Source organism: Mustelus asterias, chromosome 8, assembly GCF_964213995.1.
Source record: "Mustelus asterias chromosome 8, sMusAst1.hap1.1, whole genome shotgun sequence".
Lineage (NCBI taxonomy): Eukaryota > Metazoa > Chordata > Chondrichthyes > Carcharhiniformes > Triakidae > Mustelus > Mustelus asterias.
In genome coordinates this window covers 124,107,961-124,252,139 of record NC_135808.1, presented here as the reverse complement: position 1 = coordinate 124,252,139, position 144,179 = coordinate 124,107,961, and the positions used below count along the sequence as shown (strand labels likewise).

The following is a 144,179-nucleotide window of genomic DNA, read 5'->3' as shown; positions in this document are numbered from 1 at the left end:
ACAGTGCGTCCTGTAGGTATTGCACACTGATGTACGTTTTTTTTTTCATTCATTCAATGGATATGGACATCGCCGGCTGGCCAGCATTTATTGCCCATCCCTAGTTACCCTTCAACCAAGTGGTTTGCTAGGCCATTTCAGAGGGCAGTTGAGAATCAACCCACATTGCTGTGGCTCTGAAGTTGCATGTTGGCCAGACCAAGTAAAGATGGTAGATTTCCTTCCCTAAAGGACATTAGTGAACCAGATGGGTTTTCCTGACAATTAACAATGGTTTCATGATCATCAGTAGATTCTTAATTCCAGATATTTTTTATTGAATTCAAATTCCACCATCCGCCGTGGTGGGATTTGAACCCAAAACCCCAGAACATTAGCTGAGTTTCTGGGCTTTCGATCACATCCGATCTGCCCGCAGCTCGATCTGGTCCGACCGGCCCGCGCCTTAGCTAAGATAAAAGCAAAAGACTGCGGATGCTGGAATCTGAAACAAAAACAGAAAATGCTGGAAAATCTCAGTAGGTCTGACAGCATCTGTGGAGAGAGAATAGACTCAACGTTTCAAGTCTAAATGACCCTTTGTCAGAGCTCAATCCTTCAACAGCTCTGACAAAACGTTAGCTCTATTCTCTCCTCCCAGATGCTGTCAGTCCTGCTGAGATTTTCCAGCATTTTCTGTGTTTGATTCTGGATTACTAGTCTAGCGATAACACCACCAGGCTATTGCCTCCCCCACTCTAACCAATGCATCTTGAACAAGCAGACCAGATCCGAATGAGGATCTATTGATGTCAGGTTTATTTTTTAATTTAATTTTACCCAGAGCATTCCCTGTCGAGCTCTGGGCCAGTTCTGTCAAGAGATATTTTGTAGCTGTTTTCTGCACTTTATCACTGATGCTGCCTTTCCCTTCAGCTCTGAAAGAAGCGCACATTGCCTTTTGTAATCAGAATTTTTTGTTAAATACTTCAATAAGCTGGATTTAACAGGCCTCGAATAGCAAGCCTGTGAAGCATTCTGTTTGAATCTTTCTTAAGACAAATAGCCGGAAATCTACCACCTTGCCCGCCACGGAATCAGCGCGGGTGAGGGTCGGACAGCGGAAATCTCCAGTGACCTCGGGCAGGGATTTCCGGTCTCGCCTGAGCGAAGCCGTAAAATTCCGCCCAAAATGTATTCTGAACAGTTCAACCAAAGAACATTGGAGCTGATTGTGAGTGAGATATTTGAAGAGAATCATTCCGTGATAGGCTAACTGTGTTTGTATGACACATGTATGTGTGACATACATGGGCCAATTTGTCTCTTCCGTGGGTTCCCGAAATTATATTGCCATTTGATCAAATGCGTCAAAACCACCGCTTTAGTGACTGAGGGAGAATTCATTCCTTCCGTATATCTCACAATAAGTTGGCAATATCGCACTAATAAACTGGGTTTCTTTTAAAGGGCTTATCAGTGACTGGAGTGAGGCAGACTGAGAGTCCCCGGAGGACAGATTGTCACTCTGTTTGGCCTCAGTGAGTTAGCTGGGGCCCTCCCATCCAATTTCCGCGGGTTTAAACATTTACACAGCTAAACTGCTTTGCACTGACGCTCTGCCTGTCCTGTAGACGCACCCAAAGAAGGATGCTTGCAAGTCACAGAGGGCTGGTTCAGCATTCCGAGTGGAAATGTTGACACCGGATCAACGCAGGCTCTCTGAATCATTCCTGCAATCTGAATCGGATTTAATACTAATCCAACTGCAGGAGGGCCTCCTTGTGTTCAAAATATTATTATCACTCACTAATGCACTTGCTCATTACAGCAAACAAAACAGTAATTACGTTGTGGCTTCTTGTATCATTAATAAAAGGCTAGGAGGGTTTGTGTACTTTTTTTTCCTGTCTGAAAGACCCAAATTATCCTCAAATAAGGAAAACCCCTATTATTGTGATCCTAAGTCGTTATTTTCTTCATTCGACATCTGTTTGCGTGATATCTGAGTGTCCAGTACTGATTTTAGAACAAGATTGCCTTTTTATTTTTTTAAATGTCGATTTTTATCACATTGTACCTATTAATATATTGTATTTTATTGACATAACGTTACGGCAAGGCTGAGTGAGCCAACTGTGAAATTTTGTACTCATAAATTATATTTCAAATAGAAATATCATACATGATTATGTTTCAAGCACAGCACTAAGAGTTGTTTGAATGGACTCCCTCCGTATCTACCCATGTATTCCAAACAGTATTTATCCCATGTATGAAGGATGTGTTTTCTTATTTAATGCAGTTTTTTAAAGGCCTTTTCAGACAGCCATTTCTCACTTAGAAACATTGTGAAGTGTTCAGCTATGGTTAAAAAAAGCAAATGAACCTCATGCAAGAGTCTGCCAAAAACATGTGCTATTTCCGTAAGAGAATTCTGCGCCATCTATCTTCCTTCTGGGTTTTGACAAACGAACCATCAAGTCATTGCAGGATTGGAGTCACAAAAATTACCTGCTGAAAGAAGCACAATAATGTTCCCTGAATTACAATACATCGGAAGTAACTTGCTAATGACACAAATGACTGTTTTAAAAACATGTTACAGGTGGCTTGTCCAATACAACTAGTTGTACAGAGTTTGTTCAATGATAAACTGTGCACACAAGTCTTTTAATTGTGTTGGTGCTTGTTCTTCAAAGGAACATGTGCAGAATTTGGAATGCGACAGGACACCTAATGTGATGCACTGCACAAAGTGTTGTGAATCTTGACTTATGTAATGCTGCAAAAAGTCTTTATCAGACAAGCCAAGTCAATCTGTTCCTTCTGGTAGTTACTTCACTGGGAGTCTAATTTGTCAAAAGAAAAATGTTTCTTTACATGAAAATAAAAGAAAATAAATCCAGTGGCAAAACGACTACAATTTGTTGAAATATTGCTGCCTGCTTCTTTATGGCTTTATCATTTAGGCTTGTAGTGTTCAGCCGGTGGCACAGTGGTTAGCACTGCTGCCTCCCAGTGCCAGGGACCCGGGTTCGATTCCAGCCTTGGGTGACTTTCTGTGTGGAGTTTTCACATTCTCGCCATGTCTGCGTGGGTTTCCCCTGAGTGCTCCGGTTTCCTCTCACACTCCAAAGATGTGCAGGTTAGGTGCATTGGCCGTGCTAAATTGCCCCTTAGTGTTCCAAAATGTGTAGGTTAGATGGATTGGGCCATAGGATAGGGTGAGGTGATGGGCCTGGGTAAGATACTGTCAGAGAGTCGATGCAGACTTGATGGGCTGAATGGCCTCCTTATGCACTGTAGGGATTCTAAGAGAATGAATAACAGATCACAGAATATCGCAGCGCCACCAGGTCATATTTTCTGCTTCATGGGGGCTAAGTGCATCGTACTGAGGTCCAATTTCCTTCAACATTAATTAACGAGGACAATATACCAAAAAGATACATTCAGGTCATTGATGTTCAACGGCTTAATAATAAATGGCACTGTGGGCGGCACGGTGGCACAGTGGTTAACACTGCTGCCTCATAGCCCCAGGGACCTGTGTTCGATTCCCGGCTTGGGTCACTGTCTGTGCGGAGTCTGCACGTTCTCCCCGTGTCTGCGTGGGTTTCCTCCGGGTGCTCCGGTTTCCTCCCACAGTCCGAAAGACGTGCTGGTTCGGTGCATTGGCCATGCTAAATTCTCCCTCAGTGTACCCGAACAGGCGCTGGAGTGTGGCGACCAGGGGATTTTCACAGTAACTTCATTGCAGTGTTAATGTAAGCCGACTTGTAACACTAATAAATAAACTTTTAAAAATCTTAATAAAGAAACATGCACAGCGAAATTATTTTACACAAATCTTTGTATTAAACTTGCAGGCAAATTGAGTATTGGCTGGGTTTGGTCTGAAATATGCACAGGATCTGAGTCACATGTCATATAATGTCTGTGCCAACTCTTTGAAAGAATTACCCACTTAGTTCCATTCCACCTTTCCTTGTAACAGTTCAATCATTAGTTTTCAAATATTTATTCACTTCCCTTCTAGACTATTATGATTCTGCTTCCAGCCTAGCTTCTGGTAGAGCATTCCATGTTCTCCTTCTCTGAGTACATTTGGTAAAGGCTATTGATTTTTAAAAATTTACTTTGTTCTATTCCGTCCTTTAGGCTGCAAATAGGGAGGAGCAATGGTCATTGCATTTACCCCATGAATGGTTTTGAAAAAGCTAGCAATGAAACGTACCTTAAGACTGTCAAAAATGGAGGTTCACAGCCATTGCGAACTTAATCGCTAAGATAAAAGCAAATTACTGCGGGTGCTGGAATCTGAAACAAAACCAGAACTGCTGGAAAATCTCAGCAGGTCAGACAGCATCTGTGGAGAGTGAATGGAGCCAACGTTTTGAGTCTGGATGACCCTCCGTCAGAGCCTTAATCATATCCACCAGAAACAACCCCTGGCGTACTGGGTATCAGAGCGAGTTTCGTTTGGAGGTGACATTATTGGGTAACAAAGAAATAAAACAAAGAAACAAAGAACAATACAGCACAGGAACAGGCCCTTCGGCCCACTAAGCCTGCGCTGATTCACGGGTTCTATCCCTCTGTTCGCTTCCTGTTCATGTGTCTTATCAAGATACACCTTGAATGTTGCTAACATGCCTGCTTCCACCACCTCCTCTGGCAGTGCGTTCCAGGCACCCTCTACCCTCTGTGTGAAAAACTTCCCCCTCGCATCTCCCTTAAACTTTCCCCCTCTCACCTTAAACCTGTGCCCCCTTGTAATTGACACTTCCACCCAGGGAAAAAGCCTCTGACTATCCACCCTATCTATCTATGCCTCTCATAATTTTGTAGACCTCTATCAGGTCGCCTCTCAGCCTTCCTCTTTCCACTGAAAACAACCCGTGTTTATCCAACATCTCCTCATATCTAAAACCCTCCAGACCAGGCAACATCCTGGTGAACCTTCTTTGCACCCTCTTCAAAGCATTCACATCCTTCTGGTAGTGTGGCAACCAGAACTGCACGCAATACTCCAAATGCGGCCCAACTAAAGTTTTATGCAACTGTAAGGTGACTTGCCAACTTTTATGCTTGCTGCCCCAGCAATGAAGGCAAGCATGCTGTATGCCTTCTTAAGCACCTCATCCACCTGTGTTGCCACTTCCAGGAATCCTTGGACCTGTATGCTCAGATCCCTCTGTACGTCAATGCTCCTAAGGGTTCTGTCATTTACTGTATCATTCGTATTGTAAAAGTTAACTGAGTTATTGTAGGTTAGATGCTGCCTTGCACCCAGCCATAAACAGTGTAAACTCCTTGCATTCCACAAGCTATATACAGGGACTGGGCTACACTCGTGTGAAGCTCATTGTCATGGCCCAGTGGTTGTCTCCATTTATTACTGTAAAAGTAACAAAACCACAATGTCTTAGTAGCAATGTCCTTTGTCCAACCATCTTCAGCTGCTTCATCAGTGACCTTTCCTCTATCATATGGCCAGTCGTGGGGATGTTCGCTGATGATTGCACAATGTGCAACACCACTCGCGACTCCCCAGATAATCAAACTGTCCGTGCCCACATACAGTTAGATTGGAGAACATTCAGGCTTGGGTTGATAAGAGGCAAGTAACCTTTATGCCAAACAAGTGCTGGAAAATGACCATCTCCATCGAGAGAAAATCTACCCATCTCTCCTCCACATTCAACAGCAATGCTATCGCTGAAATCCGCACCACCAACATCCTGGGGAGGAATGGTTGACCAGAAGCTGAAGCCTACTCTCAGGACCTCTTCTCATAACAACTGCTCTTTTCAGAGCAACCTTTGTAGCTCCCCACAAACCAGCCCCCCCAACCTCCCCCCTGCGCACCCCACCCCCACCCCCCCACCACCCCACTCACCACCACCACCACCTCACTCAACACCCTCCCCCGGAGGTTCACAGGTAAGGTTCGCATGGCAATTGACAAGAAGTGTAAACTTCTCATTATCCTACACTGGGGATTGTCTGAAAATACGATTTAAATCACAAACTGTGGATGGTTCTAATCTCATTACACCAATTGTTACCTGGGAAATAATAGAAGAATTGAAACCAGTTCAAGCCAACTTCTAGGTAACGACTGCACAGACCCACACCGACCCCCTCATAGATTTCCCACCACGGGACCCGTCCCACCCCACATCTAAGGGGACTGCCCAACCTCATGGGACTCTTCTCTCCCCCCCCCCCCCCCCCTCCTCCGCCCTCAACAAGGCCTGACTGCACCCCACCCCCCTCATCTCTGGAACAGACTCCTGACCCTCACCCTGACCATCCTCGGCCAGGCCTCACTCTCACCATTGCCCCCTCCCCAGCCCAAATAGGTCCAACTCCTAGCTCACACTGCCATCCCAAACCCCAGGGGCAAACACCTGACTCTCACCCCTACTCCATCCTTGGCCTGACTGGCAACTCCAACCCCCAAACCCCCGACCAAAGCCAGACCTGACGCCACCCCAAGGCTGACCTGACCACCCCACTCCCACCAAGGCCCGACCCAAATCGGCCATCCCCCACCCAACAAGGCCTGACTCAACCATCCATTCTCCCCCACCCCACTCCTTTTAAATCCTACCCACTTACTTTACACAATTACCTTCTCCCTGGTTTGCTAAAGGCTTTCAAATCTGGCTGGACCTTTAAACTTCCCTGCTTTATGGCAGTTAGTGCCATAAAATAGAGGTGTGACCTCCTTCCCTGCAATGCAGAAGGACGCGACTGAGGGCTTCAGGAGCCCCAAGGCTCAGCTCCTGACTCTCACACCAACTCCACCCCAGGGCTGACTCCCAACTCTAACCTCCAAACCCTCATTAAGGGTAAGAACCTGGCCTGAGTCGGAAAGTCAGACAAGACAGGATCAAAAAAATTTAAATATAAGAAAGAGGGAGTGAAGTGGCAAGCCAACGCTGATGACCACTCCATGAAAGTTCAGGCCCAATATTGTCTTACTCAGTGGACATATATTGTTAGATGTCCAACTTGTATTCAGTTTCTCTTTGCTTTCCTCTCAAACACTTTGAACGTTCATTCTTTTTAAAATTCTTTCATGTGATATGGGGTGTCACTGGCAAGGTCAGCATTTGTTTCCCAACCCTTTAATTGCCCTGAAACTGAGTGGCTTGCTTGGCCATTTCAGAGGACAGTTAAGAGTCAACCACATTGCTGTGGATCTGGAGTCAGATGTAGACCAGACCAGGTAAGGACAGCAGATTTCCTTCTCTAAAGGATATTAATGATCCAGATGGATTTTCAACACAATCAGTCTCCATTACTGAGATTATATTATAGAAATATTAAAGCTGCAGATCCAAACCATTAATTGCAAATACATTTGCAGAATATTCTGCAGTAACATACATAGAGACTAGAAACAGGAATAGGCCATTCGGCCCTTAAAGCCTGCTCTGCTATTCAGTATGATCATCGCTGATCGTCAAATTCAATATCCTGATTCCCCCCCCCCCGCTTCCCCCCATATCCTTTGATCCCTTTAGCTCCAAGAGCTATATCTAATTTCTTCTTGAAATCAGACAATGTTTCTGTGGTAGTGAATTCCACAAATTCACCACTCTCTGGGTGAAGAAATTTCTCCTCACCTCAGTTCTAAACGGTTTACCTCTTATCCTCAAACTATGACCCCTAGTCAAGGTAGTCAAGAAGGCATACGGCATGTTTGCCTTCGTCGGCTGGGGCATTGAGCTAAAAAATTGGCAAGTCATGTTGCAGTTTTATAGAACCGTAGTTAGACTGCACTTGGACTCTCGTGTTCAATTCTGGTCACCACATGACCAGAAGGATGTGGAGGCTTTGGAGAGGGTACGGAAAAGATTTATCAGGATGTTGCCTGGTATGGAGGGCATTAGCTATGAGGAGACGTTGGAGAATCTTGGTTTGTTCTCACTGTAACGACAGAGGTTGAAGGGCAATCTGATAGAAGTCTCCAAGAATATGAAGGGCATGGACAGAGTGGATAGTCAAAAGATCTTTCCTAGGGTGGAAGAGGCAATTACTCGGGAGCATAGGTTTAAGGTTCGAGGGGCAAGGTTTAAAGGAGATGTACTAGGCAAGTTTTTTACACAGAGGGTGGTGGGTGCCTGGAACTCGCTGCCGGGGGAGGTAGTAGAAGCAGATACGATAGTGACTTTTAAGGGGCATCTTGAAAATACATGAATAGGATGGGAATGGAGGGATACGGTCCCTGGAAGGGCAGGGGGTTTTAGTTCAGTCAGGCAGCATGGTCGGTGCAGGCTTGGAGGGCTGAAGGGCCTGTTCCTGTGCTGTAATTTTCTTTGTTCTTTGTTCTGGACTCCCCCACCATCTGGCACATTTTTTCTGAATCTACCCTATCTAATCCTGTTAGAATTTTATAAGTTTCTATGAGATCCCCTCTCACTCTTCTAAACTCCAGTGAATATAATCCTAACCGACTTAGTCTCTCCTCATATCACAGACGTGCCATCCCAGGAATCAGCCTGGTAAACCTTCGCTGTACTCCCTCTATAGCAAAGACATCCTTTCTCAGATAAGATCTCCAAAACTGAACACAATATTCCAGCTGTGGCTTTGCCAACCACCCAATACAATTGTAGCAAAAAATCCCTATTCCTGCACTCAAGTTCTCTCACTATGAAGGCCAAAGTACCATTTGCCTCCGATACTGCATGCTGTACCTATGCGCTTACCTTCAGCAATTGATACACCAAGGTCTCGCTGAGTATCCACCTCTCTCAATTTACACCCATTCAAATAATAATGCACCTTCTTATGTTTGCTTCCAAAGTGGATAACCTCACATTTATCCACATTATACTGCACCTGCCATGCAGATGCCCACACTCTCAGCCTGTCCAAATCACACTGAAGCATCTCTGCATCCTCCTCACAGCTCACCCTCCCACCCAACTTTGTATCATCTGCAAATTTGGAGATAATACATTCAGTTTCCTCTTCCTAATCATGAATATATATAATGTGAACAGTTGTGGTCCTAGCACAGATCCCTGCGGAACCACACCAATCAATGACTGTCAATTGGAAAAAGACTTATTAATGAAAAGACTATAACACTACATTCTGCACCCTCTCCTTCCCTTCTCTATGTACGGTATACTTTGTCTGTGTAATGCACAAGAAGCAATGCTTTTCACTGTATACTAATACATGTGACAATAATAAATTAAATCAAATATTAATGCCAAATCTGTGCTGCCTATCTACTATCCAGCTATTTGTATGTTTATTGGAAGCTGCTCCTAGCTTTTATTATGTTTGGAGATTTTCAAACCAGCAAGGCAACGTTTACTGCCAATATCTAGTTGCTCTGCTTACATTCAAAATCCACCACACTGGTGGGGTCAAAGACACTTGTAGGCCTGAGCAGGTAATGACAGTGGTTCCTCCTCCAAATAATGAGTTCACCAGATATTTTGAACAACAATCTGAATGCTTGTGTGATCAATTTTGCCCCGAAATAATCAAATTTCAGAGAATCATAGAATCCTTACTGTGAAGAAGGAGGCCATTCGGCTCACTGAGTCTGTACCGACCACAATCCCACCCTGGCCCTATTCCCATAACCCCACATATTTACCCCGCTAATCCGTATGCATCCCAGGGCACTAAGTGGCAATTTAGCATGGCCAATGCGCCTATTGTAATTAATTTTATCACTTGCCCTGTCGTGGGGTTTGAACTCAAATCTCTGGGTAGCTAGACCAGGTTAGTCCCTCGCACTCAGGTACTGGGTCCATTTTTATTTGGAGGGGAGGTTCATGTCGGAAAGCCTGAACTCAGGGCAAAGACTTGGACCAGAAGCGCGGTACTTCCCTGGATAATTGTCCAGGAGATGTTTAATACCTGGTCTAACAGTTGTGTAGTGCCAAAAGCGACATCTCCACTAACACCCTAAACTCTACCCCCTCCTGACCCAACCCGCCTACCCCCTGAGCTGACCCAACTATCCCCAACCACCCGACTACACGTGCCCCGACTCAACCCAGCTATCCCTGACCCACAGCCCCAGCCACCCGCTCGCCCACTCATTCATTCAAAGACTTAAATGGACATATTGCCAGTAATGAATAAAGTTTGGGATGTTTAGTTCTTTGATCACAGACTTTCTAGTCTCCTTGCCTCCACCATGATTTAATCTCTCCCCAAGTTGTGTCGAACATCAGGAATGGTTTTCGTTTCCTAGTCCAGAGATCACTACCTCTATTTTCTCTCTTTTCTTTCTTCCCAAATTAATCAATTCTTTTTGCCTGCTTCTGTTCTGGACTCTTTTCCCTAAGATTCATAGAATCATAGAATCCCTACAGTGCAGAAGGAGGCCATTCGACCCATCGAGTCTGCACGACTTGCTGACAGAGGATTCCAACCAGGCCCTTTCCGGTAACCCCACGTATTTACCCTTCTAATCCCCCTAACCTACATATCTTGAGACACTAAGGGGCAATTCAGATCACCAACAATCTGTCCTGCTCCCTCCACACCGACACTATAGTTAAGAAAGCCCACCAACGCCTCTACTTTCTCAGAAAGCTAAGGAAATTCGGCATGTTCACTACAACTTTCACCAATTTTTACAGATGCAGCATAAAAAGCATCCTTTCCAGATGTATCACAACTTGGTATGGCTCCTGCTCTGACAAAAACGACAAGAAACTACAAAGGGTCTTGAGACATAGATAGGATGCAAAGCTGGGCTGAAAAATGGCAAATGGAGTTTAACCCTGATAAATGTGAGGTGATTCATTTTGGTAGGACTAATTTAAATGTGGATTACAGGGTCAAAGGTAGGGTTCTGAAGACTGTGGAGGAACAGAGAGATCTTGGGGTCCATATCCACAGATCTCTAAAGGTTGCCACTCAAGTGGATAGAGCTGTGAAGAAGGCCTATAGTGTGTTAGCTTTTATTAACAGGGGGTTGGAGTTTAAGAGCTGTGGGGTTATGCTGCAACTGTACAGGACCTTGGTGAGACCACATTTGGAATATTGTGTGCAGTTCTGCTCACCTCACTATAAGAAGGATGTGGAAGCGCTGGAAAGAGTGCAGAGGAGATTTACCAAGATGCTGCCTGGTTTGGAGGGTAGGTCTTATGAGGAAAGGTTGAGGAAGCTAGGAATGTTCTCTCTGGAGCGGAGCAGGCTGAGGGGAGACTTAATAGAGGTTTATAAAATGATGAAGGGGATAGATAGAGTGAACGTTCAAAGACTATTTCCTCGGGTGGATGGAGCTATTACAAGGGGGCATAACTATAGGGTTTGTGGTGGGAGATATAGGAAGGATATCAGAGGTAGGTTCTTTACGCAGAGAGTGGTTGGGGTGTGGAATGGACTGCCTGCAGTGATAGTGGAGTCAGACACTTTAGGAACATTTAAGTGGTTATTGGATAGGCACATGGAGCACACCAGGATGATAGGGAGTGGGATAGCTTGATCTTGGTTTCAGATAAAGCTCGGCACAACATCGTGGGCCGAAGGGCCTGTACTGTGCTGTACTGTTCTATGTTCTATGTTCTATGAATGTAGCCCAATCCATCACGCAAACCAGTCTCCCATCCATTGGCTCCATCTACACTTCCTCCTGCCTCGGCAAAGCAGTCAGTATAATCAAGGACCATGCGCACCCCGGACATTCTCTCTTCCACCTTCTTCTTTCTTTCTCTTCACCCTATCTGTAACTGCAACACTATATTCTACACTTTATCCTTTCCTTCTCCCCATGTATTTTATGAATAGTATGTTTTGTCTGTATAGTGCACAAGAAACAATACTTTTCACTGAATCGCAACATATGTGACAATAACAAATCAAATCAAAAAATCTGCACATCTTTAGACTGCGAGAGGAAACCGGAGCACCCAGAGGAAACCCACACAGACACGGGGAGAATGTGCAGACTATACACAGACAGTGATCCAAGCTGGGAATTGAACCCGGGTCCCTGGCGCTGTGAGGCAGCAGTGCTAACCACTGTGCCACCGTGCCGCCCTACAGCTAAGGCTACATGTCTGAAATATACAACTTTATTGACGGCAAAGTGCTTTGGAATGTCCTGAGGTCATAAATGCCAGCTTTCTATCGTTGGCAAGTCTTTGCTTTCATCCTGGCTTCTCTATAGCCAGTTTGATTCAGGGGGCAGCAACCTCGGCTCTGGGTCGAGGATGGGGGTGAGGGTTGGGGAGGGGGAAATGTGCGGAATTCAGCTGGGTAGCACTGTTTGAAGACCAAACTGAGTTTTTGAAAGCAAGCTGAATGCCCATGCAGCATCCTCTGAGGATATGGTGCAGGCCAGAAGTCTTGTCCATAGGGTGCCAGATAACACTGGGTGGAATTTTTCCATTATTGACTCTAAGATAGTGGCAGGCAGGAAAGTTGGCAGGATTCCCACTGGGCGACGGGGTGGGTGAACACATGCGATCTTCCACTTTTCAGCTGATTAATTGTGCATTTGTACCGTTACCTCATGGGATCGAAGGTCCTGGTGCCATATTGAAATGACATTGACTTAATTCAGTCCAGGAGATCCACATTGCTCCTTCAGAGTCCTTGCAGCCGATATTCATACTGGAGAAAGATGTGTGCAACCCGATCCTGCAACAATTAAGGGCGTCTCCAGCATTGCCTTTCGCTCCTCCCTAGATTATAACACCACCAGCAATAGATCCATGCTCAGGCCAATGCTTGCCATTACATGGTCCATGTTCACTAGCCTCTTTTCCATGTAGAAAACTTGCTGCCTCTTGTTGCTAATGGCCTTGCTCCTCATGGTCCTGTGCCGACTTGCGATGGGCCCTCTTTCTCCTCATCTATGACTATGAAGTCATAGAGTCGTACAGTGTAAAAAAGGCCCTTTGGCCCATTGATGAGCGTCATTACAAAGGCAGAGTTGGCTGTAGTCTGCATCAGCAAGGTTTCAGTGGACATGTGAACAAATTGAAGTGATCCATTCAGTGAATATGCCCTTTAGAGGTTTCCATCCATCTCAAAGTCAACAGGCCAGTGTTAAGCCCTTCCCCAGGCCTCTGTCTAGACATGGCATCACTACCCTTTCTGATAAAGGACATCCTGGAAGATCAGAGATGGGTACTTTTCCTGGTCATACATCAATGCGCATAGAGACATTGCTCTTTGACCAGGTGATGAGGGCCATGTGCAAGAAGCCTCACGCAGACACTATTCTGATAGTCTCCACCACAGGGAGACCATTGCCTTTGCAGCATAGACAGACTAACTACATAATCCCTTGCCAGCCAGCACCATACACCCAGGAGGATGGAGGTTTGGAGTCACGGGTTGGCTGCGCTCCACCAGCCATGCCCTTTGGAGGCATTAACTGGCCTACCTCTCTCCCTCCCTCCCTCCCTTCACCCGACTGCAGTTGATGGAAAATTGTACAGAATCAATGGCAGCTCCCACACCCTGCAGGGATCGCAGTGTTATGAGGCAGGAACAAATCTCTTGCAATGTGTGCTTAACTATAGAGAGGAGAACACATGTGAGAATCTTTGATATCGAGGTGCCTCTATATTAATAAGATGGCCTTTCAGGTGGCCACTCGTGCTGGTTTTGACCTCCACCCACTCGGAAGGACCCTCCTCCCACCTTGAGGGATTTCACTTACTGACTGTGATGAAGGAAGATAGTGTGCATCACCTTTCAAACTCATCCTGCCACCTTCTACCTTTCCTCTGTCACCCACCAAGTTCCCTCATTACCATAGGCCCTCAAACCCCGTACTCCCCTCATTGACCTCTCCTCAGGGCTCGTCAGCCTGACTCTGGCAAGACAAATCCCCCGGCCTCTCCTTACCTCTCATTCCAGTTCCCGCCCCTTGGGGTCAGAGGCTGGATACAGTCTCAGCAGTGACCAGCGTTCCCGGGTGAACAGTCCAGTGTATGATCGGGATACTACATCGTCCGCTATGTTGTGGATTGGATGCAAGGTTATATCAAGATCTCCTATGCTGGTTCAGGTGGAGGTTATTTATCTGAAGTCAGATATGTTGGGGAAATGAAATGGTGTCATGTACCCCAGTACAATCAAAACCATTAAAAAATCCAATCATCGCCACTGTTTTATGGGATCTTGACGTGGACAAAATAACTGCTGGGATTTTCCTTCTTCACAACAGGGATATTATTTAAATCTCTGAGAGATATTGTATACATTTCAAAATTCTCATCCTTGTCTTTAATGCTAATATAATGGGGCGGCACAGTACTACAGTGTTTAGCACTGCTGCCTCACAGTGCCAGGGACCCGGGTTCGATTCCCGGCTAGGGTCACTGTCTGTGTGGAGTTTGCACATTCTCCCCGTGTCTGCATGGGTTTCCTCCGGGTGCTCCGGTTTCCTCCCAAAGTCCAAAGATGTGCGGGCTAGGAGGATTGGCCATGCTAAATTGCCCCTTAGTGTCAGGAGCTCTAGCTAGGGTAAATGCATGGGGTTGTGGGGATAGAGCCTGGGTGGGATTGTGGTTGGTGCAGACTCGATGAGCTGAATGGCTTCCTTCTCACTGTAGGATTTTATGATCTATGATTAACTTTTTCCATGGCCTCATCCCTCCCAATCTTTGTTATCTCCTCCAGCCCTGAAAACTTTTGAGGTATCTGGACATTCTTGACTTTAACCATTGGCAGCCATACCTTCAGCTGCCCTGACCCTAAGTTTTGGAACTCCCCTCCTAAGCCTCTCAGCCTCTCTACCTTTCCTCCTTTAAGATCTTCTTGACTCAGCTTTTGGTTATTTATCCTAATATCTTGGGTGTAGTTCAGTGTCAGACTTTGTTGGATAATGTTTCTGTGAAGCACCATGGGCTGGTCCACTATAAGGCATGATAATGAACACAAGTGAATGGCATCTTGTTTTTCTGCATCACTCAGCTATCTCTCCCTGTAGCAGCTGAGCCATTTCTCGTGGTCCCTTTGAGAATTTCTTTTCAAAACTCATGTTGTATCTGTCCAATTCAGATACTGCAACCAGCTTCTTAATCAAGTTTTAGCTTCTTAAAGTTTTACCCAGGTGCCTTTACTTATGAGAAGAACATTGTCTCGATTGAGAAACCACTGTGCCAGCGTGCCCTTTCAGAGGGGCGGCATGGTGGCACAGTGGTTAGCACTGCTGCCTCACGGCACCAAGGACCCAGGTTCAATTCCGGTCTCTGGTCACTGTCTGTGTGGAGTTTGCACATTCTCCACATGTCTACGTGGGTTTCCTCTGGTTTCCTCTCACAGTCCAAAGATGTGTGGATTAGGTTGATTGGCCATGCTAAATTGACTTTAGTCAATTTCACTGGGGAGTTGCCCTTTTAATATAGAAAGAATAGCATTTGGTGTCTGGCTCCTTTGAAGTACTTTGATTGACAGGGAAGGATAGGGAACGGGAAGGGAAAGAAAGGCAAACAAAGTTCCTGGTTAGTGAGTAAGTGATTCAACTTGTGGCTGTATGGCTCAGTCTGCAATCACAGCCGGAATTGAACCTGGGTCCTTGGTGCTGTGAGGCAGCAGTGCTAACCACTGTGCCACCATGCCGCCCCTCTGAAAGAGCACTTTAAAAAGGTCATTTACCATGTCATTAGCAGGGTCTGGGTGGGCTTGTGGTCAGTGCAGACTCGATGGACCAAATGCCCTCCTTCTGTACTGTAGGGATTCTATGACTTCACTGACTTTGTAATCTAACAAAGTACGGACACAGATATAATGCAACAAACTTTATTAAATATAATTAACCCGTAAATTACCCACTGTGTATACAAGAAACATGATGTGGAGATGCCGGCGTTGGACTGGGGTAAACACAGTAAGAAGTTTAACAACACCAGGTTAAAGTCCAACAGGTTTATTTGGTAGCAAAAGCCACACAAGCTTTCAGAGCCCCAAGCCGAAAGCTTGTGTGGCTTTTGCTACCAAATAAACCTGTTGGACTTTAACCTGGTGTTGTTAAACTTCTTACTGTGCATACAAGAAACACCCAGGATCCAGCTATACTACCCGTAAAGATGGCTTGGTCAGCTGTAGATTCGGTCCTTGAGTCCCTCTGGTTCCTCTTCGCAAAGGTGATTTTCACTGGCCATTTCTTCCTTGCTTGTTTCCTTCCTTTCTTCTCTGGTCTGGTCCGGTCTCAGTCGTCCCCCATCTTGAGTCTTCGTTCTCAAGGTGTCCAAAATGCCTATTTTATCTCCCTGTGGCCTCGCACTTTTTCCACCTGCCTTTGGCCTGCTGCCAATGGGATCTCAGGAGGGGAGTGGGTCTCAGCGCCCAATGGTCTAGTCTAGGACACCTGAACTCGCCCCAAGCGCCTTGGAATCTGGCCCCATCTAGGCTGCAGACAAAGGCCGGTGCATATCAAATAGGAGCGATGATCACTCGATGGGTAATCGATAGGGTGGATCCAGACATGCCCCGGCAGCCTGTCTGAGTTCTGTATATTCTAACTTTGGCTGGGTCCGATTTTTGCAGGAACTGACAGTAGTTTAATTTAGAGTGCCCAGTTCTTTCATTTCAAATGTCCAATTTTATTTTGGGCTCAGCACCACACTCTCTTGTCTTTCTGGTGATGATTGTACCTGACTGATCATCAAATGTTTAGAAATTGGTACGCCTCAAGGAGTATTTGACTCTGAATGCAATCCTCCTTTGTGGATGTAGGACTTGAAGTTTTTGTATAGTTAATTCTTGAACTCTCCAAAGGTACTTTGCACTTCTTGGCAGAGAGTAACACAGAACTTTTTCACCAAGGATTTAAAGCTATCAGTAGCACCGTTATCATCCTCTGGTCGGTGAGCAGTGCTTCCCCATTGCCTTTGGAGTTTAGCAATTGACATTTAGCACAAGGTTATTGCTCAGGACTGCTCTGAGACCGGGTGGATTTGCAGGAAAAATCTGAAATTGATGTTCGTCATGTAGAATATGCCGTCTTGTCTTAAAAGCAGCCCACTTGATTGGCACCGCATCCACAAACATCCACTCCCTCCACCACCGACACTGAGTAGCAGCAGTGTGTACCATCTACACACTGCAGCAATTCACCAAAGACCCTTAGACAGCACCTTACATCTAGAAGGACAAGGGCAGCAGATACATGGGAACACCACCACCTGCAAGTTCCCCTACAAGCCAGTCACCATCCTGACTTGGAAATATATCGCCGTTCCTTCGCAGTCGCTGGGTCAAAATCTTGGAATTCTCTCTCTAATGGCATTGTGGGTCAACCCACAGCACACGGACTGCAGCGATTCAAGAAGGCAGCTCACCACCACCTTCTCAAGGGCAACTAGAGATGGGCAATAAATGCTGACCAGCCAGCGACACCCATGTCCGACAAATGAATAACAAAAATAACATGAAATGGGACAACTGAAATGATTTCATATTAAGATTGACATCAAAATGAGCATTAGTAGGTTTTAGACTGGACAAATTAACAGCCTTAGAATAGATGAATATAGTGAGAGCTCTTTCTAGGCATGATGGGAAATTTTGCCAATATTATATAAAATGTAGGAATTTTTGCCAATACTATATGCATTGTGGGAAATTTAGCCAATACTATATGCATTGTGGGAATTTTTGCCAATACTATATGTATTGTGGGAAATTTAGCCAATACTATAGGTATGATGGGCTTGTATTTGGGAACCTAACTAACTTCAACAGTTAACGGCCTTCACAGCTTGGGTAGACAAGGTGTTAAGGAAACAGACAGGGAATCATTAGGGAGACACTAACAAACCTCCCGAGGCCAAAAGATGAGATAACAGGGAACATCTGCGAGCAGGAATTGCACCGCTTATCTAGTTTATGTGCTAAAGCAACAGCTGTGATTGCAGACTGAGCCATACAGCCACAAGTTGAATCACTTACTCACTAACCAGGAACTTTGTTTGCCTTTCTTTCCCTTCCCGTTCCCTATCCTTCCCTGTCAATCAAAGTACTTCAAAGGAGCCAGACACCAAATGCTATTCTTTCTATATTAAAAGGGCAACTCCCCAGTGAAACTCGATCCCTGATGTCCACCATCGAATCCCTACAGTGCAGGAAGAGGCCATTCAGCCCATCGAATCTGCACTGACAACAATCCCTTCAAGGCCCTAACCCTGTAACCCCACATTAGGGCGGCATGGTAGCACAGTGGTTAGCACTGCTGCTTCACAGCTCCAGGGACCTGGGTTCGATTCCCGGCTTGGGTCACTGTCTGTGTGGAGTTTGCACATTCTCTTCGTGTCTGCGTGGGTTTCCTCCAGGTGCTCCGGTTTCCTCCCACAGTCCAAAGATGTGCAGGTTAGATTGATTGGCCATGCTAAAAAATTGCCCCCTAGTGTCCTGAGATGCGTAGATTAGAGGGATTAGCGGGTAAAATATGTAGGGATATGGGCGTAGGGCCAGGGTGGGATTGTGGTCGGTGCAGACTCGGTGGGCCAAATGGCCTCTTTCTGCACTATAGGGTTTCTATGATTTCTATGATTATCTACCCTGCTTGTCCCCCAACACTAAGGAGCAATTTAGCATGGCCAATGCACCTAACCCGCACATCTTTGGACTGTGGGAGGAAACCGGAGCACCCGGAGGAAATCCACGCAGACACGGGGAGAACGTGCAAACTCCACATAGACAGTCACCCAAGGCCGGAATTGAACCCGAATCCATCAAAGCACTTCCAAGAGGTTTCGGAGCAGCTGGGGCCTATGACAGAAAGCAAGGGGATCTCCCTGGTAAAACTAACAGGTCATTTCTGAAAGAGCACTTTAAAGAGGTCATTTACCATGTCATTAGGAGCTTATGACATTAACCTGGGCCAATCCCTGCTGTGGAATGGAGTGCTGCAGTGATTTTGAATGCTTCCAGGTGTCCATGGGGCATGGATATCAAAGTGACCAGGGCACTTCAAAGATTTTAAAGGACAGAGACAATAATGGATGTCTTTAGCAGGATTGTGTCTCAAATCACCATCCTGAGAGTGAAGACCATTTTCCCCAGGACAACAAGTGCAGCCACTGGATCCCCATCCTGGGGGTGACCCCATGTGGTCAACCCCTTGCCCCCACCCTGAACCCACCCATGTCCCATGGGGGACCCGTGAGGAATCCTCCCTCTGCCACTTGGCAGTGGCAGAGGGGCACATGGGCACAGCACTCACCCCCATGACCTCCCTCATAATCAAAGGTGCCAGGTCAGGGTGCCATGGCCAGGGTGCCGGGGGAAGTGCAATGTTGGCACTGTCAAGGGGTGAGGGCTGAAGAGGGGAGCGCTGAAGGGGGAGGGCTGAGCGGGCGGGGCCTGAGGGGACCCCATATCAGAGTGTCACTCCTGTGGAGTGGGGAGTGAGGCCTCTGGCTGGGGGAGGAAGACTCTGATTGGAGAGGGGTGTTGGGTCACCCTTATGTCTTTGTGGAGTTCTTTCAGTGGTAGGAGGGAAGATGCCCATCTGGCCTGAGGGATTGGGGATGCTCCTCTTGCCAATGTGGGGGAGCGGGGGTTCACCATAACTGCTTTAAAAGACCTCTGTAAAGCCTGGCTGGCCAGTGAGTCTTGCGTAATGAATATGTTTAGATGCTGAAGGTGGGAGAATCCCACTTGACAGGAACTGCTAATGCCAATGGGTAACACTTTAATTTACCCACTGGCGTGAGCATTTAGGATGCAAGTGGGAGAATCGGGCCCACTGTCCATTTGTTTCCTCTCCTGTTTGCCTCCACTATTCTCTCTGGGAGTCTGCGCCATGCATTGCTAGTGAGATATTCCTGAAGTTAGTCCTAAATATATCTTTTACTTTAAAGTAATATTCTAAGGTTGTTTTATCTATCCCCATACCTATCATATTTACACTTACAACATCACCTCCTTCCTACACTGCAAAGCCCTTCTTTACACAATAAATTTCGTAGAATCATAGAGTCCCTACAGGGCAGAAGGTGGCCATTCGGCCCATCGAGTCTGCACCGACCACAATCCCACCCAAGCCCCATTCCCGTAACCCCACATATTTATCCTGCTAATCCCCTGACACGAGGAAAAATTTAACACGCCCAATTCACCCAGCCTGAACATCTTTTGGATTGTGGGAGGAAACCAGAGCATCCGGAGGAAACCCACGCAGACACGGGGAGAACGTGCAAACTCCGCACAGACAGTGATCCAAAGCTGGAATTGAACCCTGGTCCTTGGCACTGTGAGGCAGCAGTACTAACCACTGTGCCGCCCCAAGTTTCTCAATGTCTTCTATCTTCAGAAAGGAATTATATTACATTTCAATGACCTTCACTAGTGACTTATTTCATCATTTATTATCTCTCAGTCAAGACGTTCTGCCTGGTTTGCCCCTGTACACCTAACATGTTAATCTTTCTATCGTTTGAAGAAAGGCAGGACTGATTTCTCCTGACAAATGTTTGTTCCTCAACCAGCATCGCTAACAATTAGACATAGATCCATTATCGCAATACTGTTCATGGGATCTTGCTGTGCACAAATTGATGGCCGTGCTTCCTACCACAGCTGTGGCTTTTCAGAACTGATACACGAGGGTTCAAAGTCAAAGAACAAAGAACAAAGAACAGTACAGCACAGGAAACAGGCCCTTCGGCCCTCCAAGCCTGTGCCGCTCCTTGGTCCAACTAGACCAATCGTTTGTATCCCTCCATTCCCAGGCTGCTCATGTGACTATCCAGGTAAGTCTTAAACGATGTCAGCGTGCCTGCCTGCCTCCACCACCCTACTTGGCAGCGCATTCCAGGCCTTGGGATGGTTTACAAATTGGTCCTGTGAGATAACGTTGGTCCCGTTTAAGTCAACGCTGACACCATTCTGAACTATAACTGGCCCTTTAATGTTGTGAAAGACGCCATAGAAATGCAAGTCTTTCTTTATCCGAACAGTCCAACTCTGTTTTCTCCTTGAAGCACTGGCTGTTTGATCTAGACAGAGAATTAGGATCTCGATTGAACAGTCGCCATGAGAGATTAGCAGTCACACAACACTGCATGGGAGTATCAGCCTATTTGGTGTTGATTTGATTTGATTTATTATGGTCACATGTATTAGTATACAGTGGAAAGTATTGTTTCCTGCGCGCTAAGATGTGAGGTGGGCCTGAACTCACGACTGCCGAACTCAGAGGGGAGGACACATTGAGACTTCCGCTGTCAGCAAAGCCTTGCTGGTGCTTTCACTGCTCTGACTTGCTTCCTGAAATTAAGTTCATTCTGTTCCTACTGTTCTGACTCAGTAAGAGATTATTCCTTTTAAAACCCTATTAGTTATATACACTTGTTACTTTTCCTGCCGCCAAACTCAAAATTCCAGCCTGCACTCTGATAAGTGTTCAATTCTATTTAATTTTAGCCGCATTCAGGAAAGCAATGCAGATTTGTTCCATTTAAGTCACTGTTGTGTCAAAGGGACATGAGGGTTCAAAGTCTCAGAATGGTTTACAAATTAGCCCTGTGTGATAACTTTGGTCTCATTTAGGTCAATGTTGACACCATTCTGAACTGTATCGGATTTAATTGACCCCTGTAAACTCTTCACTAGTCTATCAAAATCATATGTATTATCCAAATGATGATTATTAGGTCTGTTGTGAACTGATTTTAAATCTTAGATTGTCACCCGGGTTTTCGAAAAGCAGAATAATTATGGACCCAAGAAACCCAGCCCTAATTAAACCTCTGACAATTGATATCATCCTCGGAACATAAGTATTTATTTCAGGAACTATCAATGGATCCAAACTCTGCCAGTTTTCGGGGTTAACTTCGTTTTTCTTTTTTACACAGTTCATCTCTCAATACCATCTCTCTTCAGAAAGGAATCAAATAATACATTCAACTTCTTTAGTGACCTGGTTAATAGCCAAGTGGCTCAACAACTACTCGGGCATCGACAGACCTGCCTCAACTGCCCTTCAACCGCCGTTCCGCATTCTTGGACTCGCGTTCAACCGCCGCTCCGCGCTTTTGGACTTGTGGAAAGTAACATTCATGCCACACGAATGCCGGGCAATGACCATCTCCAACAAGAGAGGATTAACCATTGCCCCTTTATTTTCAATGGCATTACCTCACAGCGCCAGGGACCTGGGTTTGATTCCCGGATTGGGTCATTGTCTGTACTTTAGGTGTGCAAGTCCACAAATCCTTGAAGGTGGCAACACAGGTGGAGAAGGTGGTGAAGTAGGCATATGGTATGCTTGCCTTTATAGGACGGGGTATAGAGTATAAAAGCTGGAGTCTGATGATGCAGCTGCATAGAACGCTGGTTAGGCCACATTTGGAGTACTGCGTCCAATTCTGGTCGCCGCACTACCAGAAGGACGTGGAGGCGTTAGAGAGAGTGCAGAGAAGGTTTACCAGGATGTTGCCTGGTATGGAGGGTCTTAGCTATGAGGAGAGATTGGGTAGACTGGGGTTGTTCTCCTTGGAAAGACGGAGAATGAGGGGAGATCGAATAGAGGTGTACAAGATTATGAAGGGTATAGATAGGGTGAACAGTGGGAAGCTTTTTCCCAGGTCGGAGGTGACGATCACGAGGGGTCACGGGCTCAAGGTGAGAGGGGCGAAGTATAACTCAGATATCAGAGGGACGTTTTTTACACAGAGGGTGGTGGGGGCCTGGAATGCGCTGCCAAGTAGGGTGGTGGAGGCAGGCACGCTGACATCGTTTAAGACTTACCTGGATAGTCACATGAGCAGCCTGGGAATGGAGGGATACAAACGATTGGTCTAGTTGGACCAAGGAGCGGCACAGGCTTGGAGGGCCGAAGGGCCTGTTTCCTGTGCTGTACTGTTCTTTGTTCTCTTTGTTCTTTGTACTGAGTCTGTATGTTCTCCCTGTGTCTGCCTGGGTTTCCTCCAGGTGCTCCAGTTTCCTCCCACAATCCGAAAGACGTGCTGGTTAGGTGGATTGGCCATGCTAAATTCTCCCTCAGTGCACCCGAACAGGCGCCGAATTGTGGCGACTAGAGGACTTTGAAAGTAACTTCATTGCAGTGTTAATGTAAGTCTACTTGTGGCACTTATTTATTAGTATCAACATCCTGTGGGTTACGATTGACCAGAAACTGAACTGGACCAGCCATATAAATACCATGGCCACCAGAGCAGGCCAAAGGCTAGGAACACTGTGACAAGTAACTCACCTCCTGACTCCTCCAAAACCTGTCCACCATCTACAAGGCACAAGTCAGGTGTGTAATGGAATACTCTCCACTTGCCTGGATGGGTACAGCTTCAGCAATATTCAAGAAGCTTGACACTATCCAAGGCAAAGCAGTCCACTTGATTGCTACCCTCCCCACAAACATTCAATTCCTCCACCAACGATGAACAGTAGCAGCAGTGTGTACCATCTACAAAATGCACTGCAGGAACTCACCAATGTTCCTTAGGCAGCATCTTCCAAACCCATGACCACTGCCATCTAGAAGGACAAGACCAGCAGATACCTGGGAACAACACCATCTGGAAGTTCCCCTCCAAGTCACTCACCATCTTGAGTTGGAAATAGATTGCTGTTCCTTTACTGTTGCTGGGTCAAATCCTGGAACGCCCTCCCTAACAGCACCTGTGGCTGTACCGATACCTCAGGGACTGCAGTGGTTCAAGAAGGCAGCTCACCACTGTCTTCTGAAGGGCTACTGGGAATGGGCAATAAATGCTGACCTAGCTAGTTCATTCTAAAATAAAAAATTACCGTCTCTCCTTATGTGAATAGATCTTTCTAAAAAACTCCAAGATCCTGATCCAAATTTGCATCCTTGCCAAGAATATTAATTTCTTCCTTGGGCATTCCTTTTGTGTGTGCCAAGTTTCATCGAAATCCATCCATTGTTGTGTCAGATATGTTGTTTACAAATGGACTAACAAACATGCAAAAACATTAGTTCCATAGAATCCCTACAGTACAAGAGGCCATTCGGCCCATCAAGCCAACACTGACAACAATCCCAACCAGGCCCTGTCCCCGTAACCCCACATATTCACCTCACTAATCTCCCTAACCTACACAACTTTGGACACTAAGGGGCAATTTAGGTTGGCCAATCCATCTAACCTGCACATCTTAAATTTAAGTTTATTTAAGTATATTTGTGTCCCAAGTAGGCTTACATTAACACTGCAATGAAATTATTGTGAAAATCCCCTAGTCACCACATTCTGGCGCCTGTTCGGGTACACTGAGGGAGAATTTAGCATGGCCAATGTACCTAACCAAACGTCTTTGGGACTGTGGGAGAAAATCGGAGCGCTCGGAGGAAACCCACGCAGACACGGGGAGAACAAGCAAACTCCACACAGACAGTGGCCCAAGCCGGGAACCGAACCAGGGTCCTTGGTGCTGTGAGGCAGCAGTGCTAACCACTGTGCTACCGTGCGCCCTAGTATGGAGTGTGGGAGGAAACCGGAGCACCCGGAGGAAACCCACGCAGACATGGGGAGAACATGCAAACTCCGCACAGTCACTCAAGGCTGGAATCGAACCTGGGTCCCTGGTGCTGTGAGACAGCAGTGCTACTGTTCTGCCCACCTTTGGAGGAAATGGTAATTTGAGAGAATGATGCTGCAACCCTGATCACAAATTCTCAGAAAGAGGTGAAGTCTCTTCCATCCGTCTTCTTCCTCCACGCGAAGAGTTCACAGGGAGAGGAGAGATTTATCCTCTCCTTCCTTTGCCCTCCCCTCTCCCCCACACACAGGGCCCACAGGACTTTAATGTTATTCCAAATTGGTGAATACTGGTGGGCCATATAACCTTCTCATCCACAAGTAATTTATGATCTTGAGATGGCGGTACTCTTTCCTGATTGGGGTTCAATCCTCACATCAAGATTTGGTTCTCCAGTGTATTACTGAGGGATTGCACATTGTCACATCCTTTGAGATATCAGACTGTGTCCCTATCTGCTCCATTCAACTGGATGATACTGAAGATCCCAATCCAAAGGATGGTGGTACGGTGGCACAGTAGTCAGCACTGCTGCTTCACTGTGCCAAGGACCAGGGTTCAATTCCAACCTTGGATCACTGTCTGTGTCGAGTTTGCACGTTCTCCCCGTGTCTGCGTGGGTTTCCTCTGGGTGCTCCAGTTTCCTCCCACAGTCCAAACAAAGATGTGCAGGTTAGGTGGATTGGCCATGCTAAATTGCCCCTTAATGTCAGGGGGATTATCAGGGTAAATATGTGGTGTCACGGGGATAGGGTGGGATTGATGTCAATGCAGGCTCTATGGGCCAAATGATCTCCTTCTGCATGGTATCCTGGCAAACATTATTTCAGTAATCAGTGCCATTAAAAGCAGATTAGCTGGTCATTCTTACTCACATCTAAATATAACAGCTCACTGTGTGCTAAATTGCATCGTCCTCTGTGTAAAAAGATTTCACTTCAGTTCCTTACACGGGAAGCACTTTGAGATATTTCCAAGAGACATGATGCAAGTTTTTCATAGAATTATAGAATCCCTACAGTACAGAAGGAGGCCGTTTGGCCCATCAAGTCTGCACTGACTCTTACCCAGTCCCTACCCTCATAACTCCACGTATTTACCCCACTAATCCCCCTAACCTATATATCTTGCGATACTAGGAGGGTAATTTAGCATGGCCAATCCACCTAACCTGCACATCTTTGGACCTGCACTTCTTTTTCTTTGTGTTCTCCCTGTGGCATGAATGTCGAGGGCAATAAAGACTTTCACTATCCGTGGTCATGCATTATAGGCAACAAATAGTTGCATATGGTTTTCAAAGGCTGTGTAGCAAGACCCAGCCACAGGCTACTTGCCCCTGCCCAGGCACCTACCTGATTCTGAACCCTTAACCTCCTGCACCATGAAGGAGCTGGCTGCTACATTTACGCTCTTTGAGAAAAGAAGCAGGCTGTGTTGACATTCTACTGATGTGTATTGCTGTTTACCTTTTTGATAAAGCTCCTTTTTCGCCATGCCCTTCCTTCCTTTCTGCTCTTTTTTTCAATTACTGTTCTAGCAAAAATTCCCATTGTCTTTTTAAGGGTTAATGTCAGCCCAAATTAAGCAATGGCAGAGCCCCGACTCTGAGCAAATCCCACTGGTTAATAGCTACAAAAAACAGAATGATATGTTTTGGTTCAAATGTACATCTGATAAGTTTGGCTTCACAATCTCAGATTGTTTAAGTGTCAAGGATAATTAAAAAGCCACCGATATTTTATTTTCAACAGAGGAGAGATTATTTATTTTCAACAGTGCAGAGGAGGCCCTTCAGCCCATCGAGTCTGCACCGACACATGAAAGGTCCTGACCTGCCCAGCTAATCCCACTTGCCAGCACTTAGCCCATAGCCTTGAATGTTATGTCATGCCAAGGACTCATCCAGGTACTTTTTAAAGGATGTAAGGATGTAAGGCCTTCACCACCCTGCCAGGCAGTGCATCCCAGTGCATGGGCGGCACGGTGGCACAGTGGTTAGCACTGCGGCCTTACAGCGCCAGGGTCCTGGGTTCGATTCCCAGCTTGGGTCATTGTCTGTGTTGAGTTTGCACGTTGTCTGTGTGGGTTTCCTCTGGGTGCTCCGGTTTCTTCCCACGGTCTAAAAGATGTGCTGGTTAGGTGCATTGACCTGAATAGGTGTAGGAGTGTGGCGACTAGGGGAATTTCACAGTAACTTCATTGCAATGTTAATGTAAGCCTTACTTGTGACTAATAAATAAACTTTACTTTACTTCCAGACCGTCACCACCCTCTGGGTAAAAAAGGTTTTCCTCAAATCCCCCCTAAACCTCCCACCCCTCACTTTCAACTTGTGTCCCCTCATAACTGACCCTTCAACGAAGGGGAACAGCTGCTCCCTATCCACCCTGTATGTTACCTATCAAATATATTATGGAATACCATAGAACCCCTACAGTGCAAAAAGAGGCTAACTGGTCCATCGAGTCGGCACCAACTCTCTGAAAGAACCTCCCTTCTACCCTGTCCCCATATCCCCGCACATTTACTGTGGCCAATCCACCTAACCTGCACATTTTTGGTCATTAAGGGCAATTTAGTATGGCCAATCCACTGCCTTTGTGACTGTGGGAGGAAACTGGAGGAAACCCACACAGACATGAGAAGAATGTGCAAACTCCACACGGACAGTCACCCAAGGCCAGGGTCGCATCCGGGTCCCTGGAGCTGTGAGGTAGCGGTGTTAACCAGTAATCCAATGCTGTTTCACTTTATTTACCTGTTTACCTGTGTTAGATTTAAAAGGTAATTGCATTGTAATGCTTAATCTTGTAGCATTGTCCATCCTATGCTAACCCTCAATATTTGGTTTTATTCCTTAATCACCATTATCAAACATGTTTAAACTGGTTCTAACCTGCAATATTGTCCATCTTTCTCCACTGTCAGGAGCTATTTCTTCTTCAGCTATTCATCACATCTGTAACTCTTCTCGTAAGCCCCACTTGGTGTCCACCTTCCCCTATGAAGTGCTTTGGGACATTTTGCTACGTGTAAGTTGCTGTATAACTGTTATCTTATCTACAACGGTGGCATGGTGGCACAGTGGTTAGCACTGCTGCCTCACAGCTCCAGGGACCTGGGTTCGATTTCCAGTTTGGGTCACTGTCAGTGTGGAATTTGCACGTTCTCCCCGTGTCTGCGTGGGTTTCCTCCGGGTGCTCCGGTTTCCTCCCACAGTCTAACGATGTGCCAGTTAGGTGCATTGGCCATGCTAAATTGCCGCTTAGGGTCCCGGGATGTGTAGGTTAGAGGGATTAGTGGGGTAAATATGTGGGGTTACAGAGATAAGGCCAAGGTGGGATTGTTGTCGGTGCAGACTGAATGGGCCAAATGGCCTCCTTCTGCAATGTAGGGATTCTATGATTCCATGTCCTTCGATCATTCCGATTTGAGAGATGTTGGCAAGACGGGAGACAGGAAAGCCCAACCTGCTCATTCAAGGGTTCCATTTTGAAATGAAGTCAAGAGAAAATTGATGCAATAAAGGGAATCTCCCTCTGATGGAGACTGAGATAATACTCAGTGGTATTGTACATGTGGCAGGTCACACATGCAGAAAAATAAAAATTAGCAAGGAATATATTTAAGCTTAGTTTTAATTGTCATGAACGTATTTGCTTTCTAGGTCGCCAGAACTGAGGATAATATGCCCCTTTGATTTGATTTGATTTATTATTGTCACATGTATCGGGATGCAGTGAAAAGTATTGTTTCTTGCACGCTATACAGCAATAACCTGCTCAGTGATGGTTAGTTTAGGTTTCGCCAGGATCACTCAGCTCCGGACCTCATTACAACCTTGGTTCAAACATGGACAAAAGAGCTGAATTCCAGAGGTGAGGTGTGAGTGACAGACCTTGACATCAAGGCTGCATTCGACTGAGTGTGGCATCAAGGAGCCCTAGCCAAACTGGAATCAATGGGTATCAGGGGCAAACTCTCCGCTGGTTGCAGTCATACCTGGTACACAGGAAGATGGTTGTGGTTGTGGAGGGTCAGTCATCCCAGCTTCAGGACATCTCTGCAGGAGTCCCTCGGGGAGTGTCTGAGGCCCAACAATCTTCAGCTGCTTAATCCATGACCTTCCCTCCATCATAAGGTCAGAAGTGGAGATGTTTGCCAATGATTGCACAATGTTCAGCACCATTCGCAACTCCTCAGATACTGAAGCAGTCCATGTTCAAATGCAACAAGATCTGGACAATATCCAGGCTTGGGCTGACAAGTGGCAAATAACACTCACACCACACAAATGCCAGGCAATGTCCATCACCAATAAGAGATACTCTAACCACCGACCCTTGACATTCAGTGGTGTTACCATCACTGAATCCCCCACTGTCAACATCCTTGGGGTTACCATTGACCAGAAACTCAACTGGACTCACCTCAAAAAACATAGTGGCTACAAGAGCAGGTCAGAGGCTAGGAATACTGCAGTGAGTAACTCACCTCTTGACTCTCCAAAGTCTGTCCACCATCTACAAGGCACAAGTTAGGAGTGTGATGGAATACTTCCCACTTGCTTGGAAGAGTGCAGCTCCAACAGCTTGACACCATCCAGGACAAAGCAGCCCGCTTGAGTGGCATCACATCCACAAACATCCACTCCCTCATCGTTTAATAAATCATCCCTCCCACCACCGATGCTCAGTAGCAGCAGTGTGTACTATCTATAAGATGCACTGCAGCAATTCACCAAAGATCCTTAGGCAGCACCTTCCAAACCCACAACCACTTGCATCTAGAAGGACAAAGCAGTCGATACATGGGAACACCACCATCTGCAAGTTCCCCTCCAAGCCATTCACCATCCTGACTGGGAAATATATCGCCATTCCTTCTCAGTCACTGGGTCAAAATCCTGAAATTCTCTCCCTAACGGCATTGTGGGTCAACCCACAGCATGTGGACTGCAGCGATTCAAGAAGGCAGCTCACCACCACCTTCTCAAGGGCAACTGGAATGGGCAATAAATGCTGTCCAAACAGTGACACCCATGTCCCACGAATGAATAGAAAAAAAGATACAGACAAAACATACCATTCCTAGAGTACACAGGGGAGAAGGAAAGGAAAGCTAATGAGGAGAATTTATAGGCTTGTATTCTCTTGAATATAGAAGGTTAATGGCTGATTTGTTTGAGATCTTAAGATTTTGAAAATAATTGATGGGGTAGATAGAGAATTTGTTTCTGCAGGTGGGGGAATCTGAGACAAAGAGACATGGTCATAAAATCAGGGGTAGGCCAGACAGGAAACTAGGAACCATTTGGCCACATAAAGGGTGGTAGAAGTGTGGCTCATTGGCAGGGGATTTGTCTATTCTACAATTAACTGAACAACATATCCCAAATCCATGTAATTCAGAAATACTATGTTGTGTGTTGACTTGCATTGGGTGCCCATGTAATTCCGATGTTGGTTGTATCACCTTCATTCTTAATGCCCAGTGGGTAATTCGATCAGTTTCCAGGAATAAGAAGAATTTTCAAGGCTGGGGAAACAGTTTTCAGCACTCCAAATTTAATCAAAGTAAATTCTTTACATTACATTTGGTACATGTACATGAGGAGGAAACATGCTAAGGGGAGGACGAGGCATCCACGACTGACAAGGGAAGTCAAGGACAGCATAAAAGCAAAAGAAAAAGCACACAAAGTGGCGAGGATTAGTGGGAAGCCAGAGGATTGGGAAGCCTTTAAAAGTGAGCAAAGGACAACTAAAAAAGCAATGAAGGGGGGAGAAGATGAAATATGAGTGTAAGCTAGCTAGTAATATAAAAGAAGATAGGAAGAGTTTTTTTCAATATATAAAAGGTAAGAGAGAGGCAAAAATAGCCATTGGACCACAGGAAAATGAGGCTGAAGAAGTAATAATAGGAAACAAAGCAATGGCAGAGGAACTGAATAGTTACTTTGCATCAGTCTTCACGATGGAAGACACCAGTGGGATGCCAGAGCTCCAGGAGAGTCAGGGGGCACAGGTGAGTGTAGTGGCCATCAGTAAGGAGAAGGTTCTGGGGGAACTGAAAGGTCTGAAGGTGGATAAATCACCTGGACCGGATGAACTACACCCCAGGGTTCTAAAAGAGATACCTGAGGAAATTGTGGAAGCATTGGTGGTGATCTTTCAGGAATCACTGGGCATTAAGAATGAAGGTGATACAACCAACATCGGAATTACATAGGCACCCAATGCAAGTCAACACACAACGTAGTATTTCTGAATTACATGGATTTGGAATATGTTGTTCAGTTAATTGTAGAATGGACAAATCCCCTGCCAATGAGCCACACTTCTACCACCCTTTATGTGGCCAAATGGTTCCCAATTTCCTGTCTAGCCGACCCCTGATTTTATGACCATGGACCTTTGTCTCAGATTCCCCCACCTGCAGAAACAAATTCTCTATCTACCCTATCAATTCTTTTCAAAATCTTAAGATTTCAAATAGTGGAGGCAGGGAGGGTACAGAGGACTGGAAAGTAGCTAATGTAACACCACTGTTTAAGAAGGGAGGGAGGCAGCAGATGGAAAATTATAGCCCAGTTAGCCTGACTTTGGTCATTGGCAAGATTTTAGAGTCCTTTATTAAAGATGAGATCGCCGAGTACTTGGAAGTGCATGATAAAATGGGACTGAGTCAGCACGCCTTTGTCAAGGGGAGGTCATGTCCACAAATCTGTTAGAGTTATTTGAGGAGATAACAAGGAAGTTAGATAAAGGAGAACCAGTGGATGTGATTTATTTAGATTTCCAAAAGATCTTTGACAAGGTGCCGCATAGGAGACTATTAAATAAGTTAAGTGCCATGGTGTTAAGGGTAAGATCCTGGCATGGATAGAGGATTGGCTGACTGGCAGAAGGCAGAGAGTGGGGGTAAAGGGGTCTTTTTAAGGATGGCAGCCGGTGACTAGTGGTGTGCCTCAGGGGTCAGTGCTGGGACCACAACTTTTCACAATATACATTAACGATTTGGAGGAAGAAACTAAAGGCACTGTTGCTAAGTTTGCAGATGATAGAAAGATATGTAGAGGGACAGTAGTATTGAGGAAGCAGGGGGCTGCAGAAGGACTTGGACAGGTTAGGAGAGCGGGCAAAGAAGTGGCAGATGGAATACAATGTGGAAAAGTGTGAGGTTATGCACTTTGGAAGGAGGAATGGAGGCATAGACTATTTTCTAAATGAGAAAATGCTTAGGAAATCAGAAACACAAAGGGACTTGGGAGTCATTGTTCAAGATTCTCTTAAGGTTAACGTGCAGGTTCAGTCAGCAGTTAGGAAGGCAAATGCAATGTTAGCATTCATGTTGAGAGGGCTAGAATACGAGAGCAGGGATGTACCTCTGAGGCCGTATAAGGCTCTGGTCACACCCCATCTGGAGTATTGTGAGCAGTTTTGGGCCTCATATCTAAGGAAGGATGTGCTGGCCTTGGAAAAGGTCCAGAGGAGGTTCACAAGAATGATCTCTGGAATGAAGAGCTTGTCGTATGAGAAACGGTTGAGGACTCTGGGTCTGTAGTCTTTGGAGTTTAGAAGGATGAGGGAGGGATTTTATTGAAACTTACATGATACTGCGAGGCCTGGATAGAATGGACGTGGAGAGGATGTTTCCATTAGTAGGAAAAACTAGAACCAGAGGCTGAAGGGACGATCCGTTAAAACAGAGATGAGGTATTTCTTCAGCCAGAGAGTGGTGAATCTGTGGAGCTCCTTGCCGCAGAAGGCTGTGGAGGCCAGGTCATTGAGTGTCTTTAAGACAGAGATAGATAGGTTCTTGATTAATAAGGGGATCAGGGGTTGTGGGGAAAAGGCAGGAGAATGGGGATGAGGAAAATATCAGCCATGATTGAATGGCGGAACAGACTCGATGGGCCAAGTGGCCTAATTCTGCTCCTATGTCTTATGGTCTTATGATCTATGTTTTTCTGACCTCTAAGCATAAAGTAAGGGAACAAATTGTACCCCGGATCTTCCAGTGTGTTCTGTAGTTAGTGTGTCTGTGATGATTCTGTTGACAAAGACTATAACAGAACCATATTGAATGGACCTACCTTATATTAAGCTGATCTTTCTCTACATCCTAGTATGACTGAACACTACATCCTGCACCCTCTCCTTTCCTTCTCCTCTGTGAACTCTATGAACGGTATGTTTTGTCTGTATAGCAGGCAAGAAACAATACTTTTCACTGTATCCCAATACATGTAAGAATAATGAATCAAATCAATACCAAATACTGCCCAGAAAGTCCAGGAGTTTGATTCTCTGAGTCGGATGGGCAGCAGATAGGATACTGTAAAGTTGCTTTAGAATAACAAAATGGACGTGAGGCTCAGTTATGGAGGGACTCAATAGCTTAGAGAAGATGTGTAGGGGGGTGTGGGGAACCTGGAACATAGTAACAGGAGAAGTCCATTCAGCCCCCTGAGCCAGTTCTGTTATTCATTGAGACCATAGCTGATCTATACCTGACCTCTATCCACCTGGTATGTGTCCTTTTATACCCTGCCTCGCAAAAATCCATTAATCTCAGATTTAAAATGATCAACTGAGCTAACATCCATTGCTTACAGTGGGGCCGAGTTTCACACTTCTACCACCCTTTATGTGGCCAAATGTTTCCTAGTTTCTCTTCTGGCCTACCCCTGATTTTATGCCATATCTCTTTGACTCAGATTCCCACACCTGCAGAAAAATTTTTCTATCTGCCTTATCAATTATTTTCAAGATCTTAAAATCTGAAACAAATCAGCCATTAACCTTCTATATTCGAGAGAATGCAAACCCATAAATTCTCCTCATTATCTCTTGGGACCTGATGAAATGTATCCCAGGATGTTGTGGGAGGCTAGGGAGGAAATTGCGGGTCCCCTAGCAGAGATATTTGAATCATAGATAGTCACAGGTGAGGTGCCTGAAGATTGGAGGGTGGCAAATGTTGTGCCTTTGTTTAAAAAGGGCTGCAGGGAAAAGCCTGGGAATTACAGGCCGGTGAGCCTCACATCTGTAGTGGGTAAGTTGTTAGAAGGTATTTTGAGAGGCAGGATCTACAGGCATTGAGAGAGGCAAGGACTGATCAGGGACAGTCGGCATGGCTTTGTGAGTGGAAAATCAAATCTCACAAATTTGATTGAGTTTTTTGAAGGGGTAACCAAGAAGGTGGATGAGTGCAGTTGATGTTGTCTACATGGATTTTAGCAAGGCCTTTGACAAGGTACTATATGGTAGCTTGTTGCATAAGGTTAAATCTCACGGGATCCAGTTTGAGGTAGCTAAATGGATACAAAATTGGCTTGATGACTGAAGCCAGAGGATGGTTGTACGGGGTTGTTTTTCAAACTGCAGGCCTATGACCAGCCTTAGGGATCGGTGTTAGGTCCACTGTTATTTGTCATTTCTATTAATGATTTGGATGAGAATTTTGTAGGCATGGTTAGTAAGTTTGCAGATTACACCACGATTGGTGACATAGTGGACAGTGAAGAAGATTATCTCGGATTGCAACGGGATCTTGATCAATTGGGCCAGTGGGCTGACGAATGGCACTTGGAGTTTAATTTAGATAAATGCGAGGTGATGCATTTTGGTAGGGCGGGACCTACTCAGTTAATGGTAGGGCATTGGGGAGAGTTATAGAACAAAGAGATCTAGGGGTACAGGTTCATAGCTTTTTGAAAGTGGAGTCACAGGTGGACAGAGTGGTGAAGGAGGCATTCAGCATGCTTGGTTTCATTGGTCAGAACATTGAATACAGGAGTTGGGACGTCTTGTTGAAGTTGTACAAAACATTGGTAAGGCCACACTTGGAATACTGTGTGCATTTCTGGTCACCCTATTATAGAAAGGATATTATTAAACTAGAAAGAGTGCAAAAGAGATTTACTAGGATGCTACTGGGACTTGATGGTTTGAGTTATAAGGAGAGGCTGGATAGACTGGGACTTTTTTCTCTGAAGCGTAAGAGGCTGAGGGGTGATCTTATAGAGGTCTATAAAATAATGAGGGGCATAGATCAGCTGGATACTCAATATCTTTTCCCAAAGGTAGGAGAGTCTAAAACTAGAGGGCATAGGTTTAAAGTGGGAGGGGAGAGATACAAAAAGTGTCCAGAGGGGCAATTGTTTTCACACAGAGGATGGTGAGTGTCTGGAACAAGCTGCCAGAGGTAGTAGTAGAGGCGGGTACAATTTTATCTTTTAAAAAGCGGGTAAGATGGGTATAGATATGGGCCAAACGCAGGCAATTGGGACTGGTTTAGGGGTTAAAAAAAGGGGCGGCATGGACAAGTTGGGCTGAAGGGCCTATTTCCATGCGGTAAACCTCTATGACTTTAACCCTGATAACATTCTGGTAAATTTATACTGCAAAATATATTTTCGAAGGTGCAGTGTTCAGAACTATGGACATTATTCCAGATGTGGTCTAACAAAGATTTTGAATGCTCTAATAATATTTCCTCCCCTTTATATTCCAGCCATCTCAACATAGGACAGGAGTAGGCCATTCAGCCCATCAGGCCTGCTCCACCATTTCATACGATCATGGCTGATAGGACATTTCAATGCCTTTTACCCACACTATTCCCATAACCCTTTATGTTAGTTAATCAGAAACCTCTCAATCTCTGCTTTAAACACACTCAATGACTGAGCTTCCACTGCCCTCTGGGGTAAAGAATTCCAAAGATTCACAACCCTCTGTGTAAAGACATTTTTCCTCATGTCAGTCCGAAGTGCCAACCCCCTTATTTTGAAATTGAGCCCCCTGGTTCTGGACTCCCCAACCAAGGGAAACATCTTAACCTGCATCTACCCTTGCCTATTCCTTTAAGTATTTTGTAGGTTTCAATGAGATTACCTCTCATTCTTTGAAACTCCAGAGAATACAGACTCAGTTTACCCAAGCTGTCTTCCTGAGACAGTCTCGCCATCCATGCTACGAGAGGACACAGGTTTAAGGTGCTGGGGGGTAGGTACAGAGGAGATGTCAGGGGTAAGTTTTTCACTCAGAGGGTAGTGGGTGAGTGGAATCGGCTGACGTCGGTGGTGGTGGAGGCAAACTCGTTGGGGTCTTTTAAGAGACTTCTGGATGAGTACATGGGATTTAATGGGATTGAGGGCTATAGATAGGCCTAGAGGTGGGGATGTGATCGGCGCAACTTGTGGGCCGAAGGGCCTGTTTGTGCTGTGGCTTTCTATGTTCTATGTTATCCCTGGAATAAGTATGGTGAACCTTCGTCGCACTGTCTCTATGGCATTAATATGCCTTCTGAGGTAAGGGGACCAAAACTGCACACGTTACTCCAGGTGCGATCTAACCAAGCTCCAATACAATTGAAGCAAATCATAATCATTCCATTAAGTTCTTTCTATTTTTATTTAAATGCCTTATTTCTATATTTTAGTAATTTGTGTACACGGACCCCTATTTCACTTTGAGCCACGACTATTCCTAGATTTTCACTATTTAAAGATATCCTGATCTATCCATTTTTGGTCTAATAAAGGATGACCTCATGCTTAGCTGCATCTACCACTCACTTAATCAATCAATGTCTCATTGAAATTTTATGCTCCTGTCTACTTGATCAGCAATTTTTGTGTCATTGGCAAACTTCGTCATTAGATAAAAGTTAGTCTGTAATAGACATGACAGTCACTAATAAATCCAAGAAGGCATTCAGGAGATACCATTTTTAACTCAGAGTGTAAGATGGAACATACTACCATACAGAGTTGTTGACGCAAATAACATATAAGGGCAAGTTAGATAAGCATTGGATGGAGAAAGTACTAGAAGGATGGTGATAAAGTGATTCTCATAGAATCTCTACAGTGCAGAAGGAGGCCATTCAGCACATTGTGTCTTCATCGACTCTCCAACAGAGCATCTTAGCCACGCCCGCCTACCCCCCTCCCCGTCCTATCCCAGTAACCCCACATATTTACCCTGATGATCCCTTTAACCTACACATCTTGGGACACTAAAGGACAATTTAGCATGGCCAATTCACCTAACCTGTACATCTTTTATTCCTTCATTGGATGCCTCTATGGGGTGACACGGTGGCACAGTGGTTAGCAGTGCTGCCCCACAGTTTGCGGTGTCGATGGTAGTCATGATGGTAGTCATAAGATACCGGAAGGACTACAGATCACGAACCCACTCAGCCCCACAGTGCCAGGGACCTGGGTTTGATTCTGGCCTTGGGTGACTGTCCGTGCGGAGTTCTCCCCATATCTGCGTAGGTTTCCTCCCGGTGCTCTGATTTTCTCCCATAGTCGAAAGATATGTGGGAAGGTGGATTGGCCATGGTAAATGCACAGGGTTACAGGGATAGGGTGGAATGGAGGGCCTGGGTGGGATGCTCTTTCAGAGAGTCGGTGCAGTCTCAATGCATCAAATGGCCTCTTCTGCACTGTAGGGATTCTATTGTTCTATGCATCTGGATATCACTGGCAAGGGCAGCATTGTTTGCCCATTCATAATTGTGATTCAGAATGTGGTAATGAGCTATCTACTTGAACCACAGCAGTTCACGTGGCATAGGCACATCCACACAGCTGTCTGGTGAGAGGAAGATTCCAGGGTTTTGATCCAGAGACAATGAAGGAACAGTGATATAGTGCCAAGTCACGGTGATGTGTGGCTTGGACAGGGACTTGCAAGTGGTGGCATTCTGATGTTCGTTTAGGTAGTCAAAGTTGTGGATTTGGAAAGTGTTGTAAAAGAATGCTTGTTGCTTTGCTGTAGTGGTGGAGGGACTGAATGTTTAAGGTGGTGGATTGGGTGCCAATCAAATGGGCTGCTTTGTCCTGGATGGTGTCGAGCTTCTTGAGTGTTGTTGGAGCCACATTCATTCAGGGAAGTGCAGTGTATACCATCACACTCCTGACTTGTGTCTTGTAGATGGTGGACAGACTTTGGGGGTCAGGAGGTGAGTTACATATTGCAACATTCCCAGCTTCTGACCTGCTAGTGTAGCCACAGTATTTATATGGCTACTCCAGTTCAGTTTCTGGTCAGTGGTAACCCCAGGATGTTGATCGTGGGAGATTCAGCGATGGTAATGCCACTGAATGTCAAGAAGAGATGGTTGTATTCTCTCTTGTTGGAGATGGTCATTGCTTGGCACTTGTGTGGAAGGATTGTTAATGGTCACTTACCAGCCCAAACCTGAATGTTGTCCAGGTCTTGCTGCATATTGGCACAGACATGAATGGTGCTGAACACTGTGCAATCATCAGTCCATATTCCCACTTCTGACCTTCTGTTGGAAGGGAGGACAGTGATTAACCATTGAAGATGCTTGGGCCAAAGAAAATTAAACTGAGATGAAATAGGTGGGTGGAGATTCATGTGGAACATAAACAGCAGCAGTGACCTGTTGTACAAAGTGGTCTGGTTCTGTGCTGTAAATACCTGATAACATTATCTAATTTCATAAATGACAGAATTGCAGGAACAGACTGTTTAGTCCAAATGGTCCATGTCAGTTTTTATACTCCACATGAACTGCTTCCCACATTACATTGTCTGATCCTACCCTTCCTCCTGCCCGTATCTAACTAGCTTCCAATCGAATGCAATTTAAGTTTATTTATTAGTGTCATAAGTAGCTTACATTAACACTTAATGAACTTACCTAGTCGCCACACTCCAGCGCCTGTTTGAGTACACTGAGGGAGAATTTAGCATGGCCAATACACCTAACCAGCACATCTTTCGGACTATGGGAGAAACTGGAGCACCCAGAGGAAATCCACGCAGACACGGGGAGAACGTACAAACTCCACACAGACAGTGGCCCAAGCCGGGAATTGAACCCGGGTCCCTGGCACTGTGAGGCAGCTGTGCTAACCACTGTGCCACCATGCCACCCTTAGCTAAGAACAAAGAAAATTACAGCACAGGAACAGGCCCTTCCGCCCTCCAAGCCTGCACCGACAATGCTGCCCGTCTGAACTAAAATCTCCTATCCTCCCGGGGACCATATCCCTCTATTCCCATCTTATTCATATATTTGTCAAGACACCCCTTAAAAGTCTGTGCTATTTGCCTCAGCCACTCCATGTGATAGTAGAAATTCCATATTCTAAACACACCCAAGATAAAAGAAGTTACCCCACAGTTTCTTTTGGATTTATTAGCAACCAGCTTAAATTCAAAGGTAATCAGAGGTAGTTGGAATGTGGAGTTGAGGCCGCGATCAGATCAGCCATGGATCTTATCTTATCTCAAGGGGTTGAATGGCATACTCCTGCTCCTAATTTGTATGTTTGTATATTTAAGAAAGCGAGCTTTAAAGCCCTGTACCGCCGCCCCCCCCCCCCCACCCCATCATAGAAATATCTTAGCTAATGTTCTGGGGATCCGAGTTCAAACCCCACCACGACAGAAACCAAAAGAGAAAACGCTGGAAAATCTCAGCAGGTCTGGCAGAATCTGTAAGGAGCGAAAAGAGCTGACGTTTTGAGTCCAGATGAGCCTTTGTCAAAGCAGATGGTGGAATTCTAATTCAATTTTAAAAAAGCTGGAATTAAGAATTTACTAATGACCATGAAACCATTGTCGATTGTCGGAAAAACCCATCTGGTTCATTAATGTCCCTTAGGGTTGGAAATCTGCCGTCCTTACCCGATCTGGCCTACATGTGACTCCAGAGCTACGACAATGTGGTTGACTCTCAACTGCCCTCAGGCAACTCGGGATGGGCAATAAATGCTGGCCAGCCAGCAACGCCCATGTCCCACAACATCCATCCTATCAAATCGCTTCATTATTTTAAGGATCTCTATTCTGTCACTCCATAGGCTATTCAATCTTTCCTTATAGTAATTTTCTGATAGCACATTTAACCTTGGCATCTCTGGGTTATGATGTGGAGATGCCGGCGTTGGACTGGGGTGAACACAGTAAGAAGTCTCACAACACCAGGTTAAAGTCCAACAGGTTTATTTGGTAAGCAAATACCATAAGCTTTCGGAGCACTGCTCCTTCATTCTCTGGGTTACTCAGGGAAGAAAACATCAGGCTGACTTACCACTGCTGATCACTATGTAAGGGCACAGAGTGGAAAGCATGATGAAGTGATGTAAACAATATCAGTCTTGGTCATGATGTCCTCATCTCAAATAGCTTGGCAACTCTCACTGTCTAGGCTGATACATGACATTAAACATGATACATTAAATAGACAGTTAGGGAAGACACCAGACAGGGTCCATGAAACCTTAGCCTAAAGTGTGTCAAATGCAATGTGTGAGAGTGGGGGTGGGGGGCATTAGTAACATAGTGAATAGTCCCACTTTCAAAATATTAATTTTAACATTTCTTCCAGCCAAGAATAGTAACATAGAAACCCTACAGTGCAGAAGGAGGCCATTCGGCCCATCGAGTCTGCACCGACCACAATCCCACCCAGGCCCTACCCCCACACATTTTACCCGCTAATCCCTCTAACCTACGCATCCTAGGACTCTAAGGGACAATTTTTAACCTGGCCAATCAACCTAACCCGCACATCTTTGGACTGTGGGAGGAAACCGGAGCACCCGGAGGAAACCCACGCAGACACGAGGAGAATGTGCAAACTCCACACAGACAGTGACCCGAGCCGGGAATTGAACCTGGGACCCTGGAGCTGTGAAGCAGCAATGCTAACCACTGTGCTACCGTGCTGCCCAATAACTTCATTCTACTTTGCAGCAGTGCAGTTGCTGTATTTCTCCCACCCTCCTTATTACTACCCAGAGTAACTGTGGTGATTATTTTTTCAGATTTCTGATTAAGGTACTGGGGAGGGGAAAACCAAGGTTCACATTGCTAAGTCACATAACCAGTGTGTGAGAGGAAAAAACCTAGACATGTAGAATCATAGAATCCCAACAGTACAGGAGGAGGCCATTTGGCCCATTGAGTCTGCACCGACCACAATCCCACCCAGGCCCTATTGCCTGTAATCCCACATATTTACTCTGCTAATCCCCTAACGCTAGAGCTAATTTAGCATAGCCAATCAACCTAACACGCACATCTTTGGAGTATGGGGGAGCACCCGGAGAAAACCCACGCAGACACGGGGAGAATGTGCGAACTCCACACAGACAGTGACCCAAGCCGGGAATTGAACCCAGGAACCACTGTGCTGCCCAATAACAGTATGTGGTTGCTCAGGGCTAGCTGCAGATGTCAACTCATAAAGGTGGCACAGTGGTTAGCACTGCTGCCTCACAGCACCAGGGACCCGGGTTCGATTCCCTGCTTGGGTCACTGCCTGTGGGGAGTCTGCACGTTCTCCATGTGTCTGCGTGGGTTTTCTCCCACAGTCCGAAAGACGGGCTGGTAAGGTGCATTGGCTGTGCTAAATTCTCCCTCAGTGTACCTGAACAGACACTGGATTGTGGGGACTAAGGGATTTGCACAGTAACTACGTTGCAGTGTTAATGTAAGCCTATTTGTGAGACTGATAAATAAATCATTGTAAACGAATGAAGGGCCCCGTGGAGTGAACCTGGAGCCCACAGAGCTTTTACAGAGCTCACTGTTTCAGCCTCACTTCTATTCCGGTCGGGATTTCTGGAGCCTGATTCCGGTTACAAACAGCTGACTGAGGAACCTTTGCCACCGGCCCTGCCATTGAATTTCGTCCAGGGCCCTCTGGAGGTAGAGAAATTAAACATTGAAAAGCTGGAGGGTTAATCCGTGGATGTTGTGCCTTTTATCAGCCGCACGTTGGATCACATCTGGCGTTGTGTGTGTTTTTTTAAAAAGTGTTTCCCTTGTGACAGGGGAATCCCTGCTAGATCCGTACAGCAACACTCATGAACAGTACCCAGGTTAGTCAGAGGATTTGTACAGTTGTATTTATTCAGGTGTGCCAGACAACGGTTTGGAGGAGATAGGCCAATAGAATATAGAAATTAGACAAATGAGAAAATAGGCTGGTTTCTCTCCCATTGACGTCAAGATGTTTTCTGCAAAAAAGGAAAAACTTTTATACTGAAAGCAATGCCCTTGTTATTTACAGGCGTGCGGTTCCAGTGTGTGTCTGCAGCAACACCTGCATTGGTTCGGGTTTAACTGGCGAATTAATTTCTAGTTTCCTGTCTGCATTTAGCCCAGAAAAACCCATAACCAGCATACATTTTATTTTGTATTATCCTGAAAGTTCAAGACAGTTTTTCAGTACTTTATTGTGCAGTGCTTTCCTTGGCTTCCTTACTAAATGAAAACAAAATTAGGGCTGAAAACGATGTTTTTTTGCTGCGACTCTATGTAGGGAGGCGGGTGTTATTTAAATGAGCAATCGGGTTATGAAAAGCGTCCAAATGCATCGACCAAAGTTTCGACAGGAACCTTCACGGGTCTGTTAAACAGTATCACTAGTCTGTCCGGAACAAAGTAGTCCTCCTGTCCCCACCCACATCCTGTGTCTATCAACAACCTCCCCCCCCCCCCCTCCTCCCCTTACCCCACTCTGTGTCTCTTCAATGCAAGGAGCATCCGGAACAAGGTAGATGAACTTGGGGCGTGGATTGGTACTTGGGACTACGATGTTGTGGCCATTACGGAGACGTGGGTAGAACGAGGACAGGAATGGTTGTTGGACATTCCGGGGTATAGATGTTTCAGTAAGTGTAGGGAAGCTGGTAAAAGAGGTGGAGGAGTAGCATTGTTAATCAAGGATAGTTTAACAGCTGCGGAAAGGCACTTCGAGGGGGATCTGCACACTGAGGTAATATGGGCTGAAGTTAGAAATGGGAAAGGAGCGGTCACGTTGTTAGGAGTTTACTATAGGCCCCCAAATAGTAATAGAGATGTGGAGGAAGAAATTGCTAAGCAGATTATGGATATATGTGGGGGTCACAGGGTAGTTGTCATGGGGGACTTTAACTTTCCAAATATTGATTGGAACCTTTGTAGGTCAAATAGTTCGGATGGGGCAGTTTTTGTGCAGTGTGTGCAGGAGGGTTTCCTGACACAATATGTGGATAGGCCGACAAGAGGTGAGGCCACATTGGATTTGGTACTGGGAAATGAACCGGGCCAAGTGTTAGATTTGGTTGTGGGAGAGCACTTTGGAGATAGTGACCACAATTCGGTGTTTTTTGTTATTGCAATGGAGAGGGACAGGGCCGTACGGCAGGGCAAGGTTTACAACTGGGGGAGAGGTAATTATGATGCGATTAGACAAGAATTAGGGGGCATAAGATGGGAACAGAAACTGTCAGGGAAAGGCACTGATGAAAAGTGGAACTTTTTCAAGGAACAAATACTGGGTGTCCTTGATAGGTATGTCCCTGTCAGGCAGAGTGAGGGAACCATGGTTCACGAAAGAGGTGGAATGTCTTGTGAAAAGGAAGAGGGAAGCTTATGTAGGGATGAGGAAACAAGGTTCAGATGGCTCGATTGAGGGTTACAAGTTAGCAAGGAATGAGCTGATAAAGGGGCTTAGGAGAGCTAGGAGGGGACATGAGAAGTCCTTGGCGGGTCGGATCAAGGAAAATCCCAAGGCTTTTTACTCTTATGTGAGGAATAAAAGAATGACGAGGGTGAAGTTAGGGCCGGTCAAGGACAGTAGTGGGAACTTGTGTATGGAGTCAGTGGAGATAGGCAAGGTGATGAATGAATACTTTTCTTCAGTGTTCACCAAGGAGAGGGGCCATGTTTTTGAGGAAGAGAAGGTGTTACAGGCTAATAGGCTGGAGGAAATAGATGTTCGGAGGGAGGATGTACTGGCAGTTTTGAATAAACGGAAGGTCGATAAGTCCCCTGGGCCTGATGAAATATATCCTAGGATTCTTTGGGAGGCAAGGGATGAGATTGCAGAGCCTTTGGCTTTGATCTTTGGGTCCTCACTGTCCACAGGGATGGTGCCAGAGGACTGGAGAGTGGCGAATGTTGTTCCTCTGTTTAAGAAAGGGAATAGAAATGACCCTGGTAATTATAGACCGGTTAGTCTTACTTCGGTGGTTGGTAATTTGATGGAAAAGATCCTTAGGGATGGGATTTACGACCATTTAGAAAGATGCGGATTAATCCGGGATAGTCAGCATGGATTCGTGAAGGGCAAGTCGTGCCTCACAAATTTGATTGAATTTTTTGAGGAGGTAACTAAGTGTGTTGATGAAGGTAGGGCAGTTGATGTCATATACATGGATTTTAGTAAGGCATTTGATAAGGTCCCCCATGGTCGGCTTATGATGAAAGTGAGGAGGTGTGGGATAGAGGGAAAGTTGGCCGATTGGATAGGTAACTGGCTATCTGATCGAATATAGAGGGTGGTGGTGGATGGAAAATTTTCGGACTGGAGGCAGGTTGCTAGCGGAGTGCCACAGGGATCAGTGCTTGGTCCTCTGCTCTTTGTGATTTTTATTAATGACTTAGAGGAGGGGGCTGAAGGGTGGATCAGTAAATTTGCTGATGACACCAAGATTGGTGGAGTAGTGGATGAGGTGGAGGGCTGTTGTAGGCTGCAAAGAGACATAGATAGGATGCAAAGCTGGGCTGAAAAATGGCAAATGGAGTTTAACCCTGATAAATGTGAGGTGATTCATTTTGGTAGGACTAATTTAAATGTGGATTACAGGGTCAAAGGTAGGGTTCTGAAGACTGTGGAGGAACAGAGAGATCTTGGGGTTCATATCCACAGATCTCTAAAGGTTGCCACTCAAGTGGATAGAGCTGTGAAGAATGCCTATAGTGTGTTAGCTTTTATTAACAGGGGGTTGGAGTTTAAGAGCCGTGGGGTTATGCTGCAACTGTACAGGACCTTGGTGAGACCACATTTGGAATATTGTGTGCAGTTCTGGTCACCTCACTATAAGAAGGATGTGGAAGCGCTGGAAAGAGTGCAGAGGAGATTTACCAGGATGCTGCCTGGTTTGGAGGGTAAGTCTTATGAGGAAAGGTTGAGGGAGTTCGGGCTGTTCTCTCTGGAGCGGAGGAGGCTGAGGGGAGACTTCATAGAGGTTTATAAAATGATGAAGGGGATAGATAGGGTGAACGTTCAAAGACTATTTCCTCGGGTGGATGGAGCTATTACAAGGGGGCATAACTATAGGGTTCATGGTGGGAGATATAGGAAGGATATCAGAGATAGGTTCTTTACGCAGAGAGTGGTTGGGGTGTGGAATGGACTGCCTGCAGTGATAGTGGAGTCAGACACTTTAGGAACATTTAAGCGGTTATTGGATAGGCACATGGAGCACACCAGGATGATAGGGAGTGGGATAGTTTGATCTTGGTTTCAGATAAAGCTCGGCACAACATCGTGGGCCGAAGGGCCTGTTCTGTGCTGTACTGTTCTATGTTCTACCTCCCTCTTACCCCGCTCTGTGTTCATTTCTCACCTCCCCATCACACACATCCCCACCACACAGCCCCCACCCTCCATTACACACCCCCCTACCCTCCATCACACACCCCCTACCCTCCATTACACACCCCCAACCCTCCATCCCACCCCCCACCCTCCATCCCACCCCCCCCACCCTCCATCCCACCCCCCCACCCTCCATCACACCCCCCCAACCTCCGTCACACACCCCCCCACCTTCCATCACACGCACCCCCCCACCCTCCATCACACACCCCCTTACTCTCCATCACACCCCCCCCCACTCTCCATCACACACCCCCCCCACACCCTCCATCACCCCCCACCTTCCATCACACATCCCCCACCCTCCATCACCCCCCCACCCTCCATCAAACCCCCCCACCCTCCATCACACCCCCACCCTCCATCAAACCCCCCCACCCTCCATCAACCCCCCCCCACCCTCCATCAACCCCCCCCACCCTCCATCAACCCCCCCACCCTCCATCAACCCCCCCCCACCCTCCATCAACCCCCCCCCACCCTCCATCAACCCCCCCCCACCCTCCATCAACCCCCCCCCACCCTCCATCAACCCCCCCCCACCCTCCATCAACCCCCCCCCACCCTCCATCAACCCCCCCCACCCTCCATCAACCCCCCCCACCCTCCATCAACCCCCCCCCACCCTCCATCAACCCCCCCCCACCCTCCATCAACCCCCCCCACCCTCCATCAACCCCCCCCACCCTCCATCAACCCCCCCCCACCCTCCATCAACCCCCCCCACCCTCCATCAACCCCCCCCCACCCTCCATCAACCCCCCCCCACCCTCCATCAACCCCCCCCCACCCTCCATCAACCCCCCCCCACCCTCCATCAACCCCCCCCCACCCTCCATCAACCCCCCCCCACCCTCCATCAACCCCCCCCCACCCTCCATCACACCCCCCCACCCTCCATCACACACCCTCCCCACCCTCCATCACACACCCTCCCCACCCTCCATCACACACCCTCCCCCCTCCATCACCCCCCACCACACACCCTCCCCCCTCCATCACCCCCCACACCGTCCATCACACGCCTCCACCACACACACCCCTCCATCACAACCGCCCCCCCCCCCCCCCCCCGCTGTGTCTGCCCTGTTCATTCTTCAAGGAAAAGGTTGCATTTACGCTCAGGATTCACTATCCCTTTCCAAAAGATCTCCCGGAAAAGTGGCCAATGTAAATACCCTGGGGGGGTGGGGGGAGGGAGTGGAGAAAGACACACACACAGGGAGAGTGACAGCAACGTTCACCCTCAGCAACTTGACCCTCAGTGTATAGAGGATGGTCAAAGATACCTTGTTATTATCTCCCAACCATAATAGTGTGTGGAAGGGAGAGAGATAGAAAGATTGATTCATTGCAATTGGAAACTCTTCATTGATTTGCAAAGTTTTTTTGGCTTATTTTAATTTATGTAAAGTTAGATATTTGAAAAATACTGGCTGTAGAAAATGTACAATAATGTGTGTGTGTGTGGAGGGAGGTGAGAGAGGAAGATTCATTGCATTTGGAAACTCTTCATTAATGGATTTGAAAAGCTTTTATTTTTTTTGGGATGCTTGTTTGAATTGATACAAAGTTTGAAAGATATTGAGAATGTTTGCACAATGCCTTCCCCGCGACCCTGGCCACAGACTCAGTGCCTGCTACACAGGGACATGCTGCTGTAGTCACCGCCTCTCTCTCTGGGATTACACCAAACGTGGCAACAGCCGGCCGACTCCGACTGAAACAGGTTCTGACTAGTCAAACCGCGCCTGTCAGCCAACCCCAGCACTCAGCCTGAGTCTCAATAAAAAAAATAACACACACACACAAAGTAGCACTTGGGACGTGAGGGGAAATAAAAAGGGTGATTAAATAATTCCCACCCAGAAAAAAAACACAGAATTCACCTCAAATTAAAAATAAAAGCCTTTAAAATGTGTGTAATGATGCAGTGAGCAGTGTTGGAGGATGTCTCACTGCTCTCGCTGTGTTGTAACAAGCTCTTTGTCACTAAAGAAGATTGTGTATTTTATATTTTACACTCTTTATCGGTGTTGGCAGTGGGATTTTTGTATTTTATTTGGCGGGGAGGGGGGCGGTGAGACTATGAACTAAAGTGGGGCCATAAAGGCAGCAAGGAAGCGAAAGGATCCTGGCCGCAAAAGGGGAGAATGCGCCCGGCTTGCCCGCCTCCTCCTCCTCTCACTGGAGGGAAGCGCTCCGCTCCGGCTGGAGACGCGGCTCACTCTCACTCCACTCCCTCTCACACAGAGAGGAGAGCGGGAGGCTGCCGACTGGGGGCAGGAGGGGGGCAACTGGCCGGCCACTCAGCACCCCCGGTAAGTAGCACAGGCTTCAGGACTACAGAGAGAGAGGGAGGGAGATGACTGCAGAGAAAGAGGGGGGATAAAAAGCATCCAACCATCTCTCCATTGCGGCTCCAGTGCAGCATCAAAGAGGCAAGCGGTGGGCAGCCTTATCCAGAGGTACAGCTGCCACCATAGCGGCTCCAGTATCTGTGTGTGTGTTTAGGCAGGTGTGGGGGTCTCAGCTCAGCAGGGACAGTGGAAGCCCGTGGAAGAGATTGGGAAGAGAGGGGGTGTTAGTGAGGGTAAGGAGAGAGGGGGGTGTTAGTGAGGGGAGGGAGAGAGGAGGGGGTGGTAGTGAGGGGAGAGGGGGGGGTGGTAGTGAGGGGAGAGGGGGGGGTGGTAGTGAGGGGAGAGGGGGGTGGTAGTGAGGGGAGAGGGGTGTTAGTCAGAGGAGGGGGTTGTTGGGGAGGGGGTGTTAGTCAGAGGAGGGGGTTGTTAGTGAGGGGAGAGGTGGGGTGTTGGGGAGGGGAGAGAGGGGGTGTTAGTGAGGGGGGTGTTAGTGAGGGGAGGGGAGGGGGGGTTGTTAGGGGAGAGGGGGTGTGTTAGTGAGGAGAGGGGGAGTGTTAGTGTATGGAGGGGAGGGACAGAGGCTCTGCCTAAATGTGCTGCTTCTTGAGCTGCACTCTGTCTTGTCTGCACTCTCCTGCCTTATGGCGGTCTGAGCTTAGCTAGATGTAACACTGCTTTTGGGTTTTGGGTTGAATGTCTGCAATGAGCTGCTCCCCTCTCTCCAGCAATCATTCTAACCAAATCAAGCAACGGGTATTATCGTCTTGACCTTAAAGGGGCGAATTGCGTCATGTTTTTGCTCAATCTCAAATAGTGTCAACCGGTTCAGTGCAGTTAGTTGGTTGATGAGTTTGGGATTTTTTAAATCCGCTGACATTTTTCTGAGTTTTTTTTGTTTTTTAACGTCTTTCTTGGGAGGAAATTGGAGGCTGCGATAGCTCAGAAACAAACATCAGTCTTGAGGACAGAATGATCTATTCCAGAACATTGTGTGTTTGATCCTATTTTTGTGTGACACATCTACTGGGTAGTGTAACTTCTTGCAACTTTTAAGAAAATATATAATAATCTGAATGTAACTTCTTGCAACCCTTAAGAAAATATATAATCTGGATGCTGAAAGAGAAACAATTTGGAACAACCCCAAAAAGTTTGGTGGCAAATTGGGATTTCTCTGAGGGATTATAGATGGGACGTTGTTGCAAGACATTCGCAACAAATTGATTTTTTTTGCCTTGGATTTTCTTTTCTCCTCAGATTGTACTGGCTTTATTTTGTGTGAACTCCCCAACATCTTCAATACTGCTTGCACGTTCAGTGATGGTAGATGCTGTACTCTTAACTCAGATACACAGTTGCTAGTATGGCAGGGAGCTGGTTAGCTTATTGTTTATGGTGCTCGGAATTCTGTGCTTTTAATAACCTTCAATTTAAAGCATCGGAAAAAAGTTGAGGATCAGAAAGTCATTGGGCCGCCTTGTGCTTGGCTCCAAATGCTCCAATCCAATCATGGATGGCACAGTGGTTAGCACTGCTGCCTCACAGCGCCAGGGACGCGGGTTCAATTCTGGCCTCGGGTCACTGTCTGTGCGGAGTTTGCACATTCTCCGTGGGTTTCCTCCGGGTGCTCCAGTTTCCTCCCACAGTCCAAAGATCTGTGGGTTAAGTTGTTTGGCCATGTTAAATTGCTCCTTAGTGTCAGGGGGATTAGCAGGGTAAATAGGTGGGGTTAAGGAGTTAGGGCCTGATGCAGGTTTGATGGGCCTGCGCTGTAGGGATTCTGTGGCATCCAGTTCTACATCTGTAAGATGGAACTATATAATTTTTCAGGGCAGAAGGAAACCATTCATCACAGTGAAAGAACTATTCAACTTTTACACTTTTTTTCTTTTCAAAAAAATATTTACTTAAGCCCTTTTTGGTTAATCTGTTACAGAGTTTGCTTCCATTACTGTTTCTGTTTAGGGCATTGCATCCGTTTCCTAATATCTCAGGCCTAAGCAGCCATGCCTAGAGGTTGAATGTAACTTTCTTGTGTTCCTACTCTGTTTATAAGACCAACAATCTATTTATCAACCTTCTCAATGTGCCCTGTCACCTGCAAAAAATTATGCCATTTGGTTATGCTGAAGTGAGACCCTTATTTGACATCCAGCCCTCTGAACTGGAGAGTTTATCTAATTAAGGGCAGAAGTTTTTTTTATTTGTTGGGATGTGGGCATCACCAGCTGGTAGACCAAAACTATACACCGTACTCCAGATGCAGTCTCACCAATACCCTGTATAACCTAACAAAACATCACCATTTTTATATTGCATTCCCCTTGCAATAAACTGCAATTTTCCTTTGCCTTCCTAATTACTTGCACATCATGCTATTTGCATTTGGAGTGGTGGTTCTCTTGCTCTAGCTGCTCTATATATGCGGTACGGTGGCACAGTGGTTAGCACTGCTGCCTCACAGCGCCAGGGACCCAGGTTCAATTCCCGGCTTGGGTCACCTGTCTGTGCAGAGTCTACACGTTCTCCCCGTGTCTACATGGATTTCCTTTGGGCGCTCCGGTTTCCTCCCACAGTCCAAAAGACGTGCTGGTTAGGTACATTGGCCGTGCTAAATTTTACCTCTGTGCACCCGAACAGGTGCAGGAGTGTGGCAACTAGGGGATTTTCACAGTAGCTTCATTGCAGTACGAATGTAAGCCTATTTGTGACCCTAATGAATAAACTTTAAAACTCTCTTTCTCTTCTCTGCTCACCGTGGAATTGCAGCATGAAGTTACAATGATTTCCAGAGACCAACTGTGCTGTTGTGAGGAGCACCATAATCTTGTAATTCTAAAGCAGGAATCATTGTAAACAGAAAACAAGCCTGTCAGCCTCTGGGGATAACAGACAAGTCAACGTTTTGGGCTGGGTTCTATTTGAAATCAGTAAAATACGGGATTAGCAGGTCTATTAATAGAATCTTAAACAAAAGTGGAAGGGTGTATGAATGATTGAGATAATATAACGGATCACCTGTTATGCAGCGGGATGAAGCATTAACAAAACACAGAACACATGGATACCTGAGGTATTGGGTAGCTTTCTTTCCCCCCCCCCCCCCCCCAAGGAAAAGCAGAAAAATGGGGAAGGTGGAAAACTTGGGAAGCCTGTAGTTCAGGCCCGAATCCAAAGCAGAAATTGTCAATGAAGTACATTAGGTGTGCAGCTCCAAAAGAAAAGAACTGGTTATTATTCCCTCTTCCTATTCTCACTGACTGACACAAGCGCTGTGTTCTGATATTAAACATTTTTTTGTTAATTCATTTGTGGGACATGGGCGTCGCTGGCTGGCCAGCATTTATTGCCCATCCCTAGTTGTCCAAGGGCAGTTGAGAATCAACCACATTGCTGTGGCTCAGAGGTCACATGTAAGTCAGACCAGGTAAAGACGGCAGATTTCCTTTCCTAAAGGACATTAGTGAATCAGGTGGGTCTTTAGAAAAATTGACAATGGTTTCATGGGCATCAGTAGATTCTTCATTCCAGATATTTTTTAATTGAATTCACATTCCATCATCTGCCGTGGCGGGATTCAAACCCGGTACCCAGAACAGTAGCTAAATTTCTGGATTAATAATCCAGCAATAATACCACTTGGCCATCATCTCCCCATGTGGGGTCTTTCTCCTTCCCTCCTTTCTCACCCGCCCCCCACAAAAAAAAGGCAACAGGTCACCCTGCCTTTCAAACAGCGGTCAACTTGAAATTGTCAGCCCCCTTGTATAGAAAATGGAGGATCTTGTTCAGGTTTGCAGGCACTTAAAGGCAACATTTGAACCGAGGGCCACAAAGTGTACAGGAAAGATATTGTGTTTAAAATATTATTCTCCACATTGCCATGATGATGAAAGTGATGAAGCTGCTACTCACATCTTTCTCATTCAATTCTCTTTATAACAGGGTTTTAAAAAATTCATTCATGGGACATAGGCATCACTGGCTGGTCAGCATTTATTGCCTATCCTTAGTTGCCATAGGAGGGCAGTTGAGAGTTAACCACATTGCTGTGGCTCTAGAGTCACATGTAGGCCAGACCGGGTAAGGACGGCAGATTTCCTTTCCTAAAGGACATTAGTGAACCAGATGGGTTTTTCCGACAATGGTTTCATTAGTAGATTCTTAATTCCAGATATTTTTTATTAAATTCAAATTCCACCATTACTGTGGCCAGATTCGAACCCGGGTCCCCAGAACATTAGCTGAGTTTCTGGATTAATGATCTAGTGATAATACCACTAGGCCTCCGCCTCCCTCTCGCAGTATGTAATCATTTACATTTGTTGATATTTAATTTCATGTGCCAAGAATTTATGACTTGTAAGTAACAATACACAGGAAGAGTGTTTCCACGGCAGTCATCGCCTGATATGGTATTGAGTCCAAGTGCTTTACTTTTGCCAGCAATGACCTCTAAGTGAACAAGGATCAATATTTGATCAATTTCTAGTTTAATGCGGTGCTCTGTTATACAACATCTGTCGTTTAAAAACTCCTTTAAATCCTAAACAACTGAAAATAACATGACTTTCCCCTTTCAGTTTCCATTCTAAAATAGCATTTTATCACCCTCAAGTGTGGATATAATTCAGTTTTCATGTTTTTTGTTTGTACAAGGCATATTTCAAGTATCTTGTATAAAAGATACAGCGTGTGATGTTAAATACGAACACACTTGATCTTCAGTGCTGGTGAATTAGTCTGTTTCATGGTTGCTTCTGGGCCTGAACTCTGTCATCCACAATGCCAAAATTAAGATTCAGGGCCACTCTTTGACCATGAATTGTGACCATGACTGAATTGTTGCATGTATAGGATATAGTAAAGTATTGTTTCTTGCAAGCTATGCAGACAAAGCATACTGTTCGAAGACTACATAAGGGAGAAGGTGCAGAATGTAGTGTTACAGTCATAGCTAGGTTGTAGAGAAAAATCCACTTAATATATGGTAGGTCCATTCAAAACTGTGATGGCAGCAAGGAAGAAGCTGTTCTTGTGTCAGACTGGCTCCCGGGGTGAATTTTCCCATTCTGCCCGCCACGGGAATCGTAGCGGGCGAGGGGCGGACCATGGAAAGGTCCGTTGATCTCGGGCGGAACTTTCCGGCTTTGGGGCGAACGTGGTTGAAAAATCCCGCCCTATGTTTCTTTTGTGTACAATTGCAATAATTTTTGTGGTGGTTCACTATTCCCTCCAAGTTAGTAGATCCTCACTTAATCGGCCAGTGAGTCGGAATTCAACCTTATTTCTGATAGAACAGAATCGACAGATAGAGAGGAAAGTACAGATTGCAGAATATAGTGTAGGACAGGAGGCAAGTGTATTGGATATTAATGAAATGCGGATGTTGAGATGGACACGTGGAGCGATGAGAAAGGCATTGTGCAGTCCATAGAACCCCTACAGTGCAAAAGGAGGCCATTCGGCTCATTGAGTCTGCACCGACCACAATCCCACCCAGACCCTATTCCATAACCCCACATATTTACCCAGCTAATCTCCCTGATAATTTAGCATAGCCAATGAACCCAACACACGCATCTTTGGAGTATAGGAGAAAACGGAGCACCCGGAGGAAACCCACACAGACATGGGGAGAATGTGCAAACTCCACACAGTCAGTGACCCGAGGCCGGAATTGAACCTGGGTCCCTGATGCCGTGAGGCAGCAGTGTTAACCACCGTGCCACCCCAGTGAAGTCAGTGAATATTGTGGGAGCATTGAAGAAAGCATCCAAGAAAATGTTGAAATGGTACCGTCCATCTATTGACTGAGGGGGGGAGTGGAATGTGATGAGGTGACTGATGGAGATGGGGCTGTCAGGAAGAAAGAGATGGTGTAGACCTTGGACCAGGTGGAAAGATGTTGCGGCAAGAGACTTAAACGCAGAGGCACTAGAAGAGGAGTGGGTGGCTGAAAGGAGGAGATGGAGAAGGTGATCAACCAGCAATGTGGCTACCCCAAGTAAAATGGGAGAAGTTGAAAGAAAAAGGAGGGTCAAGTATACTCTGCTCCATTAATTGGTTTCTTGGTGAGGATGTGCAATGACCACCAGTCTACACTGATGCTTGTGGAACTTTCCACAGAATTGTTGCTGCTATAGCCAAATGTACTTCAACTATCAATGCATAATGCACTTGCCTTCTTTTGGTGCTTAGGGGGAGGAATTTTGGACTAACTAATGCTGTCTCTAAATGCTTATTTTATTTTTGTTTTCTGTTGGCTGACTTTCACTCATTGCATTGATATTTTTTAAATGGTGTCGGAATAATTGTTGTCCTTTGTGTTTTTGATGTGGAGATGACGGCATTGGATTGGGGTGGGCACTAAGAAGTCTCACAACACAAGGTTAAAGTCCAACAGGTTTATTTGGAATGACAAGTTTTTGGAGGACTGCTCCTTCATCAGGTGATGAAGGGGCAGAGTTCCAATAGCTCGTCATTCCAAATACACTTGTTGGGCTTTAATTTTGTGTTTTTGTATTAAATGTGAAGTTTATTTATTTAATAGTCACAAGTAAGGCTTACATTAACATTGCAATGAAGTTACTGTGAAATTCCCCTAGTTGCCACATTCCGGCTTTGTTCGGGTCAATGCATCTAACCAGCACGTCTTATGTAGACCAACTGGGTGTAGTAAGCGAAGTGGCCGAAGATCCAATTCCTAATTTTTATAGACATTGGATTTTTATGGGGTCTAGGTGGTTTCCCAAGTGGGTTGCACAATGTTCAATGAAGTGGAGGTTTAGGAGCCGCTCTGCAAGATTATTGAAATGTAAGAACATGAGAAATAGGAGCAGGAGTAGACCTTACAATTTCCTGAGCCTGCTTCATCATTCGATATAGTCATGGCTGACCTTCCTCTACCTGAACTTACCATATCCCTGTGTACTCTTTGACTCCCTTGGTGTTAAAGATCTCCGTCTTGAATATACTCAATGACTTGAGCATCCACTGCCGTCCGGGGTAGAGATTTCCAACACTTTTTTTGAGTGAAAAGATTTCTCCTTAGTTTGTTCCTCAATGGCCAACCCCTCATCCTGAGACTCCACTCCCTAAACAACCTCCCAGTATTTACCCCATAAAGCTCTTGTATTTCAATTAGAAGACATATATAATTCTTCTAAACTGCAGGGAATATGGGCCCCAGTCTATTCAATTGCTGATCCTGGGACAACCTTCTCAGCCCAGAAATCAATCTAGTGAACGTTTGTCCAAAGATGTGCGGGTTAAGTGGATTGGCCATGCTAAATTGCACCCTTAGTATCCCAAGATGTGTAGGTGAGATGGATTGGCCATGATAAATGTGTGGGGTTACGTGGATAGGGCGAGGGCCTGGGTAAGATACTCTGTCAGAGTCGGTGCAGACTCAATGGGCCGAATGGCCTCTTCTATGTGTAGGGATTCTATGATTCGTTGCACCCTTTTAAGACAAAGATATCCCTCTTTGGGTAAGGAGACCAGAATTTTACAACATATATCCAGATCGTGATCTCACCAAAACCCTATATAATTGTCGCAAATTCCTTACAGCGATGCTCTTAAGAGAAACAACAATCAAAAAGCCAGGGCTGATAGCCCCTGGTGGGACACTGTAACTAAAACAAAACATCAAGAGAAACTTAAATTAAACCAAAATATCATTCCTGGGCGTGATGATGCCCCCCTCAGCCTGCACTGTGCCAGCGGACACCACGTGCTCCCTCTCCAAGGCTGCCCGGCTGCGCGTGTAGCCGCGGTAGAGGGGCAGACAGTTTGGTCGGTCGACCGCCTGCCCTTCTTACTCGCCCTCTTGCAGTAATGTCTTTACATTCCTAATTGCTGATGCACACCTACATGTTTACATTTTGTGATGGGGATGCCCAAATTCCTCTGTATGCTACTTACCTCTTTAAATGCATTCAGCATTACCCTTTTGAGAGCCAATGTCTTAACTGGTTGGATGATGGCGGCACTGTAGCACAGTGGCTAGCACTGCTGCTTCACAGCTCCAGCGGACCTGGGTTCGATTCCCGGCTTGGGTCACTGCCTGTGTGGAGTTTGCACATTCTCCTTGTGTCTGCATGGGTTTCCTCCGGGTGCTCCGGTTTCCTCCCACAGTCCAAAGATGTGCGGGTTAGGTTGATTGGCCAAGTTAAAATTGCCCCTTAGTGTCCTGAGATGTGTAGGTTAGAGGGATTAGTGGGTAAAATATGTCAGGATATGGGGGTAGGGCCTTGGTGGGATTGTGGTCGGTGCAGACTCGATGGGCCGAATGGCCTGTTTCTGTGCTGTAGGGTTTCTATGATTTCTGGTTGCACGAGCAACCAGAAAGTTACCATTGGTTCCTGCCAGTAAGCCTTTTCTGTATGAGTTGGTTCAACTCCAGCAGTGCCCCTGTGCCCACCTTAGAAACCCCTGTCTTTTGACTTATCTGCATTACAAAGGGCTGAGAGATATAAGAACATAAGAACATAAGAAATAGGAGCAGGAGTAGGCCATCTAGCCCCTCGAGCCTGCCCCGCCATTCAATAAGATCATGGCTGATCTGACGTGGATCAGTACCACTTACCCGCCTGATCCCCATAACCCTTAATTCCCTTACCGATCAGGAATCCATCCATCCGCGCTTTAAACATATTCAGCGAGGTAGCCTCCACCACCTCAGTGGGCAGAGAATTCCAGAGATTCACCACCCTCTGGGAGAAGAAGTTCCTCCTCAACTCTGTCTTAAACCGACCCCCCTTTATTTTGAGGCTGTGTCCTCTAGTTTTAACTTCCTTACTAAGTGGAAAGAATCTCTCCGCCTCCACCCTATCCAGCCCCCGCATTATCTTATAAGTCTCCATAAGATCCCCCCTCATCCTTCTAAACTCCAACGAGTACAAACCCAATCTCCTCAGCCTCTCCTCATAATCCAAACCCCTCATCTCCGGTATCAACCTGGTGAACCTTCTCTGCACTCCCTCCAATGCCAATATATCCTTCCTCATATAAGGGGACCAATACTGCACACAGTATTCCAGCTGCGGCCTCACCAATGCCCTGTACAGGTGCATCAAGACATCCCTGCTTTTATATTCTATCCCCCTCGCAATATAGGCCAACATCCCATTTGCCTTCTTGATCACCTGTTGTACCTGCAGACTGGGCTTTTGCGTCTCATGCACAAGGACCCCCAGGTCCCTTTGCACGGTAGCATGTTTTAATTTGTTTCCATTGAGATAGTAATCCCATTTGTTATTATTTCCTCCAAAGTGTATAATCTCGCATTTATCAACGTTATACTCCATTTGCCATATCCTCGCCCACTCACTCAGCCTGTCCAAATCTCTCTGCAGATCTTCTCCGTCCTCCACACGATTCACTTTTCCACTTATCTTTGTGTCGTCTGCAAACTTCGTTACCCTACACTCCGTCCCCTCCTCCAGATCATCTATATAAATAGTAAATAGTTGCGGCCCGAGTACCGATCCCTGTGGCACGCCACTAGTTACCTTCCTCCAACCGGAAAAACACCCATTTATTCCGACTCTTTGCTTCCTGTCGGATAGCCAGTCCCCAATCCACTTTAACACACTACCCCCAACTCCGTGTGCCCTAATCTTCTTCAGCAGCCTTTTATGGGGCACCTTATCAAACGCCTTTTGGAAATCCAAAAACACCGCATCCACCGGTTCTCCTCCATCAACCGCCCTAGTCACATCTTCATAAAAATCCAACATGTTCGTCAAGCACGACTTTCCCCTCATGAATCCATGCTGCGTCTGATTGATCGAACCATTTCTATCCAGATGCCCTGCTATCTCCTCTTTAATAATGGATTCCAGCATTTTCCCTACTACAGACGTTAAGCTGACCGGCCTATAGTTACCCGCCTTTTGTCTCCTTTTTTAAACAGCGGCGTAACATTAGCCGTTTTCCAATCAACCGGCACTACCCCAGAATGCAGATATGTCCCTTGCACAGCCATGATCGAATTGAATAGTGGAGCAGGGACTAAATGAACTACTCACCATGTACTTCACCACTCATACAATGTACAGGTTTCTTTGCAGCTTAGTTTGTGGACTGTCAATTATGAATCACAGAATCCCCACAGTACAGAAGGAGGCTATTTGGCCCATTGAGTCTGTACTGACCACAATCCCACCCAGGCCCTATTCCTGTCATCCTACACATTTCCCCTGCTAATCCCCCTGACACTAGGGTCAAGTTAGCATAGGCAATCAACCTAACCCACACATCTTTGGACCATGGGAGAAAACCCACGCAGACACTGGGAGAAAGTGCAGATTTCACAGACAGTGACCCGAGGTGGGAATTGAACCCGGGTCCCTGGCGCTGTGAGGCAGCAGTGCTAGCCACTGTGCCGCCCATGAAGATATTTTTCAATTGGTGAGAGGTTTGGGTAGTGTAATAACTCCACGGAGGCGAAAGCTCCGTCACCAAGTTACTTTATTTACACCATTCATCTGTGCACAGCCAGCTCTCCAGTTGCTCTCTGCTGAATGCAGGCTGGGAGTCTGACACACCTGCTTTAAATAGGGAGCATGAGGCTTCCTGATTTAACCACCAATTAGGACTCATCAGGCATTTCTTTCGACACCAACCAAGTAAACAAACTCAAATTAATTTGGGGATAAATTAAAAGGGCCAGCTCCCCAAAAGGAAGGGGGAACAGCCCGAACCAAAAACAAAGTCGAAGGACTCATCAGGCAGTTCATACTTGAGCAAACCAACCTCATATTAGCCTGGCTGAAGTCATCACAGGTAGTTTAAGAAAAAATGGGCAATTGTTAGTGAAGTGAATGGTTTTGCATAAGGCAATTGTATTTATCTTCTTTCTGGAATGCAAAAACATTTTTAAAAACTGCACCTTAAACAATAGAGCAGCAATTTTAAACCTTATGAAGTGAAGCGGTGTATTTCAAGGGCATTCAGTTGCACAAATTTGTTGTTCAGCAGAGTTTCAGCAACATCTTCTGATTTGTAAGGTTTGAACCTGGGACGTACAGCAGCTTAAGCTACAACTCATGTTGAAAAACACAAGCCTCCAGCTGTTACGTATTAAAGGATCTCTTTTGATCTCTGAAAATGGTGCGTGAACTAATCTGCTGTTTAGCTGCAAGCACAGTCTTCCGGCAACTAAATCGAGCACCAATGTTAAGAGCAGTAGCTTGTTCGAATCGAAGTAAGTGTTTGACAGCTGTGTACTTTGGCCAATGCATTTGTGTAATGAATAAATAAGTGGACTATTCAAGGAGAAAAGGTCCCAGTGCCACATGAGACCATAAGACATAGGAGCAGAATTAGGCCACTCGGCCCATCGAATCTGCTCCACCATTCAATCATGGCTGATATTTTTCCCATCCCCATTCTCTTGCCTTTCCCCATGACCCCTGGTCCCCTTATTAATCAAGAACCTATCTATCTCTGTCTTAAAGACACTCAATGACCTGGCCTCCACAGCCTTTTGTGGCAAAGAGTTCCACAGATTCACCATTCTCTGGCTGAATAAATTCCTCCTCCATCTCTGTTTTAAAGGATCATCCCTTCAGCCTGAGGTTGCGCCTCTGGTTTTAGTTTTTCCTACCAGTGGAAACATCCTCTCCATGTCCTTCTATCCAGGCCTCGCAGTATCCCGTAAGTTTCAATAAGGTCCCCCCTCATTCTTCTAAACTTTTATAGACCCAGAGTTCTCAACTGTTCCTCCTACGACAAGCTCTTCATTCCAGGGATCATTCTTGTGAACCTCCTCTGGACTATTTCCAAGGCCAGCACATCCTTCCTTAGATATGAGGCCCAGAACTGCTCACAATACTCCAAATGGGGTCTGACCAGAGCCTTATACAGCCTCAGAAGTACATCCCTACATCATCCAAATCATCCATTGAATTTGAGCAAAATGCTGAAAAGGGCCGGGAAAGGGTGTTGAATAGAATCCTACAGTGCAGAAGGAGGCCATTCAGCTCATCGAGTCTGCACCAACCACAATCCCACTCTGGCCCTATCCCCATAACCCCGTGCATTTACCCTAGCTAGTCCCCCTGACAGAAAGGGGCAATTTAGCACGACCAATTCACCTAACTGCACATCTTTGGAGTGTGGGAGGAAACCGGTGCAACCAGAGAAAACCCACGCAGACATGGGGAGAACGTGTAAACTCCACACAGGCAGTCACCCGAGCTGGGAATCGAACCCGGGTCGCTGGCGCTGTGAGGCAGTAGTGCTAACCACTGTGCCACCATGCCGCATAAGGAACATAAATTTGTGGTAGATTTTGCTTTGAAATGCAGAACAAGCATCAAGCTATGATTCACTGGATCCCTGAAATCTCTTGCTAGGTGAGATGGGAGGGGTGAAGGAGAGTTGAGTAGGTTGCAGCTGATATAAATGTTCCATGTAATGATGGGGACGTTTGCATTGATCTGTCACGGTTTGGAGAGACAAAAAAAGTGGAAGCTTGTGAATTCAAAACTGCACTTTGCTATGATGTCTCAACCGTTAGATTATAATAATGTTCTCGTGAGCATTGATGCTTAGTGTTGTTATCGCTGGACCATTAATCCAGAAACTCAGCTAATCGTCTGGGAACCTGGGTTTGAATCCCGCAGATGGTGGAATTTGAATTCAATAAAAAATATCAGGAATTAAGAATCTACTGATGACGAGGAAACCATTGTCGATTCTTGGGAAAACCCATCTGGTTCACTAATGTCCCTTTAGGGAAGGAAATCTGCCATCCTTACCCGGTCTGGCCTTCATGTGACTCCAGAGCCACAGCAATGTGGTTGACTCTCAACTGCCCTCTAAGTTGACCCAGCAAGCCACTCAGTTCAAGGGCGACTAGGGATGGGCAATAAATGCCAGCCTGCCAGCGACGCCCATTGTCCCATGAATGAATAAAAAAAGATGTCCTGAAGGATTGACAAGTGCTCACGGACCTACACTGCAGTGTTGGAAGTGTGGGGAACAATCATTCTGATGTATTTTTTTGTTATGCAAATTGAAACTCCATCACTGCTGCTATTTAGCTAAGCTATTCCATTTGTAACTACAGTCAGTAAGGGTCAGTGTGAGTCCCATGCTTTAGGAGAAAAGGAATTATGGGGAATGCACTTATTCTGTCCAGCATTTCTCCTATTGGACTCTGTAAGCTCTACGTTCAACTGGTGAGGATGTTGGACCGATTTGTGAGAAACCTTACCTGGGAGAGGCAGTTTGCCAATTTAAATTTGTTAATATTTGATTAGGAACTTTTACATTGAGTTTTCAACTTTAATTGTGGGTGCACAAAATTCTCGGGATTATGGGAACTCCCCAACGGAACAACATGGGGTGGCATGGTGGCACAGTGGTTAGCACTGCTGCCTCACAGTGCCAGGAACCCGGGTTCGATTCCCAGCTTGGGTGACTATCTGTGCAGTGTCTGAATGTTCTCCTCGTGTCTGTGTGGGTTTCCTCCCTCAGTCCCAAAGACGTGCTGGTTAGGTGCGTTGGCCATGTTAAATTCTTCCTCAGTGTACCCAACAGGCGCCGGAGCATGGCGACTAGGGGATTTTCACAGTAACTTCGTTGCAGTGTTAATGAAAGCCTACTTGTGACTAATAAATAAACTTTAACAAGGTGGGAGCACTGTTACCATCAAGGAGGCTGAGAAAATGGTGGGCAGAAAAATAATCGCATAGACGCTGAAACCTCTCACCTTCATCTAATACCTTTTGCTCTCAGTACTTTATGAGCGATTTCTACTTCTTTGCATGTTCTACACAGGAGACTTGTGCTTCTGAGCTCCATTTGCCATCTACGAGGCATCAGATCAGTATGGGTGTCGCTTACACTATTTTCACTTGCATCTCAGCGAGAAGCAAGATTACCAACAGCAGCCTTCTGTTCAAAACCTTCACAGGACAGAGGGGATGGACAGGGAGATTCAGTACAGGAGGTGGTAGCCACAACATAGGATATACAGGCAGATGATCAGCTTCTTGGATCTTTTGGCAGGTGGTGACAGTCATGTAGCCTGCTGCTGCTATATGTCCTGGTGCCAAGCAAGCTTGGTGCCTGTGCTTTTGTCCAATGGCTGTCATAGTTACCTGCTGCAGCTTGGAGCTACCTCTGCTGTGATGGTCCATCCTACTCTTCTGTCTTGTAGCATCCTCGCACATCTGATGGGATTCTCTGGTCGCGTCCATGGCGGAACCCGTTGCAAGCGAGAACGGAAAATTGGGTCTTCCAGCCAAAACTCCATTAACTTTTAGCTGCACAGGAAAATCCCAGCTGTGCATGAGGATGGGTGATTTTGGTCACCCGTTCTAACTCCTCTGCGACCTCTCTGTGACATCCATCAATTAGGCTGGCCCCTCTTTCTGCCACTCTCCATTCTGTCCTCTCGAGAGAGATCGCTGAGGTTTTTCAGCTGTGATCAAATGGCCAATATACTGACATCTTTTCTGAATGTTACTTGAGTTTCTTTTGCTCTTGCAAGTTCGAGCATCTCGTCATTTGTCGAATGGTCTGTGCACGGAATTTTTAGATTCGTCTTGGCATTTACATTTCGAAGGCTTCTATTTTCTCCCACTGATCTGTGATCAAAGTTACTGCTGCCTGAAATTCTTTGTCTTGGGTCCCTCCCGGAAGACATTTTCAGATTTTCTGGAGTTTGCATTGGCCTCCCACAGACACAGTCCATAGAGTAAGCTTGGGAAGGCAGAGTGAGTGAGGGGCTTGGTGTGATGCACTCAGCAGCATGTGTTTGGTGTAATCTTCTGCTCGGAACAGGAATTCATTAAAAATTTTGCCATTTTAAGAGTGTGGCAAGTCAGGAAAAATTGATTGTGATAGATAAAAGTTACTATGTAAATAACACCTCAACTGCTGGTTATCTAAAATGAAACGAGAAATGTTTTAAATTATTTATCAGATTGATCATTTTTTATAGGGCAGAGCTAGATAGAGTCCCAGCCATCTAATCTCCCATGCACTATTTCTCACCCCATTGTTTCTCTGTGTGATGGATCTGTAAGGTTATCATCACAAGAACACATGCAATAGGAGCAGGAGTAAACCATATAGAATCATAGCCTCCTATAGTGCAGAAGGAGGCCATTCGGCCCATTGAGTCTGCACCGACCACAGTCCCACCCAGGCCCTATCCACGTTACCCCTTAACTCCATGCATTTACTCTAACTAGTCCCCCTGACACCAAGGGCTAATTTAACATGGCCTAACCTGTACATCTTTGGAGTGTGGGAGGAAATCGGAGCACCCGGAGGAAACCCACGCAGGCACGGGGAGAACGTGCAAACTCCACACACTGACCCAAGGCTGGAATTGAACCCGAGTCCCTGGCGCTGTGAGACAGCAGCGCTAACCACTGTGCCACCATGCTGCCTGTGCCAGTCGAACCTGCTCCTCCATTCAACATGATCATGACAAATCTTGAGCTTTAAGTCCACTTCCCTGCCTGTCCCCATATCCCTCGAGCACCAGAAACTTTAAATCTGTCTATCGCAGCTTTAAATGTATTAAACGATGAAGAATCGACAACCCTCTGGGGGAGAGTATTCCAAAGATTCACAATTCTTTGAAGTAATTTCCCCTCATCTCAGTCCTAAACGATCCACCCTTCATCCTGAGACTGTGCCTTTTAATGTTTCAGATTCCCCAACCTGCGGAAACAACCTCTGCATCCACCCTACCAAGCCCTTTCAGAATCTTGTATGTTTCAATGAGATCACCTCTCATTCTTTGAAACATCAAAGAAAATAGACCCAGATTGTTCAACGTCCTGTCATAGACCAACCTCTTCACCCCAGGGACCAATTTAATGAGCTTTTACTGTACTGCCTCCAATGCAAGAATATCCATTGTTAAATGCAGAGACTAAAACTGTACATTGTATTCCAGATGTAGCCTTAGCAAAACCCTGTGCAATTCTACCAAGACTTCTTTATTAAGTACTCCAGTCCCCTTGCATTAAAGATCAGCATGCAATTTGCCTTCTGAATTGGTTGCTGCATCTGTATGTTAACTTTTAGTGATCCTTGCACAAGTCCACCCAAGACTCTTAGAACATCAACATTTACAAGTTTCTCACCTTTTAAGGAAATATTCAGCTCTTGTATTATTTTGACCAAAGTGAATAACTTTACCCTGCTATTTGCTGTCTTCACATCTAACTTCATATCTGCTAGTTCCAAAGAAACTCTTAACATCAATCCACTGATACAGTGACAGGAATGGTCTTGTTACAGGTGCACTGTATGTTTCTTGTAATTCATTATGTCCAATTGTTCCTAGCAACACTAACAGACGTAATAATACTGGCCATTCACTGTGACACTAGACTGCTTAAGATGCTCTGTCTTGATGGAGAGCAGTGGGCAGAAGGTCATTTGTGCAGTTGGATATTTTTTACCATGCGAGTTGGCGTAGGATGAATTTTTACATTCTCAACATTGTGCTTCACTGCTGGTGCGAATGCAATGGGCGAGTGGGTTGTTCTCACAAAACAGTGGAGTTGTCCACAACAGAAAGAAAGAACTTGATTTTATATAGAACCCTCCAGCACGCCTCAAAATGATCAGTAGCCAGTGAAGCTCCATCGAAGGTAATTTTGGTTCATGACTCCCACAAACAGCAGTGTGATCATCGCTCGATAATCCGTTTAATTGGCCAGGTCATTCCTCTGCTCTTTTTAAATGGCGGCATGGGGATCTTTTTACGGCCTTCTGAGAGGACAGTCAGGGCTTGAGTTTATTATGTCTCACCTGGAGGACCGCACCTTCGACAGTGTAGTGCTCCCTTAGTACTGCACTGGGGTGTCAGTCTGGAGGATGGGGGTGGAACTTGAATCCTCAGTTGTCTGCCTCAGAGGTGAGAGTATGAGCGCACTGCGCCACAGCTGACACACTCCAGAAGGAAGATGGGATTAGAATGGGCGGCTAATTTTATTTTTCAGCCGGCGGGCTGACTAGCCTGTTTCTGCGCCGTAACCTTTCTATCGTTCCATTTATCCATATAGTGCGGTGTTGTCCAAAAGTGAATCTGACACTAGATTTATTTTCCTTGCTGAAATGGTTTTTCCATCAACATTCTACTGGCTTCCTTTGTTAAAATGATACGGTGGCAATTTTCTGTTTCTGTACATGAAGAAACCCCTGGCATAATGGTTAACAAATCATTTTTATAACGTAGATTGGAAATGGTATGGGGGGGCTAACACAAAGTAGCTTGACTTGGGTCCGAATTTTGAAGTTTTCCGTTGTATTTTTTTCTCATTCCTCTAGTGTCAGAAGTTTTATTTGTTATAATGGAATTTTTGGGCACTAATTGATTTCTAAATCTATTGTAATGATGTTGGTTGAGGGAGCATTGGACGGAACTTCCCTGTCCTCCTTTAGAGAGTGCTGTTGGATTTTTATATAGGCTGGTGCAGGGATTAGTGTGCCTAGATTTTATGTCTCATCAGAGAGGTAACTCCTGTAATAGTTCAGCAATCCCTCCCTACTACATTTTGAGTGTTAGCTGAGAGATTATGTTCTTGAGTATCTGGAGTGAGACCTGGGACCACAACTGGACTCGCATTGCTCAGGAAGCTTAATGGCCTCACCGGCCATGAAGCATTATCCGCCTCACTGCAGGAGCAAGCTGACATTTCATGAAGGTGAGAATCCTATATTGTGAACCCTGCGGTTTTCAAAATGGCAGTGACTCAATTTCAGTGTAGTGCTTATTATATATTTTGGAGTCTCTCCTTCAACATGTATGGGAGGTGGAATATTTGGCTGATTAGGTGTGGCTGGATATGAGTTTTGTTTCGGTCAAATTTCTTGCATGCAGAATTGAGAGTGGCTTGCAAAGCTTGGGCGATGTCATTGCATTCATTCGCAAACTGTAGATCATGTACGTTTTATGATGGCCAGTTTAATTTTGGAGACAACTGAGGTTAAAGAGATTTCCATCTAGACGGTATTAACACTGACACCAGAGGGCAGTTGATCTTGGTTTGGGGGTTATCACAAAGTAGCTCGACTTCGGTCCAAATTTTGAAGGCACCTGTTTCAGGTCTCCAACTCGAGACAGTTGTAGTCATGTCATCATGAAGCAATTGTGATGAAGCTATTTGGACACCCAAATCCTTGGAGCGCTTCCCATATCTTGGCAACCACCGCTCTCAAAAGGCTGCCACTGACAAGTCAATCCAAGACTGCGTGAGCCATGCCAGCCCAGCCTTCTACAAACTATGGCAATTCCGAAAAAGAGTCGTATTGGGCTCAATGTTAAATGTCTGTTTGTCTTCCCTCAGAATCTGCCAGACCTGCTGAGATTTTCCAGCATTTTCAGTTTCTGTTATGGAAGTGAGTGTTTGTCAACAAAGATGTCCACAATTCAACAAAAGCCCTGTCTGTGTACAGTGTAGCTAATTGTACAGAGCAGTTGTCATTACTATGCTCCTGTACTGTAGTGCGACTTGCACTGTGTATCAGTAACACGTGAGTGCTAGAGAAATTCCATCAATGCCTCTAACACATTTTTGTTTTTTATTCATCCGTGGGACATGGGTGTCACTGGCTGGCCAGCAGTTATTGCCCATCCCTACTTGCCCTTGGAGGGCAGTTCAGAGTCAACCACATTGCTGTGACTCTGAAGTCACAAGTAGGCCAGACTGGTAAGGACGGCAGATTTCCTTCCCTAAAGGGACATCAGTGAACTAGATGGGTTTTTCCGACAATCGACAAAGGTTTCGTGGTCATCCATAGATTCTTAATTCCAGATATTTTTTATATGAATTCAAAATCCACCACTTGCCTTGGCGGGATTCAAACCCTGGTTTCCAGAAGATTAGCTGAGTTTCTGGATTAATAGTCTAGCAATAATCCTCCGGTTGCAAGGGGTGGGCGTACTATCAGACAAACCCTAGTGTCCTTGAATTCCGCTCCCCAAGCATTCAGGCAAATCCCTTGCAAAATGAACTTTAATGGGTAGACATTGTCTGGCTGGCTGTCTCCCCCTGCCAAGTCCTCAAGTAGCCGACATTCCAGGGGAGGACAAAGAAAATGCTTCAAATCCTGTGTGGTGGCATTGACATTAATGACCGACAGGTGTTTGCTACCATTCGCTCAGAATAGTGATGACTTGTCCATTAGGCTGCATCACGCTTCAAGTCCCAACATCTTGAATGATGAGGCAGAGAAGGAAAGAAAAGGAATCAAGCCCTGCACTCCGGATCCCACTAACCCATGGGATGCCCTGTCCCATGTGTCCAAGAGTCTGTGAGTGGAGAATTGGCCTGTTCAATGGCGGGAAGGCCCCTGGCCTTGAATAGATACCATTCTCGAATCGAGGGACAGCTGATGATGCTAAATGTAGCACAGCCATAGCAAATAGCGTTTAGTTTGTGAGTAAATAACTGAAAATTCTAAGCAACAGTTTGACTACTTTTCTGAAGCCTGTAGAAGTCTTTTTTACTGAATGTCACGCTAGTGACAGGAACACAAGTAAACATCAAAGCGTCAACCGAGCTGGTTCTTATTCAAATTGAACTAATTAAAATAGTGTTTAAACAGCAGCATTTTCTGTATTTTTAGGTATCCTGCCCTCTTTCTGCTTTTTGAGTAAAAGCACAACTCTGCAGATGTGCATCTATTTCAGAATGGAAGAGGTGTTCTGACAGCCTCATCTGGTGACAGTGAGCTGCACTTGATCTTTCGGCATCACAGTTAACCAAGTAAGTCCAGACATCTACATTTCTCTGTGAAACCAAATTCTGCAGCAGTGTTCCATTTGTTAAAGTTATATTTCATCACGACTTTATTTTGGCAAGAGATGTGTGTGTGTGTGCGTGTTGCATCACTCCTTTATTTTAGCAGGAACCATGTGCGTTTACATGTGTGTGCGTTTGTATGTATGTAACCCTCTTTCCCAAGCCACGTTAAAGCTTAAAGTTTATTTATTAGTGTCACAAGTAGCCTTACATTAACACTGCAATTAAGTTGCTGTGAAAATCCCTTGTTCGCCACACAGAATTTAGCATGGCCAATGCATGTAACCAGCACGTCTTTCAGACTGTGGGAGGAAACCAGAGCACCTGGAGGAAATCCACACAGACATCGTGAGAACGTGCAGACTCCGCACAGACAATGACCTAAGCCGGGAATCCGCAGTGAGGCAGCAGTGCTAACCACTAGGCATTCATCTAATTTCCCTGCTCTTAAACATTTCCCAAAGCCTGCGTGACATTTTGCGTGTAAGATAACTCATTTAGTCTCATAAAAAATTGGGTTGCCCTATCGTTTTTACTCTATGCATCTGACGGTTGCCCTTGCATTCAACTTGCTTTCACAGCCATTGTCACATTATGAATCTCAATGACAAGTTTTCTGTAATGCACAGTAAAAATAGAAGATAGAAGTCATGTGTCAGCTATTAAAGTCCTAGTTAGACCAGACTTGGAGGGCTCGATCACACTTGGAGTGCTTTGAACAGTCCAAGGCATCACACCTTTGGAAGGACATATAGGGCTTGAAGGGAGTGTAGCACCAGAGTGATACTGCACTTCACGGGTTAAATCGCAAGGAGAGATTATACAATGCAGCATTGCATTCACTAATGCCCTTTTTTAGGGAAGGAAATCTGCTGTCCTTACCTGGTCTGGCCTACATGTGATTCCAGAGCCACAGCAACGTTGTTGACTCTCAACTGCCCTCTGAAATGGCCCAGCAAGCTACTCAGTTCAAGGGCAACTAGGAATGGGCAATAAATGCTGGCCAGTCAGCGATGCCCATGTCCCATGCATGAATAAAAAAAATCCATTGAATTTAGAGGCATAGGGTAATTTGATTGATCTTCACAAGGTATTCAGGGGAGCAGAGAGAGAAGCTATTTTCTGTTGGTGGTAGAGTCTGGAACGAGTCAAAAAACAGTCATTTTAGGAGTGAAATTTACCACACAAAGGATGATAAAAGTTTGCAACTCCCTTCCACAAATGGTAATTAATGCTAGATCAGTTATACATTTGAATTCTGAGATAGGTGGATTGTTGTTAACCAGGCTGATTCCTGGGATGGCAGGTCTGTCATAAGAGGAGAGACTAAGTCAGTAAGGATTATATTCACTGGAGTTTAGAAGAGTGAGAGGGGATCTCCTAGAAACTTTAAAAATTCTAACAGGATTAGACAGGGTCGATTCAGAAAGAATGTTCCCAATAGTGGTGGAGTCCAGAATTAGGAGTCATAGTTTGAAGATAAGGAATAAGGTGAGGTGAGGAGAAATTTCTTCACCCAGAGAGTGGTGAATGTGTGGAATTCGCTACCACAGAAAGGAGTTGAGGCCAAAACATTTGTGTGATTTCAAGAAGGATTTAGATATAGCTCTTGGGGCTAAAGGGATCAAGGGATATGGGGAGAAGGTGGGATCAGGATATTAAATTTGATGATCTAAATGAATGGCGGAGTAGGCTCAAAGGGCCTATTCTATGTAAAGATTTTAAGGGATATGAGGAGCTAGGTCACAGATCACCCATGATCTCATTGAATAGTGGAACAGGCTTGAGGGGCTGAATGGCCTCCTGCTGTTTATGTTCCTAATCAAGTGTTTCTTTGGTCAGTTGTTTATGCATATTGCTATCTACTGTCAATACATTATAGTTATTGTATTTATCACTTCAATATGTGATGCATATACTAAGCACGCACCTGGGTAGTCCTGCTGTTCTGAATGCTTTTGAACAGTTTTCCGTTCTGTATCTCTTGTTTGTCAGCGCTGTAACCATTCAGTTTGTTCTGATGAGAAATTCAGTAAAAGGTAGCAATAGGTGAGTGAAAGTTTAAAGTTTATTTATTAGTGTGACAAGTAGGTTTACATTCGTGAGACATCGGTGTCGCTGGCTGGCCAGCATTTATTGTCCATCCCCAGTTGTCCTTCGATGGGCAGTTTAGAGTCAACCACATTGCTGTGGCTCTGGAGTCACATGTAGGCCAGACCAGGTAAGGACGGCAGATTTCCTTCCCCAATGGACATTCGTAAACCAGATGGGCTTTTTCGACAATGGTTTATGGTCATCAGTAGACTCTTCTTTCCAGATTTTTAAAAAATTGAAATCCAATTCCACCATCTGCCATGGTGGGATTTGAACCCGGGTCCCCAGAACGTTAGCTGAGTTTCTGGATTAATAGTCTTGCGGTAATACTACTAGGCCATCGGCTCCCCTGTAACCAGTTTCTGGATCTCCAAGCTGCATTCACAGGCGTCTGAATGTAGGTTCCTGCACTTTTAGTTTATGGGGGGAGGACAGGGAGATAAATTGGAGAGTTTTTAAATTGACCACTCGCTTTATTGGTTATTAAATGGAAGACTGCAATGCTCCTAACAACCTTGCCATTCCTGATGTGATGTCTTCACCATGGATTCCTTTTTTGGATTTATTTTTGATGTTCTTTGTTGGAGTTCTCCTATCTCCACTTCATCAAAGCTACCCTTTCTAAATTAAGAAATTTGTTTAAAAATGGGTCGAAGCTCGAGGGGAATGTAAAAGCTGATGTGGAATTGTCCAGTGGAATCGTCCAGTGGAATCATAGAATCCCTACACTGCAGAAGGTGGCCATTTGGCCCATTGAGCCTGTACTGATAACAGTCCCACCCTGGACTGTTTCTGTTCTGTGCATCCCAAGTAATCCCTTGTAACCAACTCATTTGGTGTCTTGATTAACCAGTTAATTAATTGGTTGCATAATGGTGTGATGAGCTGTTCTCTGGCTCTAATCTCCTGTGACAATTGGGCTGCTATAAACAGGGAAGACAGGCGAGCTAACAAATGGAACAGTGGTAAGCACTACTGCCTCACAGGCTAGGGACCCGGGTTTGATTCCTGGCTTGGGTCACTATCTGCATGAAGTTTGCACGTTCTCCCTATGTCTGTGTGCATTTCCTCCGGGTGCCCCGGTTTCCTCCCACAGTCCAAAGGTGTGCAGGTTAGGTGCATTGGCCATGCTAAATTCTCCCTCCGTGTACCCAAACAGGCGCTGGAGTGTGGCGACTAGGGGATTTTCACAGTACCTTCATTGCAGTGTTAATGTAAGCCTACTTATGACTAATAAATAAACTTTAACACACACATAAATAATGAATGAACTTGATGCAAAAGGCCACAAGAAAATTGTGTCTGTACTCTAGCTGTGATTGGGGCATAAAGTAGAGATATCTTCACTTGTTTGTTTTACTGTTTTAACTTTAAATGCCGAATAGTAGAAGCTGTTTGGTGCTTTTCCAGTGCGATGTTTGATCTGGTAGTTGGTCAGTTAATTTATCGTAAAAGTGCTGTGGTTAGAGACAAAGAAGAAAACCCTTTTGGAGAATGGTGGAATGGTGAAAACACTAGAGGTGTATTTTGCTTCAGCTTTGCTGTGGGAATGAAAGGATACAGGAGGATGAGTTAGTACGGTTAGACTAATTCTAAAATCCGAACGCAGAAAGGTCTGCCCAGGAGTAAAGGCAGGCACGCAGGAGAATGGAAAATACTGTGGGTGCTGCAAATCTGAAATAAAGACAGAAAAAGCTGGAAATATTCAGCAGCTCAGGCAGCGTCTGTGGAGAGACAAAGACAGTTAAAGTTTCAGATCTGTGACGTTCTGTCAGAACTGGAAACGGTTAGAACTTCAGATCATATCTCTGCCCCAATATTTATTTTGAAGGCAGTTGTTGGCGATGATTCTGCTATTTCCACTTGCACCTCTATTTTTTTTTTGTCTCTCGTCCCATCACCATCTCCTTTTCACCTTGCACCATTGTACCCTTTGTCTGTGAATGCCCCCCCCCACACAAATTCCACCCAATCACAGACCCGTTTATGTTTCCTTTGCAATCCCTTTTTCCCCACCCCCTTTTTTTTCCCTGCCTCTGTACTTGCATTAAACCTGTTTCCTCTCTAACATCATCCAGTTCTGATGCAAGGTCATGGACCCAAAACGTTAACTCTATTTCTCTCTCCTCAGATGCTGCCTGACCTGCTGAGTATTTCTGACATTTTCTGACTTTATGCCTCAAGGTGAGCTGCGACACCGGGTTGGTTACCCGCAGACTAAACAGCGGCGGCAGCAGTGTGTAGACGGGAGTTGAGTACTCAACGCCACCAATGGGTCAGAGCAAGGATCCGTCTCGCTTCGGGTGGAAGATAGTGACAAGCAGCCGGGCAGCGAACAGGAAATGCCAGGAGCACTGCCACCCTCGACCACCATGAGAGTGTAGGAGGCAAGGCATCAGTTAACCGTGTCAAAATGGATGATCCTACTCTGCCGCCAGTGACAAGCTAATTCAGTTTACTCCATGTGACATAACGAAACCACTGACTGCACTGGACACTGCAAACAACACCTCAGTGGTAAGTGCTGAAGACCTATTCAATAGAGACAGTAGCTCTCTTAGCCTGTGGGAGGCCTAGCGATATTTATCGCTGGAATATTAATCCAGAAACTCAGCTAATGTTCTGGGGACCCGGGTTCGAATCCTGCCCACAGCAGATGGTGGAATTTGAATTCCATAAAAAATATCTGGAACTAAGAATCTACTGATGACCATGAAACCATTGTCGATTGTCGGAAAAACCCATCTGGTTCACTAATGCCCTTTAGGGAAGGAAATCTGCCGTCCTTACCCAGTCTGGCCTACATGGGACTCCAGAGTCACAGCAATGTGGTTGTGCCCTCGGGGAAACTAGGGATGGGCAGTAAGTGCTGGCCAGCCAGCGATGCCCATGTCCCACGAATGAATTACACTAAAAGCTAAGATATTCCAGTACAACTCTGAGACCAGGTATCTACACAGCAGTGTGGAAGATGGATATATTCCATCAATTTTTAAAAAACGAGAACAAATCGAAATAATTTCTGGGACAGGACTGTAGAATTCACTTTATATTGTTATTTTAGCCTTGCTCTATCTAAATCTGATCGGAATCAATTATTTCGCCACCTTTAATTAAGAGTGAAGGTTAAGGTGCTTTTTAACTTCCTGGTTTGCTGCCTGTCGGGATACTGCAGTGTTTATCCTGCTTGTTGATGTCACTGGGGCTGGACCAGGGGTAATCTCTTTGACTTGGCGCCTGATTGAAGCTGTCATTGAGACAGGGGAATCCTGCACCACAAGAGATTGCTCAATTTATTGTGGGACAGCTTTCCTCCAGTTCAGCGGTGAGTGCCACCCACTCCGCCTCTGGCTACAAACTGTCTCTGACCTGCTTGAAGCTTTGGTTGATTAGTATGATGTTTAGGCACAGCTGTTTCCTGATTGTGCGTGTGCGTGTGCGCGTGCGTGTGCGCGTGCGCGTGCGTGTGCGTGTGTGTGTGCGTGTGTGTGCGTGTGTGTGTCCTTTGAGAACACTGCACTGAAGGTACTGTGACATTCCCCCAGTTGCCACACTCCGACGTCTGTTCGGGTACACTGAGGGAGCATTTAGCATGGCCAGAGAATGTGCAAACTCCACACAGTGACCCAAGCCGGGAATCAAACCCGGGTCCCTGGCGCTGTGAGGCAGCAGTGCTAATCACTGTTTCTCCCCAAGATCTAGACTCTTAAGTATTGTGAACTTTCCACCCGGTCCACACGCGATGAAAACTGCCAGATATGTTTGGGCAGGCCCGTTTCCTGTTTGTTCATTCCAAGTAAATCTTTACCAGAAAGCTTTCTTGTTTTCGCTAAGCTGTTCTTGTGTCCCCGCTGGCAGCTCCTCGGTATTTTTTTATTTTAACCCCTCCGGCAAGTTAATTTCCTTTTGTTTTTGATGCCAGTGCGTCTGCTCTTGCTGAGAGCCCTTTCCCAGAAAGAAACCTGGAACTTTTGGAGTCTATTGGCAGCAGCTTGCACAGAGATCACCAGCATATTCAATCGCGCCTCCAGCCCCACAGATCTTAGTGCTGGGTAACAGCTGCTCAGTGGAATGTGCTGAAGCTGATTTAACCTTCTTGTGTTGCAATCTTGTTATTTCTTAATTATCCCATCAGTCCCATTTGTTCCAAACCTTTTTACTCGCAGTGTAGCTCTACAGTTGTCATATTTGCCTTGTTGTCAGACTTAAAGAACATAAGAGCATAAGAACTCACAGCAGGAGTCGGCCATGTGGCCCCTCGAGCCTGCTCCGCCATTCAATAAGATCATAGCTGACCTTTTATTGTTAATTCTCATATGCACATTTCAAAAAAATCCCCTCCATTTTATTACTGTCATTTGCTGTGATTACTCACTCTGGCAGTCCAGAGAAGGTTGAACCCGAGAATGGAGGGACTTTCTTACGAGGAGAGGTTGAGTAGGTTGGGCCTGTACTCTGAGTGAGAGGCGACCTAATTGAGACATATAGGGTGCTATTTTACAGCCCTCACTCGGGCGAAGCTTGTAAAATCCCGCCCACGATCAACGGAGAATTCCATTCCGTGAGCCTCGCCCGCCCTGGAATCGGGACGGTAAAATTCCGGCAGTAGAATTTCCAGGGGCCTAGACAGGGCAGATGCTGAGAGGTTATCTCCCCTTGTGAGAGAGTCTAGGACCAGGGGACATAATCTCAGAATAAGGGATCGCCCATCTAAGACAGGTGAGATGGGTTTTTTTTTTGCTCTTGAGGGTAGTGAATCTGTGGAATTCTTTACCATGGCGGTTGGGTCGTTAGGTACGTTCCAGACTGAGAGAGGCAGCTCTTTAATCCGTAAAGAAATCCAGGGTTATTGGGATTGGGTGGGAAAATGGAGTGGAGGATTATCAGATCAAAATGATCTCACTGAATGGTGGAACAGACTTGATGGACTGAATGGCCTATGTCTGATTGTCTTATGGTCCTGTCTGGCTGAGCGCTTCTATCTTTCAAAAAAAAATTCTAACCTAGCACTTATCTTTGAGAGTTATACTCCTATCAGTTTGCCAAAATGTGACTGTAGAAACTTGATATATCCTCCTGTGTCATCAACTTTACTGGGGGGAGGGAGGGGGGAGAAAATGGAGACTGGCAGGTGATTTTCAAACTTGTTCTGATGATGCTCAAGTCTGTAACCAGGTGATGACACAAACGTCACCTCGTGCTGCCAGTCTCTCTCAAATAAGGGGTTGTAAAAAGTCCATCCTCTTTTTTAAACTGGCTTGATTGGCATTTTGGGACTGAAAATAAATGGTGCTCTGTCTATATATAATTTTTTTTAACTCATAGCTTTGCATTCAGTGCAGTCTTCAGAGAAAGAAGATGAGTTTCCTGTAACAGACTATAAGAGCTTTCTGACTCTTTATAGTGGACTGCTATGCTGAGATGAGTTGATCATAAAATATAGGAGCAAAATTAGGCCATTCGGCCCATTGCATCTGCTCTGCCATTCAATCATGGCTCTCAACCCCATTCTCCCGCTTTTTCCTTGTAACCTTTGATCTCTTCACCAATCAAGAACCTATCTTGTTGCTTGAAGCCATTAGACAGGTGGAATTTAAAACTTGCTTTAGGTCCCAATTTGACCTGAATTTCTGCAGGGTAACTGGATGTGAAGTAACTTCCTTTTTTTACGGCAGTCTTGGAAAAATTAGCATTCGGAGGAGTTTTAACATTACTGAAATAATTGCTAAAATTGGTCATTGGGTGGGGGTGAGTTAGGTTATGGGCAGCAAACATTTTGATGAGCTCGAGTAGTTTACAGAGGAAGTCGGGTGGGAAGCCAAGCCCAGGAGTGAATTGCAGTAGTCGATTCCAGAGGTTAACAAAGGCACAGATGAGGGTTTCAGCAGCAGATGAGCTGAGGTGGAAGTGGGCGATTGTTACGGGGACGAGAGGTGGTATCATGGGAATGGGCAGCCTATGGAGCCAAAAGTTCAGATTGGTCAACAGGACGCTGAGATTGCACCATAGAAACCCTACAGTACAGAAGGAGGCCATTTGGTCCATTGAGCTTACAATGACTCTGAAAGAGCATCCCACGCAGGTCCTCCCGTCCGTCCTAAACTCCACGCATTTATCATCGCCAATCCCCCTAATGTACATATCTTGGGGCAATTTCGCATGGCCAATCCACCTAGCCTGCACATCTTTTAAATTGGCCGAGGTAATGTGTTAACAATTGCTCCTATCTTTTTGGAGCTGATATTAATTAACTTGCTTAATTCATTGAATAAATGTTATCTTATTTCTGCTTTGGATGAAGAATTACTAAAGTTCCCCTCAAAATGCAAAGTTAAATTACTCTTGCACAATAATTTGGTCAAGTGAAACATATTAAAAACATTTGTCATTCCTCTATATCACCAGCAATGCAGTTAATTTGATACAATTATTGGACCCATGCACAAAACGCTGTTACACAAATGACAATCCCTTAATGTATTAAGACCTGTTTTTTTTTCACTGATCAAATTGCAGGCTCGATCCAGGATTTTGCTTGTTTACATGAAGTCACCACCTTTTATTGCAGAACATTCTGCTACCTTAATTGGATAAAAACAATAAAGATCTAAGTGAAATGTACTGGGGCGTAGTGTTTGGAATTGTGAATATGCCCTGTACATCTCCAGCCCTGAACAGCATAACCCTCAGAAAGCAATAACTTGATAGAAGATTAACCATGGCACCTGTTTTTGTTGAGTAGAAATGAAAGGATGTGTTGATGGAGGAGGGTGGCTTCACTTTATTGACGTGGTTTATTTTGCATCAACAACATAGTCGGAATCTTCATCTTTCTCTTTTGTCTTAAGTCTATTTGTTGCCCGTCTGAACCGAAATGCTCCCATCCCCAACATCTCCTTCAAGATTTCAAAATCTATCTCCAAATGACATTGTAAAGTTATTGAATTTCTTTATTGAACAGCTCATTAAAGCTGAGTAGTTTAGTGTTTCATTTCAAAGTTATTTGGGATTGGCACAGGGATGCTCTAACTTTGACTTTGGACTACGGAAAGGTGATCTCGGCTCAAGTTTGTGTTTCTGAATAGTGTCTAGGGTGGGATTTTCCAGCCACGCTCGTCCCAAGACTGGAAAATACTACCCGAGGTCAATGAACCTTTACATGGTCCTGTCCCGCCCACTCGCCATTGTAGTGGGTGGGACGGGAAAATTCTGCCCCTAGTGATTGCCCCAAGAAGTGCACGGGTTTACTTGTTAAGTGGGAAAGTAGAATCAAGCCTGGCTGTGGTGGCCACTTTTGTTTAATGCTCAGGCCTGTGCGTGTAAACACCTGAGGCTGATACCCCTCCATCCCCATATGTAGGCGAGTGTTATGTATTGTCTTGTCTGGCTTGCCATACTTTGAAAGCCAGTGCAGTATAAAGTTTTAAAGTTTACCTATTAGTGTCACAAGTAGGCTTACATTAACACTGCAATGAAGTTACTGTGAAAATCCCCTAGTCGCCATACTCCGGCGCCTGTTCGGGTACACTGAGGGAGAATTTAGCATGGTCAATGCACCTAACCAGCACGTCTTTTGGATTGTAGGAGGAAACCCACACAGACACCGGAAGAACGTGCAGACTCCACTCAATCAGTGACCTAAGCCGGGAATTGAACCTGGGTCCCTAGTGTTGAGTCAGCAGTGCTAATCACTCTGCCACCATTGCAGGATCCATGCTTTATTTTAGTTTGACTGTGACAGCACTAATGGCCAGTTCCAATGTTCGTATCTACTTGTGTGCTCCTTGATCTTGATGGACAACAGGACCAAAAACATAAACTGGCGACGAGGACAATGGACCTTTGCAAATTGCCGCTCAAAGTTAAACTAAAGTGAGGAAACTTTATGAACCTCATGTTGGATTTGTACTGCACGGCAGAAAAAGACTGGCAGTTAATCACAGGGACCTGCGGAGTTTGGAACAAAAAGAAACCTGCAGACTTTAAAAGGGAGCTGCAGAGTATGTAAAGAAAGCTGCTCTTCAGAAGATTTAAAGAAAAAACCCTGATATTTTTTTTTTTAAAACAATAATAATAACGAAAGATCTAGTGAATTACAAGTGAAATGAAAATGGGTCAGATCGGACCACAAATCTGCCGGGACTCCCAAAGCGCGAGAATCCCAGAGAGAGAGAGAGTCCCTGCCAAGCAAAAAGCAAAGTAACACACCTCTCCAATTGCCCAGAAAAAAAAGAACCGAGATTGCTGCTGTGCTTAACCAACAAGGTTTTTAAACACTCTAAAACAGAGTGCAGCCACGTTGCCCGTGAGCCCGGCGAAGTGGGGGAGGTCACGGCAGAGAGAGCCGACAGCTGCAGTAGCAGCTTGAAGTGAAAACAATTCTGCAATGCTCTGAAAGTGGCAGCACGTTTAAAACAGTAAATGACAGATTATAGAAAAAGGCTGAGAATGGCCACGCTTACCACACTTATGGGACAATTTGAAGAGACTGTTGAACAGTGGAGTTCCTATACTGATCTGATGTGATTTATTATTGTCACATGCGTTAACATACAGTGAAAAGTATTGTTTCTTGTACGCTATACAGACAAAGCATACCATTCATAGAGAAGGAAAGGAGAGAGTGCTGAATGTAATGGGTGTAGAATATAGCTAGGGTGTGGAGAAAGATCAATTTAATGCGAGGTCGGTCCATTCAAAAGTCTGATGGCAGCAGGGAAGAAGCTGTTCTTGAGTTGGTTGGTACGTGACCTCAGACTTGTATCTCTTTCCCAACGGAAGAAGGTGGAAGAGAGAATGTCCGGGGTGCGTGGGGTCCTTAATTATGCTGGCTGCTTTTCTGAGGGAGTGGAAAGTGTCAATGGATGGGAGGCTGGTTTGCGTGATGGACTGGGCTACATTCACGACCCTTTGTAGTTTCTTGCAGTCTTGGACAGAGCCATACCAAGCTGTGATACAACCAGAAAGAATGCTCTCTATGGTGAATCTATAGAAGTTGGTGAGAGTTGTACACTAAACCTTTTCTCTTTTTTGTCCTTGATGATAGAAAGGTATCAACTTTCTGACCATTGGCTTATTAAGAAGCTTGACGCAACCTGAAAAACCTGGCACAAAATCCTATAAGGACATTATAAAAGTCCTGGAGATGCATTTTTCCCCCAAGTTACCCAAGTCAGAGCAGAAAGGTTCAGGTTTCAGAAAGGAAACCAAGTAGATGGAGAAACAGTTGTGCAGTATGTAGCAGTACTTAAAAAGCTCACTGAACATTGAATTCACAATGAAGCACTGAATGATATCTTCTGTGACAGGTTGGTCTTTGGCCTTCGTAGTTAAGCAATCCAGAAAATGCTTTGTGACAGAGCCTAGTTGCACCCTGCAGAAAGCCATAGAGATTGCAGATATAATGGAGCTGGCTGCAAAAGAAGCAAAGCAGCTCAATGCATCAACCCGACTGCCTAACGTGACAATTGAGCACACAGGATAGGCAGCTGAAAATGTTACCATTGTTGAAAGCCTGGTCACCATCCATATGAATGTTGGTGCAGTGACCTTGAATGTTGACAAGAAGGGACACATTGAGCATGAGGAATAAGATGGATTCATTTCAGAGCGGAAAGACGTAACTAGTGGAGTACTGCAGGGATCAGTTCCTGGCCCACAATTGTTCACTATTTACATTAATGACCGGGAGGAAGGAACAGAACGTAAAGTTTCCAGATTTACCGATGATATGAAGATAGGTGGAAGGGCGTGTTGTGATGAGGATATTGTGATTCTCCAAAGGGATATAGATAGATAGATTGGGAGACTGGGTGAAGACCTGGCACATGGAGTTTAATGTGGGGAAGTGTGAGGTCGTGCATTTGGGTAAGAGGAATCAAAAGGCAGATTATTATCTAAATGGAGAACCTGCAGGTGAATGAAGTACAGCGGGATCTAGGTGTTCGAGTGCATGAATCACAAAAAGCTAGTAGGCAGGTTCAACAAGTAGTTTATAAGATAAACAGCATTTTGGCCTTTATTGCAAAGGGGTTGGAGTCTAAAAATATGGAGGTTTTTTTTTGCAATTGTACAGGGTGTTGGTGAGGCCTGACCTGGAATATTGTATACGGTTTTGGTCCCCTTACCTAAAAAAGGATACAGTAACATTGGAGTCAGTCCAAAGAATTCACCAGGCTAATTCCAGGATGAGAGGATTGCCCTATCAAGAGAGACTAAATAGTCTGGGTCTGTATTTTTTGGAGTTTAAAAGAGTGAGGGGTGACCTTATTCAAACATATCAGATCCTGAGGGGGCTTGACAGGGTGAATGGTGAGATGTTTTCACTAGTGGGGGAGTCTCGAACAAGGGGACATCGCTACAAGATAAAGGGCTGAGGTGCGTAGAAATTTCTTCTCGCAGAGGGTGGTGAATGTCTTGAATTCTCTGCCCCAAAGGGGAGTGGAGGCTGGATCATTGGAAGTATTGAAAGTGGAGGTGAATAAATATTTGATAGATCGAGGAATAGAGGGAGAAATGGCACAGAAGCTGAGGCCGGCATAGATCAACCATGATCGTATTGAATGGCGGGCAGGCTTGAAGGGCCTAGTGAATTGCTCCTGCTTCTATTTCTTGTGTTCCTGTGTGCCTGTAAAAACAAAGAAAAGAAGCACTGAATCTGAGAAGCAAACCAGAGAAAAAAGCATCTGCAGGTGTAACAAGAAGAAGAATCTGGATGCCGTACAGCAGGAATGGGAGAAGCAGAGTGACACTGAGTCCGAAGAAGAGTTCCTCTACATTTTGTCAGTTGCAAGTGGTCCACAGGGCTACTGGCAACACTGGTGCTGGAAAGGAACTGGATACAGGAGCAGCAGTTTCTCTGATGCTATGTATAAGAAAAAGCTTAAACATCTTCCCTTGATGCCTGCAAAAATGGTTTTGAAAACATATACGACGCAATCTATACCTATGGTGGGCAGAACAGATGTTAACATGGAACTCGGCGGCACAGTGGTTAGCACTGCTGTCTCTCAGCGTCAGGGACCTGGGTTCAATTCTAGCCTTGGGTCACTGTCTGTGTGGAGTTTGCATGTTCTCCCTGTGTCTGCGTGGGTTTTCTCTGGGTGCTCCGGTTTCCTCCCACACTCCAAAGAAATACAGGTTAGGTTGATTGGCCATACAAAATTGCCCCTAAATGTCAGGGAGACGAGCAGGGTAAATATGTGGGGTTACGTGGATAGTACCTGGATGGGATTGTTGTTTGGCACAGGCTCGATGAACTGAATGGCCCCCTTCTGCACTGAAGAGCTGCTATGATTCTAATTGGGCAGGCTACCACAGTTGAAGGGTCATCCAGACTTGAAACACTCTATTCTATCTCCACAGATGCTGTCAGACCTGCTGAGGTTTTCCAGCATTTTCTGATTTTTGATTTGGTTTATTATTGTCACATGTATTAACATATAGTGAAAAGTATTGTTTCTTATGTGCTATACAGACAAAACATACCGTTCATAGAGAAGGAAAGGAGAGAGTGCAGAATGTAGTGTTACAGTCATAGCTAGGGTGTAGAGAAAGATCAACTTAATGCAAGGTAAGTCCATTCAAAAGTCTGACAGCAGCAGGGAAGAAGCTGTTCTTGAGTCGGTTGGTACGTGACCTCAGACTTTTGTATCTATTTCCCGAAGGTGGAGGAGAGAATGTCCAGGAAGCGTGGGGTCCTTAATTATGCTGGTTGCTTTGCCGAGGCAGCGGGAAGTGCAGACAGAGTCGATGGATGGGAGGTGTGATGGATTGGGCTTCGCTCACAACTTTTTGTAGTCCTTGCGGTCTTGGGCAGAGCAGGAGCCATACCAAGCTGTGATACAACCAGAAAGAATGCTTTCCATGGTGCATCTGTAAAAGTTGGTGAGAGTCGTAGCTGACATGCCAAATTTCCTTAGTCTCCTGAGAAAGTAGAGGCGTTGGTGGGCTTTCTTAACTATAGTGGCGGCATGGGGGACCAGGACAGGTTGTTGGCGAACTGGACACCTAAAAACTTGAAGCTTTCGACCCTTTGTACTTCGTCCCCATTGATGTAGACAGGGGCATGTTCTCCTTTATGCTTCCTGAAGTTCATGTAGTGGGACAGTTGTGGTTAGAGAAGATCCAGTTAAACTGGGTGAACACGCATAGCATTGCAACAGAAGAAACTGGTCTGTCAGCTGTTGCACAAAAACATGCTGTCGTTTTCAAAGGAGATTTGGGAAGCACGCAGGGAACTTACTGTAAAATTGCAAATCAAAGCTGACTCTCAGCCAGAGTTTCCAAAGGCCAGAACTGAGCCTCATGCCAGATGGCCAAAAGTTGAAGCTGACCTGGAGCATCAGGTCAAGAAAAGTGAATCTTTCTCTACACCCTAACTATGACTAACACCACATTCTGCACTCTCTCTCCTTTCCTTCTCTATGAACAGTATGTTTTGTCTGTATAGCACTGGGTCCGCTCGGCACAATCACAAATCGCGATGGCCCAGAGAATCAGGCGTGGACACAAAGACAGCTTTTGCACTGAGCGCCAAACCCCTGCGACCGTTCCAGGCTGCACTGTCGGCCCCGACCAAGTTCCCGCCCATAGCGAGTGGGAATCCGATGCATATTCAAGTGACTAACTTTAAATATAATTAGAGGGCTTGCAGCCCGATTCCAATAGCTCTCGCTATTCACTCGCCTCCGCGGTGGGTGGGCTTTTGTTACAGGCCGAGAACCTGGCGTGTTGGATCCTGAGAGCCGTGGAAGCACCGCCAACCCCTCAACAATGAGAGGGATCCTCCTCCACGCGCGCGCACACACACCACACAGATATGAGGTTTATCCAATCCCCCACTCGGGCCCCTTCTGCCCTCAGACGTGAATCGAGATCTCCCGGAGAATTCCCTTCATCCTCGCATTTGGAAGCTGTTGATTTACTTTTCTTCCCCCTTTCCCAATGCTCCAGTCTTCACATCCATAATTCATCATTGACTAGACATAACATTTGAATGCACAGATTCTCGTTTCAAGACCCGAGTTGATAGTTCTTTAGGTTTTTGGTTTATCCAGTGTTTTTCCAGATTTCACCGCTGTTTTTGATCTCGGATGTTGCTCTGTTTCCTCGATAGTTGAATTGATTGACGTGTTGTAACTCGCTCTTCCATTTGTTGTGATGCTGCACAGTGGAATGTCTGCTCATTTTCTCGGTGCCACAGTGTACAGACTGCATGTGCTGCAGAGACAGTGTAAGGAGGAGAAATTTAGAGTGGTAAAGATATTGGGGTGAATTTTTCCATGGAAGCGGTTTATAAGCCACATTCCTTTAGAACAACTGCAACAAACATGCATGGAGGAGAAATCTTATTTTTATCCAACTTGTTTTTGATGCACATATTTCTTGTGAGTCTGTGTTGGGCCTATTTCTCAGACAAACACATTTATTTAGTGAGTTGTTTTTTTTTTAAAAAACCATGATCGGCATGGTGGCACAGTGGTTAGCACTGCTGCCTCACAGCGCCAGGGACCCGGGTTCAATTCCCAGAATGGGTCACTGTCTGTGCGGAATCCGCACATTCTTCCCCATTTGTGCGTGGGTTTCCTCCGGGTGCTCCGGTGTCCTCCCACACTCCAAAGACGTGCGGGTTAGGTTGATTGGCCATGCTAAATTGCCCCTTAAGCTAAAGGCAAAATGCTGCGGATGCTGAAATCTGAAACAAAAACAGAAAAATGCTGGAAAATCTCAGCAGGTCTGACACATCTGAGATTTTCCAGCATTTTTCTAAATTGACCCTTAGTGTCAGGGGGACTAGCAGGGTAAATACATGAGCGGTTACGGGGATAGGGCCTGGGTGGGATTGTTGTCAGTGCAGGCTCGATGGGCCGAATGGTGTCCTTGTGCACTGTAGGGATTCTGACTATAAGTGGAAGCAAAAATGTGTGGATTTTGTTTGCACATGAGCTGTTGATGCTAGGAAATGGATTACACTTTAGTTAAGACTTCTTATGTCCATATCAGACACTAGCATCAGGTATAACGATGTTTGATGCAAAGTAAAGCTCTTATTGATCTGTCCAACTTCAAAAGAGCGCCATCTCCACCAGCTTGCATTAATGCCCCATTGTGCCATCATTTCACATGCGCCCTTTTATAACCAGCTGTGGGAGAGGACTTTCATCTCATCAGTGTTGAGAGGAGAAAGGTCAGTATCCAAACTACTCCGTCTTGTAATCTATCTTTCTCCCATCGTTCCTCAAGTTCTGTGCTGGCTATCAAAGTGGAAATCTGGCAAATGACTCTGGCATTGGTTAAGATGCTAAGCATAATAATTTGGGGCAGCACAGTGGTTAGCACTGCTGCCTCACAGCACCAGTGACCCAGGTTCAATTCCGGCCCGGGGTCACTGTCTGTGCGGAGACTGCACGTTCTCCCCGTGTCTGCGTGGGTTTCCTCCCACAGTCCAAAGATGTGTGGGTTAGGTTGATTGGCCATGCAAAATTGTCCCTTTTAGTGTCAGGGGAATTAGCAGGGTAAATATGTGGAGTTACGGGAATAGGGCCTGGGTGGGATTGTGGTTGGTGCAGACTCGGGCTGAATGGCCTCCTTATGCACTGTAGGGATTCTATATGATTCTAATTGTGTGGCGTTCATATTCCTTAACAGTAACAACAAAAGAAATATTTCTCGGTGTCCCTGTAGAGATCATTTAGAACTTGCTCTTTGACACTGTGGTTCCCGGGAGAATGTTTTGTGCAGCACGCAATCTTTTTTCTCTGGCGAGGGATGAAGGGAACATAACTGTTCTCGTTGAAGCGCTGAGCATGTTCTGTTTATGTCTGTCTAAAAGTAGCTTGTTTCCCCGAATTGTGTCTCTCGCGGGTTATCTCCAACGAAGAGTTGAACATTGCAACACTCGACAACGTAAACATCCTTCCGAAACCACCTCAAGGCCATGTGTATGGGCACAGTAATGGTTTCCAGCATTTTAGGATTTTTAGTATTCCGCAGGTTAATGTCCTAATCTGCCTTACAATCAGTTCAGCACCGTCTTTGTTTACACAGCTTGTCCAAGTAAACGATAAACTGGTTGGAGGAGTTTAGATAACCTTTAGTGAGAGTGAATTCCAATATAATCCAGTTAGATTGGGTCAAAGTCTCCACTTCCTAATGTGGAGCCACTGTTGACTATAAACGAAGTGAAAATCCAGCTCTTCCATCCACCTTGGGAGCATTTCAACATGTCACCTTCTGTTAGCCTATGTCTGCTGTCCTTTATCTTTCAGTTTCTGTCACACTATGACTTCTTAAAACTCTTCTCGGCATTTCCTGACCAAATTTGCTTGTAGACCTGTTTGATATGAGGCAGGCTGCTATATTAAGCTGAATAGTCAGATTCGGTGAATCTCAATGTACTCCTCCTGTATCAATGTACCCCTGTATATGGATAATGCCACTCCAGTCACCAACACAAAGAAACAATGTCCCATCACACCAGGCAGCTTCGGAACAAAGGGTGGAATCTTCCAGTCCCACCACCAATGAGAAGTGCGGCAGGTGGAGGAACTTAATTTGGCCAAAGGTCAAAAACCAATTTCCCAATGGTGGGATGGATTTAAGTTCTCAGGACTTTCAAGGTGGGTCCAGCATCCCGACAAGGAATGTTGGGAATCAGCAAGTCACGCCCCCTCATTAAAAGGCCATATTGCCAGAATTAAGTTCCTCACCAGCGCGAGAAATTAGAATGTTTACTTTCACAACTGCGTAAATGGCGTGGAGCTGGCGACGTCGGCTTGCATCACTATTGGTGGTGAGTTGCCGCTCCATGGTCCTCTTTGGGAAGTCCCCGTAAACGCCAGTCTGTGCTTGTGACCCAGTGCTGGCAGTGCAGGTCACGTGGAGAAAGACCAAGGCAGTGGGGGTGGGGGCAAGGTGGAGCAGTGCCAGGGCAGAGGTGGAACGGATAGTGCAGGCTGTTCAGGTGCCCTTTAAATATGGTGCCCAGACCTTTGACCCCATGAGATAACGCTGGAGATGGCGGCTTCTTGTCTGTTCTCCGTTTACCCTCCATTGATCACTTGTATCTCCTCATCTGACTCACTGATATTTTGTTCGGTAATGCTCCTGTGAAGCACTTTGGGGACATTTCACTGTGTGCAAGGTGCTTGTATAAATGCCAACTGTTAATATCTAAGGCCCGTTGTAAATTTTTGTGCACTCTTTGACATCACCAAAGTCTTGCTTGGTTGGGTTGAAGTTTCTGGCTTTGCTTTTTCCCTATCATATGATGAAAACCTGTTAAGCCAAGAGTGCAGAAGCTTCCTCTTAACCGGATTGTCTGTGTCAGAACTGAACCTGATATTTTATGATCTTGGTGTGGCCGCCATGCACTAACAAAGCAAAAGGAAGTGAAAATTTCCTCTTCAGAAGCGATAATTGTCGAAAAGTAATAATTTGTGAGATTCGGCGAATTTCATTGGTGACGAGATTTTATAATTGTTGAAGATAAATCTCCTGAGAAAATTCACTTGTAGCGCAAAAAATAATCTGCAAATGGAAGAGAACTTCAGAGAGATCTGAACTAGTGAATTAAATGGCTCTGTCTTAGCTTAGATTTTGGTGAACTGGCTTTTGTTTAGCGACAGAGATTTTAAAAATATGCTTAATTGCACCAGGGACTTGGGTTCGATTTCCGGCTTGGGTCACTGTCTGTGCGGAGTCTGCACATTCTCCCCGTGTCTGCGCGGGTTTCCTCTGGTTGCTCCGGTTTCCTCCCACAGTCCGAAAGATGTGCTGGTTAGGTGCTTTGGCCATGTTAAATTCTCCCTCAGTGTATCCGAACAGGTGCCGGAGTGTGACGACTAGGGGATTTTCACAGTAACTTCATTGCAGTGTTAATGTAAGCCTACTTGTGACTAATAAATAAACTAGTTTAAACTTAAACTAATTAATGTGTGTTAATTCATTGGTGATGCCACTGATGGCTACATTGTTTTCATTCATTCATGGAATGTGAGTGTCACGAGTATTTGGAGCCAACTTTAATTTCCTTGAGAAGGTGGTGGTGAATCGCTGCAAAGCATCTCAAAAATCTGAACAGCAGGTTGAGCAAGCCACTTTATGCTGTTACTCTGCAGGTAGCATTGGTCGTTGGTCCATAAAGATGTTCTTCCTGCCGTGCAATTGAACAATGTTGTGCATGAATTTTGATGCCGGTGTGATTCCTGGTATGTAGGTTGTACATACACACAAGCATGTTCTTTCAGTTCTTCTAAACGTTTGGACTGACTGTAGCCCACATGTCCGAAACCCGGAACCAAACGTCTCCTGTTAGATGTGAATCTGGGATTGGGCAGCACCTGCTGAACGGTCCTGAGTGTGCTAATAGCTACACTAACAACCAATGTTAAGATAATCAGTTGAGCTCATAACATGGTTTACTTGCGCTTGCTGGAAGTGACAAACATTCATCCACACTGACCCGTTCTCTGCAAATAAGAAGAATATGCTCAAGCCTTGTACCTTTTTTTGAATTACTCAGGAACTTGTGGAGCCGCAACGCCTCAGCCAATCAGAATTGACTTGCCAACCAATCGGCAGTCTTTTCTCCTGGGCTATAAATTGTTGTGATCATTTGAAATTTGGCATTCTTAATTTTGTCCTGCTGAGTGCCAGACAAAAAGTTTCAACAACATGTTTCTTTTCAGCAATATTTAAGTCTTGTAGCCACAACACTGCTAGGGAGGGGGTTTTCAGGATTTTTGTACCAGTGACAGATTATATTTCCAAGTCAGAATGTTGTGTGACTTGGGAGGGCAACCTCCAGGTGGTGGTGGTCCCATGTATCTGCTGCCCTTGTCCTTCTAGAATCATAGAATCCTACAGTGCAGAAGGAGGCCATTTGACCCATTGAGTCTGCACTGACCACAATCCCACCCAGGCCCGATCTCCATAGCCCCATGCATTTACCCAAGTAGTGCCCCTGACACTAAAGGGCAATTTAGCAAGGTCAATCCACCTAACTCGCACATCTTTGGACTGTGGAAGGAAACTGGAGCACCCGGAGGAAACCCATGCAGTCACGGGGAGAATGTGCAAACTCCACACAGACAGTGACACAAGCCAGGAATCGAACCCGGGTCCCTGGCGCTGTGAGGCAGCAGTGCTAACCACTGTGCCACCATGCCGCCTATATAGGAGAGGTCATGAATTTGAAAGATGTTGTCAAAGGAACCTTGCTGATTTCCTGCAATGGAGGTGGTACACTCTGCTACCATTGTGCAGAGATGGAGGAGGGAGTAAATGTTTTAAGTTGATGGATAGAATGACGACCAAGTGGGCTGCTTTGTCTTGGATGGTACTAAACTTGAGAGTTGTTGGAGCTGCACTCATCCAGGCAAATGGAAAGTATTCCATCACACACAAAAAACAAAAATGCTGGGAAATCTCAGCAGGTCTGACAGCATCTGTGGAGAGAGAATAGAGCCAACGTTTTGAGTCTGGATTACTCTTCATTTGAGCGGCTCTATTCTCTCTCGACAGATGCTGTCAGACCTGCTGAGATTTTCCAGCATGTTCTGTTTCTGTTTTAGATTCCAGCATCCACAGTATTTTGCTTTTATCTTAGTATTCCATCATGCTCCTGACTTGTGCGTTCTAGATGGAAAGGCTTTGGGAAATTGTGCGTTGCTCTGATTCATCCTGTGTATCTGTGGTTGAATGAGTAACACAATTAATCTAAAAATAGTCTATTATTTCCCGAACTGGTTGAGAAAGTTACGCTGTTTACAAAATATTCTCTCAAATGCTGGAAATGAATGGCAAGGATTGGATGGCAGGACTGGTGCTCATCTGAAATTTGAACTTTGCTATCGAGTTGCCCACGCCTTCACAGCTCCCACGACTTTTCTCTCCATCGCAAGGCTGCTCAGCATGGGCACTGGAGGCAGAAAAGAATTGCCTGTTGCCTGGGCAGCACGGTGGCACAGTGGTTAGCACTGCTACCTCACCGTGCCAGGGACCCAGGTTCAATTCTGGCCTCAGGTCACTATCTGTATGGAGTTTGCACATTCTCCCCACGTCTACGCGGGTTTCCTCCGGGTGCTCCGGTTTCCTCAGAGTCCGAAAGATGTGTGGGTTAGGTCGATTGGCCATGCTAAATGGGTGCATTGACCCGAACAGGTGCCGGAATGTGGCGATTAGGGGAATTTCACAGTAACTTCATTGCCGTGTTAATGTAAGCCTTACTTGTGACTAATAAATTTTAACTAAATTGACCCTAGTGTCAGGGGGATTAGCTGGGTAAATATATGGGGTTGCAGGAAAAGGGCCTTGTGGCTTTGTGATTGGTGCAGACTCGATGGGCCGAATGGCTTCCTACACTGTAGGGATACTGTGCTTCTAGTGTTACCAATTTCTCATGCAACAGGACGAGCGTTTTCAATATTTTAGAGTATGAACTTGGATGTATGAATATTATGATTTGAGCACTGTCTGTAATTTGAACTGTGATTTCCTTGATAATGTCTTTCCTACTATTGGGAACCATAAAGATTAATTGATGTCCACACTTCCTGTAGGGCTGAGTATGTTACTCTGATACACAACCGAATTTTAGTGTGGCTGATACCAAGTGTGTCATTGGGTTACTGCGTGGTCCCTGTAATCTAATTTCTGGGAAGCTAAGTTACTGGAACCGTGACAGATGCAATCTGCATGTCGTTGGCAAGTATTCAGTACTTGCTTTGATGCACTTTGTACTTTCAAGATCCAAGGTACTCGTGAAGCACTTGAGTCCTAAAGCCCAACATGGGGTCTGGAGTTGGAGCTCTTTATCCCTTTATCCTAGCCCATTTTTTCCCTGTACCCCTTCAGCCCCAGTCCTTTAGAAAACATCAGTCTGTCGTTGCACAGATTTATTTGGGGGAAAAAGAAACCACACTTTTAATGGATCAGCGCGGCTTTAATAATATTGATGTCTGTGAATTCTTCAAAGCATCTGGCCATAGAAAAACAAAGGCCTCACTGTTTTCCTTTGCACACCATCAAAATGTGACATGTTTAAACAGAAGAATAATTCTCATGACTTGCCAGATGCCTTGAGTAGCCACGTGCACACATTTTAAACTAGGTTACTGGATACTCTGCAGGGACTCTCTGTTGTGTATGGGTGGCTACACAGCTGAGCTGTGCAGGCTATGGGAGGCCTGGGTGGGATTTTCCATTCTGGAGACGAATGGGGGATGTCAGCAAGATTCCCGCTAGGTCACGGGACGGCTGAAAATACGCGATCCTTCACTAGCCACCTCATTAATTATGTGTCAGTGAGGAGCTCGGCGAATCTCTTGGGAGGGTAGACAGGATGTCGTCAGTCCTGCCATTAGCTCATGGGGTCGAAGGTCCTGGCGCCATATTTAAACATTATCCGGGCAGCCATCTGCTCAACGTAGGCCAGGAGCTCCGCAGTAATCACACTGCAGCTCAACTTCGGAGAAGCGTGCAGATCTGAGCAACTACATCGCAATGTGCCTCCAGCATTGCCTTTTGTTCATTGTAGATAAGAACACTGCTGGAGACACACCCATAGTTAGCTCACTGTTAGTGGTCCATGATTGCGAGACTCTTCACCTTCTAGAGGCCCTGCTGCCTCTTGCTCCACAGACTCCCGATTGGAGCCATCACCAAGGCAGGCTTGCCCGAAAGTGATACATTTTAGTGAGCATGTCCTTTACAGGTTCCCCTCCATCTCAAAGCAGGCTGATGCTGAGCCTTTCATACGGCCTTTGTGTAGACATGGCATCCCCACCCCACCCCTTTTCAGGTGAAAGACATCCTGAAGGGCCAAAGATAGGTGTTCCTTTGCTTTGTTGCATGAATGCATTTGGAGACATTGCTCTTTGACCATGGAGGTGAGCATCATGCGCAAGAAGCATCCTTCTGACAATATTCCACTTGTCTCTACTACCCTTGAGACGACAGAGGGACCATTGCCTTGGCAGCATAGAATGACTAATCACATGAGTCCTTGTCAGCCATGACCATTTGCCCAGGAGGATGGAGGTTTGGAGTTCTGAGTGGTTGCTGTCCACCAGCCATGCCTCATGGAGGCATCCACTTCCTTCCTCCCTTGCCTCTGACTGCAGGCGATGGCAAAAGGTACAGAAAGAAAGGCAGCTCCACACCTTGCTGGGATCTTTGATGCTATGAGACCCGTGAATTGGGAATAAACTTGCTGCAATGTGGGATTTACCACGAAGAGGAGAACACAGCTGAACATGCTTGACATCCAGTTGTTTTATTATCATTAGTGTGTCCCTTTTGTGCTGACCGTGAATCCACCCACCTGAAAAGACCCTTCTCCCACTTCCAGGCATCTCCGTCACTGGCGTACTCTGTGGTCAAGGTCAGATTTGAGAAATGGTGCATGCCACCTGCCACATTGAGTCCGCTACCTTCTACCCTCCCCCCATCCCCATCAAACATCAACTCCTCACCCCCATCACCTTTAACCCACCATTCCTCTCCACTCTGTCACCTTCAAAACACCTCCTGTTACCCTGGACCCTGTCAGGATTCAACTCCATATGCCCACCCTGACCCTGCCACCCCTATTGTCAAGCCGCCGATTTAGTTCATCTCTGTGACTCTGCCAATAAGACCTTCACCTACCAGACTTTTGCCATGGATCTGCCACCCTACCGCATCCCAATCCCACCTCTGACCGGGATTGTTCCCTCCTATTACTGATAAATACCTCTCACGACCCTATTGTTGACATCTCCAACAATGCCCTCTAACATGCTCCTTCCTTCCCCTAATGCTCTGTTGCCCCCCTCCTCCAACCTACCTCCTGCTTCCTTCCAACCTTCGTACCTGCCTGCCTACGCCCTGCCCCCCTCCAGCCTTCGCTCCAACTTGCCTACCCCCCCCCATCACCTTCCACCTTCGCTCCAGCTTACCTACCCCCCCTATCCCCACAGTACTACCCCATCCCCTTCAGCCTTCGCCCTCCTCCTGTGTCCAGTCCTGATGCGGATTTTGTTACCAACTCTCCAAGTGAATGAGGTCCCTCGGACGGCATAAGTAACAACCAACTGACCTCCAGTTTTTGGTGGGGAGGTGGTATGGTTTTTCCCCCCTCTCCCCCAAGAAAAAAAGTGTTCTAAATTCTCGCTGGCGGGTAACTTAATTTAATGGGGTGCCCTTTTAATCAGCATTCACAAATGCAAATGGAATTCCCAACATTATGCTGCAGGAAAGTCAGGAGAACAAAATTCCAAATTTTTTTTCCTGCCTGCGGGAAATTGGTTTTCCTAATGCCAAAATTCAGTGCCTCCGGCCGCTCGGATTCCCTTTGTGGCGGTAGCGGACAATTCCACTGAATGTGTACAAATGGCAAACAGCAGCCCACAACATGGATAGACTTTGACATACTGCCCTTCTCCCTTCGCCCACACATCCTTCCCAGGGCTGAACAGAATCTGTCTGACCTGCTTCCAGGTTCCTGCTATTTGCTGCTGACTATCAGCGTGGCAGCATCTGCAGCCTCAGGGGTAACATACCGCCTGGTGTCTCCTTTCCCCTATGGAGAAGTGCCTCACCTCTGCTCAGCTTCTTCATCAGGCATGTTAAGGCTGAGAAAGATCATCGATGTGAATCTGCGTCTAGTATCTCCCACACTGTTAGACTGCTCTGTAATGAAGACATTTCTTTCCTAAATATGAAATCGGGGCAGAACGGTGGCACAGTGGTTATCACCGCTGTCTGACAGCGCCAGGGATCCAGGTTCAATTTCAGCCTTGGGTGACTGTGTGGAATCTGCATGTTCTCCCCGTGTCTGCGTGGGTTTCCTCCCACGCTCCAAAGATGTGCAGGTTAAGTGGATTGGCCATGATAAATTGCCCCTTGGTTTCAAGAGGATTAGCAGGGTAAATATGTGGGGTTACTAGGATAGGACGTGGGATTGTTGTCGATGCAGACTTAATGGGCTGAATGGCCTCCTTTTGCACTGCAGAGTTTCTATGATTCTATCTATGAAATATGAAATTTTCCTTGCCACATTGGAATGTTCGCGCATACCTCACGACAAATTATCGTTATACTGCAAAGGACTTCATGGTCACTTGGGTCAAATGGTCTTCCTCACACTGCTGCTTTTGTTAACTTGAGGTCTTCAGTTGGAAGCATAGAGGGAGAGCTGATGTGGAGCAATGCATTCTTAAGCATGCATTTAATGCAATTGTCCAGCAGGGACAGATAGGAGCGAGAGTGAATTGGGAGGGTGGGGAGGGGGGGGGAGGGGTGGATGTAATATTTAATGTGGAAATGGAATGATGCTGAAAGAATGAAGGAGATTCAAATCTATGGGAGGTAATCGAGAATTCTTCCTCCTCTCTTTAACTCCAACTTATTCCAGTTCATTCTGTTTAGATCATCTGGCAATTTGATTTTTTTGAAGTATTAAATTCTCACCTGGTATTAAATTATTTTGCGGAAAGCCAAAAGGAATAAGAATGTGTGTTTGGCTTGCAATGCCATTGCCCGGGTCCTCCATTCTGCATTCATTGGCTTTACCAGACTGATTTCTGGGATGGCAGGATTGTCGTAGGATGAGAGATTGAGTCGGTTAGGATTGTATTTGCTGGAGTTCAGAAGAATGAGGGTAGATCTCATAGAAGCTTATAAAATTCTAACAGGACTAGACAGGGTAGATGCAAGAAGGATGTTCCCAATGGTGGGGGGCGTCCAGAACCAGGGGTCACATCTGAGGATACAGGGTAGACCATTTTAGACAGAGATGAGGAGGAATGTGTTCACCCCGAGTGGTCAGCCTATGAAATTCACGCAGAGAGTAGTTGAGGCCAAAACACTATGTTTTCAAGAAGCATTTAGATATAGAACTTGAGGCGAAGAGGATCAAAGGATATGGGGGGGGGGGGAAGATGGGATCAGGCTATTGAATTGGATGATCAGCCATGATCATAAGGAATGGCGAAGCAGGAGTGAAGGGCCAAATGGCCTCCTCCTGCTTTTATTTTCTGTGTTTCTATGCTAGTATAATGTCATTTTGAATTTAGTCCCTCCCAGTCCTCAAGGCTCGTGAAGACTAATTGCAATTTGAGGTGATGGCCTAGTGGTGTTATCACTAGACTATCAATCCAGAAACTCAGCTAATGTCCTGGGGACCCGGGTTCAAATCCCTGCCACAGCAGATGATGGAATTTGAATTCAATAAAACATATCCGGAATTAAGAATCTACTGATGACCAGGAAACCATTGTTGATTGTCGGAAAAACCCATCAGGTTCACTAATGGCCTTTAGGGAAGGAAATCTGCCGCCTTTACCTGGTCTGGCCTACGTGTGACTCCAGGGCCACGGCAATGTGGTTGACTCTCAAAGGCAACTAGGGATGGGCAATAAATGCTGGCTGGCCAGCCAGCGATGCTCCACGTCCCACGAATGAATAAAAATAAAAAGCTCTCTGCTGCGCCAATGGAAGATGGATTTAGCATAGACTGGGGATTGAACCCGCAACCTACTTTTGTAAAGCTCAGTTACTTGTTGGGCTTTGCAAAATCATTGGTCGATCAGGGTGAAGCAGACTCGACTGGCGTTGGATCTGAAGGTGTTCAGTGCACAGTCATTGGCTCTGAAACTAAATAAGGACTCGCTGCAAAGACTGTCTTTGCTCTGTTACTGTAAACAATCCTGTTGTGAGGAAACGGTGAAGAGACAAAGTAAGCAACACAACCTGGCTGCTTTTACCCTTGCAGCAGAAATTTGGCAGCTGTTTGTCTGGAAAGGTGTCATGAGATTTATGATGACCTCTTTTTGTCAAGCAATCTGCTGAGATGTGGCACTGTGGGGCAGTGTATCCATACTGCCTCGCATAGCTGGGTTTCATTGCAGGCAGCATTTGATGGAATTAATGTTTCCCTTCTAAGATAGTTATGAAGGTCATTTGAGAAACATGTTTACGTAGTCTCAACTCTTGTCAAGCTGAAAACAAAATTCTTCTTCAGCACCAGATAGGCAGTCTTGATGGGTCCACAAAAAGAGTGTTGTGAGAAGCAGATCTTGGCATATTAGAAAGAAGGATTTGCATGTATGATGCCTTTCTTAAACTTTGCCCTAAATGTGTTTTGAATGAATGAATTGGTGGCACAGTGGTTAGCACTGCTGCCTCACTGTGCCAGGGACCAGGGTTCGATTCCTGGCTGGGGTCACCGTCTGTGCGGAGTCTGCACATTCTTCCCGTGTCTGCGTGGGTTTCTTCGGGGTGCTGCAGTTTCCTCCCACAGTCCGAAAGACATGCTGGTTAGATGCATTGCCCATGCTAAAATTCTCCCACAGTGGGGTCCATATCCACAGATCTCTAAAGGTTGCCACTCAAGTGGATAGAGCTGTGAAGAAGGCCTATAGTGTGTTAGCTTTTATTAACAGGGGGTTGGAGTTTAAGAGCCGTGGGGTTATGCTGCAACTGTACAGGACCTTGGTGAGACCACATTTGGAATATTGTGTGCAGTTCTGGTCACCTCACTATAAGAAGGATGTGGAAGCGCTGGAGAGAGTGCAGAGGAGATTTACCAGGATGCTGCCTGGTTTGGAGGGTAGGTTTTATGAGGAAAGGTTGAGGGAGCTAGGGCTGTTCTCTCTGGAGCGGAGGAGGCTGAGGGGAGACTTAATAGAGGTATATAAAATGATGAAGAGGATAGATAGAGTGAACGTTCAAAGACTATTTCCTTGGGTGGATGGAGCTATTACAAGGGGGCATAACTATAGGGTTCATGGTGGGAGATATAGGAAGGATATCGGAGGTAGGTTCTTTACGCAGAGAGTGGTTGGGGTGTGGAATGGACTGCCTGCAGTGATAGTGGAGTCAGACACTTTAGGAACATTTAAGCGGTTATTGGATAGGCACATGGAGCACACCAGGATGATAGGGAGTGGGATAGCTTGATCTTGGTTTCAGATAAAGCTTGGCACAACATCGTGGGCCGAAGGGCCTGTTCTGTGCTGTAATGTTCTATGTACCCGAACAGGCACTGGAGTGTGGCGACTAGGAGATTTTCACAATGACTTCATCGCAGTGTTTATGTAAGTCTACTTGTGACACGAATATATAATAAATAAGTACTTTTGGAGTACAGCAACTGTTGTAATGTAGGAAATGCAATAGCGGACAACGAACCCCCGCAGAGAACCAAGTGGTAACAACCAGATAATCTGTTTTTGTGACATTTGGGGCCTGAAATTGGGATAGGATCCCATTTCCTAATGTCTTTTGCACAGAATATTTACCAAAAGGGAAATTAATTGGTGGCAATAGGGGCGATATATTTAAGTGTGACAGTATTTTATCACCCCACGCACCCCGGACATTCTCTCTTCCACCTTCTTCCATTGGGAGAAAGATACAAACGTCTGAGGTCACATACCAACCGACTCAAGAACTGTTTCTTCCCTGTTGCCAGTAGACTTTTGAATGGACCTACCTTGTATTAAGTTAATCTTTCTCTACACCCTAGCTATGACTGTAATACTACACTCTGCACCCGCTCCTTTCCTTCTCCCCTATGCACTCTATATGAACGGTGTGTTTTGTCTGTACAGCACAAGAAACAATACTTTTCACGGCATCCCAATACATGTGACAATAAATCAAATCACCTGTCACTGGTTTTGCGTTACATCTTACATTACTTTGATTTTTTACCACTTGAATCCCATTGGGAAGTGACTGATGTAGGTCCACACCCTATACTGTGGAAACACAGCACAGGTTCTTTCTTTAAATTGAACAAGAATACATTTTCAGTCAGAGTTTGAACAAAAATAAACAGTCATCTAGGTCTTTGCTTTGATTTCACTGTCTGTACCAATTGTAGCAATTGAATTGTTCACAGCGCATTTCCTTTCTCACGTACAACCAAAAAAAGTTTTTTAAAAACAATCGCATTGAAAAAGAGTAAAACTAATAGAGGTAATTCAGATTATAGAAATACATGCTTAAAATAAATGTGAATACTTGAAGTAAACAGAAGGCTCCTAATATGTAAAAACAATAGGGTCATGTTTTGGATGTCAATAAAAGATCAACAGCCGAAATATTTACCATTTCTTTACAGCATTTTCCACTCTTGATTTGTTAAATTTGCCAGAGGCAGTAGTAGAGGTGGGTACAATTTTGTCTTTTAAAAAGCACTTAGACAGTTACATTGGTAAGATGGGTATAGAGGGAGAGGGGCCAAATGCGGGCAATTGGGACTAGCTTAGGGGTTTAAAAAAAGGGCGGCCTGGACAAGTTGGGCTGAAGGGCCTGTTTCCATGCTGTAAACCTTTATGACTCTATTGTCTAAATGTTGGACGAAAGAGATGTTAGGTGATAAACTGGAGCCTGGCTTGTTTTGTCAATAAAACACTGCCCCTTTTTCTCTTCCCACCATTTGTATTAATAAATGTATTGTGAATGTTTCCAGTATCTTAGAACATCACCATTTGTTCCTTGCTATGTAGAAAATTCTTTGCAAATATTTTACTACTTTGTAATCATGCCTGAGTCTTGGGCATCACAAGGAAGGCCAATAATTATTGCCCATCCTTAATTGTGAGGGGGCTCAACAGTCGTGATATCATTGAATGTCAAGGGGAATGATTCTCTCTTGTTGGAGACGGTCATTGCCTGGAACACGGGTGTGGCACAAATATTACTCACCATGTGTCAGCGCAAGCCTCAGTGTTGTCCAGGTCTTACTGCATGCAGGCACAGACTGCTTCAGTATCTGAGGAGTTGCGAACGGTATATTGAACTCTGTACAGTCATCAAGTCAACATCCCCACTTCTGACGTTATGATGAAGGGAAAGTCATTGATAAAGCAACTGAAGATGGTTGGGCCTAGGACACCATCCCAAGATCTCCTGCAGCGATGACCTGATAATGAAATGATTGAACCCCCTCAACCATCTTCCTTTGACCTGATTCCTATTGACTTTGATTTTGCTCGGGTTTCTTGATGCCACACTCCGGCAAATGTTGTCTTGATGTCCAAGACCGTCACTATCTAAAACCTTTTTGTCCATGTGGGGAGCAAGGCTGTATTAAGATCTGAAATCAATTGGCTCTGGCGGAACCCAAATAAAGCATTGGTGGTCAGGTTATTGGTGTTCGGGTTATTGGTGAGTAAGTGCTGCTTGATGGCACTGGTGCTGACACTTTGCAACACATTTTGCTGATAATTTGAGGTAGACTGAAAGGGCAGTAATTGGCCAGATTAAAAAGTAAAATTTTATTTATTAGTCGCAAGTAGGCTTACATTCACACTGAAATGAATTTACTGTGAAAATCCCCTAGATTAGATTTGTCCTGCTTTTTGTTGAAAGGTCATACCATGGCACTGTCTGTGCTGGGTAAATACTCGTGTTGTTCAGGAACAGCTCAGCAAGTTCCTTTTGTTCTCAGCCCTTTCTTGATTTCATGTGGAGTGATTTTTTTTTTTGTTCTTTCACACGTTGTGGGTGTCACTGGCTAGGCCAGCATTTATTGCCCTTGAGAAAGTGACGGTGAGCTGCCTCCTTGAACTGCTGCAGTCACGTGGTGTAGATACACTCATTCTTGCTGTTCAGAAAAGAGTTCCAGAATTTTGACCCAGTGACAGTGAAGGATTGGCAATGTAGTTGCAATGGCATGTGACTTAGAAGGGGAACTTGTTGGTGTTCCCATACATCTGCTGCCTTTGTCCTTCTAGGTGGTTGAGGTCACGGGTTTGAAAGCTGCTGTCGAACCAGCCTTGCTGAGTTGCTGCAGTGCATCTTGTAGATGGTACACACTGCTGCCACTGAATCAGAGCATTGTTACAGCACTGAAGGAGGCAATTTGGCCCATTTATATCTGTTCTCCGATAAAGGAACTCCTTTAGTTCCGCTCTCTCCGCACCTCCCCATTCCTCAGCACAATCTTCCTGGTTTCCTCCCACACTCCAAAGATGTGCGGGTTAGGTGGATTGGCCATGTTAAATTTCCCCTAGTGTCAGGGGGTGGGCTAGCATGGTGTTATGGGGGTAGGGTCTGGGTGGGATTGTGGTCGGTGCAGACTCGATTGTAGTCAGTGCAGACTTGATGGGCTGAATGGCCTGCTTCTGCACTGTAGAATTCTATGATTCTGCCATAACAAGACACAGGCTTGGTAGACTTGCAGTTTGGTGTTCTCAATCAGGTTGCTGTGAAACCACACCACTCGTACGTAACAGTGGCAACTTTTGCAATGTGTGTGTCAATTTCAGTTTCAAGTGACAAACTGCTGGTGATTGTAGCACTTTCGACAATCTCCAGCATCACATTGTCACTGCTGAGAGATAGCAATATGGCAACGTCTTGGACCATGACATTGTCTTCCTGATTCTATTGGTTAAATCAAACTCTTTACTGGTGTGAGTGAGTCTGCCCATGAAGGTGTTCCCCAGTTAATCAGACGTGTTGGATCCTGAGCTTTATAATGGAGGCATAGAGCACAAAAACCAAGACCTTATAATGCCTCTTTTATAAAGCACTGCTTTGGCCTAGATTATGGGCACCACACTTTAGGAAGGATGTGAAGGCCATCGAGAGGGTGTATAGGAGGTCCACAAGGATGGTTCCTGGGATGAGGGACCTCAGATACAAGAATAAACTGGTGAAGCTGGAGTTCTTCTCTTAAGAGAAGCGAAGGTTTAAGATGAGGTTTCCAAAACCAGAGTAGATATGGCGAAACTATAAAGCACCAAAGGTGACATGAGGAAAAATCTTTTTATGCAGCAAGTGGTTAGGATCTGGAACGAGCTACCTGAGTGTGTGGTGGAGGCAAATTCAATCATGGCTTTCAGAAGAGAATTGGATAATTATTTGAAGAGAGAAAATTTGCAAGGCTCCGGGGTAGGAATCAGGGACGTGGGGACCAACCGAGTAGCTCATTAGCAGCTAAGAGCTGGCAAGCCTACCTTCTATATTGCTATCCTCTTGAAAGATTGTGAATCTTTCAAGTTCTGATCCCGGGAGCTCTATAGATAATCAATAAATGGGTCTATTGAAAACTAAGATTAGGTGATTTTTCGACACTAAGGAAATAGAGGGATATGGGGAAAGGACAACCTGTACATCTTTGGAGTGTGGGAGGAAACCAAGCAGACACAAGGAGAATGTGCAAACCCCAGACAGAAGGTCACTTGAGGCCGGAATTGAACCCGGGTCCCTGGCGCTGCGAGGCAGCAGTGCTAAACACTGTGCTGCCCTACTGTTTTTTTTTAGCACCTTCTCCAGTGCCTTTCTATCCTTTTTTGTAAAATGGAGATCGGTGGACTTCATTTTAATTTTCTGGTGCTTTTAACGAGCACCATTCTACATGAAATACAAATGCTTATCAAAATCTGACGAAATTAACTACCACAGTTTCACAGAACTCGAAAATCAAATGGATGCGATTGAAGCATGGAAAATAATTGGCACTGACGAGAACTTTTTTAAGCACCTAACCAGCACGTTTTTCAGACTGTGGGAGGAAACTGGAGCACCCGGAGGAAACCCATGCAGACACGGGGAGAATGTGCAGACTCCGCACACCAACTGACCCAAGCCGGGATCGAACTCTGGTGCCTGGTGCCGTGAGGTAGTAGTGCTAACCACTGTGCCACCGTGCCGCCAATGCCAACTTGGCACTGTAATTAAAATTAACCCTTGGACTAAGTTCCATGGAGGTAAACTTGAAAGCCACAAATGGTCTGTTAGGCTTTGCAGAAGAATCCTGGTGACTTAATCGGGCCTCATTAGTCCAATGTCTGTTGGCTGCGTGGAGCAGGGTGGCTGGGATGGAATTGGTGCTGTACAGCATAATATTGGATATAAGCAGTCCAAAGATTTGCAGGTTAGGTGGATTGGCCATGCTAAATTGACTAGTGTCAGGGGGACTACCTAGGGTGAATGCATGGGGTTATGGGGATAGGGCCTGGGTGGGATTGTGGTCGGTACAGACTCGATGGGCTGAATTGCCTCCTTCTGTACTGTAGGGATTCTATGATTCTGTTGGAGCTACTGAGAATGGCAGTTTTGTTTTGAAGAAAATGCACCCATAAATGATCAGCCATGATCAAAATGAATGGGCGAGCAGGCTCAAAGGGCCAAATGACCTACTACTCTTTTATATTGGCTATTTTTAAAATCAGAAGCATGGTCAGATTTTAATTGAATTCAAAATTTCACCATCTGCTGTGGTGGGATTTGAACGTGGGTCCCCAGAGCATCACCCTCAATCTCTGGATTACTAGTTCAGTGTCAATACCACTACGATACCATCAGGTCTGCTGACACTTGTGTTGCCATAAAGCAGAGATCTTCACAAATGTCCGTGTGGAGTTTGCGCAGTCACCCAAGTCCCTGGCGCTGTGAGGCATTTGCTACCAAATAAACCTGTTGGACTTTAACCTGGTGTTGTTAAAACTCTTGCTGTGAGGCAGCAGGGCTAACCACTCTGTTGCCCTACTGAATAGCCACTCTGTGGTTGGAGATTAATCAACTTTATTCTTGGACCTGTCTGCTTGCTTTGCGAGTTAATTTACTTTTTATTTCCATTGTGTATCATTTTATATTTAATTTCTTTGATATTGTTCCCTATATTAATCGTAGCTTTATTTTGTTTCTTCAATAAAATACCAATTCTTTCTCTAATCTCTCTTTATCAATACTATTGAGACGTTCCCTTCAGTCCTAGATGGAATGTCTTTAACCTGCCTACACTTCATCAAACTTCTGTTTAAATACCTCTTACTTGAGTAGGCCACTGTATAACCTGCTGTTTATTTTTCTAAAATGTCTCCTCGAGTCCCACTGAAATTGACTTATTTTCTAATCTTAACATTTGTATCTTGTACTGAAATTATCAGTGCAGGTAGTAAGCACTCTTGCCTTTGAGTCAGAAGGTTGAGACTTCGAGCCCTGCTCCAGGGACTGGAGCACATAATCGCCATGCTTATGTGTATCTGTGAGGGGGCGTTGCACTGTCTTCCACACGAGACATTGGGCCGGATTTTCAGCACCCACCCTCCCCCAGGTGTGTTTTGCGGAGGCAGCCCGCCATTGGCTGGTGGTGGGATCTACTGGTCCCACTGCTGTCAACGGGGTTTCCTGTGTTTTGCGCCCACTGCCACCAGGGCACATGCAGTGGGAGATCACCATCGGTGGGCCGGGAAGATCCCGCTGGCGGGAACGGCCGGAAAATTCCGGCCATTATTTTCAAGGCTCAAAGCTGCCTGCTCAGATGGATGGAAAAGATTCCACAACATTTATCCTTCGAGCAGTTCAATGTGTTTACTTGCATCTTGTATTATTGCTGTACTATTTGATTGATTATCACATGTATTGGTATACAGTGAAAAATATTGTTTCTTGTGTGCTATACAGACAAAGCATACTGTTCATAGAGAAGGAAACGAGGGAGTGCAGAATGTAGTGTTACAGTCATAGTTAGGGTGTAGAGAAAAATCAATTTAATGCGAGGTAGGTCCATTCAAAAGTCAGATGGCAGCAGGGAAGAAGCTGGTCTGGAGTTGGTTGGTACGTGACCTCAAACTTTTGTATCTTTTTCCCAATGGAAGAGGTGGAAGTCTGCCCGAGGTGTGTGGAGTCCTTGATTATGCCGGCTACTTTTCCGAGGCAGCGGGAACTTTAGATGGAGTCAATGGATGGGAGGCTGGTTTACGTGATGGACTGGGCTACATTCACAGCCCTTTGTGGTTTCTTGTGGTCTTGGGCACTGCAGGAGCCATACCAAGCTGTGATACAACCAGAAAGAATGCTTTCAATGGTGCTTCTGTAAAAGTACTTGAATTGGTTGCCGTGTTTGGGTTACGTAAGTTATATGGCACAGAAACGTGTGTTCATGCCCACCTTACGGCAGTGGCTATACTAATTAGCTGTGAAGTGCCTTACGATATACAGAGGTTGTGAAGACACTTTGTAAACGCACAGATGTTTGATCTTCTGAATCTTGAATCAAGTTAAATTACGGCCACCATTTGCCACACGTTTTCTGATCATTTCCTTTTGCCAGCCAGGAACAATTCTAGTTCTGCATCCTTCCTTTTGTATCAATAATGCTTAGTTATATTCTTGCAAGCCACACGCTTGTGTTGCTATACTGAGGGCCTGAGGCAAATTGATTCTATCTGGCAGTGAGATGGGGAAATGAGTTTCCGAACAGCACCTGTATTGTTCATGGCTTGATTTCTCTAATGTCATCTCCCCGAAGCTTCTTAGACCTCCTTTTGGCATAGAAAGGATTATTGAAACTGCCAAACTTCTCTATCCATGAAACTAAATGTCTGGAAGGTGTAAGTATTAATATCTGTTCACTCTTTAATTATAATTTAAGGAAGGTGTGACTGCAAGTGAGGCAGATATGGGGATCCAGAAGGTAGCAATGAAGGAGCCTCAGTTCTTACATCAAGTTCTTGCAGTGCGTGTGGATGAGAGCAGGGACTGCGGGAAGATCTGTGCGCTATACAGACAAAGCATACCGTTCTTTGGCCAGAAGTGTTGAGTAGATGATCCACCTCCGTCTCCTCTGGAGGACCTTGCATCACAGATGCTAGTCTTCAGCCAATTCGATTCACTCCACTTGAAGAAACAGCTGAAGGCATTCAAATTGGGGGAGCTCAAAGGAATGCGGTTATAGTAAGGGACAGTATAGTCAGGAAGATGGATACTGTTCTCTATAGCTGAGCAGAGTCCTGAAGGCTGTACAATCCAGTGCCAGGGTTAAAGGCACTTCGGGGATGCCGGGGGTTAGATTTGGATTGGGAGGGGAAGGATCCAGTTGTCCTGGTGCTGTGGGTACCCTGTTGGGATTTGAACCCATGTTCCTAAATCATTACCCTGGGCCTCTGGATTCTTAGTTCAGTGACATTACCATTACGCGCATGGTGGTACAGTGGTTAGCAATGCTGCCTCACAGCTCCAGGGACCCAGGTTCGATACCCGGCTTGGGTCATTGTCCGTGTGGAGTCTGCACGTTCTCCCCGTATCTGGGTGCTCTGGTTTCCTCCCACAGTCTGAAAGACATACTGGTTAGGTGCATTGGCCGTGCTAAATTCTCCCTCGGTGTACCCGAACAGGTGCCGGAGTGTAGCGATTCGGGGATTTTCACAGTCACTTCATTGCAGTGTTAATGTAAGCCTACTTGTGACACTAATAAATAAATTAAATAAAAAACTTTAATTGAAGTGTTCAAAATTGAGGGGTTTTGAGAAAATATATAGGGAAAAACTGTTTCCAAGGCAGGGGGCTCAGTAATCAGTGGCACAGATTTAAAGTAATTGGAAAGAAAGAAAGAAAGAATCGGAACCGACATGGGGAGATTTTTATCATTACAATGCAGCAAATTGTTATGATTTGGGTCACATCGCCTGAGAGGGTGACAGAAGCAGGTCCAATATTAACTTTTAAAAGGAAATTAGATAAACATTTGCGAAGGAAACATTTACAGGACTGCGGTGATTGATTGATTAGCCAGTAGTGTTGAGTGGATGATCCATCTCAGCCTCCTCCGGAGGTCCCCAGCATCGCAGATGCCAGTCTTCAGCCAATTTGATTCACTCCACATGAAGAAACAGCTGAAGGCAGTGGATACTGCAAAGGCGCTGGTGTTGGCTGGGATTCTCCAATGTCACCCTGCCAGCGAGAACGGAGGATTTGGTGCTCAGCCAAAACTTCATTCACTGCAGCGGGACCGGAGAATCCCAGGCATGGGCGAGGTCAGAGAATTTCGGTCTATATTCTGAATATTCCGGCAGTAGTACTGAAAACTTACGCTCCCAGAACTTGTCATGTCCCTAGCTAAGCTGCTCCAGTACAACTACAACACTGGCATTTACCCAGCAATGTGGAAAATTGCCCAGGTAAAGATACAAAAGTCTGAGATCACGTACCAACCGACTCAAGAACAGCTTCTTCCCTGCTGCCATCAGACTTTTGAATGGGCCTACCTTATACTAAGTTGATCTTTCTCTACACCCTAGCTTTGACTATAACACTACATTCTGCACCTGCTCCTTTTCTTCTCCTCTATGTACTCTATGAACGGTATGTTTTATCTGTACAGCAGGCAACAAACAATACTTTTCACTGTATACCAATAAATGTGACAATAATAAATCGAATCAAAGGTATGTCCTGTACACATGAAACAGCGCAAACCCAACCCAGCCAATTACTGCCCCGTCAGTCTACTCTGTCATCAACAGCGCAATCGGGTGACGCTTGCTTAGCAATAATCTGCTCACAGATGCTCTGTTTGGATTCCACCAGAGCACATCTTTTAATCAAGGTTTAGATTAAACTTGTTGCTTTTATACGCCACAGCTCTATTTAGAAAGGCACAGACTGTCTACGTCCCCTTTTTTCTTCAAAGATCAGTGTGCATAAACCCTTGGGTCTCTCTCTCTCTTCCGACACTCCTTTCCAAATGATACTGTTTAATTTATATTGTTTCTTCTTACACATCCTTCCAAAATGCATGGCTTCACACTTCACTGTCTGGAAGTTCCGCCTGCCGTGTGCCAGTGCCTTTGCCTGGAGGATGTCCTTCTGTTACTATACTCCTCGCTGTTTACATTTCGAAGTTTTGTATCATCTGTAAACTTTGAAATTGTACACTGCATGCTCCAGCTCCATTGATATATATGTTGGCCCCATTGGGAGACTACTGTATACTACCCTTCAGCCTGAGGACAGCTATTCCGTCACTGCTCTGCGCTATCTGCTCTTTGTCAACCTGTGGGAAAATGTTTCTGCTGAAAAGTTTGTGAATGTTCATTAATTTGCCGTGTTTCCAAATTAATTTTTATGAACTCCGAAATGAGAGATTTAAAAATTTGTACCGCACTTCACTGTCTCTCTCATGTTGCTTCAAGTAGACAATTAATTGATTTTGAAATGCAGTCCACGTTGTCATGTAAACAAGTGTTCAATCAGTCCGTACACGGTAAAGTTCCATACCCAGAACTGAGATGAATGACCAAGCAATCTTTTTGATGGTCTTAGCTTAGGAAGATTTGTTGAAAAAGACAACAGGATAACTCTTTTTTAAAAATTGAATAGTGCCATGGGATGTCATGTCCACTTGAACATAGGTTTCATAGGAAGAGGGAGACCCAACACATCTTTGAAGAATGTAGAGGGCAGTAGACAATCCGTGGCTTTTTAAATAGAGGTGTGGAGTACAAAAGCAACAAGTTCCTTCTAAACCTTGATTTTAAAAGCAAGCACTTTTTAAGCCCCAGCTAGCGCAATGTTTGAAGTTCTGGGCATCATATTTTGGATTTGGTGGGGGGGAGGGGGGGGGGGTGCATTTGTGAGCTTTCCATTGTAGCATTTTACAGTTCAGAATCAGTCCATTCAGCCCATCATACCTGACCCAGCTTTCGGAAAGAACTATCCACCGAGCCCTAATTTTACTGTGCATTCCTTATTTAAAAAATAATAATTTTTTTTTTCAAATATTTATCCTCTGGTCTTTTGGAAGTTATTATGGATTCTTCTACCACCACTTTGGGAATGCAGTCTAGCGCTCGTGGAGGCACTAAATAGAATAGTTTACAGTAGATTATTAGTGTCACAAGTAGGCTTACATTAACACTGCAATGAAGTTACTGTGAAAATCCCCCAGTCGCCACGCTGCAGCACCTGTTCGGGTACACAGGGAGAATTTAGCATGGCCAATGCACCTAACCAGCGCATCTTTTGGACTGTGGGAGGAAACTGGAGCACCCGGAGGAAACCCACGTAGACACTGGGTGAATGTGCAGACTCCACACAGATGGTGATCCAAGCCGGGAATCAAACCCGAGTCCCTGGCGCTGTGAGGCAGCAATGCTAACCACTGTGCAATCCTGCCGAAAATGCATGAATCCAATTCAATACTATTTGACCAGGCGACCACTAAAAGCAAATGACTGCTTTTACAATGGCAAATGTGAACAATGATTTTTGCTGAGCTCCGCTCCTGTTTTGCTGTTGGCAAATGAGAATGTTAGACTGGCTGACGTCTCCAGTTAGTTTTGTGTTCTCCTTTGCGTGTTGCTGTTTTCTCCTCTGCAAGTTTCACAGATCATAGTTCTCCAGCCTTGCTGCTAGCTTTAGACATAATTCATCATGTTTTCCTCTCCCCTAATGCCTTGAGTGGAATACCAATGGGGGCAGGGAAGAGATGAATTGTAAGTCATGAGACGTGAAGAATTTATTGGAATTTCCAACTGTGGAAATGATCCAGCTCCTTACTCCCAGACCGGAACGCGCCATTTCTCTGAAATCGTCTGTTTGTTACCTGAAATCCACATTTCATGTGGATGCTAATCTTGGATTTTTAAAAATTGTTTAAACAAAAGATGAACCATTTCCTCAACTTAATTTCTGTGCTCCAGAGTCACTCCCTCACCCGCGCACCATTGCCTGGTGTGAATGTTAATAAAACCAGATTTCTATCGGTTAGTTATTAACACAAGCTGCTTTGTGCACCTCGAACTCCTGGCATTTTTACAGATTGACTTAGCTGCAACCTGTTCAATCATGTTCTGCCGATTTGATTGACTCTTTCTCCTGCAAGATGTGCATCTTCTTCATCGCCCTAATTTCCACTGATTGTTAATCCTCGTCTTACACAAGGCAGTTTTTGTCTTGTGATAGGGTGGATAGTGAGAGCCTTTTTCCTTGGATGGTGAAGGCTAACACGAGGGGACATAGCTTTAAATTGAGGGGTGAGAGATATAGGACAGATGTTAGAGGTAGGTTCTTTACTCAGAGAGTAGTAAGGGTGTGGAATGCCCTGCCTGCAGCAGTATTGGACTCGTCAACATTAAGAGCATTCAAATGGTTATTGGATAAACATATGAATGATATTGGAATAGTGTAGATTAGAGGGGCTTTAGATTGGTTTCACTGGTCGGCGCAACATCGAGGGCCGAAGGGCCTGTACTGCGCTATAATGTTGTATGGGATAGAAACCTGGCTGTGCCTCCAAATAATCCCTGGTAAAACAGACGCTGCAGTTTAACTTGATTGTGTTGCTAATCTCGCAATGTAGCAGGAGCTCATTGGGGAGGGAAAATAGACAATTAATTGATTTTGAAATGCAGTCCACGTTGTTGTGTAAACAAGTAAGTGTTCAATCAGTCCGTACACGGCAAGGGTCCATACCCAGAACTGAGGTGAATGACCAAGCATTCTAATTTTTTTGATGGTCTTAGCTTAGGAAGGTTTGTTGAGTAAGAAGTCTCACAACACCAGGTTAAAGTCCAATAGATTTATTTGGTACCACGGGCTTTCGGAGCACTGCTCCTTCATCAGGTGAGTCCGTTGAGCCCACTCACCTGATGCAGGAGCAGCCCTCTGAAAGTTCGTGCGACCAACTTGTTGGACTTTAACCTGGTGTTGTGAGATTTCTTATTGTGCCCACCCCAGTCCAACGCCGGCATCTCCACATGAAGGTTTGTTGAGAGAGACAGCAGGATAACTTTTTTTTAAAATTGAATAGTGCCATGGGATGTCATGTCCATTTGAACATACATGTTCCGATGGTTTTATGGAAAGAGGGAGACCCAACACATCTTTGAAGAATGTAGAGGGCAGTAGACAGTCCGTGGCTTTTTAAATAGAGGTGTGGAGTACAAAAGCAACAAGTTCCTTCTAAATCTTGATTTTAAAAACAAACACTTTTTAAGCCCCAGCTAAGGCAGTGTTTGAAGTTCTGGGCATCATATTTTGGATTTGGTGGAGGGGGGGGGGGGACATTTGTGAGCTTTCCATTGTAGCATTCTATAGTACAGAATCAGTCCATTCAGCCCATCATACCTGACCCAGCTTTCTGTAAGAACTATCCACTTGGCCCTAATTTTACTGTGCATTCCTTTTTTAAAAAAAAATTCTTCCTCTGGTCTTTTGGAAGTTATTATGGATTCTTCTACCTCCACTTTGGGAATGCAGTCTAGTGCTCGTGGAGGCACTAAATAGAATAGTTTACAGTAGATTATTAGTGTCACAAGTAGGCTTACATTAACACTTCGTTGCAGTTTCTGTGAAAATCCCCTAGTCGTCACGCTACAGCATGTGTGTGGGTACATGGAAGGAGAATTTAGCATGGTCAATGCACCTAACCAGCACGTCTTTCGGACTGTGTGAGGAAACCGGAGCACCCAGAGGAAACCCACGCAGACACGGGAGAACGTGTAGACTCCGCATAGTGATCCAAGCCGGGAATCGGACCTGGAGCCCTGGCGTCGTGAGGTAGCAGTGCTAACCACTGTGCCACCGTGCCGAAAACACATGAATCTAATTCAGTACTATTCAACCGGGCAAATGACTGTTTTTTTACAATGGCAAATGTGAACAATGATTTTTGCTGAGCTCGGCTCCCGTTTTGCTGTTGGCAAATGAGAATGTTAGACTGACTCCCCTGGTTAGTTTCGTGTTCTTGTTTGCGTGTTGCTGTTTTCTCCTCTGCGGGTTTCACTGATCATAGTTCTTCAGCCTTTCTGCTAGTTTCAGACATAATTCATCATGTTTTCCTCTCCCCTAATGCCTTGAGTGGAATACCAATGGGGGCAGGGAAGAGATGAATTATAAGTCATGAGACATGAGGAATTTATTGGAATTTCCAATTGTGGAAATGATCCAGCTCCTTACTCCCAGACCGGAACGCGCCATTTCTCTGAAATCGTCTGTTTGTTACCTGAAATCCACATTTCATGTGGATGTTAATCTGGGATTTTTTTTCATTGTTTAAACAAAAGATGAACCATTTCCTCAACTTAATTTCTGTACCCCAGAGTCACTCCCTCACCCGCGCACCATTGCCTGGTGTGAATGTTAATAAAACCAGATTTTCTATCGGTTAGTTATTAACACAAGCTGCTTTGTGCACCTCGAACTCCTGGCATTCTTAGATTGACTTAGCTGCAACCTGTTCAATAATGTTCTGCTGACTTGATTGACTCTTTTTCCTGCAAAAAGTGCATCTTCTTCATCGCCCTAATTTCCACTGATTGTTAATCCTCATCTTACACAAGGCAGTTTTTGTCTCGCGAAGGGATAGAAATCAGGCTGTGCCTCCAAAGAATAATCCCCGATAAAACAGATGATGCAGTTTAACTTGATTGTGTTACTAATCTCGCAATGTAGCGGGAGCTCATTTGGGAGGGAAAACAGCACTCTGTAGCTATGAGTAGCTCTTCTACCCTGATCGATACGGCGGGTTGTGTCCAACATGGGAAGGCCCTGGACAGGGCAGCATGCTGGTGTTTAGGCTGAAGGTTGGTTGACGCTGCCTCCAGTGTCAGACGGGCATCGACCAAGATTTTCTGCCCTTGTGAGGCCAAGGAGATGGTGGTTCCTCCATATCAGTGGCACCACTTGACCCGTGGAACGGGCAGAGTCCAAGACCTCAAGTGTGCAACTGTTCCCAGCACTGTGTCCCCTTCCTCGGGCTGAACACAATTTATCTGGCAAACCGAGAGAATGGCACACAGTTCCTGTGTGCCCATTCGTCTGATGGTACCAGTGTGTTGCACCAAAGAGTTGAGCCCAGCACTGATTCTGTCGAGGAGGAACGCCACGGGCCTCTGGCAGACACAGCACCGACCGGTGACACCGAGCAGGCTGAGGGTCTTTGCAGCTTTGCTCAAGCGTGTTCACACCGCCAATGTGCCTTACCATCCTGTCAGATCTGTACGATACAGCAGTGTGTGTGCGCGTGTGCGTCCTTGCGTGCGTCCTTGCGTGCGTCCTTGCGTGCGTCCTTGCGTGCGTCCTTGCGTGCGTCCTTGCGTGCGTCCTTGCGTGCGTCCTTGCGTGCGTCCTTGCGTGCGTCCTTGCGTGCGTCCTTGTATACAGGTACCTTAGAACCATACAATCCCTAAAGTGCAGAAAGAGGCCATTCAGCCTGTCGAATCTGCCACCGATTCTCCGAAACAGTAACCCAGGCCCTTCTCTCCATCCTATCCCCATAACTCTTGTGCATTTACCATGGCTAATCTCACTAACCTAAACATCCTTGGACCCTAATGGGCAATTTACCATGGCCTCCCACGCACATCTTTGAACTGTGGGAGGAAACTGGTGCACCCAGGGGAAACCCACACTGACACGGGGAGAATGTGCAAACTCCACATACAGTCCCAAGGCCGGAATCAAACCTGGGTCCCTGGCGCTGTGAGACACCGTCTGCATTTTAAATGATAGGAATTCTAATCAGCATTAGCATTTTCATATTTGGATTACTTTTATAAATATCTGACATATATTTTCCACTTGGCAGTGACGTTGAAAATAACACGTCAGAAAGAGCTGGCGTTGTGAACTCCAGTGTATTTTTAGACTACATTTAGCAATGTTTACTGTCATCTGTGAGTCAGTGCCCTGTTTGCATGTTGTGTCTGCTTCACTAACTATATCCCTTTCTAAGGAATGCCTTTGGGGAATGACAGCTGGGTGGAGGGTGGATGCCGGGAGGATGATCACCCTTGTGGGAGATATTAGAACGAGGGGATACAATTTTAAAATAAGTGGTTGCCCATTTAAGATGGAGATGAGGAGAACTATTTTCTCCCTTCAGAGGGTCATTAGTCTGTGGCATTCTCTTTGCCAGAAAGCAGTGGAGGCACAGTTGTTGAATATTTTTAAGGCGGAGTAAGATTAACAAGGGAGTCAGAGATTATCGGGTGGTAGGCAGGAAAGTAGAGTTGAGGCCACAATCAGATCAGCCATTGATCTTATCAAATGGTGGAGCAGGCTCAAGGTACCGAATAGTAACTTCATTGCGGTGTTAATGCAAGCCTACTTGTGATGCTAATAAATAAACTATAAATTAAGCTATTCCTCCCTGTACCAGTGTCCCTTTCTATACTACCTCAGTAAGAAGTCTCACAGCACCAGGTTAAAGTCCAACAGGTTTATTTGATCTCACGAGCTTTCGGAGCACTGCTCCTTCCTCAGGTGAGTATTGGACTCACCTGATGAAGGAGCTGTGCTCTGAAAGCTCGTGAGATCAAATAAACCTGTTGGACTTTAACCTGGTGCTGTGAGACTTCTTACTGTGCCCACCCCAGTCCAACGCTGGCATCTCCACATCGTACTACCTCATGGGTGGGATTCTCCCATCCCACTGCAGTGAATGGAGATTTGGCTGAGTGCCAAATTCTTTGACCTCTCTAGCAGCGGCAGCAGGGCGTGAACGGCCAGAGAATTCTGGCCAATATGAATATATTTGATTTGATTTATTATTGCCACGTGTTAACATACAGTGAAAAGTATTGTTTCTTGCGCGCTATACAGACAAAGCATACCGTTCATAGAGAAGGAAACGAGAGAGTGCAGAATGTAGTGTTACAGTCATAGCTAGGGTGTAGAGAAAGATCAACTTAATGCAAGGTAAGTCCATTCAAAAGTCTGACGGCAGCAGGGAAGAAGCTTTTCTTGAGTTGGTTGGTACGTGACCTCAGACTTCTGTATCTTTTTCCCGACGGAAGAAAATGGAAGAGAGAATGTCCAGGGTGCGTGGGGTCCTTAATTATGCTGGCTGCTTTTCCGAGGCAGCGGGAAATGTAGACAGAGTCAATGGATGGGGGGGAAGAATGGGGAGAAATGAGCATCTGATCTATCAAACCTTCCCTATCTAATAGGTGGAGTTGCTTCTTGCTTTGTCTTCTCCCAGAGGATACCACAAGTAGACAGTAAGAGAGTGTATACCAGAGGGGGGAAAAGAAATCTACGACCAGTTCAAGAAGTATTACTGCCAAAGTTCTCTGGTCTCGTTCACCCCGCCACCGTTGCCAGCGAGAATTCATTTGTCCCGCCACTCCTGCCAGCAAGACTGGAGAATTTAGCACTCAGCCGAACCCCTCTTCACCGCACTGGAACCAGAGAATCCCAGCCGTGGACGTGGTTGAAGAATTCCGGCCTCCATGTTAGTACAATGTAAGGTAAACGAGTAAGACTGTAATTCCAAAAGGATAAATTGTGTGTGAGGAGAAAGCATAGCTCTGCCTACAGCTCAAGAATATGAATGAAGGGCATCCTTAATCTTGTACCCTGTTGGAATCTTTAGTGCAACGGATAGGACAATGAAGTAGCTATGAAGATTAGAATCTGTAAGCCAAGGTAATAAGTTTAGAAGCTTTGTCCTTTTGAAGGATGATGAGTCACCCACACTGCATCAATCTCTGTGGTGTCTCATTATGCCGATGTTCATTTTTAATGGTTCTTTTCCCCATTGCTTACAAATTGTGAAGTTTTGATGAAACGTGTCCAGCCAATTCTGGCTCACGCCAGCGCAGTCTCTCACCAGCAACACGTGCTCATTTTGCTTCAGCTTTGGCAGTGCAACTGACCAGGGAAATACTTGACCAAGCTGAGGACTGATTGGCCTGACTGAGACCTGGTACCCTGGTCACACACAATGTGGTCGGTGGCACAATGCTGGAGATCCCAGTGTTTCTGTCGGTAGAATGAGGATTCTCATGACTCTGGTTATAAATTCTTCATGAGCTGCAGATTTCACACATTTTATATTCTGGGCCACCCAGTGAAATCTGTCATTACTTCCTACGGGCAACATCTAAAATACGTTGCTGCAATTCAAGAGGTTTCCCTCATTTTTGCAGAGTTTGCTAACTTCACACGAGCTTGTGATTTGTGGTAGGGCTTACTTCCCCAATCCGTAAGTAAAACGTCAGAAAGTGATCCTGTTCTTTTGTTTTTGTTATTGAAAGTCGACCTGTTTGCAGCCCGTTTTAACTGAGGTTCAGTGTGGGTTTTCTCTGCGTTACAGACTGCTGGTGAGAGTCTGAAGAATCATATTAGATATTTCAGTATTGGGCTGTACTGTGAATTGCAGTAATTGCAAGATAAACCGGATAGATGATTAAACTTTGGAAAGGCTGTTACGTTTTTCCTGATGGCAGTTAGTCAGGTATTGCTGCAGCATGACAAGGGCAGAGAGTACATGTTTTCCACTACTGTAGGAGAGATGTCTATGTGCGTGCCCTTGATTAATCTGAATGTAAAAATATTCTCTTGGATCAAGCCATCAGTTTCTGGATTGTGGTAGATTGCAATAGTAGCAGCTTTTAGCACCATAGGACTGGTTTCCACCGGGTGGTGGTAAATAAAAGGTAATGAATTAACCTGGCTGTGGAAGTAACATATACATCATAGAATCCCTACAGCGCAGAAGGAGGCCATTCGACCCATTGAGCCTGCAACAACAACACTTCCACTCAGGCCCTATCCCCGTAATGCCACATATTTACCCTATTCATCCTGCTGACATCAAGGGGCAATTTAACATGGCCAATCAACTTAACCCGCACATCTTTGGACTGTGGGAGAGAACCGGAGCACCCGGAGGAAACCCGCGCGCACACGGGGAGAATGTGCAAAGTCCACACAGACAGTGACCCAAGGCCAAAATTGGACCCGGATCCCTGGAGTTGTGAGGCAGCAGTGCTCAGCATTGTGCCACCCCAAGTAAGCAATTAATCTCTCATTCTGTCTCACTTGCACCAGAAGACAGGTGAATGCGCTCAAATTTGATGCGTTTGTCTCCCAGTTAAGAACCTGGTGATTAGCGATTAATTTTTACTTTTCCGAATCATTTCAGTTTGCACCGTTCCTGCAGAACAGTGAAGGTCACAATTGTGGTGACGCATTATTATAACGGTCTGCTCCAATTTTGGAGTTGATTTGGAGATAATTTGTTCCGTGAGTAATTTAAAAGATCGGGACCATGACTTGTTGGGTCAAGATTCACTGTTGTGAGTTGCCTGTTAATGGGCGGTGAAGTCTCTCTACTGCCATCCTTTTAAAAAAAAAACCAAATGGTTTCTGCCACTCCGCTTGCAAAACGATTGGACGAATCATGGGTGAGCAGTGGAGACTTCTGACCACCAGCTTTACAGCCATTGACCCCTTTCCAAAACTACATCTCCCGTTCTTTCATTGCCACTGGGCCAAAGCCCAGGAACTCCCTCAGTAAAAGCTCTGGGGGTGTACCCCTTCACCACATGAGTTGCAGCGGTTTAAGAAGGCAGCTCACCACTGTAAATAGAATTCAAACAGGTTGGTGAAGTTGAGACCAAGACACACAGCTTTTCTATGCTGAGAGAGGTTAGTCTCGTATGGCTGTCCTCTCACACCCTCCGTGTCCCAGCTGTCCCCATTTTATACTTCTTTAAAAAAAATCAAATTAATAAGCTAACTGTGATAGCCTTTTACAAGGGGCATTGTAACAAAAAGACAAGACCTGTGCCACTCCTGATTTTGAATTTTGTGGGCGGCTCAGTGGTTAGCATTGTTGCCTCACAGCGCCAGGGACCCGGGTTCAGTTCGCAGCTTGGGTCAAAGTCTGTGCAGAGTCTGCGTGGGTTTCCTCTGGGTGTTCTGGTTTCCTCCTACAGTCCAAAAAGACATCCTGGGTCAGGTGCACTGGCCATGCTAAATTCTCCCTCGGCGTACCTGAACAGGCACCAGAGTAGTGACGAGGGGATTTTCACAGTGACTTCATTGCAGTGTTAATGTAAGCCTACTTACAACACTAATAAATAAACTTAAAGCAAACTTAACAAATCAAATTAAAATGTTGTTTCTGGAGCTGATGATACACTCCAGTCCCTGGGTGTCCCCCAATTATATTCTTTCTGAAATCAATTAAACAAAATGACGGGCTAGCAGCTCCTTAAAGGCACACTGGAAACTTATCAAATCAAGATGGTATTCCGGGGCTGAGGATGCATTTCAGACCCTGTGGAACCCATTGCACATGGAAGACCGGTGGACACTGTGCTCCCTCTCTAGAACAACTGAGTATGAACATGACCACGGTCAGGGCAGTCAGGTCTAGTCCCCTATTTATCTGTTCTTTTCAGGGGAGAAAAATGCTGTAAAGTAAATTAACAATTGACATAGGTGACAGGACCCCCTCTATTTATACTCTCTTGATTAAAATAAAAAAGACAGGGGTGATAGGCCCTGGTGGGACACTGTCACGAAAACAAAACCTCAAAGGAAACTTAATAAACTGGACTAAAATATCATTTCTGGGGATGATGATGCACCCCAGCTCCCGCAGTGCCCACCAGGCATGGAAGGCCTGAAGCGTGACAGTGGACACCACGTGTTCCCTCTCCAAGGCCACCCAGCCATGAATATAGCTGTGATTGAGGGGGCAAAGAGTCTGTCCCCCTTCCCTCCCACTCCTCCACACCAGATGGCAAAGGTTAAAAGTCTAGGGCTGGAGTGCGACCATAAGATGAGGAGCAGCCCCTTCAAATATATCCCCTATTTATACATACTCAAAGTACTGCATTAAACCAAGCCCTTCACCTGTTTTCAATTTAACTAACATATTGTTAACAGCCATCACTTGCTCAAAGACTGATAGGGATGTACAGTAAATACAGATCTTGCCAGCAATGCCCTTATCCCTTGAATTAATCAAAAAAGTGTCCTTCTTTATGTAGAGAAGAACAAAACTAGAGGCCATCAATATAAGATAGTCGCCAAAATATCCAGTAGAATAATTCAGAAGAGACTTCTTTACCCAAAGAGTGGGCAGAACATGGAACTTGCTAATATAAGAGGAAGCTGGATGAACACTTGGCATGTCATAACACTCAAGGCTACGGGCCAAGTGCTGGTAAATGGGATTAGGTGGGAGGTCAGGTGTTTCTTGTATGTCGGTGCAGACTCGATGGGCCAAAGGGCCTCTTCTGCACTGTATGATTTTTAACTCACTAGGGAGCAAAGGTTGGTGAGATTTGTTGATAGAACTTGATGAGGAAGAACTAGAGGAGGTCCAAGTGGCGTAGAAACAATAGAGTGGGCTGGTTGGACCACATCACCTGTTTCTGTGCTGCAGATTCTATTGAACTATGTAATCCTGTATGCTTTTGAGGCAATTCTTAAAACGCTTATAGGGGCTTTATATACTTCATGATATTGTGCGTAATATAAATGGCAGATTCCTGGGGTGGAGAAGAATTTTCCCATCCCACCTGCCACGGGAATCATAGCGGCCGGGCGGGGGAGCAGGGGTTGGGGGGGGGGGGGGGGGGGGGGGAGAACCATGCAAAGGTCCGTTGACCTCTGGTGGGATTTTCTGGTTTTGGGGTGAGCACGATTGGAAAATCCCACCCCTAAAATTAATTGTGGCTGTGGTGTTCCTATTTTAAAACCCAGTTCTTGACTGCTATCTGAATCAGTGGTGGCGATCATCACTGTGAACTGGAGAATTCCAGAGTTCCTGCGTATCATGAATCTTGCGTGGGAAATGCTGAGCCAGCGGCTGGAAACGAAAACATGGAATTAAATGAAAAGAAGGGCATCAAAAGAAGGAGGATTAAAGGATTATTTGAGAGATCAAAGGAAATATGCCGTTAATTGGATAGCGCTGGGCACAGTATGCAAACCCATTCTGATGGCGAGGAGAGACTAATAGCGAGAAACAAACATGTACTCAGCACCAAGATAGAGAAAGCAATCTTGGGCCAGCAGCATGTTATGGAGGTGGAAGTAGCCAATCTTTATGATGGAGAGCATATGAGATTGGAAGTACAACTCGGGGGTAAATAAATTTCAAGCCAGTTTCATTGAATTCATAAAGTGTAGAAGAGGCCATTCGGCCCAACTTTCTGACAGTATCTGACCCAGGCACTCTTCCCCCACCGTAAATAAATTTTAAGAAAGTTCCATAGAATCACAGAATCCCCACGGTTCAGAACAGCCCCATCGAGTCTGCACCCTCTGACAGTTTCTTACCCAGGCCCTTTTCCCCTGCCCAATCCCTGTAACCCCACACATTTACCATCCATCTAACTTGCACATCTTGGGACACTGAGGGACAATTTAGCATAGCCGATCCACCTAACCTGCACATCTGTGGACTGTGGGAGAAAACTGGAGCATCCGGAGGAAACGCACGCAGAGGAGGAGAACGTGCAAACTCCACACAGACAGCCACACGAGACAGTGGCAGCAGTATGGAATCTGGAGCAAATGAATGAAAGTGCTGAGGGTAATTTTGACATTGGGACATAGTGTAAAGTGGGTGATATTGGATCAGCTCCCAGTTATACATCTGCAGACTTTCAAGAATTCTTCAAATTTCCGAACTCCAAAAAAAGCACCAGTTCTTTCTTTATTACCATTATTCTGGTCACTATTTAACCACTTTCCTTCAGTCCAGCCTCTCGTGTTTTTGCCCTCAAGAGGAGATAAGTAGAGAATAATAATTTTAAAGGACAGGTGAGACGATGAAACAAGTTGAAGTGTTCAAATGAGGAGAAGGTTCAAGAGAGTTAGGAGAGATATCTTGTAACAATTATTGTTCACCTGTTAGGGGAAAAAAACTCATTGATTACCAGGTAACAGCTATACCGAGGCTTACAGCCTCATGGCTGCGGCCGGCTCCCGAGAATATTCGGGACCAGAACTAAGGTGACCCCTGCCCTGCTTCCTGATTGGTTCCCTGGGTCATGTTACCCCTATTCTGCTGATTTAATACTTTGAGACAATCACCACAACCCTCCCCCTGCAAGTCCATTCATAGAAATGTCAGTACTCAATTTGCACAGTACCAGATAATTAAAGATTTAGTACATGAATCCAGTCTATTATAAGTGACATCTTTCAGGGGGGGGGGTTCTGGTTTCTAGTGGAGCAGCGTAGCTCCTCTGGCTGGGGTGCTTCCACTGGATTGCTGTCAGTCGAAACCACAATGACGGGTGTCTCTTCAGGCACACATAGTTCAATTCTATCTGTTTCCATGGAGACGTCTGTTGCCCCTGTAACAGGATGACCAGCTACTTCAATGGTTAGATAATCGGCAACATTTCCTGATGGCAATATACTGCCTGATGGCAGTACTGGCTGCTGGGGCAACTCTCGCTCTCTCAAATGGTCGGCACGTTTCCAGATGATCCTTCCTTCCTTCCACGTCCACTTGATAAGACGGGTGCAGTTTTGGATGCAACGACTCCAGTGATCCAACCCGACCCACTTCCAAATTTCCTTCAGTCACCATAAATGACCGTGTTGACTGACATGAATCATAGTTTGTCTTCTGCCTGCCTTGGCTAGCTTCTACTCTCTCCCCAGCAAAGTTGGAAGCACGAGACTCAGTCTCGTTCTGGGTTGACAGTTCATTAACAGCTCTGCTAGCGGGACTCCCGTTGTTGCATGTGGAGTGGTGACCTTATTGAAAGAAATGGAATTCTTAGAGACTTGACAGTAGTCCAAAGAGGATGTTTCCCTTTGTGGGGGAATCTAGAAAGAACCAGGGCCATAGTCTCAGAATGAGGGGCCACACATCTAAGATGGAGATGAGGAGTAATTTCATCTGAGTGAAAGTTTATGGAATTTTCTTCTCCAGAGAGCTGTCTGAGCCATTGAATATATTCAAAGCTAAGATAGACAAATTTTTAAAAATATAGGGGAGTTAAAGATTATGGGTAATAGCCATGATCCTATTGAATGGTAGAACAGGCTTGAGGGGCTGAATGGACTATCCTATTAAGTTTTATGTTGATGTTTAAATATCCAATAGATGTATAAAGAACTTTTATTTACATAGCCCCCATCACAATATCAGGCTGTTCTAAAGCATGTTTAATGTCGGAAATATGTTTATATGTTCACGGTGACTTCTTCTATTGACGTGCTAGTTGACAAAATGTACAGCATACTGCACAGATCTTGTCATCTCGGGAGAATCTGCGCCTCCATCTTGGAGGGGGTTTCTACTTCAGTGTTTCAGCATCAAGCTAAGAGACTTTATTTCAAGAAAGTGAACTTAGCAACCGCCCACACCCCCAATCCTGTCCCACCCTGTTTACACTCTTGTGATTGCGGTTGGACCAGCTGTAAAGTACTGGAATGCAGAATGTCAGTGAGAGTGAGACTGGATTCCTGCATTTATATTGCCACAACCATATCCCAAAGACACCATGGTGGCCCATGATTTCATTGGTAATCTGAACATCTGGTGAGGCCACAACTGGAGTATTGTGTGCCATTCTGATCACCATATGATAGGAAGGACGTAATTGCTGCGGAGAAAGTATAGAGGAGGTTTACAAGAATGTTGCCAGGGCTGGAAAAGTGTAGCTACGAGGATAGATTGGGGTTATTTTCCTTGGAACAAAGAAGGCTGAGGGGTGACTTGATAGAGGTGTACAAGATTATCAGAGAAAGATAGTGGACAGGTTAAAATTGTTTCCCTGGCGGAGAATTCTAGAACCAGGGGTCATAGATTCAAGATAAATGGCAGTAGGTGTAGAGGGGACATGAGGAAGAACTTTTTTACGCAGAGGGTGGTGGGTGTCTGAAATTCACTGCCCAAGTTGGTGGTGGAGGCAGAGACCCTGAACTCTATTAAAAAGTACCTGGATCTGCACCTTAAGTGCTGTAAGATACAGGGCTATGGGCCGGGTGCAGGATGGTGGGATTAGAAAGGGCACTTGGGTGTCCTTGGGCTGGCATGGAAAAGATGGGCCGAATGGCCTCTTCCTATGCTGTAACTTTTCTATGGTCACTTGCACTTTGAAGCAGCATTGATTGAGACAGTGGATTGGACTCTTGTTGTGTTTAAGGCCAAAGCTCAGTTTCCAACGAATGAACATTAAATGTTTTGCCTCATCAGATGACTGCAATAGAGTTTTACCATTCAACCTTGGGCTATTGAGAGGATCACAGATTAACTGAGTTGCTGCAAGGTCTTTCATCTCATCTCATTTCATTCCCCTTCTCGGTTGCCAGGCTACCAATCTGAGACTCTTCCTATTGTCAGATGGGTTAATTGTCCCAGCCTTGACAATCTTGCACCAACTCAGCTGTTGACGTCTCTGGGTGAATAAATGATTGTTGACATCTGGCTTAAATTAGCCTTTCACAGCTGTGCTCTTGCACTGATGTACAAAGTTCACTTTTGACTATCCCGTAAAGTATTCTGCGTAGCTCCTCAAAGGTCATTTCTCAGTTTGAAGTTGAAGGGTCTGAATTATTGTTCGTAACTCCTGCCTCCAGGGATTTGAACTCAAACAGCTTTTGGCAGTGTAATCCAACGACCTGTTCGTTCGGTATTTTGCTCCTTCCCCTCCATTTCGACATTCTGCCCTATGGGCCAATGATTAGATCAAAGCAAATCACTGCGGATGCTGGAATCTGAAACAAAAACAGAAAATGCTGGAAAATCTCAGCAGGTCTGACAGCATCTGTGGAGAGGACTGAGCCAGTGCAGAGGGAACAGAGCCAGCGTTTCGTGCCTGGATGGCTCTTCTATATGAGTCAGTGATTGTTACTTTCCCTCTTTGCATCGCACCCCCAGCTAATGTAAATCCTCCCATCTGAGTCCCAAAATTAAAAAAGTAGAAGTTTCTTGTTAATAATATGACCAGACAAATCAGCAGTGTTCATCGACTATAAACTGAACTTTGGAATCTGACCCTTTAACACACACAGTTAATGTGCCTCCAATCAGGGAGATGATTGGAGGCACATTAGTGAAGTTGAACAGTGCAGTTGAACAGGGGGATCTGGGAATACAGGTACAGAATTCCCTAAAAGTGACGTCACAGGTGGATAAGGTCGTAAAGAGTGCCTTTGGTACATTGGCCTTTATAAATCGGAGTATCGAGTATAAAAGTTGGAGTGTTATGGTAAGGTTATATAAGGCATTGGTGAGGCCGAATTTGGAGTATTGTGTACAGTTTTGGTCACCTAGTTACAGGAAGGATGTAAATAAGATTGAAAGAATGCAGAGAAGATTCACAAGGATGTTGCCGGGACTTGAGAAGCTGAGTTACAGAGAGAGATTGAATAGGTTGGGACTTTATTCCTTGGAGCGTAGAAGATTGAGGGGAGATTTGATAGAGGTGTATAAGATTTTGATGGGTATAGATAGAGTGAATGCAAGCAGGCTTTTTCCGCTGAGGCTAGGGGAGAAAAAAACCAGAGGGCATGGGTTAAGGGTGAAAGGAGAAAAGTTTAAAGGGAATATTAGGGGGGGGCTTCTTCACGCAGAGAGTGGTGGGAGTGTGGAATGAGCTGCCAGATAAAGTGGTAAATGCTTTTAACATTTAAGAAAAACTTGGATGGGTTCATGGATGAGAGGGGTGTGGAGGGATATGGTCCAAGTGCAGGTCAGTGGGACTAGGCAAAAAATGGTTCGGCACAGACAAGAAGGGCCAAAAGGCCTGTTTCTGAGCTGTAATTTTCTATGGTTCTATGATGGTATTGTCCCCAGACTATTCATCTAGAAACTCAGCTAATGTTCTGGGGACCCGAGTTCGAATCCCACTATGGCAGATGGTGGAATTTGAATTCAATAAAAATATCTGGAATTAAGAATCTACAGATGACCATGAAACCATTGTCAATTGTTGGAAAAACCCATCCGGTTCACTAATGTCCTTTTGGGAAAGAAATCTGCCGTCCTTACCCAGTCTGGCCTACATGTGACTCCAGAGCCACAGCAATATGGTTGACTCTCAATTGCCCTCTGAAATGGCCGAGTGAGACACTCCATTGTATCAAACACTCAAGATGGCAGCTCACTACCACCTTCTCAAGGGCAACTAGGGATGGGCAATAAATGCTGGCCAGCCAGTGATACCCATGTCCCACGAATGAATAAAAATAAAAATCACAGCGACTGCTCCAATTAGGTATTGTGAAGACGAATGCCACTGACTTTGGTTCCTGTGACTCCAATCCATCAACTCTATTCTTTGTCCGGGCAACTGTGTGATTTGATTTGATTTTGAATTTGATCTAACCTAGGTCACGTGTTGGTATACAGTGAAAAGTTTTGTTTCTTGCATGCTATACAGACAAAGAATACCATTCATAGAGAAGGAAATGAGAGAGTTCAGAATGTAGTGTTACAGTCATAGCTAAGGTGGAGAGAAAGATCAATTTAGTGCAAGGTAGGACCATTCAAATGTCTGATGGCAACAGGGAAGAAGTTGTTCTTAGTCGGTTGGTATGCGATCTCAGAGATTTGTATCATTTTCCCAAAGGAAGAAGGTGGAAGAGAGAATGTCCGGGGTGCATGGGGTCCTTGATTATGCTGGCTGTTTTTCCGAGGCAACGGGAAGTGTAGACTGAGTCAATGGATGGGAGGCTGGTTTGCGTGATGTACTGGGCTTCATTCACGATCCTTTCTAGTTTCTTACGGTCTTGGGCAGAGCAGGAGCCATACCAAGCTGTGATACAACCAGAAATGATGCTTTCTATGGTGCATCTGTAAAAGTTGGTGAGAGTCATAGCAGACATGCCAAATTTCCTTAGTCTTCTGAGAAAGTAGAGGTGGTGGTGGGCTTTCTTAACTATAGTGTCGGCATGGAGGGACCAGGGCAGGTTGTTAGTGATCTGGACACCTAAAATCTTGAAGAAACAGACTGTCATATTTGACCTCAAGATGAGCTTTCACCCACATATCCACAGCTAAGACTATCAGAGACTGCCTTATTCCATCTCTAACAAGGCTTGTCCCTGTCTGTGCCTCAGCTCTTCTATGGCTGACACCCCTTCATCTGTGCCTGTATTATCTCCAGATGTGACGATTCTAATGCCTTCCTGTATCTGTAAACTCAAGGTCATCCAAAACTCTGATCAGGTGCCCTAACTTGCACCAAATCTTTTTATGCCCATCACCCCTGTGCTCACTGACCCTATACTGATCCCAGGTTGGGCAGTGCCTTAATTTTAAAATTCTCATCTTTGTTTTCCAAATCTATCCATGGCCTCACCCCTCCCTATCTCTGCAACCTCCTCCAGTCCCACAACCCTCTGAGATACCTGCCTACGTTCATGTAATTTTGGCCTCTTGACCATTCCAATCTTAATTGTGCCATCGTTGGTGGCTGTGGCTTCAGCAGCCTTGGGCTTGACCCCATCTGCACCGTTAACCTCGCTTTTTTCCTTTTAAGGCACTCTTTAAAACCTAGCTCATTGACCAAGCATTTGGTCATCCAACCTAACATCTCCTCATGTGGCTCACTGCCCCAATTTGTTTCTAAAAACTCTGTGAAGCCCTTTGCAATGTTTTATGACAATTAACAGTTTGAGGGTGGCACAGTGGTTAGCACTGCTGCCTCACAGCACCAGGGACCTATGTTCGATTCCGGCCTTGGGTGACTGTCTGCGTGGAGTCTGCACATTCTCCCCGTGTCCGTGTGGGTTTCCTCCGGGTGCTCCAGTTTCCTCCCACAGTCCAAAGATATGTGGGTTAGGTTGATTGGCCATGCTAAATTGCCCCTTAGTGTCAGGGGGACTAGCAGGGTAAATAGTGGAGTTATGGGGATAGGGCCTGTGTGGGATTGTGGTCAGTGCAGACTCAATGGGCCAAATGGCCTCCTTCTGCACTGTAGGGATTCTGAAGGTGCTATTAAAATTCAAGCTGCTGCTTCTCAGCCCCAGTCACCAATCTGGTTTTGCTTCTTTTGTAAGATATTAGGCAACGCAATGATTAGCACTGCTGCCTCACAGTACCAGGGACCCGGGTTCAATTCTGGCCTTGGATGACTGTCTGTGTGGAGTTTGCACGCTCCTCGTGTCTGCATGGGTTTCCTCCAGTTTCCTCCCACACTCCAAAGATGTGCGGGTTAGGTGGATTGGCTATGCTAAATTTCCCCTTCGTGTCAGGGTAAATTAGCAGCATAAATACATAGGGTTACAAGGATAGGGCTTGGTTGGGATTGTTGTTGGTGCAAGCTTGATGGGCTGAAGTGCCTCCTTCTGCACTATAAGGGCTCTATGATATTGGCCTTCTCTGATTCAAAAGTTGTCAACCCCTTGCCCCTCTACCCAGTAGCAATGTGGCTGCGGCTTCAGTTCACTTGCAATTATCAGGGACAGAAGGGAGCCATCATGGACTCTAGGACATATCACTTAATATCTTCATCCTCTTAATGTCATCTAACATCACTTAACGTCACCTACCTGCTTCGGTCTTTCTCTTCAGGTAGTTACTGTTCTAACCCCTGATACAACCCTTGTTTATCAAAGGATCACCAGAGAATCTTTGTACGTCACATTCCCCCCGCCCCCCCCCCCCCCCCCCCCATCCATTTCTAAGGCCACCTGCCAAGAACAGGTAAAACTGTTGGTCAACAAGGAAGATGCACCTCCTTTGAAGTGATGCTGATTGTTTTCATGCCTTGACAGTGACAGCAGCTTGAGGGTTAAAATGTTCTTTTGCCAGAAGCTATTCCTCAGTCGCTGCACGAGGTGTCTGTTTTAAGTGTCAGTCCATTGTCTATGCACTTTGCTCCAAGCCAAGCGGAGGCTAAAGCTATTTCTGTTGAGTCTTAGTTTGGGCAATGATGAAGCATTTTTTTTTTTAATTGCGTCGCTTAACGCCTAGAACTAGGGTAATCATTATAAACTTGCATTAACTAGTTGCGTGTTTCATTCGCTTTACCAAATTCCAAAATAGCTTTACAACTGGGCCTTTAACCTGAGCTATAAATGCTAGAGAATGAATTATAACTGTCACATAATATAAATGAAATTCCAAATCTGTTCCCATCAAACACTGGTTTTAAAACCAAAACTCTGAAATGCTGTGTAACAAAGAACTTAGAATGTAACATCGCTCTTCAAGGAACGAGAGAGAGGGACAATGAGGGAACAGCAGGCCAGTTTGTTTTACATCAGTCATCGGGAAAACACTGGAGCCCATTATTAAGAAAATGTACCAGGGCATTTTGCCTATTGAGTCAAATGTCTTTATGAAAGGGAAATTGTGTTGGACAATTGTGGATGTCAATGGCCTCACTTTTTATTTTCAAGATGGCTCCTGAGTGGTCAGTTCCTGAGGAAGCTTCTTATTGTGTGTCTCTATTCTTGGCCACCCACTGTCATCTGTTGCTCTTTCTCCCCCCAATCTCCTCCCTTTGGAATATTTATGTTCCAGCTCTAGTAGTAGCTTTGTGTTAGCACTGCTGCCTCACAGCGCCACAGTGATCCAGGTTTGATTCCCGGCTTGGGTCACTTGGTGTGGAGTCCGCACGTTCTCCCCGTGTCAGCGTGAACTTCCTCCACGTGCTCCGGTTTCCTCCCACAGTCCGAAAGACGTGCTGGTTAGGTACGCTGGCCATGCTAAATTCTCCCTCAGTGTACCTGAACAAGTGCCAGAGCGTGGCCACTCGGGGATTTTCACAGTAACGTCAATGCAGTGTTAATGTAAGCCTACTTGTGATACTAAAAAATAAACGTTTTAAAAACTTAAAACTTAGGATCTGGAATTTACTGTCTGAGCGTGTGGTGGAGACAGATTCACATAGCGAGTGGTTAGGATCTGGAATGACGTTAATTGACAGCTTAAATTGCCACCGTCTGTCCTTGACCATACCTAGTCCCTACTTTTCTCAATCGGCACTGGATCTTTTCTCAAATATGGGTTGGGATCTTCCAGCATTACCCACCACCAGGATTGTCTGGTCCCGCTGAAAGTCAACAAATAGACTTCTGGCTCGGTCACCGAATTTCCCATGGCGGGTCCCGCCACAACAGAGCTGGAAATGCCCAGCCAGGGTTTCCAAGTTCCCAGGCTTCCCTGGAAATCAAGATTTATTTCTGTACTGAATCATAGAACCTAACAGTGCAGAAGAGGCCATTCAGCCCATCAGGTCTGCATAGACTCTGTGACAGAGTATCTTACGCAGACCCTCTTCCCTGTCCTACCCCTGTAACCTGCAAATTTCCCATAGTTGATCCATCTAATCACACATCTCGGGACACTAAGGGCAATTCTGCCAGAGCCAATCCACCTAACCTGCACATCTTTGGACTGTGGGAAGAAACCAGAGCACCCGGAGGAAACCCATGCAGACACGAGGAGAATGTGCAAACTCCACACAGACAGTCACCCAAGGCTGGAATCAAACCTGGGTACCTGGCGTTGTGAGGCAGCAGTGCTAACCACTGTGCCATCGTGTCGCCCCATACTGCAAGACTCTGATCTAATGCTTTGTTGCTTACCCTCCCCCATTGCTGCTGTTCACTTTTATACATGAAATTACACTTTTTGATAGGAAGGATGAAAAAGCAGAGCTTTCTAAAGGTGGCAGAATAAGAATGAAGTAACAGAAAGTTGATAAGTAGGTATTATGAAGGCAAATGGTATGTAAGCCTTTGTTCCACATAGATTGGATTAAGAGAAATGAGGTCTTGCTGCAATTATGGAGGGCTTTAGTAAGATCACAAATAGAGAACTCATCCAAGGAAAAACATACTTGTCTTGAAATCCTGAGGGGTTTTGACAGGGTGGATGTGGAGGGGATGTTTCCTCTTGTGGGGAATCTAGAACAAGGAGTCACTGTTTAAAAATAAGGGGGTTACTTATTTTAAAACGGAGATGAGGTTAACTTTTTCTGAGGGTCATAAGTTGCTTGGAACTCTTCCTAAAAAGGCAGTGGAAGCAGAGTCTTTGAATATTTTCAAGATAGAGGTGAATAGATTCTTGTTAAGCGCGGGGGTGATAGATTATCGGGGGTAGGTAGAGTGCACATTTGAGGTTCCTGTCGGATCAACCATGATTTTATTAAATGGCGGAGCAGGCTCGAGAGGCCAAATGGCCTACTGCTGCTCCTAATTCATACATATTAACGAATATACAACAAACATTCGCTAGATTGATTCCGAGGATCAACATGTTGTCCTATAAGGAGAGATTGAGTATAATTTGCCTCTAGCCGCCAGAGTTTAGAAGAATGAAAAGTGATCTTATAGGAATTAGTACAATTCTTATACAGCTTGTTAGAATCAATACAGAGAGGCTATTTTCCTGGCTAGAACTCATAGTTTCTTGGATAAAGGCTCAGCTGTTTCAGACTCAGTTAAGAAGTTTCTTCATCCAAGAATTATGAAATATTTAAAACTCTGTACCCTGCAGGGCTGTGGCTGCCCTGTCGTTGAGTCGATTAGAGGATGAGATTGATTAAATTTTGAGCTCAAGGTAATTGAGGAATATGGGACTCCAGGTCCGAGATGTGCGGGTTAGGTGGATTGGCCATGCAAAATTATCACTAGACTATTAATCCAGAAACTCAGCTAATGTTCTTGGGATCTGGGTTCGAATCCTGCCATGGCAGATGGTGGAATTTGAATTCAATAAAAAAATGTCTGGAATTAAGAATCTACTGATGACCTTGAAATCATTGTCAATTGTTGGAAAACCCATCTGGTTCACTAATGCCCTTTTAGGGAAGGAAATCTGCCATCCTTACCTGGTCTGGCCTACATGTGACTCCAGATCCACAGCAATATGGTTGATTCTCAACTGCCCTCGGGCAACTAGGGATGGGCAATAAATGCTGGCCAGCCAGCGACGCCCATGTCCCACAAATGAATAAAAATAAATTGCCCCTTAGTGTCAGGAGGATTTGCAGGGTAAATACATGGGGTTACGGGGATAGGGCCTGGGTGGGATTGTTGTCACTGCAGGTTCAATGGGCTGAATGGCCTCCTTCAGTATTGCTATGATTCTCTGATTCTACAGTAGTAAACTGAATAGCACAACTGACCTATTAACTGGGCAAGGAGGGAAAGGCACCAGACTCCAAATTTGGAATATGATCTCTCAATTCCAGTAATTTCCTCCTTGCTTATTCTACCTTTTTATGTCTTTTACAGGAATGTTTACCCTCACAGAAGTTGCATCTCTTAATGACATACAGGCAACCTATCGAATCCTGAAGCCATGGTGGGATGTGTTCATGGATTATTTAGCCATTGTAATGTTGATGGTCGCTATCTTTGCGGGCACCATGCAGCTGACTAAAGATCAAGTCGTGTGTCTTCCTAAGCCCCTGTTAGAAACCCAACGCAGCTTCACCGAGAGCCCTGCCAAAGGGCCCAAAACATCTGTCATGCCGGATTTGGAAAGTGAGACACCTTCAAGAGGGAGCCGGAATCATGCTCCCGGGGGAGCCTTTGAAAGCATGTCTACAATAACTGCTCACCTATCCAATGACGACCTCAATCCCCCTGTACAAAGAGGCCCTGTCAACCTGGGACGCCCGACCAACTTGGAGTACCAGCAATATATCTTCATCAATCAGATGTGCTATCATGTGGCCTTGCCCTGGTACTCCAAGTACTTCCCCTACCTCGCCCTAATCCACACCCTCATCCTGATGGTCAGTAGCAATTTCTGGTTCAAGTACCCCAAGACCAGCTCAAAGATTGAGCATTTTGTTTCTATACTGGGCAAGTGTTTCGAGTCTCCCTGGACCACGAAAGCTCTCTCCGAGACTGCGTGCGAGGACTCGGAGGAGAATAAGCAGCGCTTTAAGACCTCTGTAGCAAAGCATTTATCGACAGGCAGCGAGGAAGAGAGCCCTAGTTCCAGCACGCCCATGATATCCAGGACTGGGCCCAAATTCTCCGCAGAGAAGCCAGTAATTGAAGTTCCCAGCATGACTATTTTGGACAAGAAAGATGGGGAGCAGGCCAAAGCCCTTTTTGAGAAAGTTCGGAAGTTCCGTGCTCATGTTGAAGACAGTGATTTGATTTATAAACTCTATGTTGTCCAGACAGTCATAAAGACAGTGAAGTTAATGTTCATTTTGTGTTATACACTTACCTTTGTGACTTCTATACAGTTTGATCACATCTGTGTACCAGGGATAGAGCATTTGACTGGATATTTTGAATTCCATTGTACTCACAACATGGCTTTTATGCTGCGAAAATTATTAATTAGTTACATTGCACTCATTTGTGTCTATGGACTGGTTTGTATCTATACTTTGTTTTGGCTGTTTAGGCGGCCCTTAAAGGAATACTCATTTGAAAAGGTCCGTGAGGAAAGTAGCTTCAGTGACATTCCAGATGTTAAAAATGACTTTGCCTTTCTGCTGCATATGGTTGACCAGTACGACCAGCTTTACTCAAAGCGATTCGGGGTCTTCCTGTCGGAAGTGAGTGAGAACAAACTGCGGGAACTCAGCTTGAACCACGAGTGGACTTACGAAAAGCTCAAGCAACACGTCTCCAGAAACCCCCAGGACAAGCAGGAGCTGCACCTCTTCATGCTGTCCGGGGTGCCCGACGCCGTGTTCGACATGACTGAGCTGGAGGTACTGAAATTGGAGCTGATTCCTGAGGCCAAGATTCCCGCCAAAATCTCCCAAATGACCAATCTCCAGGAGCTGCACCTTTATCATTGCCCGGCCAAAGTGGAGCAGACTGCCTTCAGCTTTCTCCGCGACCACTTGCGGTACCTGCACATCAAGTTCACCGACGTGGCGGAGATTCCCACCTGGGTCTATCTGCTGAAAAACCTGCGCGAACTCTACCTGGTTGGCAATCTGAACTCTGAGAATAACAAGATGATAGCTCTGGAGTCGCTCCGAGAGTTGAAACACCTGAAGATCTTGCACCTGAAGAGCAACCTGACCAAAGTTCCTTCCAACATCACTGATGTGGCGCCCCACCTCACTGCGCTGCTGGTTCACAACGACGGGACCAAACTTCTGGTGCTGAACAGCCTGAAGAAGATGATCAACCTCACTGAGCTGGAGCTGCAGAACTGCGAGCTGGAACGGATCCCACACGCCATTTTCAGTTTGACCAACCTGCAGGAGCTGGACCTGAAATCCAACAACATCCGCACCATCGAAGAGGTGATCAGCTTCCAGCATCTCAAGCGCCTGACGTGCCTGAAACTGTGGCACAACAAAATCATCACCATCCCGTCCTCCATCAGCCTGGTGAAGAACCTGGAGCTGCTCTACCTGGCTCAGAACAAACTTGAGTCCCTCCCGGCGGCTCTCTTCACCCTGCAGAAGCTCAGGTATCTGGATGTGAGTCACAACTCCATCGCCGTCATTCCGGCTGAGATCACGTCCCTCCAGAACTTGCAGTATTTCGCAGCCACGGGGAACCGGGTGGAGGTTTTGCCAAAGCAGGTTTTTAAGTGCACAAAGTTGCGGGTTCTGAATGTGGGTCAAAACTGCATCACCTCCATTTCGGAAAAGGTGGGCCAGCTGGTGCAACTGACTCAGCTGGAGCTCAGGGGGAACTGCTTGGACAGACTGCCCGCAGAGTTAGCCCACTGCCGCCTTCTGAAGAAAAGTGGGCTTGTCGTCGAAGATCACCTCTTTGACACCCTGCCCTCGGAGGTTAAAGACCTCTTTAATCAAGACTTTAACTCAAACTCAACATTTGGCACAGGAATATAAATTATTTGAGCAAAGCCTATGTAGCAGCTTTGGAACTGAATGTTTGTTTGCTTGTTAACTGGAAAAAAAATGTATAAAATAGATCAAGGTACTTAAAAAAAAAATGACAACTGTTTAAAAAAAACTAGATAAGGTGATGCTAGTTTTTGCCCTGAAAAAAAAGTGCTCAAATCATTGTAATAAATCGTAACCAATTAACTAACTGTTGGTCACTGGTTGTCTAATACAAGTCTGTCAATGACTGAATATTTGTTCATATATCCTTGTTTGTAAATGGATGTAATTTTAATTTATTCTTGACAGTTTAAAAAAAACAAACTTAATTTTCAACCTATCAAAGGCTGCTCTCTCGCCCCTCCGAATGCATGCATGTCCTCTTTCAGTGCTGCTACTAATCTGGCCATTACAAGGTTTGTGAATGAGCACCAGTACATCTTAAACACTTCACTTTAATTTCCTCCCCGTGGGAGCCCAGCTGCCCACCTCCTCTCCTTTTTTGCTTTCCCAGTTAAGATCAGAGGTTTGTCATGTTGGACATGAACTCGTATTTTGTGTCTCTCTTTTTGGGTATCTCATCAGCTGTTACTATGTCATCTGTATTTCTGTAGGAAGAAAGTTGAGTTCCGGGCTCTTAAACTCTGTGTGGATCAAACACGCAGAATGTGCCAATATCTAACTCCTAGCACCAATTTCAGCTATTTCTAAATAAAAGAAAACAAACTTACTTCAAAGCAATTGTTTTTGTTTACTTGTCGTAAAGGAAAGAAGGCCCAAGGCATCTAATTTCAGCACCAGACCACAACCTCCCCTGCCAAATGTGCTATTGCCCTAAGTGAGTCAAATGTACCCATTGCCTCGTAGTGCCCAGCTGAGCAACTCCTGGTGACCTGCCATCTCTGACCTAAATTCATTCCCAGAGTTCTCTCTGAAATAGACTAAGGGTGTATCTCGGCACATTGTGTCTCTGTGGTTTTATAAAAGTAATGCTCTATGTTGGCCTTGACATGCCAGTCTGAAAGCTGACATCGAACCAGGAGGGGGAAAGAAAACATGAATATTGGCAACTATTTCCCCCTCCCAATACTTGGCCAGCTCCGAATCAATCTTCAGATGCACATGGTTTTGTGTAAATGAATGGCATTGCTCTGGGATGCACCTTGGCTCTCCTCCAGTATACGTCATGCTTGGCTCGGGTGGAGGAGACTTGAAATGGTACCAAATGATTCACTTAAATCAAAAGTCCCTCCCAGCAGAAATGTCTTCAGCACACGAGAGAAACACATTCTCTGCCAGGCCCTTTTCCTTCCACTTTCTAAGTGTTGGAAAACCCCAGTCGTGCTTTTATTGCATCATAATGGTAAACTGGCAAGTCCAAAGGATCCAGAAAGACCGGTAAAAGGAGTTTGTTAAGAAAAATACAGTTGCAAATTACCAGCTCTTATTAGCTTATTGGCATGAGTTGCAGAGCTGTACGGATGAGACAGACCCCAGATCCTTGTTAACGGATCTTGGCAAAATCCACAATAGAACTCCCAAAATTGATTTCTGTGACACAGAATCCCTACACTGCAGAAGGAGGCCATTCAGCCCATTTGAGTCAGCACCGACTCTTCAACAGTATCTTATCCAAGCCCACCCCTTGCCCTATTCCTATAACCCCACACATTTATCCTGTTAATCATAGAATCCTGCAGTGCAGAAGGAGGCCATTCGGCCCATCGATTCTGCACCTTCCATAATCTCACCCAGGCCCTATCCCCATAACTCCTGCATTTACCCAAGCTAATCCCCCTGACAAAGGGCAATTTAGCATAGCCAATCCACCTAACCCGCACATCTTTGGAATTTGGGAGGAAATCTGATCACCCAGAGGAAACCCACGCAGACGCGGGGAGAATGTGCAGTCTCCGCACAGACAGTGACCCAAGCCGGGAATCAAAGCCAGGTCCCTGGTTTCTGAGAGGCAGCAATGCTAATCACTGTGTCACCATGCCGCCCTATAAGATCCTATCTTAAGGACAGGAACCTTTACTGAATCTGCCTTCAGACTTCAGTGGGGAAGTCTGGGTATGGAACTGCTTAATACTGTGGTGTTAATGGTGACTGACAGTTAACTGCCAAGCGTTGTTTGAAAGTTTGAACCGCAGCTTGACTCTGGTCAAGGCATTGCCCTGAGGAATGAGCCAGTGAATGGCTATAACTTATTTTGTTTAGCTGAAACAGGCACAATATGTGTACATGTTTTTTCTGTCTGTGAAGAACAGGGCCCTGTGCATTAATTTCGAGTACATGCAAATGTGTTACACTGAGACAGAGTGTCCATCTTAAATTGGTTGTCAGTGTAAATTTTTACCACACTGAGGATCACTTAGTGAACGGGCCTTGAGCTCAGGTTATCCTGGGAAGGGTAAGGTATCTCCAAAGTTTGAGCAACAGGTGCAAGACAAAAGCTTTGACAAAATGTATTTTTTTCAGCAATTCTAAATGGATTGCAATTATATAGTTCCTTTCATGTCTTCAGCATGTCCTGAAGTACTGCAGAGACAATGGATTAAAGTCCCTGGCACAAAGTAGGTATTTGTGCACATCCCTTAATCGTCATTTTAGGTGAAGAAATGAGCATAATCCAGCAAGTAAATAAAGTCTAAAATGAAAACAAATATACAATCAGTCCATCAGATTTGGAAATATTAATGTTTCCGGTGCAGACATTCCATCAGGACTGAGTAATTCTCATCCAGTAGCCAACATATCCTTTCTCTTTACAGCCATGCACAGACTTGATATTTCCAGCATCTCGACTTACCTGGGCTTCAATGTTACTTTCCATAGAATCTCTACAGTGCAGAAGGAGGCCATTCAACCCATCAAGTCTGCACTGACACTTCAAAAGAGCATCTTACACAGGCCCACCCCATCCCTGTAACCCTGTGCGTTTTCCATGGCTACTCCACCTAACCTGCACATTTTTGGAGACTAAGGGGCAATTTTAGCATAGCTAATCTACCTAACCTGCACATCTTTGGAGTGTGGGAGGAAACCGGAACACCTGGAAGGAACCCACGCAGACACGGGAAAGAACGTGCAGCCATAATTGAACCCGGGTTCCCGGAACCGTGCAGCATCAGTGCAAACTACTGTTCCGCCCCACAAAGTGATACCAATAGATAATCTTTTAATCACTATTGCATAATCATCTGGTGGTAACACCACAACTGAACTGAGGAATGCTATGCAAAGTTTTATTGTTTGCCCTCTGTCATCAATATTGATACCTAGACCCTAGATTGAGATCCTTTCGACCAGGTGACAAAAAACTGCAAATAAGAAGACTCACATTGTGAAAATGATGAAGTCAAAATCAAAAAATTTGTGCTAGGTTGTAGATATTGGAGGAACGTCTCATGCTCAAGTTAAATGGGGTTTTCTTTTGGTTAATATTCTGTGCCTGGATCTTGGTAAACTCGGCACAATTTAAGCAGAAGAGGGTGCAATTAAAAAATAAAATTAGTGATGGGACGGCAGATAGTTTATGTTGTGATCTGTCATGTCATTTGAGGGAAAATTAGATAAGCACATGAGGGAGAGAGGAGCTAACAGATATGCTTAGAGCAAAATGGGATGGGAGGAGCCTTCATGAGAGCAGATAAACTGGCATCACCAAGTTAGACTGACCTATTTCTGTGCTGTAAGTTCCATGTAACTCTATGAAAGAATTTAGGGAATCCAGTTGGTATGCTGAGTTATGCTGCTGTCCTAATGTTACAAGTTCTCCTATTGAGCTTGCTTACATATCAGATCTATGGTGCCGAGATCAGTATTTCTCAATAACCCTTTTTGGTTGAGCAGAAAATTGACTTTGCACACATGTTTGAGAAAATTCCCTCTTGGCTGCTACAGATGCCAAGAGGTTTCAGTGTCCATGGTTGAAGAGGAAATGTGCTGAAAGAATTCTAGGTAAAGTGCTACATTGTGTGCCGCATGGGTTTATTTTGATGTGTGTGTGTTTTAACATATGGATACAAAGCCATGACAACTACGTGAAGGAACATATGTCTTTTTAAAATAATGGTACTTGGCAACATTCTAAGCACAGAAAAAAAACCCACGCAAGTAGCCCAAATTCAGGATCAGAATTTTACAGTTATTGCCCTGTTTAAATTGGGAAATTACCTCTTTTTAAAAGTTAGAATATAACTGGGCACTATGGACAAAATACATTTTTATATATAAAACAATTGTCATGCAAATGCAATGCATTTTTTTTGGAGCTTTTTAAATGATCTGAATGAGTGTGAATCCACCATCATGACCTGTTTGTTTCAACCCTACTGCACTGTAAATGTTATTCTACTGGTTTTACCGACTGCATGATTTCTTCATGGATGTTTGAAAGGTATTGGGGTAGAAATTGGTCGCTGGCGATGATTTGAAATGGCCATTATCAGATCAATTTTCCATTATGTGCACAGCCTAATATTCAGTTCTATTATCATAGAATCTCTACAGTGCAGAAGGATCAAGCCTGCACCGACAACAATCCCACCCAGGCCCAATCCTCTTAACCTCAGGTATTTACCCTGCTAGTCCCCCTGACACTAAATGGGCAATTTAGCATGGCCAATGAACCTAAATTGCACATCTTTGGACTGTGGGAGGAAACCAGAGCACCTGGAGGAAACCCACGCAGACACAGGGAGAATGTGCAGACTCCCCACAGACAGTGACCCCAGGTTGGAATTGAACCTGGGTCCCTGGAGTTGAGGCAGCAGTGCTAAGCACCCTGCCACCATACTGCCCTTATAGTCAATGGAACTCAATATCAAGTGCTGCTTTGAAACAATTGGCTGACTGTATTCTGTCTATTTTACGCCACCTCTGGATGAATTTCTACCCCACTGTTTACAATTAGTCTTACCATAGTAACTTTAAAAGAAACTTGAACAGTGTTGGTCTTATTCTTGCATGCCTGTATATTAATGCTCCAAGTTTGGTTAACAGGAACCAGTTATTTCTTCTATTAAGCCGTAATTTGGAATATATGTCTTGTTGAATTTCAGACGAATTGTTGCTGTCTCAAAGGCAATGCACCATTAATTGTTAATCAAACCAGTCTCTGTTGTTTTCAGAGCACAATAAAGATGCTTAAAATGTTCACTTACTGCATCTTGCTAATGCAGCCAGGACATTTATTACTATAGGTCATGACTGCCCTCTAGTGCAAATTCAATGGCATTGGTCAGCGAATTGTACCAGATGGTGTGGCTCCTATGTCCAGCTGTCTGTGAGAACCTACAGATGCCCAAAAAGACCAAAACCAACATCTGTATTTACCTGCTGACCACTGACCACAAATGTAATTAGTTGAAAAGTGAGATGACTAATTTCTTCCCCGATGGTGTAGATTCTTATGCACACCAAAATTCACCATTTATATAAAGTATTAAAATGCAGTTTCCTGATTATCTGCATAACTCGATTCAAGTTGGCCAGCCAGTCAATATTGGACTATCACTTAATAAACTCTAAAAGCAAAATCTCTGCCTTTTCCATTGGCGTTTTATTTAGATGAGAAAATAAGATACACCAAGTTTCTAATGTTGGTGGCTTTTAGAAGTGACTTTTTATTTTGCTGCTGAAAAATGGTGCTGCATTGACGCACAATGCTAACGGCAGCAGGAAATGCTGAACAATGTCTAGATCCAGTCTGAATGGCCAAGTATTTATTTTGCATTGTGTGCCTGCCGTTTACTACTGTTATTGATAATAGTGGTCATTAGGTGGGGGAAGACAGTGGCATACTGGTAATCTCAGTGGGCTAGTAATCCTGAGGCCCAGGCTCTGGGGATTTGGGTTCAAATCCCACCACAGCAGATGGTGGAATTTAAATTCAATTAATAAAACTGGAATTGAAAACTGTTATCGATTGTCATAAAAGTTCCATCGGGTTCACTAATGTCCTTTAGGAAAGGAAATCTGCCATCCTTGCCTAGTCTGGCCTACATGTAACTCCAGCAATGTGGTTGATGTATCTTCTTTGACGGCCTAGCGAGCCATTCCGTTCTAGGGCAATAAATGCGAGTGATGTGAAAGGATCTATCCCTGGCACTGTTTTTTTTTCCACATTTTTTATACTTCGCTTCGAAGATGTATAGAACCTATGTTGTGCCAGTAAGGACTGGGAAAACTGTTGCAGAAACTAGGTCGGGACAGTTAGTCTTCTGTCAGCTATTTTTTTTGTTTGATGTTGCCATCTATGGTTTCATTTTTGCTGTTATTGCCGCTTATATTAAGCAATCGTGAACAGCACATCCAACATTTGGAGATCCTTTCAAATTTGCACATTTCAGAACAGCAAACAAAAACCAATTGTGTATTGAATCAGCTCCTGTTTGTCACTGCGACTGAGGTATAACAGTCTGTGTTGAGATTGATAACGCGAGTGGATTCCATCTGTACAGTTACATTTTCTAACAAATCAAATTTTGATTTAGCCAATTCAACGGTGCCACCTCTTAAGAAACAGTCAAACTGCTGGAGAAGTCATGAAGAACAATGAAAAGAATAGAACATTACAGATTTAAAAAATTTTTAAAATTGTATATTTAGGGAAAAAAGCAATCAAGAGCATCACGATAATGAGTCACTAAGATGTATAATGGTATTATAAGAATGCAAATAAAGATGATAATTAAATTTACTTTTGTTTACTTATTCATTGAAAAACCAACTCATCACCTCAACACATTATTTGACATTTTCCATTATTCACTTTCTGTTTGATAGCTTCATCGATCCTGAGAAAGCACCTTCTGAGCATGCACATGAAAAAGCCATCATGACATTGGATTTAGGGGAAGGTGCGGGTGGCATAACGTTAACATCATTGGATGAATAATGTTCAGAGTCTCAGGGTAATGCTCTGGGGACATCAATTAATACATCTGGAATGTAAAGCTAACCTCAATGATGGTGACCAATCATTGATTGTTGTTAAACCCCATCTGGTTCACTCATGTACTTTAGGGAAGGAAATCTTCCGTCCTTACCTGGTCTGGCCGACATGTGACTCCAGACCTACAGCAATGTGGTTGACTCTTATCTGCCCTCTGAAATGGCCTAGCAAGCCACTACATTCAAGGGCAATTAGGGATGGGGCAATAATGCTCCATGATGAGAAAACAAAGTTCAGTTGGGTCGCTTGAGGGGTACAAGGTAGCAAGGAATGAGCTGAAAAAAGGGCTTAGGAGAGCAAGGAGGGGGCATGAGAAGTCCTTGGCGGGTCGGATCAAGGAAAACCCCGAGGCTTTTTACTCTTATGTGAGAAATAAAAGAATGACCAGGGTAAGGTTAGGGCCGGTCAAGGACAGGAGTGGGAACTTGTGCATGGAGTCAGAAGAGATAGGAGAGGCGATGAATGAATACTTTTCAGTGTTCACCAAGGAGGGGGCCATGTTTTTGAGGATGAGTGTGAGATACAGGCTGTTAGGCTGGAGGAGGTAGATGTTCTGAGGCAAGATGTATTCGCAATTTTGAAAAACCTGAGGGTCGAAAAGTCCCCTGGGCCAGATGGGATATATCCTAGGATTCTTTGGGAGGCAAGGAATGAGATTGCAGAGCCTTTGGCTTTGATCTTTGGGTCCTCACTGTCTACGGGGATAGTGCCAGAGGACTGGAGAGTGGCGAACGTTGTTCCTCTGTTCAAGAAAGAAAATAGGAATGACCCTGGGAATTATAGGCCGGTTCGTCTTACTTCGGTGGTCGGTAAGTTAATGGAAAAGGTCCTGAGGGATAGGATTTATGACCATTTGGAAAGATGCAGCTCAATCCGGGATAGTCAACACGGATTCGTGAAGGGGACGTCTTGCCTCACAAATTTGATTGAATTCTTTGAGGAGGTAACTAAGAGTGTAGATGAAGGTAGAGCAGTTGATGTCATATACATGGATTTTAGCAAGGCGTTTGATAAGGTTCCCCATGGTCGGCTCATGAAGAAAGTAAGAAGGTGTGGGACAGAGGGAAATTTGGCCGATTGGATAAGTAACTGGCTATCTCATAGAAGACAGAGGGTGGTGGTGGATGGAAAATTTTCAGACTGGAGACCAGTTACCAGCGGTGTACCACAGAGATCAGTGCTGGGTCCTCTGCTATTTGTGATTTTTATCGATGACTTGGAGGAGGGGGCTGAAGGGTGGGTCAGTAAATTTGCTGATGACACCAAGATTGGTGGAGTAGTGGATGAGGTGGAGGGCTGTTGTAGGCTGCAAAGAGACATTGATAGGATGCAGAGCTGGGCCGAAAAATGGCAGATGGAGTTTAACCCTGATAAGTGCGAGGTGATTCATTGTGGGAGGACAAATTTAAATGTGGATTACAGGGTCAATGGCAGGGTTCTGAGGAATGTGGAGGAACAGAGAGATCTTGGGGTTCATATCCACAGATCTCTGAAGGTTGCCACTCAAGTGGATAGAGCCGTGAAGAAGGCCTATAGTGTGTTAGCGTTTATTAACGGGGTTGGAGTTTAAGAGCTGTGGGGTTATGCTGCAACTGTACAGGACCTTGGTGAGACCACATTTGGAATATTGTGTGCAGTTCTGGTCACCTCACTATAAGAAGGACGTGGAAGCATTGGAAAGGGTGCAAAGGAGATTTACCAGGATGCTGCCTGGTTTGGAGGGTAGGTCTTACGAGGAAAGGTTGAGGGAGCTAGGGCTTTTCTCTTTAGAGTGGAGGAGGATGAGAGGCGACTTAATAGAGGTTTATAAGATGATGAGGGGGATAGATAGAGTGGACGTTCAGAGACTATTTCCTCGGGTGGATGTAGCTGTTACTAGGGGGCATAACTATAAGGTTCATGGTGGGAGATAAAGGAGGGATGTCCGAGGTAGGCTCTTTACTCAGAGAGTGATTGGGGTGTGGAATGGACTGCCTGCAGTGATAGTGGAGTCGGACACTTTAGGAACTTATAAGCGGTTATTGGATAGGCACATAGAGCACACCAGAATGATAGGGAGTGGGATAGCTTGATCTTGGTTTCGGACAAAGCTCGGCACAACATCGAGGGCCGAAGGGCCTGTACTGTGCTGTACTGTTCTATAATGCTCACATCCCATAAAATAAATTACAGACAACTGAATAAAACTCAGCACCTGACTTGACCCTTTTCATTTACCCCAAATTAAAATTTCTGCACCCATTCTATCCTCTTTCACCAAGAATAGGGGCTGGGGGTGGGGTAAGTACTTTGATGAAAGATTGGATAGGCTGGTGTTGATTTCTTTGAAGCAGAGGGGAGCTGAGGGACAATTTCATTGAGGTTAACAAGGTTATGAAGGGTCTGGATGGGAAAAACCTATTTACTTTGGCAGAGATGTCTGTGAGGAGGAAACTAAAGTGATCTGATAGAACAATTAGAGAGGAGATGAAGAAAAATGTTTTCGCCTGGAGGATGAAAGGAGTCTAGAACTCAGTGCCTGAAAGGACAGTAGAGGCAGGAACCTCCAATGCATTTAAAAGCTGCCTGGATATGCACCTAAAGTTCCATAACCTCCAGGGCTACAGATCAAATGCTAGAAAATGGGATTAGGCTGGGGGGGCTTGTTTTTCACCCAGTGTGGGATGATGGGTGGTCTCTTGTGCCATACTTTTTTTAAAAATCCAGATCCAGCATGGGCACAAGACGGCAATTCTCCGTTCTCTCCTGTACCAATTCTGTACTTCCTACTTTCACCATTTGGGCAGTAGGCTGGCAGAGCAGAATGCCTGTCCATTACAGAGCATATCAATTTTAATTATGAAATATAAGCGAGAGGGTATTCCGCTGTGTCAATTTGCTGCTCACGCAGTAAAGGTGAACATTGCCTCAATTTTCTCCCAGTTCACGAGAATAGGTTAGACATACTGGACCGCATGCACAATTCCTTATGCTTTCTCTTGACTTCCCAGGAGCTATGGAGTTACATAGAAACATAGAAAATAGAAGCAGGAGTAGGCCATTCAGCCCTTCGAGTCAGCTCTGCCATTCATTTTGATCCTGGCTGATCATCAAATTCAATATCCTGATCCTTCCTTCCCCCCGCCCCTATCCTTTGATCCCTTTAGCCCCATGAGTAACATCTAATTTCTTCTTGAAATCAGACAGCGTTTTGGCCTCACCGTTCTCTGGGTGAAGAAATTTCTCCTCGCCTCAGTCCTAAAAGGTTTACCTTTTATCCTCAAACTATGAGCTATGGTTCTGGACTTCTCCACATTGGGAACATTCTTTCTAAATCTACCCTGTCTAATCCTGTTAGAATTTTATAAGTATCTATGAGATACCCTCTCACTCTTCCAAACTCCAATGAATATAATCCTAACCAATAATTCTAGCACAGGTCAACAGATCGGCCACGATCATGTTGAATGGTAGAGAAGACGTGAGAGGCCAAGATGGCCTACTCTTATTTTGTAAGATACTGTAAGAGCATAATTTGCTCTTCCTTTACATATTATTCAGTGGTGACTGATGACAGCTCGTCTCTGAGAGTATAAAAACGTCTCTTGCATTCAGGAACAGAAAACTAAAGTGGGCAGTCCCAATGTCCAAATAAACAATAAGAGGTAATCCTTTTGATAAGACTGGTCTTATCCTCCAGTGATCACCATGTAAAGGGTGAATCAGATACATGTGAACAAGAACTTAAATCAGCCAGTGGAATTTTCCATTTGGTACAGAGTTTATGGTATTCCTTTAGCAATCATCCATGGACTACATTGTGTTCGTCAAAAGCAAACTAATTTCCACCATAGCTCAATTAATATGTTTGCACTGATAGCCTATAGTTCCCCTTTGTTTTTTCCTTGACAACCCCTCAGCCAATCAGAATTGGTTTGCCAACCAACCAACACCCTTTTCCCCTGTCGTATAAATTGTTGAAATTATTTCAAATTTTGCATTCTTGTTTTTGTCCTGATGAGTGAAAGATGAAAAGCTTCTGCAACATGTCTGTCTAAGTGTAATAATAGAATTATACATTGTTGAAGATGTATAAGGAGCCTGTGCTGACTCTCAGAGCCATTCTCCATCCTTTCCCTATAATTTTTTATGTATTCAAATATTTAATCGTTGATCTCTTAAAAGCCACAGATTTTGCTTCCACCATCTTCTGTTCAGGCATTCTATATGCCAACAACCCTCTGCACAATATATTGGAAAAATGTTTTAACCACAGTTTTTGGTGATAATCTTACGTCCTCTAGTTTCTGAATCATTCAGAAGAGGAAATGTTTTCACAAATTTACACAATAGTCAGCATTGCTGCCTCACAGCACCGGGGACCCGGGTTCGATTCCCGGCTTGGGTCACTGTCTGTGCGGAGTCTGCACGTTCTCCCATGTCTGCATGGGTTTCCTCCGGGTGCTCCGGTTTCCCCCCCCCCCCCACAGTCCGAAAGACGTACTGGTTAGGTGCACTGGCCACACTAAATTCTCCTTCAGTGTATCCGAACCAGCTACTAGGGTAATTTTCACAGTGACTTCACTGTTAATGTAAGCCTGCTTGTGACACTAATAAACAAACTTTAAAACTTATAAAAATCTCTCAATGTAGAACACCAGTGTCCCCTTTCAAATGAAAAGATCCACTAGCTTCAATATTATTTCCTCATAATTAAAATCTCTCAGGTATCATCTTAGTGAATCTCTTCTGCATCCTTGCACAAGTTGAATTTTATCCCCAGTATTTTCCAACTGCAGCTTTGCTTTTGCATCTCTTGTTTGTCAATTATTTAACAGCTTCATTAACTTGAGCTCCCACGTTTAAAGATTTGTGTATTAAATTACTCATTCTCGCAGCTCCTCTCTATCTTTCATATATCGTACTGTCTGCAATTTTTGACATAGTAGCTTCTGCCACAAGCTCCCTTAGAAAAGAGCAATGATCACAACCCTGTGTTTAGGAGACTCAATTTGGAAAAACATCCATTAACTACTACTATATTCTATCCTTTAGCCAGCTTCCTATCCATGGTACCAAACTCCCTTCATTTTATTAAGAATCTTCCCGTGCAGCATCCGATCAAATACGTTGTTAAAATCGGTGTATAGAATTGTTGTCTGAATGCTAGTCTACTAAACACACCATGGCATGCTAAATTTGTCTCATATTTTCAATTGAAATGTATCTACATTATTCAGAATAGGGTAGCTAGAAATAGTACATCTCTTTGCAAGATGATGCCATGCTCAGTTAGATATGAGTCAACACACAGAAGTACCAGGAAAACTGCACCAAGCAATGCAAAGGTCGCTTTTATACACTCAGCGGTGAGTTCACAGTCATCAGTCAGCACTGAATAATATATAAAAGCAGTACAGATTATGCTATTACCTTCTCTTAACTTACGAAATAGGAGCAGAGTAGGCCATTCAGCCCCTCAAGCCTGCTCCACCATTCAATAAGATCATGGATAATCTTTTTGTGTTTCATAGAATCCTACAGTGCAGAAGGAGGCCATTCAGCCCAGCGGGTCTGCTCCAACCTCAATCTGACCGAGGCCCTATCCCCATAACCCCATGCATGCATTTACCCTAGCTAGTCCCCCTGACACTAAGGGGCAATTTAGCACAGCCAATCCACCTAACCCGTACATCTTTGGATTGTGGGAGGAAAGGGAGCACCCACACAGACACGGGGAGTGTGTGCAAACTCCACACAGACAGTGACCCAAGCCAGGAATCGAACCCAGGTCCCTGGCGCTGTGAGGCAGCAGTGCTAACCACTGTGCCACCCCTTCGTTTCACCCATGTTTTTTTATATTCAGTCGTGGACATGGGCTGGCCAGCATTTATTACCCATCCCTAGTTGCCCTTGGAGGGCAGCTGAGAGTCAACCACATTGCTGTGGTTCTGGAGTCGCATGTAGGCCAGACCAGGTAAGGATAGCGGATTTCCTTCGCTGAGGATCATTAGTGAACCAAATGGGTTTTTCCGACAATTGACAATGGTTTCATGGTTATCAGTAGATTCTTAATTCCAGATACTTTTTATTGAATTCAAATTCCACCATCTGCCGTGGCGGGATTTGAACCCGGGTCCCCAGAACATTAGCTGAGTTTCTGGATTAATAGTCTAGCGATACCTCCTTGGATTCTCTTGCCTAACAAGAATCTATCTATCTCTCCTTAAAAATATTCAATGACCCCGCCTCCACCACCTTCTGAGGCAGAGAGCTCCAAAATCACATAACCCTCAGAGAAAGATTTCTCATCTGTCTCATAAGGGTGACCCCCTAATTCTGGACTTAGCTACAAGAGGAAACATCCTTTCCATGTCTACCTTGTTAAGATCATTCAGGATCTTACATACTTCAATCAAGTCACTACTCACTCTTCTAAACTCTGGTGCAAACAAGCTCAACCTTTTCAAACTACTGTCAGTCTTGTTAGCCTCCTCTGAACTGCCTCCAAAGCATTTACATTCTTCCTTAAATTAAGAGACCAAAACTGCGCACAGTATTTGAGATGCAGTCTCACCAAGGCCCTGTATAACCAAAGCATAACGTCCTTACTTTTATGTTCAATTCTTCTTGTAATAAAGAATAGTATTCTATTAGCCTTCTTGGTTATGTGCTATACCTGCACACTAGCTTTTTGTGGCTCATACGCTCGAACACCTAGATTGTTCTGTATCTCAAAATTCTGCGGTCATTCTCCATTTAAGTAATACTCTGCTTTTTTATTCTCCCTGTCAAAGTGAACAACTTACATTTTCCCACATTATACTCCATCTGCCAGATTTTTGCCCATTCA

General features: G+C 45.2%; 1 protein-coding gene across 6 annotated transcripts; it reads left to right on the top strand.

Moving 5' to 3' along the window:
- The first annotated feature begins 47,040 nt into the window (after positions 1–47,040).
- Positions 47,041–137,092, top strand: LOC144497518 (volume-regulated anion channel subunit LRRC8D-like). Of its 6 annotated transcripts, none has more exons than XM_078218907.1 (4): positions 47,149–47,225; positions 66,882–67,021; positions 111,829–112,123; positions 127,841–137,092. In XM_078218907.1, the coding sequence occupies exon 4, from the start codon at positions 127,843–127,845 to the stop codon at positions 130,390–130,392; it is 2,550 nt and encodes an 849-aa protein (XP_078075033.1). In that variant the 5' UTR covers positions 47,149–47,225; positions 66,882–67,021; positions 111,829–112,123; positions 127,841–127,842; the 3' UTR covers positions 130,393–137,092. The 6 variants fall into 6 exon arrangements, with proteins under 6 accessions (XP_078075030.1, XP_078075033.1, XP_078075035.1 ...); XM_078218909.1 differs by lacking the exon at positions 111,829–112,123 and adding an exon at positions 71,283–71,668; XM_078218910.1 differs by lacking the exon at positions 111,829–112,123 and adding an exon at positions 71,336–71,668 and having other exon boundaries at positions 47,152–47,225.
- The last annotated feature ends 7,087 nt before the right edge of the window (positions 137,093–144,179 follow it).

Coding starts and splice junctions, on each gene's coding strand:
- LOC144497518 (XM_078218904.1), top strand. CDS start 127,843: ATGTTTACCCTCACAGAAGTTGCATCTCTTAATGACATACAGGCAACC.